Source organism: Chionomys nivalis, chromosome 2, assembly GCF_950005125.1.
Source record: "Chionomys nivalis chromosome 2, mChiNiv1.1, whole genome shotgun sequence".
NCBI classification, from domain to species: domain Eukaryota; kingdom Metazoa; phylum Chordata; class Mammalia; order Rodentia; family Cricetidae; genus Chionomys; species Chionomys nivalis.
In genome coordinates, this window is record NC_080087.1 from 50,045,330 (window position 1) to 50,189,508 (window position 144,179).

At 41.7% G+C, this 144,179-nt stretch overlaps 5 protein-coding genes across 6 annotated transcripts; 1 reads left to right on the forward strand and 4 right to left on the reverse strand.

Moving 5' to 3' along the window:
* Window positions 1-3,892: 3,892 nt before the first annotated feature.
* Rwdd1 (RWD domain containing 1) lies at window positions 3,893-24,272 on the reverse strand. 2 transcript variants are annotated; one of them, XM_057761694.1, is made up of 7 exons: window positions 24,020-24,272; window positions 15,614-15,679; window positions 10,523-10,653; window positions 8,118-8,261; window positions 7,384-7,516; window positions 6,867-6,929; window positions 3,893-4,180 (listed from the first exon to the last, which is right to left on the reverse strand). In XM_057761694.1, the coding sequence occupies exons 1-7, from the start codon at window positions 24,090-24,092 to the stop codon at window positions 4,059-4,061; spliced, it is 732 nt and encodes a 243-aa protein (XP_057617677.1). In that variant the 5' UTR covers window positions 24,093-24,272; the 3' UTR covers window positions 3,893-4,058. The 2 variants fall into 2 exon arrangements, with proteins under 2 accessions (XP_057617677.1, XP_057617678.1); XM_057761695.1 differs by lacking the exon at window positions 6,867-6,929.
* Window positions 24,273-46,486: 22,214 nt separating this feature from the next.
* Calhm4 (calcium homeostasis modulator family member 4) lies at window positions 46,487-49,366 on the reverse strand. Its single transcript, XM_057763371.1, has 2 exons — window positions 48,806-49,366; window positions 46,487-46,873 (listed from the first exon to the last, which is right to left on the reverse strand). The coding sequence occupies exons 1-2, from the start codon at window positions 49,364-49,366 to the stop codon at window positions 46,487-46,489; spliced, it is 948 nt and encodes a 315-aa protein (XP_057619354.1).
* Window positions 49,367-56,080: 6,714 nt separating this feature from the next.
* Trappc3l (trafficking protein particle complex subunit 3L) lies at window positions 56,081-101,926 on the forward strand. The gene is made up of 5 exons (XM_057762360.1): window positions 56,081-56,199; window positions 59,237-59,334; window positions 62,877-62,976; window positions 97,289-97,474; window positions 101,807-101,926. The coding sequence occupies exons 1-5, from the start codon at window positions 56,158-56,160 to the stop codon at window positions 101,924-101,926; spliced, it is 546 nt and encodes a 181-aa protein (XP_057618343.1). The 5' UTR covers window positions 56,081-56,157.
* On the reverse strand, window positions 90,825-95,276 carry Calhm5 (calcium homeostasis modulator family member 5). The gene is made up of 2 exons (XM_057762358.1): window positions 94,686-95,276; window positions 90,825-91,434 (listed from the first exon to the last, which is right to left on the reverse strand). Exons 1-2 carry the CDS (start codon window positions 95,223-95,225, stop codon window positions 91,045-91,047), a joined length of 930 nt encoding a protein of 309 aa, XP_057618341.1. The 5' UTR covers window positions 95,226-95,276; the 3' UTR covers window positions 90,825-91,044.
* A 20,553-nt stretch (window positions 101,927-122,479) lies between the features above and the next one.
* Calhm6 (calcium homeostasis modulator family member 6) lies at window positions 122,480-124,731 on the reverse strand. Its single transcript, XM_057762737.1, has 2 exons — window positions 124,123-124,731; window positions 122,480-123,502 (listed from the first exon to the last, which is right to left on the reverse strand). The coding sequence occupies exons 1-2, from the start codon at window positions 124,642-124,644 to the stop codon at window positions 123,074-123,076; spliced, it is 951 nt and encodes a 316-aa protein (XP_057618720.1). The 5' UTR covers window positions 124,645-124,731; the 3' UTR covers window positions 122,480-123,073.
* Between the last annotated feature and the right edge of the window lie 19,448 nt (window positions 124,732-144,179).

A 144,179-nucleotide genomic window follows, 5' to 3' on the forward strand; every position in this document is an offset into this window, starting at 1 on the left:
GTCACCTTCTACACATAGTCCTTTTTTCGTCACTACATACTCCAGGCTAGCTGGCCCAGGGTCTTCAGCAATCTCCTTTCTCTGCCTCACATCTCTCTATAGGAACACTGGGGTTATATACATTTACTACCATGTCTGGCTCTCCCAGGGTTCGGGTGATACAGCTCAATTTTCCTGTTGGCGACACAGGGTCTTATACTGAGATACCTCCCCAGTGTTGACAACCGAATCATGCATCTTTGTGTGAAGAAATATGTCAAACATCACTGGTAAATTAAAATAATAAGAACTAAATCTTCACTATATTATTTTTCCTTCATGCTTAGTTTTCATGGCCAGATCAAAGTGCATAGGTTCATTATCAATCAAGTACCAATGAGAGAAAGAAAAGCTCCAACCTCCCCCCCCCCAAAAAAAAGTTCAGACTTGCAATCAACAGAATTTCAGAAAATTATCTGATAACAGCAAGTGTCTTTGACTGAAATGCAAAAACTACCCAGCAATCACCTTCCATTCACACACACACACACACACACACACACACACACACACACACTGATTCTGCTGTTGCTGTTAAGTCTACATAGCATCACTGTACTGGTAGATCATGAAGTAGTTTGGAGGCACTTCTTTTTTGTTCATAATCTATTCCTAAGCTTTTTGAGAAAAAATTTAATTTCAAAGCTGTTCTTGATTGCAGTGAATCCCACTCCATACTTGTTTCTCTAAGATTGCTTGTCTAAGATTCAAAAGCCTAATGTTTCACACAAAGGATTTGCAATGCAAATGTTCTTCGTTTTTTTTTTTTTTGCAATCTATCAAAATCAAGACCAGTAACCTGAAGAAATACCCAACAGAACATCCCCATCCCTAATTCTGGCTGCCTTCTTTAGAAAGACTACTACCTACCTCTCCTAACTTGCTACTTTAGTAAGGCCATGCTTTCCCAACAGTATCTGCTAGCTGGCCTCTCGTACTCTCTCTACCTCCTTTTCTACCTACCTCTCCTTTGGTTAAGTATTCCTGAAATACTTACCTGAATCCCACACTTAAAGAGAAACTTAATGCAGCTTAGCATAGATGGTTCAGGACCATGGACAGTACCCGGCTACTGTCTTGTAATGGGAGCCAAGTGAAAATTTGGTATAGTATTAAACTCATTCGTTGTGGTGGCTAAAAGTGGTAAGGGTCTAGTCACAATACTAAAACTCTGGACTGTGTTGTTTCTCTTCATGGATAGGAAAACATTAACACTACTACAAAGGACAAATGGCACACAGTGACTTGTTCAGCTTACTGAACACATCTTTTTAAGTGACTGTCCCCAGTAAACAACTAGAAAGCAAATCTGTGTGTTTTAAAACTGCGCATCTACAGTGTCGATGCAATTACCAGAGACTGAATCAAGGATGAGAAGTGGGTGTGATTCAGAATGCAAAATTAGTTCTAGATATAAAATAAATAAGCATTTTTCTTTGATAAGTGTGTCTTAATAATCAAAACAACCTCTTTGGCCATCTTTTGATACTAGTGAATTGACAAAGGTCACATGAACTTTCACCTGAGCAGAAGCAGCCTGACAAGATACTATCTTTTTGGCAATATGTGTCGCAGGCTAACAGAGGCTAAGCAGCAAATAAGCTAACGCCACCCACTTTTACACACACTGCATGTGCCACTGCTTCTGAAAAGATACACCTCCAGTTGACTGTTTCTTCCCAGTTACTCCATGTAAACATGTGACCATCTTGACACATACTCCTGGCTTGCTTTACTACCTGACATAAAACATTACAAAATAGAAGCACTTCAGGTGATGTCAGCTTGTAGCCCCAACAATGAATTGTAACACACAGTAACAATTCATAGGCATCTTTCTTCTAGAAACTTCTATAAACTCATCTTTAGCTGCTTAATACAGTTTGTAAAGTAAAATGAGCTCTTCAATGAGATGACACTGACCCCCCCCCTTTTAGTTTGAACTCAACTGGACAATATTCAAATAACCTTTTATGTTTTGCCTCAGATCACCACTTCCTCAGTTTGCCCCTGAGGAGTTTTGTTGGCAGACAGCATGAAAGGTTGAGGACTCAGAACCCTTATTCAAGAATGTGGGTGGACAATGAGGACTACTGAGAACTCATGAACAATGGCAATGGGTTTTTGATCCCACTGCACGTACTGGCTTTGTGGGAGGCTAGGCAGTTTGGATGCTCACCTTACTAGACCTGGATGGAGGTGGGGGGTCCTTGGACTTCCCACAGGACAGGGAACCCTGATTGCTCTTTGGGCTGACGAGGGAGGGAGACTTGATCGGGGGAGGGGGAGGGAAATAGGAGGCGGTGGCAGGGAAGAGGCAGAAATCTTTAAGAAATAAATAAATAAAAAACTAAAAACAAAAACAAAAAAAAAGAATGTGGGTGGAAATGAAAACTGATTTGAACTCTTAAGAGAACTCTGATTTTTCCCATAATTCATACATTCCATACCCAGTGTTTCTCTGTGCCTCAAGGTCCCAGTATGATGACATGTATTTACTTTCTTATCCTACTATTTCTATATCGCTTGGCACAAACAGAAAAACAAACAAACAAGCTTTCCCACATGCAAGTGGTCAGATATTGCTTCCAATGCCCTTGGTCAGGCTGCTACACAAGTGGAATCATAGGCTTATTCCCAAAATATGAATCCATCTGTGACTTACATTCACATGACAAAACTTGAAGTGCCACTAGAACGAGCCAGGTTGTCTTTGTTATCACTTGCTTTTCACTACAGTTTAGAATAACCATGGCAGAAACCCATTTCAGTATCAAAATATCTATCTTGAAAATCATCAGAAGGGAGAGACTCCTTGGCACATCAAGGTCAGAGACCTGACCTCGGACAAGTATTCTTTGTTTATTCATAATCTTAATTGAACAGCTTCTTCCAGGTTCTTACATATCTACTAATCAGCTTCCAAGGCTCTTTTAAGGAAAAAGAAATGCTCATATAACACAAACTTTTGGCTCTCTCTACATAGAAATGCTGAAAGTTACTGCAGCCACCTGTCATCAAGGTCAATCAAAAAAATTCTCAAACAGTATTAAATTCCATAATGATAGTTTAATCTTAAATAGTTTGATTTTAGTCATAAGTCTCACTCCAAAAATATCTGTGAGATTGATATTGCATTTGTGGGTATATGACACATATTTTTGACTGGAGGTAGCTACCTGGAATAGCACAAGCAATTCCCACTAGGGTCAAGTCAACCTTCTAAAACTGTAGTGAATGGATAGTATTCACGAAGCCTGGCTCTCTTATCTGATGCCCCAACCAACCATCTTAATTCAATACAAAGATGGCATCCCATACACACATATCTGGATTTATTTCTCTCTTAAGTAATGAACAATCCCAATAGACCCATTGGACTAGTTAATTGGCAGGGAAAACACCAACAGGGCAGTGTTCATCAGAAATGTGGGTTAGAATACCTCTAGAACTGCTATAATGAGACTGAACTATTTTGAAGTCAGACTGGGACCCAGTTTGTGGATCTAACATGAGAAGGGCTCAAAATCCTCAAATACTGCCACTGCTATAATAAAGTCTATTTTATTCCTTCCTACAAAATATTCGAGCTCCTAATTTTGCTAAGACTCAAAATTGTGCCCAGAGTCCAGGTTATTTTTCTATTCACTGGAGTCTTCTTGTAAGACACTTGTAACCCAAACTAACTGTTGACTCCAACACAGAAATCCTGGGTACTCCAATTTCTCATTTGTAAACCCCCACACAACAGTAGTATCCTATGTGTTCAAGTGAAGGGCTCTCTCCAACACTAAATGATTTTAAATATTTAGACTGTTCATCAATAAGAGGAAGCAAACATTTTATATTTGAAATTTTATGGGCAGTTTATTAAGTCAATGTTGAAAGCTATCAGAAGAATATTCTCCTGAAAAATATGTTTTTTTCTTAGAAAAAAAACGAAAGGAAGATCCAAACCCCTCTAAGTATAGCCACAGATGCTGTGGCGGTCACGCCTTTCTGGAATCAGGGACAGTCTGTCAGTCTGAGGAGTCGCTCCCTGCAGCAACAGGATTGTAGTCGGGATCATCATCGCCATCCTCCAGTTCCAAGTCATCCATTTCCTGGAACAAGGACTCATCCACCTCCACGTTGTTCCCAGCTGTGAAGAGCAAGACAGCCTCGCCTTATATTCCAGAGACACGCCCACCTTGGATTCCCAGGCTACCAGTGAAAATCTTTCCAAACTAAATTATCAGCAGAGACTTTGACAATAGAAGAGCAACTTCAGGCTTCATGGTCATAGTCTAAAGTCTCACTGTTTTAAGAAAAGGCTCATAGAATATTTAATGACAATGAAGCATGTTACAGTTGGAAACAATGACTCACTGTCTTCTACATGGTAGATGATCACTGAGATCAACCCCACAGATCATCTATCTAATCTAGTGATAGCAGATATACATATCATTCAAGCTCAGCTGCACTTCTTAACTTTCTGTCAGATACAACTTGCCTTATACACTTGCCTACTTCCCTTTCTATACAACAGATGGCAAAGGCTCTCATGCCTATTTCTATGTCTAAGCACTGGCCAGGCTCTGCCTCAGCACCAAACCCTGTGACGGCTTGAGTCAGATATAGTAGAATAACACAGCACTCCCCAGTCTGTGCAAATGGTATCTTCCTTCCCTCTGGGAGTGTAGCTTACTCACATTCAATCCAATAAGAATATAAAGAGCCTTGAGCAGTTCAGAACTAAAACTAGACTATACCAAGTCCAGGCCAAAGAACAACTGACTTGGAGGTAGTGAAGGTTTCTCAAATATCGTAGGGGTACACCTGAATCCACCAAGAACATAAGGGTCAGTGTGAAACAGTTCCAGAAGTACAGAAGAGGCAGAAGGAAAAAGTAAGATCTTGACACTTCTATTTAGCAGACAAGATTCTTGAGGGAAAATACCTTGAAGTAACACAGGCAAGGACAGACTGAGAGATACTGTGTTTTTTTTCCCTATCGAAGAATTTTAAAGTTTTAGGTTAAATATAAGTTTCACCGTCTCAGAACCAGAGCAGGAAATATAGAATGTTTAAGGCCCTGAGAAGGAAAAAGAGATTCAGAGGCTGGAGAGATGGCAAGAGCACTGGCTGCTCTTCCAGAGGATCAAGATTCAATCCCAAACACCCACAAGGTGGCTCACAACCCTTTCCAGTTTCAGGAGTTGTGGTACCCTCTTCTGGACTCTATGGCAACTAAGCACACATGCGGTAAAACACATATGCAGTCAAATACTCATACACATAAAATAAACAAACCTTTAAAAGAAAAGGAGAAAGATTCAGAGAAATTATTTAGATAGCTACAATAAAAATTCATGCAAAAATAATAAAGCCTTCAAATAAGAGAAGGAGATTGCTGGGAGACATTTCCAAGGTAGACTCAACAGGTCTCTTTGGGAAATCTAGAGATAAAGAGAAATCCCTACCTCAGAAAAGAAGAAAGCAGTCAAGAATAACTGAAGACAAGCATGTTGGAGCACACTTCTAATCCAAGCACTTGAGAGGCAGAGGCAGGAGGATCTAAGTTCAAGGCCAGCCTGGTTTACGTAGTAAGTTCCAAGCCAGTCACTACTATACAGTGAGACACTATGGAGGAGGGAGGAAAAAAGAGAGAAGGGAAGGAAAAGTAAAGATAATAAAGTTTCTATAGCACAAGAGAATGAGATGAGGCTTTGGAGAGCTGGAAATCCTCAAGAAAACAGAAAAGAATATCCCATTGAATTTCTGACTTTTTTTGTTGTCTTGAGAGTCTCACTCTGTAGCCTAGACAGGCCTGTAACTCACAGTGCAGAACAGTATAGATGGTGAGCCACCATGCCCAGCTTTGGATTTCATTTTTTAAGATCATAAAAATAAAAATCTTGACCTATCTGCTAGAGAAGATTTGAGGAAAAAGAAATATTGAGGGCTGGCAGTGTAGCTCAATGACATACTTGCATACTTGCATACACAAGGCCTGGGGTTCAGTTCTTAACACCAGGAACAGGGTGAGTGCCAGTAAGTGCCCCATGAGGTCAGGAAGAATGACTTAGCAGTGAGCCACATCAACAGTGCCTAAGCTTCTCCAGCACACAATCAGCACACAATGTTTAAGAGGCCAAACCTAGAAAAACTCCAAATGACAGGAGACAGAAGATAAAGAGACCTACAACCCTAAGAAGGTGCTACTCCTGCATCCACGTGGGCCAAGCATGAGGCCAGTCTAACAACACAAGCAAGCCGTCAGCTGCGAGAGGCCAGGCGATGGTCCAGTTTGCTGGACCCCATGCTCTTTGCCGTGAGCACACTGACAAGAAGGACAGTACAGTAGGCATCTCAGGATGGGCAGCTGGTAGACGCAGAGAGAACAAAGGAGGCAGGGGGAGGAGCAAGTGAGGGGAGCACAAGGACAAGATGCCCAACAGCTGCAAAAGCAGGAGGAAGGGCCCTGCCAGCAGAGGGAGCAAGGAGTTTCACATCTGGGGCTTCTCCACACCGGGAGCAGAGCGTGGATTTGGTTCTCCAACGTCTAATATAGACTTTTGAGGAAAACGTCCCCTGAACTATGCTGCTCTGACAGAGGCTCATGTACTATGAGAATGCCACCCTGAGAAAACTTGAAAAACACACATTGCTAGACAATTTAAACATTTAGATAGAGTGTATAAATTGATCGTCTACTAGAACTTATCTTTAGAATGTGATTTTTCACAGGTTTGGCAGGATAATTTCAATACAAATATAATTTGCTTTCCATGGAATAAGAAGATGATGTGTTACATCCATGAGGAAGTCTAACAGTGTCTTACCGTCCTCCAGGAACTGGATATCAGATGTGTCAAGATTATGATCTGTTTCAAATAACTGTTTCCCTAAAAGAAATAAATATGCGTAATTCAAAAGGGATAGTATTCCTTCATTCCCTACAACCACTTAAAAGGGTACGAGCTCAATAAAAGAAATCTGGACATCTGTATTTCTGGGAATTTTAATAAATTTATGGATTGTGCAGTAGCTTAGAAGTTAAGACCTGTATTCACACTAAAACAGAAAAAATGAAAAACCAAAGCTCCTCAGGCCTGGAAGACTATGGGTTTGGTTCTCTCACTCTGAAGGCTTTTGATCCTCAATATTCTTATTCCAGGATCCAGAATACAAAACAAGACTCGCCAATTAGCAAACAAAGATATACAACAAACAGTAGCTATGAATTGTGTGTGACGAGACACATGTTTGTCATGGCAACCTGTCCTGGTCATCTCTGCTGTCAGGGGACGGCACAGCTGCGGGGTGGCAGAAGTCACTATGCCAGAGAGGCACCCATACCACTCAGTTTGTTCTTTCCTGCTTGTTCTTCTTCTTTCATCCGCTTCTTTTTAATTTCCAGGAGTTCTGCATCAAATTTGGCTTTCCAACTCAAGAAATTCTCAATCGTAACAGGAGTGCCATGGAACAGTTTCTTAGGAAACAAAAGACACAGGCATCACACCAATGAGGCAGTCATTTAACAAACATAGCAAATGACTTTGTCTCCCAGATGCACAACCACCGAGGTGAAGACCACTAAGGACTCCACCTGCAATGGCTCTCTTTAGTTCCAGCAGCTTACTCTGGAAAAAGCAATTCTTCTTCTTCTAAATATTAAAAAAATAAGATAATATGCAATGTACTTACTGTATTCGTCACAGCTACTTACTATTAAGCAAAGTTCTTGGTTTTAATATATTTTGGATAAACATCAATTTATAACACTGCCATCACTTTTTTACTTTACTCAGAGCTTGGTGCTGGTCTGTATAATTAGGAACTTAGGACATTCTGATTTACAATACAAGAATGATTTACAATTCTTGGTCTTACATGAGTGAGCTTTATCAATCTGTCACTTGTTACTCACATGTCATCAACCACTCCTAGTTAAATTTACTTTTTAGTTCACTATTGTGACTTCCAAAAAGTCAGTTACTAAATAAAGTAATCAGAAAAAAAAGAAAAGCTAAATATCAAACAAGCCAACTAAGAGATTTAAAAAAAAAAAACCAGAAGATTTTCAAGTATACCTTCTCTGCTTCTTCTGCTTCCTTTTCTTTCTGCCTCTCTTCTTCCTCTCTTCTGGCTTTCATCTGATCGACTGTCTCATCTAACTTCTCTTGGACGGCTGTCACAAGAGTGAAGATCATCGCCATGCCGAGATTCTCCTCGGCCTGTATAAAACAGAGAGGCGGCAAGAAACACACTTCTCAGGAAAGAAAATCCTGTCCGAAGCACCAATGTTTAGTATAATGATTAGAACCCATGTTTAGAAGATGATCCCTCGTTCAGTTATACCACATAGTTGGGTAAGTGAACATTTAAAACTGGAGTACAGAGTCAGAAGCAGTAGCCTGTAAAACCCAGCACTTGAGAGATGGAAACAGAAGGATCAGAAATGCTTGGCTACATAGGGAGTTCAAGGCCACCCTGGGCTATATGGCCCTTGTCTTTAATGACTATGCCATGGACACAGGAAACAAGGAGGTATTGTCCTAAAATCTGACAATACAGACTTCCAACAAAAACTAGTGGGAAGGATAAAGCAGTGTCATTTCTTAATGATTAAGAGAATTTCAAAAGACATTATGATTCTAAGCATATATGTGTCCAGAACACAGGCAGGTACACACAATCTTATAAAATGAATACTATTAGATGTAACATCGAAGACTAATCCCAGCACAACAGAGTGGATGACTGCAATACCCCAAAGAGTTATGAGCTGCCATGTGGGCGCTGAGAACCAAACCCATGTCCCATGCAAGAGCAGTAAGTACTCTGAAGTGCTGAGCCCGCCTTGCCAGGCCCCTGTTGGTTAGTTGGCTAAGTATCCATCCTGTTTATCTTTTCAAAGGTCCAATTCTAGTTTTGTTGATTCTTTGTTTTTTTTTCCATTTCATTCATTTTGGCCATACATTTAACAATTTCTTTCAGTCTACTGATTTGGGGTTTAAATTCTTCCATTTCTATAGCTTTGAGGTATCTTTAAGTTATTTGAGATCTTGGTTATTTCTTAATGTAGTTATCTACATTAACATAAATTTCCTTCTTTGGACTGTTCTCATTGTAATCCATAGGATCTGGTATGCTGTGTTTTCATTTTCATTTGTTCCCAGGAATGTTTTATTCCCCTCTTGACTATCTATCATTGTACTATGAATGTACTGTTTAATCTCTATGCATTTGTGCATGCTCTAGAGTTTCTCTTGCTGGAATTATTTCAGGTTTCCTGTATATTCTGAGACTTGAACTACATGTTAATATATGATCTGTTTTAGATTAAGTTCTTCAGTGTTTGGATGGAATGTTATATCTACGGTATCATTTAATTTAGGTATTTCTCTGTAACTCCAGCTCCAGGGGGCCCAGTGCCCTCGGCTGGTCTTCATAGGCACCAAGTAAACACACAGTGCACATGTACACATGCATACGGTAGCACGGTAAACCTGGTCATATGAGGATGACTGCAGAGGTCCAGATCCTAATGGAGAACCTACTATTGCTGTTTTGTTAAAGGTTGTATCATTCAACAGTCTTCTAAGTATTTATGTTTGTACTTATAGATTAATGCTGTTTCCGATCTTGGAGAGAACCGGAACTGCTCAAAGTTCTGAAAATAGTGACTACTGACTCCTCATCCCGAAATGGCACACGTATATCAGTCCATCCTATCCCCCAAAGTTCAGAGAACGTCATGGAAGAGGGTGTGGGAAACTAAGAGCCAGAGGCTAGGGAGGTGTACTGAGTCTTCCGGACATGACACAGCCATCGTGGTCATGAGTTCACTATAGCTGTGGAAACATACACAAACCCAGCAAAATTCCAACAGTGAAGGTAGAGGACACCAGCCCCACCCTTAGCTGAAAAGCCACGGGCAGCTGACAGCTTCTATGGAAAGGAGTCATTTTCCTTTGGGTATGGCCGATGGGGGTTGCCCATGCTCCGGTGAATGGTCTCTAGCCAAGCAAATATTGATTATTTAAAGGAAGGGCTGGAGAGATGGCTCGCTGAGGTTAAAGCACAAACTGCTCTTTCAGAGGACGAGAGTACAGTTCCCAGCCCTGGCACCAGACAGTCACAACCGCCTGTGACTCTGCGTCCAACACCCAGAGGGCGCCTGCACCCCACCTGCACACAGACTCACCAAGAGACACACATACGTAAAAATAAACCTTAAAAACAACAACAACAAAAAAAGGAAGAACAGTATATGAGGATGTTAGGGAGGAGTTTTGCTGAGGGAAGGTCTGGAGGTAACATTATATACACACACATGAAATTCTCCTGCCTTTTTCAAAGATACCTTGTGGTTGTATATCATCAATTCTGATTGGTCAATGTACTATTTACATATATTTAAAAACATTTTCTAGCCATCATTTAATATCAAGGTCAATAAAATATGCACTATAAAGCCAAATTATTTCCTTACCTGCAATGCCAGTAATTTTAAAATGTCTGAGACATCATTATCTTCTAGATTTTCCTGGGAGAATATTTCATAAAGGGGAGCTTCATCGGGGTATTTTTCACTATATGTAAACTTGAGAGTAGTCTGGACAGCTAAGGCACAAGACAAAAGTTTAATGGAAACACACTAAAAGTATTTAAAAAAATCAGTGTTTCTATTGAGTCAATAATTTATAACATTAATGAAAAGTAGAACAACAGAATTACTAATTTAAACAACAACCTCAAAGAGATGAGTCAAACAAATAAGGGAAAGAAATCCTTTTCTGCCTGTGACACACATTTATCACCTAGTAGCATTTTATTATACTGTATTTCAGAGGACAGACAATATCCACTTAAAAAAAATCCTGGCAAACAAAAACTTAATTAAAAATATTAGCTTTTATTTATTTACTTATTCTTTTTTTGTTTGTTTGTTTGTTTTCCAAAACAGGGTTTCTCTGTGTAGCCTTGGGTGTAGAGCAGGCTGTCTCACATTCAGTCTTTACTAGAGGAAGTTCCTGACTGCAGAGGACTTAGATGTAGGCTGATTCATATTCCAAAGGCACAATAATAGGATGCTGCTAACTGCATAGCTAAGTGACACATTTTTACACTGGGCAGTTTGAAAGGTTAGCTGGGAATTTTTGAGCTAGACTTTTCTACACTAATATTTTAACTTTGTGGATTATGCCAAGTTACAAACTTGCCATTTAAGAATGCAAGTCTTTATTTTATTTGTTTTTCCAGACACGGTTTCTTTGCAAAACAGTCCTGGCTGTCCTGGAACTTTCTCTGTAGACCAGGCTGGCTTCGAACTCACAGAAATCTGCCTACCTGTGCCTCCTGAGTGCTGGGATTAAAGGCTTGTGCCACCACCAACTGACTAAGAGTGCAATCCTTCTGAGTACACTAGTACAAGATAAACACTGCAGCCCCGCACATGGGTGCTTTGGTCACAGACAGCTTGGAGGCAGTCAAAAATGATAACCCTTTGTAATTTTATATGTGGTCTTTTATTTAGAGTTTATCATTCCTGTTATTCACTGCTTTATTATTAAAACCTAGTGATTAAAAATATATTCATTTGCTTTGTATGAAGAGGTGTCCCACAAAGCACATGTGGAGATCAGAGAACTTACAGATGTTGATTCTCCCACCACGTAGGTTTGGGGAATCGAACTGAGGTTGCCAGACTTAGCAGCAAGTACCGTTTCTCTCTGATCAGCCCCACAACCCACTGCTTATGATGAAGTAATTCAAATCCATGTTGCTCTCAATTAGAAGGCTAAAGCCTACAGGACTGATTTTGCTTTAATCTTCATGTTAAATATCAATATATATTATATGGGTCTCTTGTACAACTCCACAAGCTGAGCACTAAGGAGGCTGACCTTATGCCGATCATAAATTTCAGAACAGCCGCTGGACTACACAGTGAGACCCTACATCAAAAGTTTTTTTTTTTTTTTTTTTTAATTTTGATCAGATTAGATAAGTTTTAAAAAGCACAAACAAATCTTAGTTGGAAACACGGGCTGCTTGGTGGCAGAATGCTTGCCTATGTGTGTGTTCATGGCCTTCATTCAGTCCCAGTACTGTAAATAAAAAGCATTTGAGAGGAAGGCAAAAGGACTGAGTGTGCAAGGCCAGCACGGATCACACAGGGAGATCCTGTCTGGGACCTAGATGCAAGGTCTCGTATGTACCAGGTAATACCACTGTATTACAGACCTCAGCCCAATAACAATGTACTGAAAACCAGTAACTGCTAAGACATTAAAATCACAAAAAGCAAATTAACACATAAAATTCACCACAGTCTAGTGTGGGAAGTCCTTCTGTATATGTGTTGCTTTTATTGGTTAATGAATAAAGCTGCTTTCAGTCAATGGCTTAACAAAGGAAAGCCAGATGGGAAATCCAAACAGAGATGTAGAGAGAGAGTAGGCGGAGTCAGTGAGACACCATGTAGCCACCCCAGGAGACTGCGCCAGAACCTTACCAGTAAACCATGAGCCTTGTCGTAAAATATAAAATAATAGAAATGGATTAACTTAAGATATAAGAGCTAGCTGAAATATGCTTAAGCCATTCACCAACAGTATTGCAAATAATAGTTTCTGAGTGATTATTTCAGGTCTGGGAGGCTGGGAATGAACAAGCAGCCTCCACCAACAACAGTCAGCATATGAGCATCTACTTCTACTCTCTGGAGTTCTAGAATTTATTCTTTCATTAGCATTACCCAAGATTGTTCTTAAAGACACAGTGTAAACAACTGCAATAAATTTTATTTTGCAGATACATTAAAATGCACTTCACTCTTTTAAGTAGTTAAGTTTTTTGTTTATTTTTGATTAGGTACTTTTGTTGACTAGGTATATTTATGCCTGCTATAGTTTCACTGACCAGAATTCAAAATCACCTTTCCCCAGTCTCCTAAATGATGGAACTATAAGCATGTATTACTATACCTACTAAAAAGTATAAGCTTTAAAACAAAAACAAAAAAACTTACATAAGCAATACCAGGTATCCATTATAGAAAAGTATGATAGCCTTGATTCTATGCATATCATTGGATCATTTCACTATATGCAAACATACTAAATCAGAACTCAATGGTAACTATTTACCAACTATCTATAACTATCTACCAATCCAAAGTCAGACTGAAAGGCTAGAGATAGCCCATGGTAAAGCACTTGCCTTACAAGTGAGAGGACCAAATGCCTGGAATCCACATAAAAGCACAGTGAAATACAACACACATGGAATTTCAATGACAAGATGGCAGGCAGACACAGGACAACCTCCCAAAGTTCACAGGCCAGGCAAAACAAAGACTAGACTAGCACCCAATATTGTCCTCTGACCTCCACACATTGTAAACATACAACCACACATGAGTGTGCATGCACACACATACCCCAGGGGCTGGAGAGATGGCTCAGCAGTTACCAGCACGAGCTGCTCCTCCAGAGGACCTGGGTTCAGTTCTCAGCACCCACATGGTGGCTCACAACCATCCATCACTCTAGTTCTAGGAGATATGATCCCTTCTTCTAGCCTCTACAGAGAGCAAGCATGTACACTTACATACAAGAATGTAAACATTCATATACATAAAATAACAATAAATACTAAAAAAAAAAGGGGGGAATTAAGATTGAAGAAACTAAATGTATAAAGACATAACTACAATCTTGAACCTAACAGGTACATCATCACAATTTCTTCAATATTAAAATAAGCAAACTTCCCTAAGTAGGTCATCACTTACTGGTTAAAATAGAACTATGATTATTGTAACATCCCATGTATCTGTTATTTTCCTTATAATAATATCTTTTAAGTAGAAATGCAGATAGGGTTATTTTCTTACATCCCCTGTTCCACAGTCTAACAAGATTAAATGTCCCCTGCTCCATGACCTAACACATATAAATGTCTACATCCCCTGCTCCGTGATCTAACACATGTAAATGTCTACATCCCCTGCTCTGTGATCATGATCTAACACATGTAAATGTCTACATCCCCTGCTCTGTGATCACGATCTAACACATGTAAATGTCTACATCCCCTGCTCTGTGATCATGATCTAACACATGTAAATGTCTACATCCCCTGCTCCATAATCTAACACATATAAATGTCTACAACCCCTGCTCCATGACCTTACACATATAAATGTCTACATCCCTTGCTCTGTGATCTAACAGATCTCTTGGACTAATCTAAACAGCATATTTCTCCATTCACCAACACTAAAAAACCTACTAGATGAGATGAAATATCTTCATGTTAATTTGTCTTAAGGATTAGTGAGACTAATTTTTAAGTAAACATTTATAATGCCATGTCTAGAATCTATGTTTCAATTCCCTGTTTACTCTTTTACTAATCGGTTCATTAAAATGAAGTATAGACCCAGCACTCAGGAGGCAGAGGCAGGCAGATCTCTGTGAGCTTGAGGCTAGCCTGGTCTACAAAGCAAGTAAGTTCCAGGACATCCAGGGTTCTTACATAAGGAAACCCTATCTCAGAATAAACTTAAATAAAAAAATGAAGCATAGGCACAAAAACAGCATGACCTAGGCACTGTTTCAAGCCGTTATTTAAATTAAGATGAATTATACACAACTATTATTACAGGAGTGTTATTAGCTCCCAATGAAGGTACTGTTCAGAATATGAGAACGACCTCCAGAAACTTTAGTAAGAAAATGAAATTTCGGTCTCAATGAGCATCACCATGCCATTCCACATGCATACACACTGGTTTACATGGCCAACTGATGCTGAGGAGCTGGGGGTCGGGGGGAGGCTTAGAGCAGTATTTATTTGAAACTTCAATGAATGTACTAGCATTGTAGAAAGTTATATATAGAAGTACAAAAACAGTAACTGTATCGACCTCAATGGAAGGAAAGATTGCAAAATATTGTAATGTGAAACTCATTTTTTATTATTAAAAAACATACCATTTTCAAGCGACGTCACTAGAACTGACTGACTCCTCCCAACAGAACTCTGTCACCACCGGAGATAAACATTCTTGAGACTGTCAACTTAATCATAACTTTTAAAATTACTATATTAACTGACTTAGACCAAAAATGGATAACCTTCATATTATCACTAAACTTAACTTATTTAGCTTACTAATATTAAAGCTGTTTTATTGTGGGGAGTAATGATGAGTAGATAGGTATATACATTCAGCCTGTTTATAAAAGTAAATGCTCAATAAATAATCTACACTTCCAAAGAAAATAGCAGTATTTGAAAAGCAGAAATCACTTGACAAATGCTTTGAACACAAATCGCCTGCTCTTCATCTGCTGTACTATTAACCTAAAGGCTTCGCTTCTAAACATAGTCAGATGCTTGAAGCCTGGACTGCCTCTGCCTCCAGCAGCCACACCTACACAGAAAACAGAGGCGACAAGCACACAGCAACAGGGCCTCAGCAGCTCCGCAGTTGCACTGCCCTGCAGTGACTGCAGAAGGAGCAAAGTTCCTGCAGAGCCCAGAAAAACCAGAGTAATTTCACCATGCTTACTTTCATCATTTTCTCCAGCCTCTGACGTCACAGTGATGGTGAAGCTGGGTGGGCTTTCTGATAATACTGCAAGAAAACACACAGAGCAGTTATTAGGATGCTTCCCGCAGCAGACACTTCCAGCAATTTATTGCTGTTCAGCACTAGAAATTCGTACCTCACTTGTATTTTCATTTCAACAAATACAGACTAACAAAACACTAAAATGATAAACTCACTATTTCGACCAGGAGTAATCTTAATCTGAAAAGAAGTACTTTTAGTTAAATAACTCTCTAATCAATTAAATATTAAGTCATTTGTATTTTATTCCAAAATCTATCAGTATATAAACGCATTCCAAAAAAAATTCTAAACAAAATGGTAAATAAAAACTTTAGAATTATTTTCACCAACCACTACCCACAGATATTCATGTTATAATGGTTTCCTATATTATCTTGTTATTTTCTACATGTTTAAATGAAGTCAAATCTAATCTTTCCTAAAGAATGAGCCTTTACCATCTTTCACACAATTATAAGAGAAGTTAGATAAGAATGTGAACATCACTGGGTGGTGGTGCACACCTTTAATCCAAGCCCTCAGAAGGCAGAGACAGGCCAATTTCTGAATTCGAGGCAAGTCTGGTCTACAAAGTGAGTTCCAGGACAGTCAAGACTACATAGAGAAACTCTGTCTCAAAAACACAAAAAGCAAAAAACAACAACAACAACAAAAATCTAAACATCAAATTACTTAAAGCCTACTAATGCTGGACAATGTAAGTCAACATTTACATAGACGAGGAGGTTTCAGAGACCACTTTAGAACATCTGTCGATCATCTACTCCCACGCAAGAGTATTATCAAATGCTATAAGGAACCCCAAATCTCGCCCAGCGTGTTATGGAAAGTGAGCAAATACTGACTTAATGGGCATAACAAAGGAAACATTAAAAACCAAGTGAGAAGTAAGCAGGAAGCCGCTAACTGCAGGGGAGCTTACAGCACCTCAAGGTCACCCACCCCACTGGCTTGGCAAGGCTGCCAGCAGCTGTGTGAACTCTGAAGAGCACAGGCCACTCAAGAAGCCACCATGGAGACTGCACGGCTTTAATCTGCCCAGACACTGAAGCGACCACAGACACACATTATCAGTAATGCTTTTAAGGCAGAGGCCCTCATTGTGACTAGGGTTTTAAACCACAATAATGAGCGTCTAAGAAAACTCAAAAGCAGTTTAGTTTGCCCAAGCAACGAAGCACTCACCCTGGACTCAAACTGTACATCACAGTCTCAGACAACACACCCCTTCTTAAAAAGAGGCACTGGAACATTCTTATAAGCTCCCAAAAAGGTTGCTGTTACTGATTTTAAATGTTTATTACAATACATTACATATGATCCATAATTCTTCTTTAGCATTAACATATCACAAAACGTAAAGATTGTGACACAGAAATAAATGACGTACCAACTAACAAGGATTCCAGGAAGCTATAGCCCATCAGATGGCCATGCTGACTGAGTACCACACTGTACCTGTGTTGTGTTATGCAGTTAAGCAAAAATCCTTTAAATCCAATACCAAGACCATGGGTTTAGACTCTTAGCAAAAGTCCACCAAATTTAAAACATTAAACACAAAACAGTTTACCTTATATACCACTTAAAAAGCTGCCAGTCAAACTATGATACATGAGTTTTTGTGTGAATCACATTCAAATATAAGACATGCATCTCAGAAACACACACATCATCACCTACAGGCCATGGATGTGGACACAGAGCCTTCACACCAATTACCTACATACAGTGCTACAGCTATAAGTGGCAAGACACACAGGCCTTCACTTCAAAAGGAAAAAACCACCTCACTTCCAGGTGATAAATTTCAGGGACATTATCTGAATGAGGCTGAAAGCCACGAATGGCACATTAGCAAGCAGAGACAAAGAAGGAGGAAGCATGTGAGGGTGGCAGAGGACAAGGGCTGGGAAGCTAAGAACATTTAGAAGAACTATGTTTTCTGTAGGTAGACGTGTCAGTGGGCTAGTGAAAGGACATCTCACAGTGTGACCCCAGACAGCAACAGTTGTAGCAGCTGGCACTGTGTCTCTGTGCAGGACACTACATCCAGCAAGAGCACACAGGATAGGAGGCAAACGAAACCAGGCAACTTGTACGATCAATCAGACAAGGATAATGAGGTCTGAACTAGGACGGGAGCCATGGGAACAGCAGGAAATTAAGATGGTGATGACAGGCCGAGTTTGCAACTGTGAATATAGTGCCACCAAACCAAATACAAATACGAAAGAAATCAGATATGGTATATTTCAAATAAAGGGAAACCTGCAGAGGTGAGGAGTGGGCAATCACAAACAAGCAAAGAGGAGAACCAAAATTCAATTTGGATCTTCTGGTAATAGCTGAAGCTACCAGGCTATGGAGATCAGTAGAATTCGATTAATGAGACCTAAAATTAGAGAGACAAGATAAAAGGCAAAGGCCAACAGCAGCTTTGTAAGGAATCCTTAATTTGGAGAAAAAAAGTGAAAGGGAAAAAACTGTCAGAGAGTAAAAGTGGCAGCCACAGAAGACAGTAACAAACAATATATAAGCGTTACACAAATCACAGGAAGAGTCTTGGGGTGGAAGATAATCCTGCTACCCCGTCAGACCCAGCACCATCTCTGCTCCCTCTGTTTCTCAGCAAGGAGGTTAATTAACACACCACTGCTTTTATAAACAGTCCTCGGGACAGGTCTGGTGGCAGCTGCCTGTAACCCTAGCATTTAGGAGGTAGAGGTAGGACAGTCAGGAATTTAAGGATGCTCTCAGCTACACAGGGCACTGGAGGCTAGCCTGAGCTATGTAAGCCCTGACAAAGGGAGGGAGGAGGGCAAACAACATAAACTAAAAGCCGCTCTTTATGTATCCTCTGTGAGTTAAGGTGACTTAGAGAAAGAAGTAGGGCTATACAGTCCAAACACTAGAAAACCTAGTCCTTGTGAAAACACTTTGTGCGTGGAGGACCCTGACAGATCATTTCTAACCCCCGACAAGGCACCAGCCATCTGGTTCATGTTCACAAGTTAGTGGTCTTTCATTTCCTTGCTTCCCACTTCTTACTCTATACCCTAGCAATGCCATCACTAGTACTCAGCAGAGTGCACCTGCTGTGGAATATCTGTTTAACTGGGCAATGATGGGTTACATTTGTTTATGCTGTGTTTGTTCAACAATGTAAAGATGTTTTGCTCTGCTGCCTAGGGCACCTGACTGGCCTAATAAAAAGCTAAACGTCAATAGCTAGGCCGTAGAGGGACAGGTGGGGCTGGCGAGCAGAAAGAATATAAGAAGGGGGGGGGCTGGAGAGATGGCTCAGAGGTTAAGAGCACTGCCTGCTCTTCCAAAGGTCCTGAGTTCAATTCCCAGCAACCACATGGCGGCTCACAACCATCTGTAATGGGGTCTGGTGCCCTCTTCTGGCCTGTAGGCATACACACAGACAGAATATTGTATACATAATAAATAAATATTGAAAAAAAAAAAAAAAAAAAAAAAAAAAGAATATAAGAAGGGGGAGGAATCTAGGCTTAAGAAGAGACAGGATGAGAAGGGGGAAAGAGGGAGACACCTGGGGCCAGTCAGTCAGGAGAAATATGGAATGAAAGAAAGGTAAAAAGCCCTGAGGCAAAACATAGATGCATAAAAAACGGTTAAACTAAGTAATAAGAGCTAGTGGAGTAAGTATAAACCAAGACCAAGAATTCATAACTAACATGATTTGGAAGCTGGATGGTGGCCCAAAAGAAAGTCTACTACATGTGTCAAGAGTCCTGGTTCTGCACTGTGTTCCTCTGAAAGACTGTTCCCCTAGTTCCACTTAACTGATCATCATCTCTCAGTTTTCCAAAACAACTTGGGCTATCACCTCTTTTTGACTATACTAGCCTACTTCCCTAACAGACTTAATTCTTTATTGTGTAACCAACAAATACTTAGTAAATGAAGACGTCTAAAGGACACAGAGAGATTAGCAAGAATAACATGAAACAGCTAATCTCAGAAACAAGAATAGGGAGAAAAGGTGAAGCAAAAGAAGTAGATTACCCATCTATAAGAAACAAGAGGCCTGTAAGGGCATGGCAACAAAAAACCATAGGACCACAAAGGTAACAGGGACAGGACTCTCCCTGGCATTCCTAAGGTGTGCTGACGTCCACATGCAGCAGAAAATCTAATTATCAGCGAATGAAGAGAAAGAAGGATACGGCCCCATTAAGAGAAGTATCAACAACTAAAAGGTGTGTTTCTAAAAAGGAATAGCCCATGCTTATTGAACTGTTATAAAATAGTTACATTACTTCCCACCAAACACTTGAAGAAACCCAGGCTTGCAGAGGACACAACACCAAGTTGCCATTTTAAAGAGAGGGAAATAAAGGAAAATGGGTACCCAAGAAAAAGAAATGCCAGAAAACTCTACATGATGGGGTAAGTCCCTGCTATAAAAAATGAAAAGAGATATGCCTTCTGAGTTACCAGAAAATTTCCTTAAAAGACTGTTAGTTCCCCACCTTAGCCCCAACTCCAATCCTTTATCTATGCCGCCGCCACTGTCGCTAGCAACTCGACCAAGATGGTGAGACCACACCTTAAGGATGACAAAACTAAAAGCCCTTCCTAAAGGACTTTCCTGAATGGGTGCTGCCCTGAGACTTTCACATACAACAAAAATCCATTTCTTACTTTTAAAACCTTGTTATTGCCGGGCGGTGGTGGCACACGCCTTTAATCCCAGCACTCGGGAGGCAGAGGCAGGCGGATCTCTGTAAGTTCGAGACCAGCCTGATCTACAAGTGCTAGTTCCAGGACAGGCTCCAAAACCACAGAGAAACCCTGTCTCGAAAAACCAAAAAAAAAAAAAAAAAAAAAAAAACCTTGTTATTGAGATTGTCTGTCACAACTGAATCTGAAATAAATTAATTAAAGTAAAATGAGGGAGGGGATAATGCTAATGTGGGGATGGGAAAATTACTCAATTGTATTTGCAAAAACTAATGACCCCTAAATTCTGTTTTGTTCTTCAAGATGGGATTTCACAACGAAACCTAGGCAGGCCTGGAATTTCCAATCCTCCTGACTCAGACTTCCAAGTGCTTGGATTACAGGCATGTACCACACCTGGTACATTCCTGAGTTCTGCTGATAGAGCAATCCCATTCTAATGCACTGCTTGTTCAAAAGCACTGCTGCGGGTTAGGATAAGACACAGGTACCAGACTTCCACCACTGTGAAAAGATCACAGTACTTTTGAAGTTTATTGTTTTGTGTGTGTGCGCGCATGTGTGTGCTTATGTGTGTATGTTGTGTGCATGAGTGTGGTGTGTATGCATATATCTGTGTGCTTGTGTGTGCTTATGTGTGTATGTATGCATGAGTGTGGTGTGTATGCGTACATCTATGTGCTTGTGTGTGCTTATGTGTGTATGTGTACATGAGTGTGGTGTGTATGTGTATATCTGTGTGCTTGTGTGTGCTTATGTATGTGTGGTGTGTGCATGACTGTGGTGTATGTGTGTCAGTGTGCTTGTGTGTGCTTATGTGGGGGGGGCGTGTGCTCATGCGTGCCCAGCTGTCAAGAAACCTGCAGAGACCACAAAAGGTGTTGGATCCCCTAGAGTTAGAGTTACAGGCAGGTGTGGGGCGCCTGACACGGGTTTCTAGATAGAGGAGCAAGTGTTCTTAAGCCCTGAGCATCTCCAACCCAGGATCAAAATACTTTTGAGAAAAGTAGGAGTTTTCTGGGCATAGTGGAAGGAATTACTGAGCAATCAGAGGAGACGCTAGTTGATTCAGAGAAGACCATGAAATAGATGGAATTGAGAATTTTGTTAAAAGCATAATGGAGGTAAAGTCTAAAAAGCTATGCCAACAGACTACACAAACAACCTTGGTTTTTCACAAAAATTAAAATAAAACACCTATTAAAAAATCATTTACTTAATAGGAGGTATATCTAGCCTTTCAGAAAGTATTTCTTAAAAATGTGCTTTCAAAATATCATCTCTACTCTTCCTTTATGATACAATCAAAACTGTTGAGTGTTATTGACTTCTATTCAAAGGAGACTGAAGAATACATACAGAATTAAGTCCACTCTTGGTAAAGCACTTGGTTTTGGTTAACTGAAGGCCAAGCACTGACTTCCAAAAAACTACCCACTATAACATATCATAATGCAGATTTGGAAATAACTAAACTCCACTACCTTAGCAGATCCTTGTCAAGTGAAGCGTTACTGATGGAGAATGGTATCAAGAGAGTACACTTCCTTTGCAAAGGTAGTTGTTAGGAGGGTGGGTCAAAGTGCAACCAAGCTACAGAACAGGCGAAAAGAAACTGCAGTAAGGTGATGGCTCACGGCAAAGGCAACACTGGACCAGCAGGTCATCGCAAACAGAACGGCAGCAAATCTAAGTTTCAGCAAGGTCTACGGGCCAAAAGTTGACGCTTTGCTACCACACAAGTTCAAGTGTGCCTAACAAATGCTCCTCTCCTAGTTCACAAGTACCTATTAAAGGTAGGGTAGGTGGGGCAGGGCGAGATCCAGTTCCTTCAGCAGCAGGAGCATCTGCCAAATTCAGTCCTAAATGTGATTCAAAATGAAGTGAGACATCTGCAAACTACTGTTCTGGGCAAACCGACATGAGGTAACTTTCTTAAACCTAAGTGTAAGTACGGAAACATAGATAGGACAAGCCGTCAAACAGCAAGTCTTAGAGATCCCCACAATTTCCAAGATCAAGCACAGAAATATTTTACTTCAAAGTCCTACCTTTTCCCTGAAAGATTTCATAAGAAAACTACCAAGATCAATGCAAAAATCCCTAAGAAGCAGAAAGCAAGATGTTATATTTATTGCAAAATGTGCACGGATGCTGACAGGAATTATCCATAGGCTCACCTGCTAACTATGGAATAGTTGAATGCATCGAAAGAGTCATAAATTGTCATCTGTTACCCTGGCACAGGCCCCTCAAGCATGTGTGTGTATGACAAGAATTTCATAGACTACAGTTATGATACTGTTTTAGGACTTAACATATGTCACCTTTGTAAGACGCACAACGCAGTAGTTAGCAAAGGGTACCTTCACATCAAAGACAAGTTAAGAATAGCACATACCTCTGCATTTTTGCTTCTGCCTCAAAGGGTTGTGCCTATTGTATTTCTAAAGTACTAGAAAGGTCTGAACATCATGATTAAGATGATCTGGCAATTGACCCTAGTGTTCCATTTCAGTTTGACAGTGACATATAAGCAAGGATAGAGAAGGGAGCCAGACTCCATACACACTCACCCAGGGAGTGACACTCTCAAACCCCTCTTCCCTCACCCCTTAACATCCTCAACACAGCTTACTGCTGGTGCAAGAGAACATGAACACAACTGGAGCTACACAGGGGTAGGAGAGACATCTGCCTGTTGGCAAAGCAGAACAAAATTTGCTACCATTGCAAGCAGATGATCAAAGGGTGAAGTCAAGAAAAAGCTAATCTAAACAATGAGAGAGTGGGTTTGGGGTTCAGGAGTTAAAGCAATATCCTTTAGGCTCTTAATTCAGACAAACAGTGATACTGACAAGATTGGAGGAATGGCTGTGGAATATAACTACATCAAGCCAGAGCAAGTAGGTTCAAACTGGTTTTACCTTGACTAATATCAAGTATAAGAAGAACCATATAGAGGTTATCCACGAAAACAGGCTCACGGGGAAGAATTCTCCTAATAATTGATTACTTTCTCACATATATTTTCTCTTGGCCAAAATCTGCTCTTCCTTCACCTCAGCTGAACCCAGCCCACGCCTAAGTCTGCAGGGTGAAAGAAACAGCTAAGAACTGGGTACCTCTGGCAGGACGACTCCGAGCACAAGCCACTTGCCTTCCCTGAGCCTCCAGAACCTCGACGAAGTCTAAGACACCGTGCGGTCTAACGCCTAAGAGCCACGTCGTACATCACGCATTCTGCAGAATGCCCCGATCATTCTTATACTTAAGCAAAACTGACAAACTCGAGCGTGCTGCTCTCAAAACTCAGCATGTCAACCAGCTGCTGCTCCACAAGAGGGTAAAACGGAGAAAAGAAAGAAAAGAAAAAGACCCTCCGCGGCTCTGGCGAAACTCAGCGCACTCCGAGAGTTTGTTTCCGCGTGCTTCGGTGAATCTCGGGTGGCTGCAGTTACGCGAAACCAAAGCGCACGGGATGGCTCCAGGGCCTCGGCGGAGCCACCCGGTCCTACCGATTTAAGGACAGTGGGGAAGGCAGCGGGCAGGGCGCTGGAAACTGAGTCGAGAGCCCGGGAGGGAGGGCCGCGCGGCCCCGGCCTCCGCCCCAGCCGCCAAAGTCACCTGTGAAGGAGTCGGGATAGATGGACTCCAGAGCCTCCAACTCGTTGCGCTGCTCCTCGCCGTAATCTGTCATCGTGGCCCGCGCTGCCGCCCGTGCATCGGCGCGACACCCCGGAGGCACGCTGCAGCGGACACGGCGGCCGCCGGCTGCCGGGCGGGCGCACGCGCAGAGTCCGGATGGGAAGGCCTGGCTCCACTCCTGGCCAGGTCTGCAGCGAAACAGCCCGGCTCGGCGGGCCGCCCGAGGCCTGGGTCGGAGTTCGACTCGTCGTGCCTGGAATGCGGGCCGCTGATTCGTTGCCGTCCCACGGCCGCTCGGGATTGGCTGGAGCGTGACGGCAGCCGGTCGGGCGTTCGGGCAGGACAGGCGGGGGCCTGCGCCTGGGCTCTGCGGGCTTCGGCTGGAGAAGCCGGGCGGAGCGGCATCCTCGTTCTGCGCTCGATATGTCCGGGCTGAAAGTCTGGGTCTCCCGTAGGGGGCGGTGGCGTCGCCGAGGGCGGGGCGCGGAGTCCGTCGGCTTCCGCCTTTCCAGGTTCCAGGCCCAGCCTGAGGGCCTGAGCTTCTTGGGGATCGGTGCTGGCCGAGTTCTGGGGTCACTTAAGGCCTAGATCAGGGCAGACTCTTGTAAATTGAACTGGGGAGGTCTGGGGATCGCCGCTGGCTGGATTCTGGGGTGGCTCGGGACGAGCTAGGAAGTCTGGGCATCGCTGCTGCCTGGGTTCTGGGGTAACTTACGGGTTAGATCAGGGAGGACTCTTGTAAGCCCAGCTGGGTGGTCTGGGGATTACTGCTGTCTGGATTCTGAGGTCACTCGGGTCTAAGGATCGCTACCGGCCTGATTCTGGGGTCACTCAAGGGCTAGAACAGGACGAACTCCTGTAAACCGAGCTCGGCGGTCTGGGGATCGCTGCTGGCTTAATTCTGGTGCCTCTCGGGGCTAGCTGGGAAGTCTGGGAACCGCCGCTGCCCTGGTACTGGGTCACTCAAGGGTTAGATCAGGGCGGACTCTTTTAAACCGAGCTGGGAGGTCTGGGGACCCGCAGGGCGCTTGCCGGGTCTTTCCGGGCTACTGAGGAAGCAGTGGATCCCCGGATCCCCAGCCCAACCGGGAGGCTTAACGTCGAGCCTGTGGTTCATTTCAGATCTTGGGCTCCACGTTCAAGTTGTGACCTAAACGAGGCTGAAAATTGGCCTCAAGATGTTTAAAGTTGTGTTTCAGTGAACATATGAAGGTTATGGGTTTTAGGAACAGTTTTGACATTGTAAAAATTGCAGTAAAATACTGAGAAAAGTACCCAACCTTTGATTTAGTTCCCCCTCTGCTAATAAACTTTTCAGCCTCAAGTTCATGACAACAATCAAAATGTCAATAACCGTAACTGCTAAGACCAAGAAAACAGTCAAATCCATTTTTGTGAAATGAGCATTAAACAGTTAGTTGGGCTTATATTTGTTTATCATGAAGGAGCACGTGTTAACATAAACAAAATGTGGGGAAAATAAACCGACATACTAAAAATATTCCTTCCAAATTTTCTTTCTTTCTAGTGTATTAAAGCTCGCTTTACTTGTATAATTTTCTCTTGCTAAATTATGATGGTTCCCTAGATGGTTCCCTACGTTTTCTAGGTTTTGACTGGTTGCTGTTACTGCTTGGATGGCTCTTGCAGTCTAGCCTAAAATTGCTAGAATTCGTGCGACCCCTCAGTAGTGCTGTGATCGTAGGTGTAAGCCACACTGCTCCACTTGCACACCCAATTTTGTGATGCTTTGTTTTTTTATTGCCACATATTGCTTACTAACAACAGAGAAATACATTATATCAAATGTATTCAAGCACACTTTTGTTCTAACTTCTTGTTTTAAATATATTAAGTGTTGATTTTTTTTTTCTTTTTGTCTTTTAAACCTTAAAGGAGAAATAAGGAGCCAACTCCTGTGATACTTAGTATCAGGGTCCACGAAGTAACATTTCAAATAGAAGCTGCTTTTTTGTTTACTCAAAGGAAGTCCAATGTTTTGTTACAAGGATGGATTACCTGGAACAGCTGCTTTACTAATTTTTGTTTGTTTTGTTTTCGACATTGTTTCTCTGTAACCTTGGCTGTCCTAGAACTCTCTCTGTAGGCCAGAATGGCTTTGCCAAGGGTGTGTGCCACCACTGCTGGGCTGCAGTACAATTCTTAAGGAAACAGTTTACTTGCCAGGTTGGAAGCCAGTGTGGAGCGCGCTCAGTGATCTGTACCTGGGTTGTGGGGAATTCTTGAACTGTTGGGAATGCGGCTCAGAGTCTGTAATTGAGACATGCCATATGGGACACATCTGAAAGTAGAGAGTTGGGATGCTATGACAATAAGTTAAGCAAGCCTATGCTGATTTGGACAGGCATAGGATCAAGTTTGAGGTATATTTTGAAAATAAAAGTGTCAGGATTTGATACTGGTGAGTAAGGGCAGAATCAAGGTAACTTCTGGTTAGACTAACTTGAATGATGTTCTGATGATCAAAATTGACAGGTGACGAAGACAACATACGTTTGACAAAGATGATGACACACATTTCAAGGACACACAAATCAGAGGACAATACAAACACAAATTCTAACAGCATAACAATGAAAACAATCTGTCAAAGTAGGTGAGGTACAAACAACCAACATAGGAGTGACAAGATGGCTGTATTTGCACTTGTCCATCTAGTAAGTGAAATACCGCTCCATTTGATCACCACTTTATTCAGTGAAATTTTGCTACATCTCTAACATGTCTGCCTGACTCAGAGACAGAAAAGTCTAGTCCTCACCCTCATTGAAGAAGCTGCTTTCCGAAGCAGACTAAGAAACAGAAACCACATTAATGAACAGACAGAAAACAACTGTATGTGGATTACCCAGCCCCAGCCGATACATCTTGAACACCATGTGTCCATCCACCTAATGCTCAGGGAACATAGCAGAAGAGGGAAGGGAAAATTGTAAGAGCCAGAGGACCAGGAAATCTGCAAGATTGTCTTCTAAATATGACAAGTATCTATGCCCATGAAATATAAATAGGATAGCTTGAACAAGACCTGAACAATGACAACATCAATTGACAAGCCAACCTGGAAGGGGAAATCCATAGGGCCTCATGACTTGATGAAAAGCCACAGACAATTTGCAGCTCCTGAGAAAATTAGTCTTCCCCACAGATGGCACCCTAGATGGTTATCCAGTCCCAAGTGGTCAGCCCTAAAATGTGTACATACAAACAACACTAAATAGACTCAGAAGAGTATGTTTTTATACATGTTCCTGTACATATGTAACAAGAATAAGAAATCATTGGTTTGACAGAGGGAGTGTAAAAGGTTGGAGGGGATATGATAAAATATAAATTCATTTTAATAAATTTTAAGATCTACAATTGCCAAAAATAAAAGGAATCTTGGATAAACTATTTTTCTTGTGCTTACAATATGTTAGTAAACTAAAGTTTCCATGAATGCTCATGTGTGTGTTTGTATGTATGTATGTTTTGCTGGAGATCAAACCCAGGGATTTGCATAGATCTGGCAACTGCTCTACCACTGAGTTGCATCCTCAGTCCTCCAGTGAAACAGTGCCTTAGGAGAGTTGCAGGGCTGCTGTAATGAAGAAACATGCAACTCCTGCTTTGTCATACACGAATAGGGATTATTAAGCATGTTCCGTTGATCTCTCTTTTTTTTTTTTTTTTTTTTTTTGGTTTTTCGAGACAGGGTTTCTCTGTGGTTTTGGAGCCTTTCCTGGCACTAGCTCTTGTAGACCAGGCTGGTCTCGAACTCACAGAGATCCGCCTGCCTCTGCCTCCCAAGTGCTGGGATTAAAGGCGTGCGCCACCACCGCCCGGCTTCGGTTGATCTCTTGATTTCATTCTGCAGTAATGGGCTCTTGTAGAATGGGAAGTCCGTAACTAGGATTGTAGAAAATTCTCAAAGGGAAAATTATCTTTTTAGTGTTTCTGTTTTTTGTTTTTCTTTGTTTTTTTGTTTTTTTTGGTTTTTCGAGACAGGGTTTCTCTGTGGCTTTGGAGCCTGTCCTGGAACTAGCTCTGTAGACCAGGCTGGTCTCAAACTCACAGAGATCTGCCTGCCTCTGCCTCCCGAGTGCTGGGATTAAAAGCGTGCGCCACCATCGCCCGGCTTAGTGGCTCAGAGGTTAAGAGCATTGTCTGCTCTTCCAAAGGTCCTGAGTTCAATTCCCAGCAACCACATAGTGGCTCACAACCATCTGTAATGAGGTCTAGTGTTTCTGTTTTAACTTGCAATTAATGATGTTAGGAACAGGCTTATTTCAGGCTCTGCCAGGCAGCACATGATGTAATGAGCGTGGTCATCATGATTCAGGGGCCAGAATTAAGAAACCTCTGCTTTTACGCCTATATAAACTTGTAAGATTACAGAAAAATCCATGAATTACTATCCATTAAAGTATGCTGCAAACTAAAAAATTACAATACCAGCTTTACTAATGATTTTTTAAAATAAAATATTGACCAGAAACAGCAGGAATAAGGGTCCAGAGATGAGGTGTTAAGTGAGAGGATCAGGGATAAGACGTGAAGATGAAAAAGGAAACAAAAGCAATAGTTGGGATCGGGAATTACTGCATGAACTCATGAGGAAAAAGAATAGCATTTCTATTGGTGGCCTTATTACTCGCCTAACAGCCAAATGCTAATATTTTATTTTTTCTTTTATTGAAAATAAATATTTTTCTCACACAATATATCTTGATTAGTTTTCCCTCTTTCTACTCTCAGCTTGTACCCCACTCTCCTCCCATCCAGATCTTCCCCCTTTCTGTCTCCCATTAGAAAACAGTCTTCTAGGGAAATATAAAATAAATAATATAATTTATATAATGTAATATAAAGATAAAACTCAGCCCATCAGAATAAGACAAAACAAATGGGAGAGGAGGAGGCCAAGAAACACAAGAAAGCACAGGAAACAGATATAGATGCAGAGACCCCACTGGTTCACACACTCAAGAATCCCATTTAAAAAAAAAAAAAACTAAGTATAAGCCATAATATTTTGGCAAAGGATCTGTAGACTAAAAAAGATGAGAAAAATTACATATAAAAATAAATTTAAAAACAAAAGGAAAGGCTCTGACATGATATGGGACAAGGAACTTACCTCCAAAGATGTCATTGAGTTCGTTTTCTGTTGGACAGTTTGTTTCCCCAGTGAGACTCCCTTGGAGAAAGTTAATTTTCATTTGCAAGTGGTAATCAGTTGGAGATTGCTTGTGAGTTAGGGATGGAGGTGTGTCCACCTCTTTCAGCTGTAGAACCCCATCTGGTGCAGACCTGTGCAGAGGCTGTACATGTTGCCTCAGTCTCTGTGAGTTCGTGTGTGTATTGATCCTTTGATTTACAGGTCTTATTTCCTTAGTATCCTCCATTCCCTCTAGCTCTTACATACTTTCCACCTCTTATGCAGGGTTTGATGGAGGCAATTTTTTTTTTATGTAGGCATTTAGTGGTATGAACTTGCCTATTAGAACCATCTTCATTGTGTCCTATAAGTTTGAATTGTTATGTATTCATTTTCATTCAATTTTAAAAAGATTTAATTTCCTTCTTAATCTCAATCTTGACCCATTTTTTATTTAGAATTGAGTGTTTTGAGGTCTCTCATCTTCTCCATAGTATCTGGCTGTGGATCTGTGTATTTGTTCCCATTGGATTCACGAGGAAGCTTCCCTGATGATGACTGAGGAAGATAGTCATCTATGAGTGTAGCAGAATGAAGTTAGAAGTTGTTTTTTCAATTTAAAAAAAAAAACAATAGTATTTGGTTTTATCCTAGATCCTTGAGCTATTTAGTTTCAGATCTTTGGTCACCTAAGCAGTGTTGGGTATGGGTTGGATTACTCCCACAAGTGTTTTACCACCATTACACTAGCATATCTTGCAAGCATAAACACTATTGTAGTTCAAAAGGTTTGTGATTGGGTTAGTGGTTACTTATCTCCTTTGGTAGCAGGTAGAACAGCTTCCTGTGCCAAAAACTCTAGCACATAGGGGTGAAGACTCTATGTAGGCACCAGCTCCACTTCTCCGTGTCCCATGAGTTGTGCGGGTATGCTGAGGCCCAAAAATGTGAGCCTATTCCCACCTTGACCAAATGTGAGAGTTGGAACTCACCTCTATTCCTTCAAGGTTATTGTCTATTTCTACCTCAAACAAAGGTCCCACCTAGATTTAGATGAGAGAGTTCTGCTCTCTTAAGGTTATTGTTAACAGTTGTCGCTAATAGCCAGATCTTGTATTTCAGAAATAAAGAACTAGATATGTTTCTACCTCCAATAGAAATCAAAGGATCCAACTAAGGTTTCAGTTCCCTTAAGGAGATAAGGGATTCTACCCAGAGAGGGGTTTGCCTACAGAATGTTTTGGTCTAGGGTATGAGCATGATTTGTTTTGTTCTAACAACAGAATGTTTAACTGTGGATGTAGCCTGTGACCTTCAACTGGTCTGTTCATTTCCTTGTATCATGTTAATGCAGTTTTTTATCTTACTCCTACCTCTTGGGGTCAGGGTATTTTAAACAATTGGAAATTAAGTGTGGGTGATTTCAGTACTCACTGAAACTCCTTCCTGGTACTATTCTATGTTTTCTATTTTATTATTTTTGCATCTTCGTACGCTTTACTTATATTTCTAATCCCCATGTCCATACCTGGCAAGTGGTATTTTTGTCAAAGCTGGTCCCTGACACTGGTGCTGTCTTTAGCAATGGAAACTTGCTGTCAGCTTATGGAAAGCAACCTATAGTGGTAACACCCTGTGTTGTTTGAGAATTCCTGTGGAACCCTTTTGGCCAACAACTCCATTGACTATAACCAAATCCCAGCACTGGAAGCTTCATTTAGTGATAAGTTGATTACTTGGATCTCTGTCTCCCTATTACTTGCTGTGGAATAATCCTTCCATGCATTGTGCAAATGTGTTGCTCTCATTGATAATAAAAAGTTGATTGGCAGATAGCTAGGCAGGATTTTGGGGGCAGAGAGAATGCTGGGGAAAAGGGCAGAGTCTGAGGATTCTCAAGTCAGACACAGAAGAAGCAACATGGGAAGTTCATAGATAAGATAAATGAGTCTTGGGGAAGCACATATATTAAAAGACATGGGTTAATTTAAGTTGTAAAGACTGGCTGGAGACAAGCCTCAGCTATGCCGAGCATTTATAATTAATAATAAGTCTCTGTGTCATTATTCAGGAATTGACTGGCTGTACAGAAAAGCCTACATGTATATAGATCCCAATGTGGGCTATGTAGATTCACAAAAAAAAAAGCTTTTAAAAAGAAGGTTCTAAACACAGAAAAACAGAGCCAGCTATGACTTCCTAGTCTCACAATCTCATTCCAGCTGCAGCTCAGAGATGTGTTTCCTGGCAGCTACCTGTGGGAGGGAGGCAGCAACCAATCCCTGTGCACTGGACCCACTCACTAAGCAGAGGGCTGGCAGCTGACAGGGCAGTTTAAGATTCATCACATACAATCAGAAAACAATATAGATGCTCAGTACAAACAGATCCAGATGGAGGAAAACTCTAGATAGGTTACAGTGTGTTTAAAAATACACATAGTCTTGAGAGAGAGAAGGGAAAATGTTATATACAATCATAGATTAAAAAATAGTTTAAAAATAATAATGTACAGTTCTTTAAAAGGAGTAAAATAAAAATATAAAAATATGAGCCTTGTAAAGATGGGGATACACAGAGTCTGGGTTCTGTGTGTCGTTGTGCCATCTTTAGATTCTCTGATTGCTAATGAATAAACGACAGTTGTTAAAACACATTAGATCATGAAAACTTCTGTATTAAACCAAACTATATGCTTTTAAAATGTCTTGACTTCAAAATGAAGTCAAAAGATATGTTAGAGAAAGAGGTTATGCTTTTATTTCTACAGAAAATGAGATGCTGTGGATCCATTCTATGTTGATAGGGATCAGGTTTGTATATTTTACCAACTCAAACATAAAACCAAAAAAAAATCATCTTTGGTTAACTTGTATATAACACAGCCTATACTCGTATTAATGCATATATGTATGATACCTTTAAAAGTTTATGTATTTTCAGAGCAAGTGGCCCAGGCACCAATAAAAGTGCATGGCCCAGATGATCCAGCATCTCATACTGCCTTTGTTAATCTCCTTAGAATTCTGCAGCCCAAACAGCTTTCAGGTAACTAGTTGAAATGCCCCAGCCTCACAAACTACTCTAACTAAGACTTAACAATTATCCTAATTTCCTTAAGGTTTCTCTCAAAGATACCAGCACACAAAGACAACAGGAAATAGTTTAAAGAATAATGACCATATTCCCAAAGGATGGGGTATGGGTTGATTTTGGTTTTTCAATGGATTATAAAAGTTTTTCATGGGGGGGGGGGAATAGTTACAACTTGTTATTGGTCATAGTCAGAAAAAAAGCTAAACAAAAGAGTTAAATTCAAAGATCTTCCTAAAGAAAAATGGTATGATATAGAAATGTTGAGATAAAAGAATAGACTATTGAGTCCACTTTAATACAAAAACAACTATTAATTGTGTGATATTTTGATTGTGTTATGACAAATAAAACTTGCTTGGGGTCAGAGGGCAGAAATAGCCACTAGCTGACCAAAATTAACCATAGACGTTTGGAGGACAGTAGAGAGAGGAGACAGGAAGTAATGAGGTGGGACAGAGAGAGGATCTTGGCCCTTTTGGATGAAGTAGTGGAAGAGTTAGGAAGTAACTGGTAGCTGCTCCCAGTTCTCTGGTCTTTAAGTTCTTACCCCAATATTTGACTCCCAATTTTTTATTGGCAAAATAGACTAATTAGATTAACACTTCACTTAATCTCAAAATATTTTACATTGTTATGGATTTTGGATTATTGATACAAATTTAAAAAGTTAATTTTGGGGCCAGGTGGTGGTGGTACATGCCTTTAATCCCAGCACTTGGGAGGCGGAGGCAGGAGGATCTCTGTGAGTTCAGGGCCAGCCTGGTTTACAAGAGCTAGTTCCAGTACAAGCCCCAAAGTTACAGAGAAACCCGGTCTTGAGAAAAACAAACAAACAAACAAACAAAAATGTTAACTTTTTATGCTGTTTGTATGTTTCTACTCTTGTTTGGGATATTGTGTTCTATATAGCTCATTTGAAAATGTAATGTATAATTAAGAAATACAGATTAATAGTCATCTATAATACCCAAACTTGTAGTCATATTAGGTATATTTTAAGGTTAAACAGGTATATATTTAGATAAATAGATATATGATCTTCAAACACTTTAAAGATCTGCAGAATATGCCATTTGATATGTTTAATAACCTATAGCTTTTTTTTTATGGTGTGAGACATCTGCTCTTGACAGCACCAGTTTACGTCAAAAGATGATTGGTATTGAAGAAACGCCTTCTGGAGTTTACTTTCTTTATGGCAAAAGCTAGCCATTTGGACAAAGAATCTGCCCTTGCCTCAATTGCTGACAGTTCACTGTCCAAATTGGACCACCAGGACACAAAGCAAGCTGACTGCTGAACTTTCCCAAGACAAGGTAGGACAGTCTTTCAAAATTCCTGCTTCACAGGAGTCTGTCAGATATTCTAGGCCATAGGTCCAAGATGGATACCCCAAGATTGCAGAGGAACTTTGGATAACTGTCCCAGAAGCCAGATGGCCCTGTTGTTAGGTAACATTACACCCTCTGGGCTCTTTGATGGAGTTAAAAACTAAATAATTAGACTTAAAGTTTTCCATCATTTTAATAAAAGGTAAATTAGGTATAAAACTTTAGATTTACAAAGATAAGATAGATAATAGAATATTTTCTCTAAATTTGCCAATTACAAATGGACTGGATATTGTAACTGTAATTCTTTCATGCTAATTATTTTTTTGTATATGATCTTACAAGAATGTTGAAGTTAAAACCTTCCTTTTTTTGTTTAGATAAATTTTTATTTAGATAAATAAAGGGGGAAATTCTGTGGAATAATCCTCTGTACATTGTGAAAATGTGTTGGTCTCATTACTAATAGAAAGCCAATTGACCAATAGCTAGGCAGGCTTTTTAGGGCAGAGGATGCTAGGAAGAAGAAGGGATGAGTGTGAGGAGTTTCAAGCCAGGTATGAAAGAAGCAACAAAGGAAATTCATAGATCAGGTAAAGGAGCCTCGGGACAGCGTGTAGATGGAAAGAAATGGGTTAATTTAAGTTGTAAAAACTGCCTGGAGACAGCTTCAGCTATTGGTCAAGCATTTATAATTAATAATAAGTATCATTATTTGGGAACTTGCTGCTGGGCAGAAAAGTCTGCCTACATTTGGCAGTTTCATTAAATCACCTTCATACATGTATACATTTAAAGAAGTTTCTACTGTATTAGGTTTCTACACTATACCTCAAATGTCCCTTAATTGTTGCTGTCTCTCCCTGTATTCCCTTCCTCAACCCTCCTCACTTGATCTTCCAGTTCCATCTTTAATTATTTACTCTACTTCCTATTTATTTGTTTTATATTTTTTACTTTTTATTATATTTTATTAAATTATTTATTTAAATTTTCTTCATTTATCCCTATTCCATTTTCTATCTGTACCCTTAGTCCTTTACTTTGTATCTTACCCTCTATGGTTCTACAAATTGTACCTTGGTTATCATTGACTTAACAGCTAATATCTGCATGTAAGTGAATACATACCATATTTGTCTGTCTGAATCTGGGTCACCAAATTCAGGATGTTTTTTTTTTTCTAGTTCCATTCATTTGCTTGCAAATTTCATGATGTCATTTCTTTTAATGGCCAAGTAATACTCCATTAGGTAAATGTACCACATTTTCTCTATCCATTCTTCTGTTGAGGGACATCTAGGTTGTTTCCAATTTCTTGCTATTATAAATAGAGCAGCAATGAGCATGCTTGAGCAAGTATCTTACTGGTTGGATTAAGGATGCTTTGAGTACATGCTCAAGAGTGATATAACAGGATTGTGAGGTAGATTGATTCCCATCTTCCTGAAAAATCCCCACAAAGATTTTCATAGTGACTGTACAAATACTCAAGTCAGCAATGGATGAGTTTTTCACTTGCTAAACATCTTTACTAGCATGAGTTGCAACTGGTGTTATTAACCTTAGCTATTATGACAGGTGTAAGATGAACTAATATCAAAGTAGTTTTCATTTGCATTTCCATAATGGCTAAGGATATTGAACATTCTTTAAGTATTTCTTGGCCATCTGAGTTTCCTCTATTGAGAATTTATTGTTTAGATCTTTATCCCATTTTCAATTGAATTATTTGATTTGTTGAAGTTTATTTTCTTAGTTCTTTATATATTTTGGAAATCAGCCCTCTGTCAGATGTGGCGTTGGTGAAGATCTGTTCCTATTCTGTAGGCTGCTGCTTTGTCTGAAGGATGGTGTCCTTTGCCCCTCAGTTTCATTGAATTCCATTTATTAATTGTTGATCTTAGTGCCTGTGCAAACAACATTCTGTTCAGAAAGTCTTTTCCTGTGCCAAAGAATTCAAGGTTACTCACTACTTTCTCTTCAATCTGGTTCAGTGTATCTAGTTTTATTATGAGGTCAATGATCACTTGAACTTGAATCTTGTGCAGGATGGTAAATATGGATCTATTTACTTTCTTCTACATCCAGTTTGACTAGCACCATTTGTTGATACTTTCCTTTTTCCCAGTATGTGTTTCTGGCTACTTTATAAAAATATCATGTGTCTATACATATGTGGATTTATGTTTGAGTCTTCAATTCAATTCAGCGGATCAACTTTCTGTTGTTGTGTCAATACCATGCGGTTTTTATTACTTTAGCTCTGTAGTACAACTTGATCACCTGCCAGCATACACTCACCAGGACACCCCTAGACAAATGTGAGCCAATCAGGGGTTCTGAACCTCAGAAACCCCTCACCTCCACCTTTACTACTCTAAAAATCCAACTCTAACTGAGCCCAGGGCTCTCTGATCATTCCAATACATTGAACATGAGTAGAGACCGAGTTTGCAAAGTTGCATAAAATAAAGGCTCTTTGCTTTTACATACGGGGACTTGGTCTCCTTGTTGGCTTTTGGAGGACTTTGCGGATTTGGGCATAACACTTTTAATATATGATGGTCTGATAAGATTTACAGTGTCATTTCAATTTTCTTACATGTATTGAGACTTGCTTTGTGTACTAGGATGTGGTCAGTTTTGGAGGAAGTTGTGTGAGGGGCTGAAAGGTATACTGAAAGGAGGTATATTGTTTTGTGTTTGGGTGAAATGTTCTGTAATTATCTGCTAAGTTCACTTTGCTTATAGCTTCACTTAGCTCCTCTAGGACTGGGGCAGAGAGTAAGGAGAGGCCACAACTGGGCGTCTGCTGAAGAGCTGCGGGTGAGACACGGTGCTAGATTTGGAGAAGAAGCCTGAAAATCTGAGACTTGAGGACCTTCTTCACTGGCCTTCTTGCTTATCTGGCAATCTTGACTGGTGGGTTCCCAGGGAGTGCCGGCTAGAGGTGGGGGCTGGGACGACAGGATGAGTGGAGGAAAAGATCTGATTGACAGAAAAGGGGGGGGGGCAGCACAGTGCGTGGTTTACTGCAGAGTTCAGAAGATCTGGTTAGGCTCTTTGTTTCCCTGACTGGAGTACCTGAGGGTTCTCAAGAAATGCCTGCTGGAGTCTGGGGAGAAGGGGGTCTGGGGGGTGGGGGACTAGGGGTGTGGGGGAAGTAGAGGTCAGGAAGTGGGGTGGGGGGGCAGGGAGGTGAGGGGGGAGTTGGGATAAAGCTATGAGTGGGGAAAGGAATTTGGAGGGTAAGATCTGTGTCATCCATCCACTGGAGCTGGGGACAGGGTACTGTGGAGGAGAGGCCACGGCATCCTCATCCCTTCCTCACCTACTATCCCTTTCTAACTCTTCACCTTTTTTTTAAAATTCATTTATTTATTTATTAAAGATTTCTGGCTTCTCCCCGCCACCACCTCCCATTTCCCTCCCCCCCCATCAAGTTCCCCTCCCTCATCATCCCTAAGAGTAATCCGGGTTCCCTACCCTGTGGGAAGTCCAAGGACCACCCAGCTCCATCCAGGACTAGTAAGAAATAAAAAGGGAGGAATGTTAGTATTCAGGCATCCATACTGGCCTGACCTTGGGGTCCTAACAGGATGCGTCCTCAGTTGCAGCCACTAAGAGCACCTCCTGTGCACATTCACTATGCACCCTTTTAAAGGGGCCCTGCCCACCTCCCATCTCTCTTTCTCTTTTTCTGTCTTCCCCTGCTCTGCCTCTCTCTTCTCTTCTGCCACTCCTGTCCCCAGAGGCCAGTCTCTCCACCCTGCCCTTCCCTCATTTTAAGTTCCCATTACCCCTCCACATTAACTCTGTCACATGGTGTCTTTCATGGCCTACAAGGGCCATGAAACTGGCCTGCTTTTTTATCCTGTAAATGTATTCAAACTCTGTCTTGGGGAGAAAGACTTGAGTCTTCTGTCTCCATGTGTGGTCCCTTACAAATAAACTCCTTTGCCAAATTAGTTAGATTATTATAGTGTGCAATAATAAAGCTGTCTGTCTTTTAAAGCAATTCATCGCATTAAAATGTGTTTCAAAATTTCCTGGGCCCACTAGGCTGGAGAGGTTGGATGGCTGAGCAGTTAACAGCACTTGCTGCTCTTCCAGATGACCTGAGTTCAGTTTTCAGCATCCCCATGACCTGTACAAAACCTCCTATAACTCCAGCTCCAGGGGATCTGATGTCCTCTTCCGGCCTTTGTGGCCACCTACAGGCACATGATGTACATGTAGAGAAACACACACACACACAGACACATATATACACAATAAATCTTTTTTTTTTAAATAGACTTAATGAGCCCATCTAAGTTATAGTGGGTTTACTGGTGAAGATTTAGAATAAGTGAGGAGGTACATATATATCTGTTGCAAACATAATTACTGTGGCTTTGATTCCCAGAACCCATGTAGAAACTAGGCAGGTGTGACAACTACTTGCAATCCCAACACTTGGGAAGCAGAGATAGGTCGCCAGGTAAACTGGCTGTCAGTTCTGGGTTCAACCACAAATCCTGCCTCCTTAAATAAAGTATAAGGCATCTAAGACGATACCTGATATCAGCTTGGGCCTTTACCTACAAGCACACACATGCATCCACACTCTCCTGTGTACTCATATTTGGATATGCATACATACATGCATGCATACCATGCACATGCCTACACACACACACACACACACACACACACACACACACACACACACACACACTGTCTTGTCTCTTCCCTGTCTCTTCCAGTTCAGGCTAAGCAGCCAACTCTTCCTGTTGTTCAGTGTCAAATGTTCCTTTGTAATTTTGTATGCCACCATCTTCCTTTTGTTTGTTTTAAGACAGGGTCTTATTACATAACTCACAAAGGTGCCCCCTGCCCTTGTCTCCTGAGTGCTGGGATTAAAGGCATGCACCCCACACCTGGCTGCAGTAGATTTTGTTTGCTTGTTTTCAGGCTATAAACTTGAACCAAGTCCAAACAGTCTCCGCAGTGGAAGTGCAGCAACAGAACAGTCCCGAGCCTTCAGTGTGGTTCAACCCTGGAATCCCAGCTCTGGAGGATTTAGGCAAGACTGTGAGTTTACTGCTAGCCTAAGCTATATTATGAGTATTTGTGTTATAAGAGTAATAATAACAATAAATAACCATAAGAAAACTCAAATTTTATTACATTAAATTATAAATGTCATTAAATTTATGAAATTAAGTCCTAAACATCTTCATATTTTGTTAGTATGCATTTAAATATACACAATAATTGGTTCCTTATGACATTTTCCTACATGTGTGTATGAGTTTGACCCTACTCACCTCCATTACCCTCTCTTGTCCCTCCCCTCCCACTGACCCCTTCCTCTTCCTAGTCAGATCCCCTTCTACTTTCATGTCCTGTATCTACAGTAGGAGGGGAGGGGGACAGTCAGACAGACAGACCTAATGGATTTCCTTAGGCTTAATTAAAGAGTCTGCAGGTCTGTCCCACGATTCTACCTGAAGACCCTAAGAAAGTCCTATCCCGGGCTGCTGGATGTTAGGACAGCCCAGCGTGCTGGGGTGTAACCGGAATGCAGGGTCCTGCCCACTCTGCCGGCTGGGGATGCAGGCAGCAGTTGACACCTGAGGGCCAAGCACCTGGAATCGCTGTCCGTGAGAGGGTATAAAGCCCACGATGCAAGCTGCGATTCCCCCCGGTTTCACCTACGTGCCCCATGTGATACCCTGCATGCTTCAGAGAATGCTCAATGGCCAGGCGCCCTGATGACCAGCAGGACTAAATTCAATAATAATCATTACCTCTTGTTCTGTCTGTTATAACCTGCTTTTTTGGTTTGGGGGACAGATGAGAGATGCTTTGGGCTTTATTTTCAGAAAACAAAAACAAACACACAACAAGAACAAAACCTTTCTCAAAGTAGTTCAGTTAGTCTACTGGTGACTTTTTTCAAATGAAAGAACGGCAGCGTAGTCTTTCTTTCCCATGACAGGCCAGCTTGATGTATGAACATACAGTCCATAAAATCCCATAGAAATTGAGATTCCTTTAAGCTTTTGTTGTTGTTGTTGTTTTTGTTTTGTTTGTTCATTTTTTTAAAGCTAGGCATGCCTTTAATACTGGCACTTGGGAGGCAAAGGCAGGGGCAGGCAGATCTCTGAGTCAAGACCAGCCTAGTCTACAGAACAAGTTCCAAGACAAGCCAAGGTTTACACAGTGAATCCTGTCTCAAAAAGAAGTGTGTGTGTGTGTGTGTGCACATGCTTGCGCAGGCATATACATGTATATGTATATATACATTTGCTATGACATTTGCTTTCCTACATTTCAAAAAAAAGGAATATATATGAGGAAATTAGCTTATCGAACACAGCTCTGTTGATGTTAACTGCCAACTAAAGGAAAATATATTTTTAATTATATTTATAGTTTACAAATGGAGCCCGTAGGCTAGGCGTGATATATTTCTGCAATCCCAATATTCAGTCAGCTGAGGTTCTAGGAGTATCATTATTTCAGTACCAGATTTAGCTACACAGTGAGTTTGAGACAAGCCTCAGCTACACAGTGAGACTTTGGGGTGGGGGATGGCATCTATGAATCCAATAAAGCTAATATGAGCTCTTCCCTTTGCAGTTTGCAACACCTTAAAGTTGGATCGCATTGTATTTTATTTCCTTACAAACCATTATAGAGATGGATGATGGATAGATGATTGATGGAAAGATAGGTAATTGATAGGTAGATAGATGGTAGATTCTAGGAGCAACAATTTTGCCTAAGTGGACTGCCAGTGCAGATACAGTCTTGTGCTAGAAACAGCCTTGACGAGAATCCACTGATTGTGGGATTCCTAAACTCTTGAGAAGTGTTGGTAGTGCCACCTCTGTTCCACACTATCACCCTAGAATACATTTCTATAGACTCAGTGGTTTTAAGAGATGTCAATTTATCATCATGTAGTTTATAAGAACTATATAAAATTCTTACCAATCTGATATAGGTCCCTGTGGGTCAAAATCAAGATGTCAGCCAGGCTGTGTTCCTTCTGCTCCCTGTAGGAAGCATCTACATCTTTGCCTCTTTGTTTGTAGAGGAGACCCACATTCTTTAGTTCATGGTACTCTCCATCTGTGACACTGCACACTCATTAATGACCTTGCCTTTTCTGGGGTTGTGATATACTCCAAATTGAAACATTTGTTCCAGGAGGGAGGTTCCTCAAGATTTGGGAAGTAAACAATTCAAGAGTCCTGGAGATCCCCGAAACTTACCTGTTTCACAGGACTTCTCCTTCCCCAAAGTTGCATAAACAGTAAGGATAGTGCAGAGAGCGCCAGGGGTCCAGCTTCTTTAAGTTGTCACTCATGTGTGATGGATGGACTTTTGGGTGATGCACTTACCTTTGAGACACCCCTACTCCCATAAGCAACCCCTCACCTGTACCTCTCATCTAAAAATACTTAACTTGGTCACATTTGCAAAGTGTCTCATTCAATAAAAATCGTACTAACAAGTGGCAAAGGCCAGGATACGCAGGTCTTCAAGGAAGAGTTCTGTGGCATGTGAATGTGTCTGTATGTAAGTGAAACTTTGTAGGGTATCTGTTCAAAATAGGTTTTTCCAGAACTACTCTTCAAATAAATCTATAATCAAAATGGTTTATCAACCCTTCCTCCAACTTAATCATCCTCTCCTTCTTCATATAAAGGAAAATTGAGGTTCCAGAAACTGAGACAGTGCGTGCCAGACCTCTGTTTTAACCCTTCATAACCATGGCCTCCTGAAAACAAACCAGATCCTAGTGCTCTTTCAACTGGGTCCTTCGTGAAAGAGAGAGAGAACCTGAGACAGTAGGTCAGGCTTGTGATTACTCTGAGAATGGTAGATTCATTGTTGCTGGCTACTGTGTAGTCCAAACTGAGTCCCTAGTCACTTTGGGGGAAAAAGCACAGTGCCTTGGCAGTGATCCTTTAGGGAGGAAGATGAGGCTTAGGCAGAAAGAGAGGACTCAAATGTGACATACCTTCTTGGGCCAAGGGTGAGTATGAGGTGACTGGGAACACCTACAAGACTTGAGAAGGACAATGAGCCATACCCCTTGCTGCATAGCTCAGCACTGTGGAATGCAGGATGGGAAGTAGGTCAGCTGGGCCTGCACTCTGACTTCCCCACATAAAATGATGTGACCTTCAGTACTTGGCCTCAGCACGTCTCAATGGTTGTGTTAATAAAACAGCAGAAGTTATTTGTTGTGTGATATTTTGATTGTGTTCTGACAAATAAAGCTTTCTTGGAGTCAGAGGTGGAGCAAGCTACTAGCTGACATGAGAGGTTTGCAGGATTGTAGACAGAGAGGAGACAGGAAGTAGAAAGGCGGGTCTGAGAGAGGATCTGGGGCAGGGAGGACTTTTGAATAGAGGACCTGACGAGGTAGGAAGCAACTGGTGACTCTTCCCTGTTCCCTGATCTTTCAGGTTCTTACCCCAATATTTCACCCCCGATTTTTATTGATAAAGATTCATTAGATTAACACTTCAGTTATTTTGTGAGTGTCGAGCTGGCTGGATTCCGGAGACTGATGAATTACTTGTGACCTGGTAAAATAATTGTACATATAGGAAAGGGCTCTGTTTGTGTAAGACTTAAAAAAAAAAAAAATCTATCGACCCTCACATTATTTGATATCATTTTGTGAAGCTGCTTCCTAATATGCGACCCAATCTGCCTGATTTATAAGTCACTGGCACATGGTGAGTGCCGTGAGCTACTTTCATCTCCTTAAGTTGGGCCATCGGTTATTCCGAACTCTTGTTTTCTTTTGTTTTCAGGTTGGGAAAATTTGTGTATATTTCCTGGTTGAGCATTCCTAATCCATCGTGCTGCTGTTTTAAATGTTTCAAATTTTGGAGCTCTTCAGAGTTCTTTTTTTAATGCTTCATTTGTACTGTAGTCACTTACTACAGATAGGTGCACATGCTCGTCTAAACCACTAGATGGCAGCAGAGGAAACCATACTTCAGGGTATGCGGTCTCCTTATAGACTGACTTAGAGACGCTTTATCAGTCTTGAGCTTAGCACAGACAAACGATGTAGACCAAGAACAATGTGGTTTGCCTGCCTAGAGCCACTATTCATTGTTCCGTTCAGAAGTCACATCTGTGGACTGGACACCATCCAGACTACCTTCCAGCTCACATAACCAGCCTTAAATCTGGCTTTTTCCAGGACTGCCACTCTGTTCTTTCTGGATCATATTTAAATTTTGGTATACTGCATTTTGAAACTAAAATTGTGTCTCTATACCTGGTATTTTTGGAGATAACATATATATATATATATACACATATAATTGAGAAGGTCTTTAATTGGTCATTTCAAAATATGGATGTTAATGTGCTTGCCTTTTAGTACAAACTGAGGCAAAGGAACAGCGAATTCTCAAAGATGTTTCTTTTTATTGTTTTTATTTTATGTGTGTGTGTGTACACAGGCACATATGGGTCATTTATGTGCAGTAGCCCGAGGAGAGCAGAAGAGGGTGATGGGTCCCCTGGGTCTAGAGTTACATGTGGTTATAAACTACCACACACAGGTGTGGGGAGCAGAATACAACTCCTCAACGCTGAGCCCTCCACACTACTGTTTCTAGTTACAATTATTCATTTGAATTTTTTAACAAAAGTGCAGCTGGAAATGAGCACAGAGCACAGACACGAGGAGGATGGCAAGGTGTAAGTAAGTTCTGTACAAATCAGCGTGGATCACGTAAAGGAGTCGGAATCTGCCATAGTTAAGCTTTGGGAAGGAGGTGGTCCGAATCCCGGTGGATGAGTGGGGTTGACAAGGCAGAAGTCAGCAAGTCTCTCTCTGCCAAGTCAGAAGCACTTGGCAGCAAAACACAAGGTAGGATTAGCACATGTAATTGATCTTAATTATATGTTTAATAATTACATAAATCCATTAAGCATAAAGGGGAGGAAGTGCCATGTTCTTAATGAAAAAAGTTTTACCTAACTAGTTATGGAACAAAAGAGTACACCAAAAGCATGTGTGTTGTGTGTGTGGCATGGGGGATAAATTTATTTTACTTAAAATATATGATACACAAAGCAATGAAATCTTAAGAATATATACTATTTTTCAAATGTTCATATAGATGCTAAGAATTCTTTGGAACTGTGTGGATGAGGCTTTTTTCCTTCTCCTTTACCAAAAAGCCATGGTTGTGATGAACTGGCTCAGAAGGTAGGCCTTCTATGCTCTGAGTGTGATGCAGAAAGGGATTCAGAAGCAAGCACAGGCTGATTCCTTGTGTTGTTATAGGCAACTGTAAAAATTCCTGGTGATGTAACACTCTAACTTCATACATTCTTTGGTTGTGCTGTTAATTGAAAACCTTATTAGAGTCCATTTTTACAATAAAGGTCCTGAAAATGAATAGACCATTTCTGAGCATAGTGATAATGATTCATTTTCTAGTAAGTCCCAACACAGAGGAAATTCAAAAGCTCTTGTAGCCATGGAGACTGAGAATTCTACAGCTTTGAGAGAATGTTGAGAATAAAATAATGTCTTCTATATTTACTACTCCGGTATTAGAGGGAACCTGAGTGGCCTTCTCCAACATACATTGTCTTTGCTTTCAAAATTCCCTATGTAACATTGTATCATCACTGAGTACAAAGTAGTACAAAGTTCATTGGTAAGGTAGAGTTAGTTTTCCCAGACCCCCTGAAATAAGTCACTCTCAATGCTCTCTCAAACATAGAATTCTAGTAGATGTTCTTCCAGAACACTAAAGAGTCAACTTGGTGAGGAAGCAACACATTCTAGAAAACTTTATACACATTAATTAACTATATAACAATAAACATAAACTTTTTTATCAGATTAGGAAGGGACTTCACTAGTTCATTTGGTTCAGCTCCTTTGCCTTGCAGAAGGATTCGTTATCCCTTCTTTATAAGTCAGAGGTGGGCCCCCAGAGAGATGGTTCGCCATTGCTAAGGTTGATGGTGGTTAATGGTGAGGACGGGGCAGTCTCCTGACCTAGCCCAGTGTTATACTCAACAGTCTTCCATTGGGGAAACTCCTGAAAAGGTTTTGTTTTCTCAGAAATTCTTTCTTGTTTCTATCAAGCCAAAATTTGACATACAATATAATCCCCCATAACTGTATATAAAATTACTACTAAGAAATTGGTGGTGGCTTGGCGGTCGTGGTTTATGCCTTTAATCCCTGAAGTGGCATTTCAATTGTATTTTAATAAATAAAACTTGTCTGAGGATCAGAAAAGTAAAAGAGCCACACTGGCCAGCCTTATAAACTAGGCAGAAATAACACACACCTTTAATCTCAGTAGACACACTAGCTTGCCATAGAAACCAGGTGGTAGTGGTGCATGTCTTTAATCCCGGCTCTAGAGAGGATTATAAAATGGGAGGACACAGCTCTTAGTCAAAGTCATCCCTAGATTTCTGGAGGCAGGTCCGCCATTTTCAGACTGAGGTTGAGGTAAAAGCCAGTGGCTGGCTGCTTTGCTTTTTGGACCTCAGGTTGAACCCCAGTTTCACTCTCTGGGTTTTTATTAATCGTACTTCAGTTCCTAGCACTAGGGAGACAGAGGCAGGCACTTGTCTGTGAGTTCAGGGCCAGCCTGGTCTACAAAGCGAGTTTCAAGACAGCTAGGGCTGTTACACAGAGAAACCCTGTCTGAAAATAATTAAAAAAAAAAAAACCTAAGAAATAAAGAAAGAAATTGGTGGCATTTTAAATAATCCAGTTATTTGATCTCCTTGAGAGTAAAGCTGACCTTCGGCAGTTGGTTCTCTAGCAATCAAAAGTCATTTTGATTAAAGACAAGAATAAACCAAAACTTTCGTATCTTTTCGTGGTCCAGTGACCAGGGTGCAAACATGGCAGAAATCAGGTCTGAGGCAAACCTAATCAAGATATGCTAGACAACGTCTGATGTTAAAGCTTACAGCTAGCAAAGCCTGGCTGGGAAAACTGGTACCTTCCTCGGGCTCTATGTCTTTATTTTTAGAATTGTGTACATGCGTGCGTCTTTCTGGGGTTGCGGTCCTGTGAGGCGGGGGCCTGCGGAGGACAGCGGCATTGGATACTCTGGATCTGGAGTGCTAAGCAGTTCTCCGAGGCCATTTTATTCTACCTTGCCCTCTAGCAGGCTACATATTCCGATTCGAGAAAAGAGCAGAAGGCAATAAAATGTTTCACTTAAATGAAGACATGGGGAAAACCAAAGACTAGAGTGAGGAAAGAGAGTGTTAGAAGACAGAATTCAGAGCGGAAGGAGGAAAGCGATTTTGGTTTGCGTTCATCGAATGGAAAACAAACTGTCATCGCTTTCCATCTTCTCAACAGCTCTCTGAGGTCGCTAATATGGCAAAATATCACTCAGACTGAATTTCACACGGGTACCCACTAACAGAGCTAAATGCCTATTTGACATGACTTGAAATTCCGTACCCATTTAAAATGCCTAGAATGCCTTTAATCCCAGCACTCGGGAGGCAGAGGCAGGCGGATCTCCGTGAGTTCGAGGCCAGCCTGGTCTACAAGAGCTAGTTCCAGGACAGGAACCAAAAACTACGGAGAAACCCTGTCTCGAAATATCAAAAAAAAAAAAAAAGGACCAACATGATGCAATAGTCATCATGACCCCATGTTGACATTTCATAAGAATGGGAGGTTGTCTCTCTATAAATTATTTTGGAATTAAGATTTTGGGTGGACTTCTGTAAATTAGTGCCAGAGAGATAGAAAAGGAAGAGTTTGCACTGGAACCCTAGCATCGGGAAATCAAGCTCCCTGAACTTTGAAAGGCGCAGCTATCAAGGCTTTAGTTCAATACCTTCTTGTCTGTCTTCCTCATTTTCCTCAACCACCCTTTCTCCGAGGAAGCTATAGGGACCCTGTGTGGTGTCACCCACACATAGAATATTGGGTATGGAAATATCTCTCCAGTCCTGACACGAAGGAATGCGAATATGTTTGATGTCTTCACTCCCAGGAATGAAACCAAACACTTTCTTGATGCGATGTCTGATGAGAAGTCGCGAGTGTTCCTCGGCGGCTTGTTCAAAGAGCGCCCGCTCACTCTGGAGGTGGTTGGACCAGTAGTGATGCTGCATAGGGGTGAGGGGAGAGCAGCATCTTCCCAGACATTTGGAGACCAGAAAAGCGATGGTTGCCAAAATGATCAAAATCCAGCCCAGCATCTACACATAATTAGTAGGAAGATAATTAGTAGGCACAGGCCTTCATCAATACAGCACATATTCCAGAAGCAGTCATGGTACGAGGGAGTCCTACAAACCTCAGAACTAAAATGTGGGTCTTTGCTTCCAGTTTTTAAAATATAATATACATACAGTGATGGTCGTTTGATGTGGAAATGGCTGTGATGGGAGGACAGTGCCGCCTTCATATGGCTGAGGAATGTGACCTTTTCATGTGGGATGGGTTCTAAGTACTGCCCTTGAAGTGATAGACGCTATAAACCGCCAATCAACCTTATATAAAATGCTAAAGCCTTGTCCTTTGCGAGGACCCAATTTCGCTTCTCAATCATTAGGTACGGACCTACACGTTTGTTGGGGGCTTAATTAGTATTTGATAATGATGCTGTCAGAGGCACTAATGGCATCCTCCCAAGCTGTCCTCAACAACCTGCTACCAAGCACTCATAGACTTATCTCCCTGTATTCCTCTTATCTTTGCAGTCAAAAAAGTCAGGAAACAACTATAGGCTCTGCCTTAAAGTTCCTTATCGTTTTCTTTGTTTAGATAAACTAGCTTTATTTGTGACTACTTAGTATCTGCTTTTTATTTTTATATTTTTTATTATTTATTTCCGAGACAGGGTTTCTCTGTGTAAAACCCTAGCTGTCCTGAAACTAGCTCTGTAGATCAGACTGGTCTCGAACTCACTGCAATCCCCCTGCCTCTGCCTCCCAAGTGCTGGGATTAAAGGCAATGTACCACCATTGGCACTGGCAGTATCTGACTTTTTCCTTTTTTTTTCTTTGTTTTCTTTCTTTCTTTTTTTGTCTTAGAATTGTTTTGTTCCCTTTTGTACCATTCTTTAAGAAATATTTAGCAACTGGAAGGTAAAATGAAGACAGACTTTTAGGAATGCTAACAGTACACAGTCACAGGTGGGCATTGCAAATATCTTTCTCCCACAAGCTTTCCCAAGCTCCTCTGGCTGAGCTGGTTTTATGACTAGTCAAAATGAAATAAACAAACAACACTAAAGAAAACCCCAAAACCAATTGTGACAGAGTATATCTTAGTGAAAATTTTCTTTTCTTTTTCTCCATTTGAGTATTATTGCAGTATTTCAGGATTCTGTATCTTGCTAGTAATTTTTCTAACAGAACAGTATCAAAATAGCTGAAGGAGAGCAGCTCAAAAGCCAGAGAAGCCTTTGCAATTAGTACCTTAAGATAGATGAAGTTTTTATGATATTTCAGTGCTTTGAAAATATGTTTTAACTCAGCCCTTAGAGAAACTGATGACTTTTTCTTGCCAAAATGAAAAATTGCATTTCTGAAATTTAACCTAAAAGTATTCCAGGCTCCTGTCTTCCTCCCAGCCCATCCCAGTCTCTGCCACTAATTTGTCCATGCACCATTGGAGATTTTAAAAATATAATTCAGCTTCCTATAATTTCAGAAGAGATTTTAAATTTAGAGGAGCACAAATGTGAAAAAGAAACAGAAAAATGAGATTTAGTAATACTGCACTATTCTAATAATACTTATGATAATATAATAATTCTAACATTCATTATTTTAACAGACTGGACACAGTCATAAGTTCTTTAAATGTATTAGTTAATTTTCTTATTCACAACCATTTAGGTGGCATATTCTATTATTAGCTTTCTTTCACAGCTGAGGAAAGTTGGTACAACTTAATAAACAATGTGCCAGTCATGAGTGATAAAACAATAGGAGCGAAGCTGGCCTACTGACCTCCAGCAGCTTAACTCTATGTGCAGCTGCTCACTGGAATTCATTCAGGTGCATGGGATCTAGCGTGTGCTGTGTAATCAGATAACAGGAGAAACAGCAGACACGGGATATCTTCATAGGAACCGCAATAGGTTTGGGATAGTACCACAGAAAAGGAAGTCATAAACTCACTTGTGACTGGTATCTGTGGAGAAGAGCCACTTCGTCTCTTACTGGCATCACATCAGAAGGAGCCGACGTGTAGCATGGAAACCCAGCTAGGATCTCTTCCCGTTTGCTGGCAGTGACATTAGCGAACATTGGGTACTGGTCCACAGAGGCATACTCGCTTGCCGCACATTCATAGTAGGTGCCTGTCATCAGGGTCACTGTCAGCCACGTCAGTGGAGCAACCAGCGCCCTCCCAGTGATGTTGAAGAACATGAGGCAGGCCAGCCTCCTCTCGAGGGGGCTGCTTCTCCGGTACGGAGGGGTACAGCTGCAGCAGCAGTATTCGCTGGCGACCGTCCACATCTGGCCTCTGAGAGCATAGCCAGCAATCAGAAGGATCAAGGCAGGAACCAGGAGAAAAGCCGAACCGTAGTAGAAGTTCTTTCCGGCTTGACACGGACAACTGAATGTGTAAGAGGAGAACAGTTGCTGCACACAAATAGTCGAGATCGCAATCAAAGAATTGGTGCACGTTCCGCTTCTCTGTAGAGACGAGAGAAGACAACTGAGACTTGGGCTCATCGCGGAAGCTCTGACCCAGCTAGCTGGTGGCCCTTTCTGATCTCTGGACTCCACCAGCTGTGACCATTTTATAGGATCACACTGGTTTGACTGGTTGAGTCAAGTGACCCAACATCCTCATGTGTTTAAAGGATCCCTAGACTCTTCTCATGTTCTTTGTAAATCCCGAGCTAATAAATTCATTCCAGATAGTAGCTGTGAGAAAGAGGAGGGAACTCAGTTCTGTGTGAAAAGAGAGCTTCTCAGTGTCCCCTCATGGGCGACCACAGCATACTTGCCAGACTGACACCCTCCATCTTGCTATGCACCCCTTTTTACAACACGAAATGTTAAGCATCAGTCAACACAGCCAAGGAAGCGAAACAGAGGCACTCTTAAGGCAGTGACAGATTCTACAGCCAAAGCATCACAAAACACAGAGAAACAGAAACTAACAAATATTACAGAAATCCAAAATTTTGAGGTGGTCCCAAAATGTTGTCTAAAAGAAAGGGGGCAAGGCATAACAAAGCCTTTCCTAAACAAATATGTTTGTCAACAGAATATTGCCATATGATGATTTAAAAGTTAAATTGCAAACTTATTTTGATGATATCCTTTGCTTGTATGAAAATGTGATTATTTGTAATAGTTGTATAGTTTTAAATACGAATATAATGATCAACCATGTAAGCTGTTTGTGCTATTTAATTAGGAAATATTTACCATACAATTTCTTTGTGCAGGGTACTGGACAGAGTTTGTTTGGATTTATAAATCTTTTTTTCTCGGACTCTAGGGTGGATGTGGTGAAGCTATCTTTAGTAAAATGAGACAGTATAATGAGAAATTCAAGGTACAACACAGAAGAATAAACAATATAGTCAAAAAGCATATGAGGACACATAATATAGAAAATATAACTAGGCATGAGCCACAAGGCTTGAATTCCAGTGCTTGGGAGGCAGAAGCAGGCAGAACTCTGAGTTCAAATCCAGTCTGGTCTGCATAGTAAGTTCCAGCACAGCCAGGACTACGTGGAGAGACTCTGTCTCTAAAGAGCAAGAAAATGAACTCTAGAAATACAAATGTATACCAACAGAAAGTGGACATGTGTTGCTACGAGAGTGGGGAAGGAGGAATATGAAGAGAGGTGTAGAGCCACGAGAAAGAGAAAACCTTTGGGAAGTATACATTTCTACCTCAGTGTTCGGATTTGTAGAAGAAATGCCAACACTATCAAAAGACTTTTTCTTTTCCCAGGAAAGTAGGCCAGGGAATTCCAAACAAGGTCACACCAGGAAGTAGCAGCCTAGGTCAGAAGGTGGGAGAAGGAAGAGAAAGCCTAGACCACACAACCTTTACTAGGGTATCTGTGGGGAAGATAAGGCAGGGCAGGGAACACTTAAGCTTGGATTTTAAACCAATCTAGTGGCTTTGGGGTATAGAGATTATCCCTATATATGTGCAGCCTGGCAAGGGTTGATTATGGCAGGAGAATATTAATTCAATTTGTGAGCATTTGATAAGGTGATGGCTCTGGCATTTGACCTCCGGCTCACTGGGGAAATACAAATAGCTTATTATTTGGCCCTGTAATTAATGGATACCAAATAGATAAACATAGGACAGGGTGATAGCAATGTTAACTACACTGACTAAAAATGATCTCTATACTTATCAAACTATGTATCAAATATGGCTTAATAAACCATAAACATTTAAATTGTGATCACTGAAAGACTAGATATACCATCTTTAGACCACTTAAAACATAGAGGGAATAAAAGGAAAATCTTTATAGAAAAGGAAAGAGTAAACAGAGACAATAGAATGATAATGAGAAAAGACAAAACTACAGTATGAATGATATCAGGTACATCAATAATAACAATAAAATATTTTCAATAGCTATCCATGACTGCTTACTCTCTGCTAGGCATTGTGTTAAGAACACTGAATCTCCTCAACAGTCCAGTGTTGATATATGATAAGATTAAAGAACTTGCCTAGCACCACACACAGATGAATGGAGGAGTCAAGACTAGGACCCAGGTAGCCTGGGACATGTCTTTATCCACTGCACCAGAACTGGTTTAAACCTGCCCATGCCATGCTGCTTACAAGTGACATTCCCAAAAGGACCACGCACAAAGCGTGAAAGCAAAGACATGGGATCATGGGTCACTGGGAGTAACACAATCAGGAGAAAGAAAGACTGGCTAACTGCATGCTCCATCATCATTAAAACAATACATCACAAAGATATGAAAATGTCAATGTGTACATCATGATTGCATAACTCTAAATTATATAAAAGGAAGATCTGGCCAAATAATGAAAAAGAAAGACTTTTAATGTGACACTAACAAGTGAGTTGATCAAATAAACAAAAGTAGTTAAAAGATTAAAAAGAATAAGTTTAGCAGGTTTGACCTAAGTCAGATTGTTAAAGATAAATGACATTCTATGACCTAAAAACAGAGGATAAATATTTTATTTTGTAAGTCTCACAAATCATTTCCCTCTAAATTGTGTGAGTGATGCAGGGGGTCACCAAGGAGCTCTCGGTCTTGGCATCCAATAACCAAGAGATGGATTCAGAAGTCATGACAATGATATACCATAGTGGTGGGGTTAGTAAAGGATGGTGTCAGAGCCAAATTGGTCACTGCTTGCTTTGTCTGGCTTAGGCGTTAAGAATGACTTTTGCATTTTAAAATGGTTGAAAAAAAATCTGTGACATGAAAATTAAAAAGTTCAAATGTCAGTGCTTATTAATAAAGTTTTATTGGAAAATAGCCATGTCTGCTTGGGGATGGCTGCTTTTGTAGTGACAGCAGTATGGAGTTATCATTACAGAACCTGTATGACTGACTGCAATTAACGTACTCTGGTTCTTTATAGAAGATTTTTCTGACCTGATGTTAATCTCTATAAATAAATCATCTACAACGGCAGGTATCACTGTGGATAAACGTCAACAAACAACCTTGAGGGAAAAGTTCTGGCCATGAGGTGTGAGCCGTATGGCACCACTACAGTGTAAAGTTGCAAGCGCTATTACATATTCTGTATGGGTAGTAACGTGTGGAACTTTAAAACATGCATAGGAGTGATAAATACCAAAGTCCACAGAGTGATAACCACTAAGAAGGAAAAGAAGATAGAGTCTAAGAGATTCCTGGACATTTTAGCTGGTTCAGCCCAAAACATATATAGCAAAACTTAGTAACACATACCATATCCTTTGGGTTTATTATCTCATATCTTAAAATCCATTCATTATAGTATCTGGTATATGAGGAAATGGGCAAGAGAATTATAGAGCATTCCTTCTGGGAGCTGCATAGGACACAGCAGAGCATAGGTTGAACCCTCCTGGAGTAAGGGGTTTGTTAAAGCCAATCTGTAAGGATTTGCTTTGTAGATTCCTTGACGGCATCGCCACATGCGCTAGCTTTGAGTGAACACTCCCCTCGTCCCTACCCACTCCACACACTTAAGCTTTTCTGTCCCCGTGTTCTACCTTTCGCTTTAATGTCGTGTGTGTCCTAATACCCTGCCCATGCCTCTGCTGAAAACACACCTCTTTTCTCATAAATACATGTATCAAATTCAAAGCTAAAACTCACTAGAGAAGGAACATGCTTGTCATTCTGAGCCCAAGTGTCCTCACTTAGTATCATATATTCCAGTCCTAAGCCTTCTCCTGTAAATTTCTTAATTGCAGTTTTCTTTATCGTTTACTTTGATAGAAATGAATCCCAAAGTTAGTTTGCTGTTTATCTGTCCCTCATGTGGCTTTCACATGTATATGACCCACAGGGACCCCGTTTCACAATCTCTCTCATTGAACACAACCGCGGGTGTGCCTGAGAAAACCAGATCTGAGCATTACAGCTATCCTTAGCGGGTGGGGGTCACAGAACAAATCATAAATTAACTTTATATAAGGGAATCGGTTAAAATAAACCCAAAGATCAGCTTAAAGTAAAAGGAGTGTGGTGTGTGAGTGTGTGTGTATGTATGTATTTGTGCACATACATACATACATACATACATACGCACATGCATGCATGTTAAGGCCAGGAGAAGACATTGGTGTCTTCCTCTGTCACTTTTTACTTTCACTGAACTGGATTTCACTGGTTCCACTAGGGTGGCTGACCATGACCTTGAAGAATCTGCCCGTCTTGGCCTGCCAGTGCTGGGGTTCTGAGGTCATGTAGCTACGCCTGTTTTTTTTAGAATGATACTGGGGATCTAAACTCAAGATCCTCTTGCTTTTACACTGTTACCCATTGAGCCATCTCCTTAGATCCTAGTAGAAGAAGAAACAGGACTCCATACAAGCCCTTTGGTAGCTGAGGTCACTGTTGGCTTCTGTTAGGATCTTCCCAAGTCTTTATTCAATTGCCCAGCTGCCTCCCAAAGAACTGGGGTAGAGGTGTGGTCCAAGATACTGGTTACTTGTGGTGATTGACAGCTGGGTATATTTGACAAGATTGAAAAATGCTTCTTTCTCAATCCCTACTTCAAATTCTATTCTAGCCAGCTTATCGATTCTTAGTAAAAGTAAAAATGCAATACTTGGGCATTACTTTGAACCAATTCTCCTCCTCCCTGCTCTAGTGCCCGGGAACATTGGTCATTTACCTTCAGAAGCACCAAACCACATTTTCTCCTGTTTGACAGTGGGGTGATTTTACATAAAAAGAAGGGGCCTGGGGAACGCAGGGGGTACTCTGATGATGAACGATGCTGAGTGTCATAGTCTGAAAAAGAGCAGACCAGTGCCCCGGTGACAGTAGCCATGGCTGTGTTTGCTCATGGTGTGTACTGTGTACCTGTCAGGCACTCAGCTCCTTCCTCAGTCAGGTCTTGAGTCTGACCTGGAGGGCCGTTGGCTAGCAAACAGCCTTGTCAGTCTGGAAGAATAAGCCACCTTTTCTAACATACTGGTGACATCTCAAGCTTTGTAGTGGCCTTGATATGCCCACAACACAGCCATGGTCACATATGGTTACTGATTGCAATGTCACTTTTCCCACTACAAGTGCATAGACCTGTCCTGCTTCTCTCTCTCTCGGGGATCTCTTACCTTTGAAGCCCAAATTATCTCCACATTGGCAGCAGGCTGTCAAGTGCACACATTGTTTAGTGCCTAGTTCTAATATTTGTTTTATCGACATGTTAAAATGTGTACAATAGACAAAGGGGGGTGATAATCGGGAATCTGCAAATGTAGTTCTGATCTCTACTCTCCAGATCATTTTGGAAAGTTTTATCAGTCTTTTTATTTTTATACTCCTATCCTGTAAAATGGCAATGAATGTCATACTGACTACTTCACCAGCTGTAGTTTAATTAAAATGATATTAACAGCGAAAACCAAGCTGTGAGCTGTGAAGTGGTAAATGTAAGTTATTAGTGTGCCCCTAAGAAAGCTGTCAAATCCCCAAGCCCAGTATTACTGATTTCCCTGAGACCATGCTTTCATAGACCATAAACAGTGTGGCGCTACTTCACATGGCGTAGAATTCCAACCCATATATTCACCTCTAAGAAGAGCCTGCAATAATTAGTTTTTATACGGTGCATTATAATATGTTTTACGGTGCATGCCATCTCTTTGATAGCCAAATTATTCTGTGAGGTAGGTATTAGCATTGCCATTTCACAGATGTGGAAACTGAGCCATGGAGCAATAAAGTGGCTTGTCCAAGGCCACATAGCCAGTAATCAGGAGAACAGCAACTAAATCGGAGCCTTGCCAACCATCCTGGGCTCTTTCAACTATGCCACACTCTTCTTCAAAGTGCTCACCCATCTTCACCTTGCAGGAAGAGTGCACCGGAACCAAGAGGGCTAATTGTCTCAAGATGGAAGAAGCGGAAGGCCGCCTTCTCAACCAAGGTTTCCATGTCTATTTCTGGAAGAGCTTTGGACTCACGCACCCTGCCTGCATTTACCACGATGAGAGTTCTTATTTGAACTTTAAATATGTGTACTTTTGCTTAAATAAAGAGAACCTCCAATAGCTCAGGAACTATCAAAAAGAAAGCCAAGGACTTGCTCTCTCTGCCAGAATCTTTATACATTATTAAACTATGGAGCACCCATTCTGAGCAACAGCTCTGTAAGAAAATATCAGCTTTAAGCCTCCTTAAAATTGCTGATTGCCATTAGGAAAAGTTACCTTTTCAATGCTGTAAACACACATGGTGGGGGCAGGAAGTGCTCTGGGTCTGGGGACAATGCAAAACTCATTAGTTGATGAGGTTTAAACTCAGGATTTCATGCCCGAAGATTGCTGATCCCATCTCTGTAACGCATAGAACAATCAATACCAAGTGAATAATGCTAACGTTAAATCTGTCTTGGATTGCAAAGGTTTCTGTTTGTGATTTTAAAACAATGCCTTGGCATTCGAACAAAACACCACTCATCAACTCCCTGGGGCTAGAGAGTTTTTAGTGTCTTGGTACTTTTGCTCTGACTTCACATACACTGTGAGCTTTTATGGGCCTGGGTTACAAGTGAGGCTGTTTCTTGATCAGCAGCCGGTTACAGAGATACAAGACACTGCTGTTGTTCATGTATTTTGGTGAGGTTTTTGTTTGTTTGTTTGTTTGTTTGTTTGTTTGTCTTCCATTCAGCAAAGAGCAAAGGCAGGAGAGAAGGCTCCTGCACCAAGACCAGGAGGAACTTGCTGAGACAAAAGGCGAGAGAGGACTACTCTACTGATATACACCGAAGTCACAGACTGAAGAAAAGAACCGAAGATCACTCTTTACCTTCCAGGAGAGATGTCTCGCCCTGCACCCAAAAGGCCAGAATATCAAAAAATAGTAAGACTTTTTTTTTCAAATAGCCTTGCTTCTACTTCCCAGTAAATGTGTCCTTGGGGGATGTTTTATAAATTTTGGAAAATAATGCTACACGTAGAAGATTTCAGTGAAGCAAAGATGATGTTAAGTGAATGACCCTTCTGGGAAGAGTTACAAGCATCTTTTAATTGTGTAGCAGAATAATCAATTCTTTATACAGATTTTTAGGATCTTCCTTTCTGATGGATGACTTGAATACAGGCATCAAATATTTCTTTTGCTTCTAAGATAAAATATGAAAACATCAATCATTTGCATTTATGTTATATTAAATAGCAAAGGAAATGTATAATCAATTATGTGTAAAATTAAATAGGAAAAGAGCATTGATACGCTAGGAATCAAAAGATTGTCATTAAAAATACATTCCCTACTCTTAAATGTGTTTGTATTTGGTGTGTGCTATTGTCCTTTCTATAACTTTGGAATTGGCTCATTTCTAGAATGTTTTGGTTTGGTACATTTAATTTTAAGCAATATTCATTACTTTAAATAAACCTCCTCATTATAGATTTACTAATTCAGATATTACAGGTAGTTATGATTAATGCTGTTTTAGTTATTTCAGGGACTGGTGGACGTTTAATGTTAAGTAGGGGATTTCAGCCCTGTGCTCTCAAGGCTGCACTGACTAATTGCTGTGCATCTCAGTTGGTAATGCCCATGAATACCTCGTCTGGCATTCTGGAATCTTGAACCACTTTGTTGAACTATCAAATGGCAAAAACATATAGCACATAATTCATATTGTGCCTAAATCACTACACACACACACACACACATGCACCACAGTTCAAACCTTTTTATATGGGTGCACCCAAAACCGCAGGGAAAATTACAGGAATTCTATTTTTCATATGAAAGGTTTTTTTTTATTGTTTTAAAGAAATTCTGGTTGCTATCTTGGGATCTTTAGTATGGCTTTGTAGACCTACAGAGAACGCTAGATATAACACAATATAACCTCTGGTCATGAAGCAGGATGCAGAAATGGACAGTGTATTTGAAACTCAGGCAGAATTTAACATGTTTCAAGACGTATTAGTATATCCCATGGCAGGTGGTGGAGAGGGAGGGAGAGAGAGAGAGAGAGAGAGGTGAGACTCCAAAGCCGTCCCAGGCTGTGACAGACAGAAAGGGCACAATTTCTTCTCTCTTCTCAGTACAAATTCTTTGTGTAGAGTAGTGACAAACACATTCCTTGTCTTCCTCTCCCTTTTCCCTCTCCCCTCTCCTTCCCCCTTTTCCTCTCTCTCTCTCCCTCTTTCCCCTCTTCCTCTCCTTCCTACCCTTGTCACCCCCTCCATTCTCTTTTGTTTATTTCTCTGCTACAGCATTGGTACACAGCAATGTTTAGTTTTCAGTTGTGGCTTCTATATTAGGCAGAAGCGTTGTGTATAATACCTTGGTATTTGGTGTATTCTGTTTTGAGCCTCTTAGAAAGTTTATATCACAAGAGCAGGAATAAAACTGAACATGTATGACCCTCAGTATTAGGTTCACATTATTTTTGTTCTAATCTCTTGCTTACATCCCTTATTTCCCGGAAAAAAGTATTAACATATTATTTTCCTAGATCTGAATTGTATACATTGTTATAATACCAATTAACATGAAATATAAATTAGTTTGTAACGTCTATTCTACATATACTTAAGGCATTTTGTCTCTAGTTTTCACATAAATTGGTACAGATGTACCAACTAATATTTAGATTCTTTTCTTTTAAAATGTATCAATAATAAATATATCCACTTGGCAAAGAGGCATGTTTGTCATGATATAAACCCACACATCTCATTCAAATGTCCCCCAGTGGGCACTGGATTAACTTTGAAATCATTTGCATCAAAATTCATGGTATTTTACAGAAGCTATTTGTTGAGTAAATAATTTTACTGTTTTTCAAAAAGACGTTCACATCCATCATTAAAATAAAAACCCATCCATTCTCCTGTCTTTGCTCCCCTACATATGAAGTCACTTGATGGGAGAGGGGAGGATGACTCTCCTAGCTTGAAATCCAGAGTGACCTCTCATGGAAATCCAGTCCTCTGTGAAACATGCTTACTTTCACTAGCGTTCCCCTTCCCTCTTCCATTTTCCTCTGCCCCCACACATAAGTACCTCAGTGATTAATGCGGCGTGGAGTTGGAGGGGGCCTTCTGGCTCTGTGTCATTTGGGTCCTCCTTTGGCTCTGTAGGATGGACAGTGTGGAATACGTTCTCCACAGGTTTCCTTCCCTTTCAGAAGGAACACTTCTTGGCAGGAACAAGACAGACTTTTTCAAATTAAAAACTTGGCCAAACTTTCTTTTCTGCTTTTATTTTCATCCTCTCTGTACTAAATGAAGGCTGACTGGACCTCAGTTTTAATTTTTGCTTGTAATTCGCTCTTTAAAAAAATGGAACATAATTTGAAGTTCTATTTTTAAAACAGAGGCAGTAACATTTATATTTAGGTCCTCTAAAAATCTCCTCTTTTCTCTAAGCATATTGCGAACAACAATTCCTGCCAGCTTGCTACTGTGGCTGGGATCATTCCCAAGCCCCCTGGCAGATCTGGGTCTCAGAAGAGGCTACATGTACTCACAATTAGCCTTACCAGCTATTCCTTCCAGCTGAGAACAGGCCATGTAAAGAACAAGGCATTCCAGAATAGTAATAATCATAACAGAAGTTAGTAGTTAAAAATAAAAACCCCTTTCTCCACTTCTTCACGAAAACACGCATCAAGGTATGCAACAGACACAAACCCGTCAGAAGTTGTTCTCATGGGAGAACCTAGACTGCTCTGCTCTTCTCCCAGTCTAGCCGTGTGTGCAAATAACTGCAAGTGATGATGACTCAAGAGTGCAAATTGCTGCAGTCCTGACGGAGTGGGAAAGGTGAAGAAATGATCTCTGGGTGTGATTTCAACCCATAGACTAAAATAAATAATATAGTGATCTACTGTCAGAACTGTCTGTAATTAAAACCATGCACATTTTTCCCGCAGAACAAAGACCTTTTTGTACTCACCTACGGAGCTCTGGTTGCCCAGCTATGCAAGGATTATGAAAAAGATGAAGATGTGAACAAATACTTAGATAAAATGTAAGTAGATGTATCTTTGCTGTAGAATATCTATTGCTTGCTAATGTCACCTGCGCTTTCCAGCTTCTCATGCCTTGCTCCACCTCCCCAGATACTCCTTGGCTGCTCCAAGGTACACGTGAAAGTGGAACATAATTTCTTACAGCTCAACTTAAAATAATAAGGAGGAGCTTTTCTTTATTTCTACCAAATATAGAATTCTCTTTTTCCTGGTTGGAAATGATCTCTTTATTAGTTACATATAAGCAGCTGATGTGATGGAACAGAAGTGTACTTTTAGTAAGATGATGGAATATCCAGTTTGATTTTGAGTTTTCACAATTCCTTAGAATGAAAACGTTTGTTTTCATAAGTGTAGGCCTCCTATTGGGACCCATACAATAAACAAGCAAACAAAAAGCTAAGAGTTGTCGCCCAACAAGAAGATAGATGTATGACGAACTCTATTGAAAGGGGATTGTCTTTCTCTTATATAGTACTTTCATTGCTTGTTTAAAAAAAGATTTCTAATATAAAAAAAAACAATCTTTTCTTTTTAAATAAAGCCCATTTCCCTTTTTTATTTTGTTAGTGAAAATTCCTCCAGTTTATATTCAACCTTCTATATTTGTAATTATATGCTCACCAAATTATTGCAATCTTGTCATTATTTTTAACTTTTTCTTTTTGAGTGTTTTATGGGTGTGCATTTATTACAATCATAACTGATTTTACTGTGTCGCTTTCAAACATGTTTTCAATGTATTCTGATCACATTCACTCCTTTACCCTCTTTTACTGCTCTCTCGTCCCCTCTCATCCCCTTCCTCACCTAGCCCCACTTCTTCTTTCATGTCTTTTTTATACCCAGCAAGCTTCAGTGAGGTTGTTTACAGGAGAATGGGCCCCTTACCAGTGGCTGCACCACTGAACAAAATGTCCCTCCCTCCTCCAACATCCATTACCTGCATCAAAACAGAAGGAAAGGAGCCCAGGAACCTCTCCCCTACAGACTGTTGATTGGCGCACTTTTGTGGAAATTGTGTGTGGGGAATTACAGCTTCCGGGATTGCAACAGTCTCCCCATGCCCGGATGTCAGCATTCCACACCTCTCCCCATCCCTCCAGCTCTTACGGTCTGTCCGGTCTGTCGGCATCTTCGACAGAGTGATATTGAGGTTCCATTTCTGGCTGGACATACAATAGTTATTTATTTGTTTTTAGTATTTTGAGTATGAACAAGTCACTGCTGACAACTTTTAAAAAAGGTTTCTCTTACCAAAGCTGGCAGCAGCACCCTTTTATAGCTATAAGCATGGTCATTTATAAAGCAGTTTGAGGTGTGCATCACGCTACTTAGCAAAGCAACCACAGTAGCTTCCTTACCAGGGTCTAAGACCTGTCCAGCCACAGACTTTTGAATGTGTTTACAGTCTTAAACATGATTTCCTTCCCATGGAGAATCTTCACAATTCCTTACAGTGAAAATGTTTGCTTTCATGAGCGTGGGCCACCTACTGGGGCCTATGTAATAAACAAGTAAACAAAAAACTAAGAGTAGTCGCCTGGCAAGAAGACGGACTTATAAGGAACTCGATTGAAAGGGGATTGTCTTTTCAAACCCAGTCAGAAAGTGGTTACCACATAACAGACGTGCCCTTGCTGCACCAGTGTGCTCACCTTCCCTGGCTGGTCAGTGTTGCTGCACACAGGACCCATGGCTGAGGAACACCGCTAATGACGATTCTCTCAGCTGCCTGCATAACACCTACTTCTGTAAGGGTGGCCGGTGGGGAGGAAGCTTTTTGCCCACTTCCAGCTCAATTTATCTTGCAACTAAGATGCATGTTTTTTTCACCAATAATTCCTGACTAAGATATCTTAGTTTTGGTGAAAATCCAACAGCAATTGCTTGTATTGCTTTAGGACTTCAAGAACCTCTATGACTCATAGGGAGGTAGCCCAATCTTGGCTATTTTTGTTTTATAACTCATGGGTTCCAGGAACAGTTTTATCCAGTCACATGGGGTACAGTCCTTAAAACTTGTTTTTAAATTTACTTATTTAGATTTGTGTGTGTGTGTGTGTGTGTGTGTGTGTGAGTGAGTGTGTGCCTGACACAGCAAGAACATGGAGGTCAGAGGACAATTCTGGGGAATTGTTTCAACTCTTCCACTTTATGGGCTCTGGGAAGCAAACACAGGTCAGGATCCCTGTGCACTAACACCTCTACCTACTAAGCTGTCTCCCCAATTCTTTTTTTTAAAGACAGGCTCTCTCACTAAATACACTGATTGTTAAATATACTACATATGTATAGTATACATGCTGCTCATTACATTCTTCTCGTCCCTGTCACGCACGGCCGAGTATTTTATATATATATATGACTCTTGTAAGGCCCCTGCTCAGCTGCCTTTTGGAGAAAATGTCCTGCTCTTATCTTTTTGGCATAGCCTTGAACGGCTGAGCCATCTCTCTCTCCTACACAGATGCCATGCTCTTAAAAAAACAAACTATCTCAGTAGATTTGGTGAATTATTAAGGACTCTGACCTCAGAGCCATTTCCCCATAATTGTCAAACTACCAGAGATCTTCCCACTTCAGGTTCCAGGAACAAATATTGCCTTGGAAAGCTCCCGCGCTGATTCTCTTGGGTTTTCTGGTGCTGTGTCCAAATGGTTTCCCTTGTCCATTTGTAAATGGCTGTGAAAGGAAAGACCATTTTCTGACTGGTGGTTAGGAAAAATAATATTCCTTTTTGCTTCTAGTTTAAGGTCTTATTTCTGTAACTGGATTAGAAGTTCTTATAAGACAGAGACTCCAGCATCTCTTGTGTCCGTCTTAGCAATTTAAAGTTTCTCAGGCCATCTTGCTCAAGGAGGCTGCTGGGCCATCTAAGGCACGACTCAGCTATGTTATGCCATCTCTGTAAAGGACTTGTTCAATCACACTTCAGTTATGACTACAGGTAGTTGCTTGACAGGATTTAGGAGGTAGCTATTACCTTCCCTGGACATCACTCCAGTTTCTATGGCCTGAAAATGTGTCTTCTGAAGTTGCTTGCCTACCTCTTGCACGTGCGTGCACGCCCGCGCGCGCGCGCGCGCACACACACACACACACACACACACACGTGAGGAGAAAGGTGGAAAGAGGAGGCTGATAAACTTAAGAAAATGAAATGCTGAAACTTTCACTGTTCCTTCCCCTTTTCCTTACACAGCCTTCCTGTAAAGCTGCTCCCCTGACGTGGCATGTCTACTAAGAAAGGCCCGAGTACCCAGGTGCCACCCCTACAGCAGAAAAGTTAGCAACCATCTTTCCTCCATTTCACAACAGCTAAAAATGAAAAATATTAGTCTGCGGGAAACCACCCTTCTTTGAATTTACAGTCAAGTTTGGGCCAGTCTCAACTCCAGTCAGACTCTTCTCCTTGCAGAGACTAAGTAATATCTCCTAGTGGAACACACACAAAATGCATTACCTAAGACAATTTGGCCTGTTACCTTGGTTTTAGCTTGTTATCTACTATGCAAATCATACTTCCCTTCATCCATAGGGGTTACGGTATTGGAACACGGCTGGTGGAAGATTTTTTGGCTCGATCCTGTGTGAGAAGATGCCATAGTTATTCGGAAATCATAGACATAATTGCCCAGGTAAATCCATTTCTGGTTCTGCCAATATGTCTTGAGAACATGTCAAGCATAAGGGTCCACAGCTGTAGTCCCTAGAATATGACCGATTGGGAGGTAGAGGCAAGAGGGTTGTGAATTCCAGATCTGTCTGGACTAAATAGTAAGATCCAGGCCAACCTAAAATAAGTTTGTGAGATTCTGTCTCAATAACAAAACAACTTGACTTCTTTCTGAGCTTGGTGGTTTTTGGTGCTGACAAAACAGGTTACATGTACATGTGTTGTTAGGTTATAATTGAAAACTTCTTCTTCTTCTTCTTCTTCTTCTTCTTCTTCTTCTTCTTCTTCTTCTTCTTCTTCTTCTTCTTCTTCTTCTTCTCCTTCTCCTTCTCCTTCTCCTTCTCCTTCTCCTTCTCCTTCTCCTTCTCCTCCTTCTCCTTCTCCTTCTCCCTCTTCCTCTCTCTTCGTCTCCTTCTTCCTCTTCTTCCTCATCTTTGTTGTCATTGTTGTCTTCTTCCTCTTCCTACTACTTTTCCTCCTCCTCTTCCTCTTCCTGTTCCTTCTCTGTATTGTCCTGGCTGTCCTGAAACTCACTTTGTAGATCATGCTGGCCTCGAACTCACAGAGATCCATCTGTCTCTGCCTTCTGAGTGCTGGGATTAAAGGCATGCACCATCACTGCCCAACTTAAGCTTTTTATTTTCATATAGATATGTAACTATTAAGAACTGAAGACAAAGCTTTCAAACTGACTTCACAGTGTGTGTGTGTGTGTGTGTGTGTGTGTATACATATATGTATTGTGTGGGCTTATGCATGTTCATGTATATGTGTGTATGCATGTGCATGTATGTGTGCACTGTATGTGTGTGTGCATGCGTGCATGCTCATGCATGTATATGTGTGTGACACACTGGTAGTAATGCTATACGGGGGATTGGGAAAATGACTTGGTTGCTGAAGTTTCTTTTACCCAAGCATGATGACCCAAGTTCAGATCCTCAGCAGGGTTAGAGTTGGGAAGTTCTTGGGTGACCTCAGGATGGCCATCAAGAGCAGTGCCCTGTAGAGCAAATCTACAGAAAGAAGTCTCTAATGGGAACAACATCTCTGGCAGGTTTTGACAGATGGTAGCTTTGGAGGCTGGAAGTAGCTGCAGAGATTCAGTCCTTTATGCAACCAAAATGTAGTCTTGGAATCTGTGTCAGGAGCAATTCTCTCAGCCTGCAGCCACAGGTCAAATACTGGAGGATGGAGCCATGGGATCCTTGCTTCTCTCTCTCTCTCCTATTTCTTAGAGGCACAAGGCAACAAGGAAAGGTCATACCCTAAAGTCTTTAGGTCTCATCATCTGAAAAGAGCAGACCAAGCCTCCGGTCCAGCACCTGGGCTCTGATGTCTTCCTTTCTGCTTCCTTCTATAGATCTGAGGTGGTTCAGGTTCAGAAGCCCCAGAGGACTTGAGTGTCTAGGGGACAAGCTAGGCCCCTAGTAGGCTAAAAATGGGTGGAAAATGAGACCAATTAAAAAAGAGCTGTCAAAACTGGTGATGGGAGGATGATTCTAAATCACCCAAGAGCTGCCAGAAGTTCACAGTCAAGTCGCTTCTGCCTCTGCAGAAGCGGGGAAGCATATACTTTTTATCTTTTGTCAGTTCCTAGTTTCTACGGACGTTTTTGCAGGCTGTTCTCTGCTTCCCAGCCTTGGGCTTTGGCTGTTGATTTCTTTCCATTGGGGATTCTGTCCATTGGTTGTATTTCCTTTGCTTTCTTTACACAAAACAAATCATTGGCAAGTGATTTGTGAAGGCAGATAGAGTGTTATGGGCAACCTTACTGCAGCTGTGCCCCAAGCCAGTACCTGGTGTGGAAGGGAGTAGCATTTACCAGCGTCAGAGGTTATGGCTGGAGCGTTATGTCCCCGAGACAAAGTAAAGCTTCCTGTGGTTTACGTGCTATGTGACGCAAACTATGTGCCGCATGTGCTAGAGCCTCGCAGTTGCGATGTGTGGAAGACAGCTTGGAACCATCCAGGAATAGCTTATCTTTCTTAGAATAACACATTTTAGCTCGCGTCCTTTTATCTCACACCTGTGGTTATCAGGCTCGTGTTGGTACGTTGTTAGCTAGTAAGTCCGTGACAACACAAGATGTGTGGGAGGTCTTGGTATGCTGCCGAATCCAGCTCACACAACAGACCTACTAAGCCGGTTTCCTCCTCTTTTCTATTGAGCCCTGATATTTACATAAATGACAGAACTGACTTTTCACATGAATGACTGCCACACGGCACTGGCTCTATGATTCTGATTGTAGGCACTGCCTTTGGTCCTTCAGTCTGAGAAATCCCTCTGAGAAGGCAGAACTGGAGTTGACGGTGGTCATTTTTCAAATAAAAGTTCTAGAAAGAATATTATGGAAATGAGTAATCTATGTGAAAAAATAAACTTTCAAAATCGTAATCCAAATGAAAGTTGGTGCCGGGCAGTGGTGGCGCATGCCTTTAATCCCAGCACTCAGGAGGCAGAGGCAGGCGGATCTCTGGGAGTTCGAGGCCAGGCTAGTTCCAGGACAGGCTCCAAAGCTACAGAGAAACCCTGTCTCGAAAAACCAAAAAAAAAAAAAAAAAAAAAAAAAAAAAAAAAGAAAAGAAAAAAGAAAAAAAAAGAAAGTTGGTTCCACATTATTATTATTATTAATGGTTAATGAATCATGAACCTGAGGCTAGAACCCAGCTGTCTTCCAACTTCAGCACAGTGAATTTAACACTCCATTAAGCAGGTTACAAAGAACAGAAAAGAAATCCCTTCCCATGTGTATTGGCAGAATATAAGCAAGATCCAGCAGCTGTGCTGTGTGTTCATTTGTATATAGGAGCACATGTATGTGTAGGCATACGTGCATAGAGTCCAGAGGTCAACCCCAGATGTCATTTTTCAGGCCGAGATGGGGATCCCTCCTTAGCAGGGAGTGCCTCCATTTAGCTAGGTGCCCTGGCCAGTGAGCTGCCAGTCTCATCCTCTGTGGCATCTGGGATGTGTCCTCTCACTTCTGCCTTTTCACATGCTGTCATGCCTGGCTTTTTGTGTGGACACCGGGGATCCAACTCAGTTCCTTATGCTTGCATGGTCAGCACTTGGTCAGCTGAGTGTCTCCCCAAACCTCGAAGGCAGAAGTTTCATAAATAAAATAACTTTTCACTAAACAAATTATGTATGTCTGGGGAGGGGTATACTATAAAAATACTTGTCATTTTAATGTAAATTGAATACTGTAATTATTATACTAACTTATGTGGCCTTGTTTATTGTAGTACTGGTGGTAGCTTCCCAGTCCTTTGGAATAATGTCACTGTAGTGTAGTAATGATGATTCTGACTGCTTTGGGTATGACTTCACTTGACCTGGATCTGAATTCATCTCATTGTCTTATATGTGCACATAAAACTAAATATAAAATATTCCTAGGGGAAACCAAGCTTCCAGATTATTAAGATAGAACATTGATTGATATTTGCAAAATCATTTAATATGGGAAATAAAAAATAAAAATAAACAAACTAAAACAAAACAAAAAAGCAAACCAAACAAAAAAATATGGGGAATAAAATCTCTCATATTTAAAGTTGCTTGTTAGGCTTGATGTCCGAAGAAGAAAATAATTCTAAAAGCTGACGTGCTAGTAGAACAGTAGACCTTTTAATTTATTCTGGATCTGTTAATATAATCTACATATTTTATTTAAATAATGTAATGTACTCAAGTATAAAAAGCCTTGTTTAGTAGATTAATTTAAAAATCAGTTAATAGCAATACCCTGTTTGGAGTGGAGGTTTGTGTAAACTGTTATTGAGAATCAGGGATTATGCACTGTTATGCACTGAAGTACTGGAACGCATCTGATCTGTGCTCAATACTTGAGGGATACTGGGGGATACCAAGAGATACATGATACCCAGAGATACTAGAGGATACTGGGGAAAACTGGTTGTTGGTTTAAGTGAGTTCCAGTCTGAGCCGTGTAGTAGCACAGGGCCCTTCTGTTTTCTCTGGGTGTTATTCTTAGCTCTGTGACCCTAGGGTGCTGATCCCACCTACTCATCTGAATCAGAAAATCAAGAGGAAACTAGGCTTCTCTAGTAGGAAAAATAAATCCATGCAAGACCTTTGAGCGAGGTGTAATGACGTAAACTGTATCCCAGCATTTGCGAAGTTGAGATTTAAGGCCAGTCTAAGCTACATAGAAATCAAAGCTAGCTTGGGCTACAGAAGCAGATGTTGCCTCAAAACAAAGCAAAACAAAACAGAAAAAAATAACTTTTCCTAATCAAAATTAGACTCCAAGGAAGCCCTAACAAATAATTTATGAAAGTTATTCTTGGAGGTGGCTACAATGACGAAAGTCTCCCATGGAATGGTCTTGTTGCCTGTGCTCTGGTCTGGGGAATGTTGTCTGTGTGCTATTGACTACAGGAAGATTACAAAGGCAAAGCCCAAAATAACAATTCCAGTACAAACTATGGTGCATGTCTGGTAGTTCATGTTTAGGGGCCTAAGCCAGAACTTGATACTTGGCAAAACTAAATATTAGTTGGAAAATGAGGGGTGGGGATAAAAAGGAAGAAGGGGAGGAAGGAGGGAGAAGAAATGAAAACAAGCTTTCGTTTAAGGCCTTTGGGAAGAGAGTTTTTCTCTAACAGGGAGGGGCATGGGAGTGCTCCTCAGATGCCAGGCTCTCTCAGCTCCTTTCATGAGGATCTGTGCTGCATTCCTACCTGGTAGTGAAATTAAACAAGAACCATTTTAATGTACTAGATTAGAGGGGACTGGTGGGAAATGTTACTCCGAGAGTGAAAAAGAAAGGAAGGAAAGAAGTAAAAAAGAAAGACAAGGAAGGAGAAAGCAAACCAAAACAGAGCAAAGGATCCACAGGCAATTTCCCCACTGTGAAAGCGTGTTCCGTGTTTAGCAGAAATAAAGCAGCTTCAACAGATAGCAGCCTCTAAACTGCATCATCTTCCACAGGATAGACGCAAGACTGTCCTGTCTAAAATTAACAACATGTAGGATGTCAGCTTTCTGTCTCTGTCTTCTCTAAATGTTTTGGCATCTTCTCAGCCAACCTGTCACGTGTAAACTCTCCTCTTCCATCTTCTGTTCTCAGTGTAGTTGCGTTTCCACTGATGTACAACTTTTCTTAACAATGAAAATACTTGTTGCCATTTTCATAGACAAGCAGCTGCCTTCTGGATACCTCTTCTTTCCAAGGCCTGATTTTTGTCTCTTAATCAATTTTACGAGAGAGAGAGAGAGAGAGAGAGAGAGAGAGAGAGAGAGAGAGAGGAAGAAGAAGGAGGAAGAGGGGGGAGGAGGAGGAAGAAGAGGAAGAGGAGGAGGAGGAGGAGGAGGAGGAGGAGGAGGAGGAAGAAGAAGAAGAAGAAGAAGAAGAAGAAGAAGAAGAAGAAGAAGAAGAAGAAGAAGAAGAAGAAGAAGAAGAAGAAGAAGAAGAAAGAAGAAGCAGCTCTTTCCTAGGGTGATGATGTCACCCGCTTCTGGAGCATTTTGACACAGTTGCAAGGTCAGACTTTAGCTATGTGCACGCCCACTGATGCTTCCCTTATAATTAACAGCTTTCATTAAAAGATCTGGCCTTTGGCAGCATTATCTCATTAACCCTGTAAACTCTCTTCAGAGGAAGCAGGTAAATGTGGCTGAGTCAGTTTTAGAGAACTAGGACAAATTCAGAGGACATTTAATCATAGCTTATGCCGGAAGAACACAGCAGAGTCAGGAAAGGGAGCAGGGGTTGTCTTTGGCTTAGCTGACTTCTCAGACCGAGCACCATGCAGAGTGTTCTGCCCTGCTAAACTGCTGAACATCTGCATCCCTCAGCCTGCACAGAACCCACAGTAGCTGCCCTGGTTTCAGGGAGAGAAAGAAACGATGCATTCCAAGCGAATCTGCTAGACAGAGAAGTGTACATCCTGACAGGAAAGTGTTATCTCTGCATGAGTTAGGAGAAAGTTGGGTGAGAAACAGGTCTTCTGAACTCCCTGCTCTGTTCTGCCTTTCAGAAAGGAGGGCTGGGCAGCTTCAAGTCTTAAGAGCATTCTTTCTCTTATTTTCCTTACTTTGTACTTTCCAGAGAGAAGGTCATCCATTGCTAGGCATCAGCTGCTTCTCAAATTTTGCCATCTAGTGGCCTAAAGAAAAATCTCCTGGGTGAGGAGGATAACACATCTTACACTTTTTTGTTTAAGATAATAGGCTAACCCTAAGTTGAATTTTCTGCAACATTAAAATAGACCCAGTTTTAAAATGTGACTTCACCTGCAAGTGTAATTTCTTCAGTTTCATTCGAGTGTGCCTACAAATAATTAATCTAGATGCTTTCACAGCCATAGGTCCCAGCTGCATTCTTTGTCAAGTCAACACAGCTAGAGCAGCAGTTCTCGACCTGTAGGTCTTGTCCCCTTTAGGGGTCAAACGACCCTTTTACAGGGGATGCCTAAGAACACTGGAAAACACAGATATTTACACTACAATTCGTAACAGTAGCAAAATTACAGTTAAGAAGTAGCAGTGAAATTGGGCGGTGGTGGCGCACGCCTTTAATCCAAGCACTCGGAAGGCAGAGTCAGGCAGATCTCTGTGAATTCTAGGATAGCCTGGTCTATAAGAGATAGTTCCAGGACAGGCTCCAAAGCTACAGAAATACTCTGTCTCAAAACAAAACAAAACACCACCAACGAAAGACGTAACAGTGAAAATTCGGGGGGTCACCACAACCTAAGGAATTGTATTAAAAGGTCACAGCATTAGGAAAGTTGAGAACCACTGGTCTAGAGTTATCTTGGAAGAAGACCTACACTGAGAAAATGTCTCCAAGATATTGCTTGTATGTCTGTGGGGCATTTTCTTATTAATGATTGATGTGAAAGGCCTCAGGGTACAGTTGGCACTGTTATCCCTGGGCAGGTAGTCCTAGAATGAATAAAAAGGCACACTGAGCAAGCCAGTAAGGTGTGTCCCTCCATGGTGTCTGATCAGTTCCTGCCTTCTTCCATGAGGGACTGTGGTCTAGAAGTGTAACCCAGTATATTCTCTCCTCTCCAAGTAGCTTTTGGTTGTTTTATGACAACACTAGAGACTGAATTAGGACTCCATGGCCACCACAACACAACTGTAGATTTAATAAACCACACATCAAAAATCTTAAAAAAAAAAAAAAGACAAACCAAACTGTGTCAGTGCTGGGGATGGACCTTTCACCCCCTCGCCATTATTTCCCAAACAGCACAGGATAATGGATATTTATGCACTTACATTGTAGTAGATCTTATAAGTGGCCTGGGAATGATTTTAGGGAATCTAGGAGGATGTGCATAGGTGAACAAATTATTTGCTGTTTTGTAAAGTGACCCGAGTCTGCTTGTTCTCCATGAGAACCCTGGAACCATACTTTCTGCAGATACAATGGGACAGCTGTCATTTCCAGTGGGTATCAGTAGTACTGGAACATGGCACTGGAAAAACTTCAATCATAAATATTTTCTTCATGTTCAAAATAACGCTCATCCGTTGTTTATATATTCCTTACAAGACAATTCCTTAGAATTGTTATGGAAGAGCATGAATCATGAGCCAAATGAATTGAGGGTGTAACTGAGATACATATTATACTATCAGACATACATAAGAAAAGCTCCCTTAGAATTTAATTTGTTTGGTTCATTCTACTGCTATTTTAGTTTTTTGATTGTTGTTTGTTTGTTTTGTTTTGGCTTTTACAAATTGTTTCTTCGAAATATGGATTTGAAAGCTTTTCCAATTTTAATTACTCTAAGACTATAAATGAAAACACGTAAGTTGCAATAGAATGGGTAGAGCTGAACTCGGTGGTTACAAAGCGACATTAGGGAATGAATCTGTTGCTTATGGGTCACATATCTTCCAGTTTACTGTAAGAGAAAGTAAGAAATACAGCTGTACTTATCTGTGCTCTCGTGACTAGAAACACTTCCTTAGTGACACAATATATATTGGGTCAGCAAGCACATTTATTGTGAGACATTTTAATTGTTCCAAGAAGCTAATTAGAAATTAACTTGATTTTTGAAATAAAGGTGGTTATGCAGACCAGGCTTGACCAGGACTAGCATCGTATTTTAGAAAGTCCCTTGGTGCTGGAATGCAGTATCTCCCAGCCTCTGTGAGCCTTAAGTTTGATTCCTTGCACGGGAGCTCTGAGTGTTAACCTAACCATGTCCAGTAATGGAGGGATTAGAAGAGACGCCATATTCTGCTCAATCATAAGCCTGCTGTGTGATTTCCAAGTTACTCAGACTGTTGGAGCTTGTTTTCCTGCTTGTCAGTTGAGACCTCTCTCAGCTGTTACCCTGATAACCAGAGAGTTTTTCCTTAGCTGGACTCTGAATGCCTACTTCCGGCACATAGCTGATTGATGCCAACTTCCGGTACGTACCGGATTGATGCCGACTTTCAGTATAGCCAATATCAGGTACATATCTGACTGATGCCGATTTCCGGTACGTACCTGACAGATGCCGACTTCAAGTGCATGCCTGATTGATGCTGACTTCCGGTACATACCTGATCAATGCCAATTTCCGGTATGTATCTGACTTTGTTAAGTAAGGCTTCTGAAACCTCCCTTGCAGCATCCACATTGTTTGGTTACTGACTGTATTTCTCATTGCTTAGCCTTGAACAGGTTCTGCTCATCAAAATTAAGACAGTTTTTACTGTCGGATGAGGGTCAACATGATGGATTCTCTGGGATGCCATAGACAGAAATTATCATTTGCCAGGGTAATTAATATATCCTCATGCTGTCACATTAACAGATTTTCCTAATTAGAGAAAAATTACAGTGTAAATTGACTGGTTTAACTTAAAGCTTTGATCTCAGGCTTAAAATATTAAACCATGACATACTGTACTTGTTGAAAATGCCAGAAAGAAAAAAAAAAGATCTTTTATAGTGTAATTTGAAATTTTACCTTAATTAAGTAATATGAGCAGTGACCTTTTGGAGAGTGATATTAAAATCAATGAAATAATTGAAAAGAAATGATTATAGGAAGCAAGGTAAGGATGCAAAAGCAAGAGAGGAATCTACATAGTGAATGTGGTAAGCATATGTGCTAGAGTAGTGGTCTTCAAGCTTCCTAATGCTGCGACCCTTTAATACAGCTCCTCATGTTGTAGAGACCCCAACATAAAGTCATTTCATTGCTGCTTCATAATTGTAATCTTGCTACTGTTATGAATCATAACATAAATATCTGTGCTTTCCTATGGTCTTAGGCGATGCCTGTGAAAGGGACAGTCGATCTCAAGAAGTCGCAACCTGCAGGTAGAGAAACCACTGTGCTAGGGCAGAAAGATTTGGGGGAGACACACTCCAGAGAGGAATCTGCATAACAGAAGAATACTCTTTCCAAGTCAAATTGTTTTTATTTTTAAAAAGAAGTTTGTATAAGACTGCAGTTGGTCTACATATGAGAATTGTAATAAATTACACTAGTCATATTTAAAAAAATTCTTATGACCTGAGGGCATAACACTCTCATGGCCAAATCTACAAGGAGAACCTTTGAAGTTTCTTATTCTCATACTGCTTTAGAATGGGAATGGCACCATAGCTATCAACTGCCAAGCCAATCAAAATGTGAAGATTGGGGCTACAGGCCAGCAGTAGAGCATTGACTTGCATGCCTGAAGTGCTGGGTTTAATCTCTATTGCCAGCAATAAATAAAAAACAGACTACTCAGAAACTGTTATTTATTGCTTTAACAGGAGCATTGAAGTCAGATGTTATGAGGTATTTTTGGATAGAAGAGCCATGGATGTAAAGGCCTCAGAATTCTTTGTTGAAATGGTAGGAAAGGGGACTGAAAACCATCCAATGATTCCATCAAGATATGATATTATATATATATATATATACATACATACATACATACATACATACATACATACATATCATATAAAAGTTTAAGCTGTCTACAGGGATTAGCTACCAAGGGGTAAGAAAGAATATACAAAGAAAAAACACAGTTTGAAGGAAGAAAGCTTGAAGCTGAAATTGGGGTGAAGGAAGGAAGATTCGGACCACAGGCAGTAGAAAAGATGACTGGGTGTTCAAGAGAGACTGATGGTGGCTATTGTGCATGACTTTTCTGGGGAGACATGAATATGTCCTCTCTAGATACCATCCAAATGCAACTTTGGGAACCAAGGCGTTTATTGGGCTTCCATACAGGGGCATGGATAAGAGGTTTCTCAAAGGAGCAGGAGTGACTTGCGCAGCTGCATTATGGAAGAGCCTACCCCAGCATAGGTGATGCTTTACAAAGGCTGTTCCTGCATGGCATGCAGGTAGCTACACCACTGAAGGATGCAGCCTCCACATACAAGGTAGTTTCTGCTTAGATATATCCCTGGGAAGGGACCTCTTGAACTTGCTCAGTCAGAAGTTTCTTCTGCATTTCACCAGCCTTGTGAGCCTCCTTCCTCCTCCAGGAAGAAGTGTTTCAAATCCAGAGGAAACAGCTACTTAACAGGTAGGCAGGAACTCTGGGGCCAAACTGGCCTGTAGGACATCCTCCATCAGAAGTCAGTGGTCTGAGGCTGGCATTAGAAAGGGTAGATGTCCCACACACTTCCAGTTACCAGGGTGGGTGCAAACTAAGAAAGGACTAGCCAGAGAAGGTTCCCCTCCATCTGTGCCTATTGCATCTTCTACTTGTAATGGAGTCCTGTGTAGGTGTTCTAGATGGAGCCTCACAGAGCTGTGGAAAGTCGCTTTTGTGGTCAGAGGCAGTTGAAAATGCAGAAAGCATGGACCATCCTTATGATCAATATTTCTATAACCATTGCTATGGCACCTGCTACTTTTGTGGCCTTACGTTTGACCTCACCCCACCTTTTTGTTCACTCTGACTAGTTCATGCCTTTCTGGACAACTCAAGGTAGGTGGTGGGAGGAGCAAAGGAAGCCACATTTTTTTTCCTTTTCCAGAAACCTGCCACTAAAACAGGGAGGCCGAGGTGTACTAGTCGTAATCAGTAAACTTTTCTTTAGAAATCAGGAATTCTCATGAAACATTGTGAAATTTGTCAAACATAGCCACTGCCCCTGGTATCAATGACTTTCTCAATTCGAATAAACAACTGTAAGCACCCATGCTTCCTAACTGGGCCAATATCGCCTGATATGGCTGTGAGGAATGAAATCAGGTCAGTTTGGAGGGGGCCACAGCACAACAGAGGCTATGACAATTTTATTGAGAGCAATAAGACTGCTTATACTTTTATCAGAAACAGAATACAATGTCAATTGCCAGATTGATACAGTTGTAGTTGCTAGGATACAGTGATGTTTGCAAGCCACACAAGGCACACAAGATTAATGTCTAAGACCAATTGTCCTGTCAAGTATCCATGTTTCCTTGACTTGTAAGAGAACAGACAGAGAAACACAAAGCAGCCTGTAGTGGTTTGAAAGAAAATGACCCCCCAAAAGGAATGGCACTATTAGAGGGTGTGGCCTTGTTGGAGGAAGTATGTCACTGTAGGGGCACGCTTTGAGGCCTCATACATGCTCAAATCACGCCCAGTATCTCAGTCAACTTCCTGTTGCTTGTGAATCAAGATAAAAAAAACTCTCAGCAAATAGCACTGTGTCAGCCTGCATACTGCCTTGCTTCCCACCATGATGTTAAAGAACTAAACAAATGTTTGTTCTTTGATAAAAGTTGTTGTGGTCATGATGTCTCTTCACAGCAATAGATACCCTAACTAAAGCACAGGCTAAATGCTTCACTGCCTAAGGGAGTACATTAGTTTCTTGGTAACTGGAAGGCACATGGTGCCCAGGAGTCATGGACTCTAGCTTGAAAAACCTATGAAGTGTTCCTCTTAAGGGGGTTAGGCCAAGCCAACTCCATGATTCCGAACTGCGACCAATTATCTTTCTAAATCACTCTCGTGATTATGAATTCCAATGTCCATTTTACTATTGTTAGAGGTCCGACTACATGGTGGACTGGCCAAGAACCCCAGGATATCGCTGACTGAATCATTTGTAGTCTTCTCTCTATAAGACCAAAGATATGGCTTGCAAGAAACAGTGGCAGATAGTGCCCATAGCAAGTGCACTTTGAGCTTGGGTTCAGACTTAATGATTGTGTGAGTGCATCATAGACTTTTAAGTCAGAGTCACCTTTTGAAGTATCTGTCGGTTTCACGGTGGCCAAAGGAATGGAGTTTGTAGGGCAGAAGTTACAGCATGGAGACACGTAAGCAAAGACCCATCTTAGATAGGAAGGGGAACCCGTGATTCCCCTCCTCGAACACCTTTATTATGAAGAGAAAGCAACACGAATGTACATTTCAGTCTAAGGTTTTAACCAGTCTGAGAAATAGTGATTTTGCTTTTGATCTTCCACAAGTTCTCCGTTTTTTAGTTTCTTTCCTCTGTATTTCAATTCTCCATCTTACTACAGGAAAAAAAAAAGGCTTGCAAAGAACAGAAACAGTTGATACAGTGGTCAGGCTAAATGTCCCAGATCATCAGCAGGTTGATGTGGAGGATGCCCTGAGCCAGGGAGGCTAGGCTAGGCATCAACACGAAAGTCTGACCCAAGAAAATGGCTTCCCAAGTTATTACGGTACATGTAAGCTTTAAGTTGCCACATTATTGTATTGTCCAGTGAAATCTTCCATTTCTAGGCAGTTTCATTTCTCTATGAGTCAGCTTTTTAAAGGGAGGAAATTTTCCAGCATTGCTAGGGTTTCACCTGCTATACCACACATTATGGACTTCATTAACTGTTAATAATGTGAACTAAGAAAAAAGTGGAAAAGCCACACACACACCTATGCAGGGTATATTTTTTCCTGTTTTGTTGACTGCAGTTTACATTCATCTATAGTTGAAGATCACCACCCTCTCCTGTTCTACCCTAATTCCTACCTCTGATCTAAGCAATATTTGCTACATTGAAAGCCCAGTTCTCCAGACATACCTGGTCATTCACAGTGATGAACCACAGCAGCAAGATTTAAACTACAGCAGAATCCAGAGAGGAAGGGATCTGATTCTTATTAAATAATATACAGTGAATTCATCTTGATAATTTTATCAAAATGTTTATTTTTACCACTGCCATCTCTATGACTATGGAAAATTACAAAAGAGAGAGGGAGATTAATTCCTCTACTCTGAGGTCATCCACAATTACAAAATGTAAACATTAAATAGGTAATTATATAATTACTAATTATATTTCATGTTATTCTGGAAAACGTTTGACATGTATCCTAAAATTTATCATGGAGCCAAAATGCAGTAGGTAGACTCCTCCCAGTTGCTAGCATTGGGGCTTTTCAGGTCATAAGGTTTACTGAAAAATATTCTGGGATGTGAAATTCAGGCCCCAAGAACAGGATTGGAAAACTGCTTTATCAGTTTTGTCGGGTCTTTGTGACTTCCTGCATCATTCCCTTTCTGTCTCCGTGACTGTTAGCTTCTTGTTTCTTCTTGGAGGTGGCTGCTAATATTTTCTACCTTTCTTCTTTCCTTCTTTCCTTCCTTCCTTCTTTCCTTCCTTCTTTCCTTCCTTCCTTCCTTCCTTCCTTCCTTCCTTCCTTCCTTCCTTTCTTCTATGCTTTTGATGCTACACAGGATTTTCTGTCTTGTATCTTTTGCCCAATCTTTTTTTTTAAAACATGTGTGTGCACTATGGTGTGCATGTGTGTGATATAAGTGTCGAGACCCTTGTGGAGGTTTGAGGACCACTTTGAAGAGTTGGTCCTCTCCTTCCATTGTGAGTTCCAGGTTTTAAATTCGGGCCACCGAGCTTATGCAGCAAGAACCACTCTTTTCTCTGGTTATGTTTGCCCAGTCTGTCATCCAATGCGTATCGCATGTTTAGCGTTCTGAAAAGAATGTCTCTAATCTGCCCGTTCAATCACGGGACCCCTGGATAAAGTGTTATGCTGGGTCATTTCCAGACTCCTAGGGAAACAATAGACCGACTGCCAGACTCTCAAATGCCCACAGGAACCCGTTAAGAATGACCACAATGGCAGGAGCATGAGGCAGAGCATGGCATCATGGGAATCCCTCAGAAATAGTTCTTGGGTATTGAAAACATTCTGAGATTTGCCAAATGGAGCAAATCCATTGGTGTCACCTGCCTAGGAAATAGTAAAATAAAACTCATACCTCCTCAGAACCCCCTGCCCACTTTATTCATTTCAGGGGCTGCTGTTTACTTATCTTTATTTCAGAGGCTGGACTTTGCAGGGAGCCTTAGTGTAGCAGGTGGCATTGGCGCTTACCATGAGGTATTACAGTGGAGAGAACTGCCCTCATTATGTGTTTTGCAGATAATAATCAAGTAAGTAAATCTTAAAAAAAAAAAAAATTCTTCCCCTAGGAAACTATCCAAGCGAAACCACATTGTTTGTTGAAAGTAAGTATTTTAGACCATTAGTGGGAGTGGGGCAGACATTTCTCAGAACAGTAAAGTCAAGGCGATACCATGGGAGCAGAGAAGCAGACAGCCTCCTAAGTCGGGCTATGATGCTGGGGACAGGCTGGGTTCTCTCAGGAGTTTAGAAAGGAAGTAAACATACAAACTAGCCCTGGGCCTCTAGTTCTGTGGAGCTTTTCTTTGTTTCTCTCTCCTTTTTTTCCTAAATGTTTTCCAGTCCTGTCTGTGGGTATTCTGCTTTTTCCCCCCAAATGATGTTGCCTGAGATGACCTGATTTTTTTTTTATGTAACCAGGAAAACTGCCCAGATCAAAAGAATTTGACCCAGACTGCTGAAGTCACAAACATCATTATATCTGATGGCTATTTAAATTTTTTTTGCTGTTGTTTTTGTTTTTTAAATTATCTTCTTCTTAAAATAAAAGGCCATTGTGCCATATACTTCTGAGTTTTACTTACTATCCTTTAAAAAAAAAAACAAATTATATTTTGCTTCCTTCCCTTTCTAAACAATTAGATTTTTTTAAAATGACTTACCCTGAAAACTGCTGTGTTTCACAAGTCCTGCTTCCCTCTGTTACCCAGCAATTGCACTGTGCTCTATCACTGCCTGTGACATCTGGATAGTCTTTTTTTCTCAGGATAGAAATCTTTATTTCCATTTTACAGCTGCTCTCTACTCCATCCTAACTGCCTTCTCCTTGCATGCACTCCCTTGCTCTTGTGAAGCATGCACACACACACACACACACACACACACCTTTTCTTACAACACCAAACTAGACCACTCCATGGGTAGAAAGAAAAGCTTCATGTGGGAAGCAAACTGTCAGGGAATAGAGGACAACACCTTATAGGAAAAACTTTGTCAGTTATGGGGACCGGTAGCAGCAGGAGGAGAGGTGCAGGCTGCAAGAGCCTGAGAGCTAGCATGGGGGCTCTTTGGGTTAATCAGAAACTAGAGGCCCTTTGTCTATGGTTGTTGACCAGTAAGGGCAGATACAGAAAGTAATGCCTTCCTGACACACTGGACCCTGTCTCCTGAGATCCCTGAGGAATGCTGAGTTTAGGTTTCTGTTCACATGATAGCAGTCCTTCTTTCTGCCAGCCAGGGTCCTACCTGGGTTGGTCCCAATCTGTCATTTAAGACACTCTCAGCAGCACTGCCATTTGGGATGGTTTGGACCCAAGAGAACCTCTCTGTTTCCATGCTGTTTCTGCTCCTCTCTTTGTTAAAGTCTGTCGCTGATGGATAGAACTGATTTTTTGCTGATGATTTTCCCGAAACATGACCTTCTGCTGTCACGAGCACATCACTGTTGCTGCCTAGCCGTCAAGTTTCTCCAGGTGATAATGTGACCCCTGTCTTCTAGAGGGGACTCTGGCTCCCCCACATAACTAACTATGCAGGGCAGATATGAACATAGGATGCAGAACATTTCCACATAGCTCGGACCTAGCCATCTTGGGGACTCAGTGGTCTAGCCACAACAACCTGTTAATGAGGAGGATGGGAGGAGCCTGTACCACATATTTCATAGAGTTCACCCCAGATCTGAAATTATTAGGATGTCTTGCCATTATCTTATATAAGAAAAATTTTTGGATATTATATGCTGTTCCATGTGCTTCCCATGAAGCCTAAGATTGGAATAGAAAAATGAGACACTGGAATAATACCAACAATTCTGAGTATAAAACCCAGGCCATCCTTACCATGCTTGGAGCTGAGGACTCGGGGAGCGGGGGTGGGAGGGGCAGAAGTTCATTTGTTAAGACAGAGAGTTTATACAGATATGGAGAATGCAGGCTCACAGCAAACTGGATGGAAACTGCAGGCCAGGCCAGAGAAAGCACTTCTCAGCACAGTGTAGACAGATGCATCATATGTGCCCCACTCTAACCCTGGGCTGGGTTCCCCGCTTCCTCTAATTCTTCAACTGGAAAAACTGGACGCTAATTAAATTAAGTTTAAACTTAACATCTTCTTTGGCTGTTGCTATTTGGCAAAGCCTAACTCACAACCTAAATGAGCTGTTTGCCTTTCTTCTTCTTTTCTTCCTAACATATATTAAGTGGGAGCCCTTGGTAAATGGGAATTGAATTCCATAGAAGTCACAGCCCAACATAACACAGCATTCCAGAGAAGGTTGGCATCAGAGTTAGCTAAATGTCGGGCCGTTTTTCTACTTAACATTTTTGGGCAGAGAAGAAAGGGGGTAGAAATAAATTAAAAGGAAAGAAAAATTCTTTGCGGTCATAAGATTTTTAATATTTTAAAAATGGTAGTATTAATAACCAAACTGACTCACAAAATATTTTAAGAACTTTTACTATTTAGGCTAGAAATGTTGTAAATAGGTTATTAAAAAGAAGAAACTTAAAAAAAAATATGTAGCCACTTAAATTTTTCTCCCATTAAGTAGGGAAAAAAACCCTGTTATATAATCTAACACACACTTGATCTGCTCTGCTGTACACATCAGGGATGCATAGAAGAGACCTGTGGGGAACTGTTTCTTGTGGGAAATGTGTATGCAGCTGCTCTGGGCCACCGGTCTCAGAATTCAGATTTGGGAGGAACCTAGAAGCCATATGAGCAACTTCATTAAGGTTGTACTATGAAGAAAAGGTGCCTTCAGGGAAATTATCCTTAAACTGTCAGGATTGTGTTTGGGAACAATGTTTATCTTTGATCCCAGAGAAGTATTTGCTAAGGCCTGATGGTCAGTGAATTCTGACAGTCTCTAAAGAAAAACCCCTGCTTCCTTTCACCTTATTGAACAAATGTCTGTCCTCCCCTTCTGCTTGTGATCAGGTCTCATAGCAGTAAGTCAGGCTTCCTCCCGGCTTCTGTCTTTGACTCTATTACTAAATACTCAGAGGCAGAAGTTTTAAATGTTCCATGCCAGCGTCTGTAAACTAGGCTGCCTCATTCTGCATAGGGGCCTGTTAGTGTGATTCATTTATTCAGTGTGCCTATGGTATAAATTTACACGGACACATATTCATGTGTCTTTGTGCATGCGTGCACACCTGTGAGCATGTATGTGGAGGCCAGAGGATAACTTAAAAGTCATTAGCATTGTTTTTCCCAAAGGGTCTCTCATTGGCCTGAAACTCCCCCAGTAGGATAGACCAGCTGGCCAGCAAGCCCCAGTGACCTCTTTTGTCTCCACCTCCCCAACTCTGAGACTGTATGTGCACCACGATGTCTAGCATTTTTATGTGGGTTCTGGGGCTCAAACTCAGGTCCTCATGCCTCAGCAAACACTTTCTCAACTGGGCTATCTCTAGCTCCAGGTTTTTATTTGTTTGTTTATTTGTTGCTTATATAAATATAATGTTTAACTTCTCTCAAATTCATTAAAAAATATTTCAGGGAAGCCAAATCTTTACCTCTAAGTCCTTAGGTTTTTTGGTTGTTTGTTTTACATTGAGCCTGAGTTATAATTGAACTCATTACACAAAGTACCTGAACTTATGTAAAGAGAAATGTTACAATGCATGGGAGCCTTCATTAAGAAACGGGAACAAAAGGATGGAATACTTACATACTAATTAGACAAGAATAGTTTGTTGCCAAAGAGCAAGTGAATTAGGCAAGGAGGCTGGGAGGGGATAGCTACATTAACACAGTCTGTAGTTTTCTCAGTCGCCATCTTGTGTTTAGGGATCCCATCTCCTGCTTTTAAAAACACCATGGAGCAGTCAGGGTTCCTTGCCCTGTGGGCAGTCCAAGGTCCTCCCTCCCTCCATTGGAGAGGGAGGGGGGAGAGGAGTGGGGCGTGAGGAGGGGGAGGGAAAAGGGAGGCGGAAAATTTTAATTAAAAAAATTTAATAATAAAAAAATAAATTAAAAAAAAAACACCGTGGAAGGTCAAAGTGGCGTTCTGTCTCTGATATGCAGGTACCATTAATCCAACATGCCACCGTGACACATTCGGGGAATATAGCTTAGCCCCAAAATCTTTTAACCAAACCTACTCCTGTGGGTTGGAAACAGTAACAGCTTTGGAAGCATTGCAACAGTGTAGCTATTTATACTGAATTTATCAAGAAAAAACTATGGCGCAAATGTTTTGGGAAACAAAACCCTGCAGAGTTTTCTGCGCATAAAGAAGCAGAGACACCGGGAAGGCCAGCTGAATTCTGGGCCATCCCGACTTGTCTGGATTTCCAGTCATTTCAGAAGGAAAACTTGATCCAGACGTGCCCTGACCTCTCCAGGATATCCAGGCAGCGGTTCTTAGCTATAGCCGCTCTATAAACGCCCCCTGAGCATTACAGAATGTTCAGAGCTCGAAGCTAACTTTCTACCAGTTAAGAGATGGTCTCTCAATAGTACAAAGGCAATAGAACATTTAAAGGACCCCTTGTGTTTTTAATGAGTATTTGTGTTTAGAGCAACCGTGTCCGTGTCACTGTGGAGCAACTGCTGTAGGGTGAGGGGGACCTCTCGTTTCATACCCTTTCAACGCTTCAAATAAAATAATAAAATAAGATACACTGAAGTTAAAAAGAGAAAACATTCCAAAGATGTGACCCAGGCTGAAGAGCTGGGTTGAAATGAAGCCCATTCTTCCGTGATCCTGGAGGTGGGTGGAGCGCAGAGGAGAAGGAAGGACAAGAGCCACGCTCTTTATACATTTGCTCCAAGATGATGGAAACTGTTCAAGCTCGAATTCAGAAACACATTTTTTTTTAAAAAAACTGCTTTGCTTCCCATCCAGGGTCAGTGAACTTCTGAAAGTCAGCCAACTGTTTAAGGAATAAAACTTTTATTAAGCCCTGATTACTGTCCCTTATGTTTCCTCCTGCCATGGAGATTCCAATGAAGCCCTTGGGAGAAATAACCCTGTCCTGTTTAAGCCATCAGAGCTTGCGTTATTGCAGATGAACATTTCTTTATGTTAACATCTAGGGCTCAAAATGTTTTTAAAATACAACCTATCACCATGTTCCAAGACTTAGGTTATATACTCTACCAAGGATGAATACATTTTGAAGTTTTGTTCTTATAATCATTCGGTAGCTCGAGGTTCTCTTTTTTGAAACCAGGCTCTCTTTTTTGTCCTCATCTTTGAAATAATCCAGTGAATGTAATTAGGTAAATTAATTAATTTTCTCTACTTTAATCTGTTTTCGTTACAATTTACATAGCATTATAATTTGTAAATATTTTCTCTTGATATTGATATAGTTATAGGTTTAGGAAATTATGAAAAATGAGCTGGTGAGGCAGATAAAGGTAGCTATATAAAATTTAAAGTCTAGGGAGAATTCTAAACTTTTTATGAACTTCCTACCAAAGTAAATTTTATCAGTTGTCATTTTTAACTAACAAGAATAAGCAAACTGAGACTCTGATCTCATTGATATAGTGGAAGCAGACTTGAGCAATAACTGTCCCAAATGTCCAGACACTGAACGCAGAGGGTCCAGTGCTCCTGACAGAGGCCAAGACACTTGAAGAGAGACATTCATTCCCAGGAACATGTCAGAAAGTCACTCTGGGGACCCGTGTGCTATTGCCCATAATTTAAGGTGGCAGATTCAAGGTCTCCACATTATAATTGAGAACGCATGCTTTTGATGGTAGCTACATGAGAAAGCAGTGTGTGTGTTGTGTACCAGTCAGACAAATAAGGGTTCAAATTCATTTCTGATACCTTAACAATGGACTAACCATGTTAACCTTCTTGAACGTTGATGTGTTTTATAGAAAATGGAAATACTAATAGTCTTCCCTACAAGTATGCTTGAGGAATTTAGGTGAGACAAAAAAAAAAAAAAAGCAGAAAAAAAACAGCACTACAATATTAGCTAAGTTTTAAAAGTTAATTTAATGGAATACCAACAGGAACAGAGCCGTAGTTTGGTTCTGAATCCAAAGAAAGCAGTTCTTGAGAATGATACAAAGCAAGAGCATAAGGAGGGGACTCACCAGTTTTCCTAAAATTAAAGAAGGTGGCTCTTCACAACAACGGAGTAGAACTTGTCCAGCAACTCTTCCCTATCTGAAAGCATTAGCATATTTAAAGCATTATCAGATATTAAATATGAAAGGTCACCTTTGAGAATTCAGGCAGATACTGTGCTACTAGCAGGAATATACCAGGTGTAGAGTTTCTTTCTAGGACTTTTCCCCAAGGATTTTCAGGGACTCTTTCCTAAAGGGTCTGTTTCCAACAGCAACAAATACAAAGTAGAGTCATCTAAATGGGAATTCGTCCACTTGTTTCCTTATTATATTAACTACTTGCCTCATTTTGCTACCATTTCCTGTAAACCCTATTATCGTTGGGTTTCATTTTTTGTAAACAATATTTCCCAAGTAGTGCTATGTGCTTAACTCTTGTCTTGCATCCCAAGATACCAAGTGTCTGCTTGCTGTTTTTGAGGATGCTAATGTAGATAGGAGGCTTCAAGTTGCACAGGATTTGGCTCTCTTGTTTTCACCTAATAGTTTAGAACTTAATATTTATTGTCTACATGCATTATGTCATTAGGAGTTGTAAAGGTTTCTTTTTCTAGTTCTGAAAAGCAATCAAAAGATCAATAAGGGGGCACAAAATGGCATAAAATAATAGCTTTCATGTACTCGGATAACAGCCCCTTTGAAGATGTAATGGAAAGAGACACCATTGAGAATAGCAGCGAAAAACACCGTCGAATAGATGGAGGGAGAAACTTATGAGAGATAAGCTCTGAAGCATCAAGAGTATCCTTGCACAAATGGAACGACCCCCGGGCTCTTGGTCAGGCTGATAGAACAAAGATGTCTGAGTGAGTAAGTCTGTGGTAGAATCAAAACCATGAATTCTATATAGTCTCCTTCCCCAGAATGGCTCAAATTCCCAAAATGCGGTCATTGACCCAGTGACATCAGCACTGCCAGAGAACCTGCTTGCTTTGCCTCTCCCTAGACCTCTTGACTCGGACACCTGGAAAGGGAATCCAACCAGCTTTACTTCACTAAGCCTTCCAGATGATTTCGGCGTGAGCTAAGTTTGAGAACCGCCGCTCTAAGATTAAATTTAACTCGCACTGGAATCGCCTTCTGTGCTTCCAGTCCAGACTCGATCCTACAGATGTGGAGCCCGACTCTAACTTCTAACAAGCTCCCCCTGAAAGCTGATGCTGTGGATCTGAGCAATGCATGGCTTAGCAAGATGAGGGTTAGTCCATCTGTTCCAGCTCACTCAAAACCATTCTATCCTGTAACCTCCCCCGTGCTCATTTTCGGCCCGGGTGTTGATAACTAATAATTTAGTGTGTGAGTCCTCCCAATACTGTGTTTACTTCAGATGGAAATTAACCCGCAGCTCTATGTTCTTTTCAGACATAATTTAACCAAAAATAATTTGAAAATGCATTTCAAGCTTTGGTGGAGATATTTTGAGGAGGCACTAGTTCACGTTTTAAAATCATGACACGTAGGTTATGGTACTACGTCAAGAAAATGTCAAGAGAAAAGCAAGGGAGGATCTTTGTATAAATTATATTTTGTGTGATTTTTAAGTTCATACTATGTCAAATTCAGTCGCTTAGCACATTCAGTATTTGCTAGAGCTCATGGTTTTCCTGGCTCAGCAATCTGAACAGGACACAGTCCCATGTGGAGTAGCTCACATGTGTAGGAACGGCTTGTACTGGTTTGGTGAGGGTCTCACATCGCGGACCTTTCAAAGCTTTCTGATCATTTTTTATGCCATGCCTGCAGTGTGAGGACCAGACTTTCCCGAAGGTCTCTCCACTCACTGGCTTGCCAGCTGATCTCCAACAACAGAACCACTGGACCTGTTAGGTTCCTTCTCTCTTGCCCTCACCTACTTCACATTCCCCTGTCCTTCTGTTCCTTTCTTGACACTTGGCTAACTTGGGTTTCCTACATGGTGGCTGATTTTTAACAGATCACTGGACTTGGAGAAAGACCAATGAACAACCATAACACCTTGTACGGGCCCAGCTTTCATATTTATTTTTTTTTTTGTCCGAGGAGGGGCCTTGTTGTGAAGATCAGGGAGTTCCATCTTTTATCTGGAGTTATTAATTCTATTTCATTTACCATGTATGGTGGTTAATTTTGGATGACAACCTGATTAGATTAATATGAGGGTGTTTCTGGGTAAAGCTAGTATTTGAATTGGTGGACTGGATATTAAAGTCCTCCCTCACTCACTGGGAGTGGGCACCATCCAATCTACTAATGGCTTGGAGAATACAAAAGAGACAGGTGAGGGATATATTTGCATTTTCTCTCCAACTTTCCCTTAATTAGCTTGCTGTCTATCTCTCTTTCCTCCACGCTCTCTTCTGTCCTCCTCCTCATTACCCAGTCCTGTTCTTCTCTCACTGAAAAACTGGCACAGTCTTCTGCCTTCCAATATTAGAACTCCAGGTTCTCTGTCCTTTGGCCCAAAACTGAATTATAACATCAGCTCCTCTACTTCTCAGGCCCTTGAACTTGAACTGAACCCTATTACCTAATTCTCTAACTCGAAGATCAGAAGTTTAAGGTCAGCTTTGGAGATGGTGACGTGGGGAGTCCAGTGACAATCTAGACTACACGGCACAAACAAACAAACACAGTTGTTATTTCTTCCTACCTATTCATTTAAAGGTATCACATTGGCAACTTAAAATTGCACCAGTGCATATGTCAAATAGTTCTAATTAGTGCTTTCCCCCTACCTGGAGACACAAGGTCTGGTCCTAAGTCACTATTTGAAAACCAGATGGCATTGCAAATATCACACATTCATGCCCCTATCACTACCATGAATTCCTTGAAAACAGTTATGTGGATAGTTTTCAAAACCCCAAGACAAGAAAAAAACCCAGTTACAAGAAAAAAACTGTATGTGGGGATATATAAAGTATGCCAGACATAGAGATTTTCAAAGCCTCAGGTTATTGGGAAGTATGAGCAAACGAGACACAGTAATGAGCAGAGCTTGGATTGAGCCTTAATGTTTTTCTTAATGAGTTTAAGATTATAAAAGAGATAGACACTAGTCTCGCTCACAAAGAAACTAAATATCCTCTAACTCATACCACAGAAGACAAAGAGGGAATGCAAGGAGAGGGTTGAGCTCCAGTTTTTCATGGTTTGGAGGCGCTGTTGGGAAGAGGTGGGGTGTAGTGGGAGGACTTAGGTTATTGAAGGCATGCGCTAAGTGGAAATGGGGGAAGCACAGCCCATTGCTCTTCCTCTCTATTGCTTCCTGAGGTAAGTGGCTTTGCTATGCCATGAACCTCACATGATGTGCGACGGGGCCACAGGCCTGAGGTGGGACAAGCCTGTCATGAATGCTAACTCCCGAAACTGTGAGCCAAGGCAAGCCTTATGCTTTTGACAGCTGACTTATCTTAGGGGTTTGTCGTAGTGACACAAAGCGAATGAGAGTTACTAGTTGAATTCCTTGAAATGAGCCATGGAGGGAAGAGATGGCTTTTCTGCCGTCTGTTGACTCCTAGAGTCTTAGCCAGTTCTTATGGCAAAGCTCGGGATCATTAGCTTTTGAACTATTGTACTGCATTTACAGTGGATAGCTGCATTCATTTCCCATTACATGTGTGCACACTTAGCAGTGTTTTACATGTATAAGAAGAAAATAATATATACTTTTAAAAACATAGTCTGAAAACATATATTATATGCAAAATATGTATGAAATTCTTTAGTTATTTGTCTCTCAAGACAAAACTTTGTAAGTTTTGCTAGATACTTTGTTCCATTCCTATTGGAGATTAATAAGCTGGATGCGTCCTAAAACTACAAGGCTTATTAATTGAGTCTGAACAAAAAGCTAGGAATGCACAGGAGGAAAAGAACCTTATGTACTTGTGATTAGATTTTTAGGGGATAATTAAATTACACAAATGAAAATCAAATATCTTTGTATTTTCTTGTATCGACCCCTTGTCTGGGGAGAGAGCAGATTCTTTCACAGAGTGCACTGTCCTTTCTCTGATGTAACGGAGCAGCAGCGGGAGGAGAAGGCAGCTGCCCACATTTGTTGCTGTGGCTTCAGGGAAGTTAGAAGTTGGAAGGGGCATTGAGCCCGGGTTTGGGTGGGTCCTGAGATGTCTTCCATTGACGTCATTTCTAAGTCTAAAGGAAAGCTTCATAGCACACATTGGGGAACCCTTGGCCACCTCCAGATATGTAATTCCAGGGTGATGATCTCCCAAATGCTCCTGTATAAACTTTCCTTAAAAGTCACCCTGGGTCATGGGCTGATTCTTGCTTGGGTATTTCTCCTCCTGTTATGGGAAAAGGTCTCTCTTACCTTGAAGAGCTCACAGCCTCATCTGAAGCCTTTGGAACTGATGCAGATGACTAAGGGATTGGTAGGGCCGACACCTTACTTGAAACCCCATCTACTTACATTTATTATGTTAGTGGGTTTTTCCTGAGTCCACTCTCTTTGGAAGGGCATTTAAGTTTGGTGTTCTTTCTAGAGAGCCCGTCTATGACAACAAATTGTCCACACTTCTAAAGCTCTCTACACAGACATCTTGTCTCCACACCTCTGGAGACCTGCACCCTTTAGACACAAAAGAACAGATGCCAATTCATGCTCCCTGTGTCCAGCCATCCCCTTCCAAGGCTGTTGAAGAAACAGATAAGGTGTCTTAGACTTGTTATGTCCTGCACTAAATACCACTCCACCGGAATCGGACCAGGAGTCAGGAAGAGGACCTGACTCATCTCAGGGTGACTTGTCAGAGTAGGAGGGTCAGGTCTTCTCCTATTTGCTCAGCAAAAAGTAGAGGCTGCTGACTTGTTGGCTGGGATAACTTTGAATGAGGCGTCCATAATCCTGAATGTACTGAATACAAAAAGGCTCTGAGGTTGGGAGAGATGGGCCCCGGGGATCTCTCCTCGCTCCCAGCCTCCACTAAGCTACTTTTGTGGAACTGCTGCCTCCACCTTTGGCCCAACCCAAGAGCTGCATGGTTATGGACTGAGTTCCATCTGCTTTCTAGGTCTCAGTAGACAGTGGTGGGTAAGCTCCTAGTCAAGAAGGGCAAAGAAGAGTCACTCATTCTTCTTACTGGTTTATTTATCCTCATTTTGTCATCTCTGCCAATCTCTATGTCTCCATACTTAATACACACTCCCGTGCTACCCCTCTGAAACTTGATGGAGAGTGTTTTATATATATTTGTGCATTAACACTTCTGGACTACAAAGAGTGGGTGTCTTCTCTCATATGGATAAATTCTCCAATGTAAAGTAAGTGTCCTATACCTTAACTCATATCTGAAACTAACTGGAGTTAAGCATGTGTCCCACGAAGGTTTAGAACCCATTCCCCAAGAATTTTCCTTGGCTTTGAATGCCATTTGGATGAGTGACTTTGGAGGCCATTTCTTCATGAGCAGTAGGTGCCCAGGCTGCTTACAGCTTGTGCTGGGGCTGCAGTTACCAGTTAGAGGCACTCGTGATTCTTTCTTCACCATGGTTGATTCACTAGGGTAGCCCACATGACTCGGGAAAGCATTATATTAACTGTTTGGATTTTTCTGTTACATTTGCTATGTGTGTGAGCAAGTATGAGTGTGTATGTGGAGCATTTATGTGTAAATGTGTGTATGTATGCATGTATATGTGTGCGTATGTGTGTGTATGTATGCGTATGAGTGTGTGTTTCTATGTGTGCGTGGGGTGTGTGTGTCTGAGTGGTGTGTGGTGTGTGTGTGTGTGTGTGTATCCGTCCATCCCATTTCCCAGCCCATACCTACTCTCTGGAGGTCAGACAATGAGGTTGAAAGTGTCAAACTTTTAGTCACCTGGTTGTTGCTGACAGCCACCCCCATCTTCAGCTGTTTAGGAGTCACATCATTAGTAAAAGGACACATGGTAAGAATCCAAGGGTCTGGCTGGGTGATGGTGTGCACTCCTTTAATCCCAGGATTTGGGAGGCAGAAGCAGGTGGATCTCTGTGAGTTCAAGGCCAGCCTGGTCTACAGAGCTAGTTCCAGGACAGCCAGGGCTACTCAGAGAAACCCTGTCTTGAAAAGTAAAACAAATGAACAACAGCAACAAAAAGAATCCGAGGGTTCTAGAAACTTTGGGCCAAGGAGAGACACAAAAGCAAAATGTATTTCTCATTATAAATCATAATCTTAGGATTTTCTGGGGCTCTTGGACCTATAGGATTCCCCTGAAGTCTCTCATCACCTTTTATGTTAATGAAGACCCAAGATGAAGCCTTCTTAGATCTGGAAATGCAAAGAGCTAGTGACATAAGGTGTGAGCTACTGACAAATGTGGATACTGTGGCTTAGCACTGATCTTCTCAGAGATTTATAGGAATGTACTCACATACACACAAACACAAACAGATACACACACACATAGTAAATGTTGCATAGTAACACTCACATTATTTCTGATAAGTATAAAATAAAAACACAATTTTATGCTAGGACTGCTGTGAATAGTCTCCCAAGACCTATATCAAGTCATCACCAATCTATTCTATAGTATGTTTATAGCCCTCTGAAATTCATATAATGGAACCTAACCTCAAAGGTAATGTCATTATGAAGTGGGTCTTTTAGGAGTCCCTTGATGAGGGCAGAACCTGCAGCATGGGCTGAGCTCCCTCCAAAAAGATGCCCTAGGGAGCTTATTGGCCCTTCTCACTACGTGACTCATAGTGGGGTATCAACAGACAGGGACCTAAAGAAAATCCATCACCAGGTCCTCCCTGTGCTGCTACCCTGACCTCAGAAGTCTTAGCCTCTCAAATTGTGAGAACTATCGTTCGCCAGCCACACTGTCTGTGGCGTTTGGTTATAGTAGCCCAGTGAAACTGAGACATACCCAAAAACAGTAGGTGCCTTGTCTATACCCAGGATTTTAGTAGGGACCCATGAAAGTGATTTTCAATTACAAAACAAGGGGGGATGGAATTTTTATTGAGAAATATTTTAATAAACAATATTAATGTATTGGTCTTTATATCAATGCAGTCTTGCATGTGGGCCTTATGTGATTGTCTTTTAGACATTAGAAATTGCCCTGTGAGGGCATAAGTGCCTTCAGCATACAGCAATCATGAGGTAGCCCTGCCCCAGAGACAGACTTCCACGACCTGGCAGCAATGTGGACATTATATATTCAGTTCGTGATTTTTGAGAATGGAGTTCTAAAGGAATGTTTAATGTTAGAATTCCTCCATCTTGAAAGGTGTTGGCTATATTTGTGAAAGGCTTCCTGATGGCCACTCTGCAGATGCCACTGTGCACAGACCCCCTCCCCCCATACCACAACAGATACTTGCAATGAGTGGCAGACCACCTTGCCAGAGTCTTCAGGCTTAGCATCTTAGCGCTTACAATAACTGTCGGACCTCCTAGGCCCAACCCTCCACCAACTCAGGGTGTCTTTGTCCTCACTCAGCATCACAGTTTTCCCTGTGTTATCATCTTCTAAAGAAGCTCTGTTGGTGAGAAAATGCAGAGGCTTAGGTTGCTGTGGAGACAGCAGGACACTCTCAGAAGGAGTGTACCTCTGTCCACCCGAGCCAGCGATGATTGGCGATTCACAGACCCTGGGCGGAGCCCACCAGGATCATTGTTGTCTCTTCCTCTTGGGGAGATTGTTCCAGACCATCATCTACCACCTTGTGGAGAGCGCTGTAGTGTTCCCGGTCTTGGTGGAATGCATGTAGCTCGGAAGCCGCCTCCCAGGCAGCAAAAGAGGGCATGGGAAAGGGATCAGGCCTCTTGTTTTCAAAAAAGCATTTCAGGTTCCTCTCACTCAGCTTGTTGGCACATTCCAGGAGTTTGTTTTCCAATTGTTCCTTCTCACTTTGTGCGTACGTCTTCCAAAAATTCAGCTGCAGATAGCTGACTTTAGATTTGCAACGTGCATAGCAAGTGGTCAGCAAAGAGAAGAAGGATGCTGAACAAATCAGACACCATCCTAGAATCTTAGGGATAAAGAGATATTGAGGACACAGAAAAGCAAAATGACATCTCAGAGAGCTGGGTACTATTCCGGGAGAGCATAAAACCATGTTAATGCCACAGTTGTTACTGCCATCTCATCTCAAATTATTCACCTTAACTCTAAATGCTTTTGACAATCAAAATAAAGATGAAGTTGACTCAGCGTTGTTGCTATGCAAAGCAATAACCAGAAGGCTGACAGATGGAAAGAGTGATTACCGAATAACTCACTACTAAAGCACTTCCAATGGTATGGCTAGAAGAAAGAATTCTTTCTAATGCATCATGGTTGTTATTTGAATGAATGAGCGGTTTGTGAGCCAGGTGTCCAGGCGTTCATCAACTCATTCACACACTCCTGACCAACTTTTCCCATGGAACTTTGTAGAGAATAGCAGCCACTCTATAGATCCCAAGTGCATTGCTCACAGTGGAAAAAAACAGACAAGCAAAAACAAAACAATAATTGCAGCAGTACACAGAAACTTTAAGAATTTAAAGCCGTTCTAAATGTTTAGAGATAAAAGGGGAGAGGGTCAGGTCATTTCAAACTTTGAGGATTGTTTGTTCTTAATTTCTAAAGTTAGAAAAAGCAAGCAGTTTCCTAAACATGAATGCTCTATAGTTAACACATCTTCTAAATGTGCTGCTCCAATTGAACTTTTCATAATTCGAGTTAATTTTATATTTGAACAACTAACTAATTTCTTGAAATCATCTTTTGATTTCAGTTCAAAGGGCCCTCGACAGATGGACCCAACTGAGAACAAAAGCAATAGCCTGCAGTTGGGTCCACTCAGATCATAGGAGAGCCCAAATGAGCTTTAACTCAGTGGTTCCCAAACTCAGGGGTTACTAGAAGGGTCTCACCCCGCATAAATGCCATTTCTGAGTTGGTATTCCTCAGGCGAAACACCTGGCTTTCTCCTCCCCATGGGTGTTCCCTGTATCTCTTTCTCTATTATGATTTTAAGGTTACCCATCTCAGAAGATATTTGGGGGAACCCAAAGAAATGCTACTGGGCAAGAAGCTTGTGAGTTCCACCTGCTGTCCACTCGTTTGCAAGCGTCTCTTTCTGTCCTATGGTAGCAGCTGAGGCACAGTCACTACTATAGCGTCCTCCTGCTCTCCTTCAGTCATCAGTGGGCTTGTGGCTGACTCCCTCAGACCTTCCTTTCTCTCAGCATCCCTCTTCTCATTGTGACTGGGCCTCCTGTGTTTGAAGCTATCTCCCCCCACCTACCTGAGCTAATCCTGATGAGTTAGAAACTAACTATGTGATCGACTCAGATCGGCTCTTGCTTTCTGTACAACCTCAGCAGTGGCTGTTTCTCCCTGCCGAGTCTTCTCCTCCTCCCAGGCCCACAGCACCTAGAACTCCAGCTAGAATGAGGAGATTGTGCCACACCCAGCCCCAAATGGTGTCCTACTTGTCTCTTTCCCCCAATCCTGCCAGTTTTCTCTGCATCTTGAAATATTTAATGATGCTCTAGAAACTTTACGCCTCTTTATGTCCATTGTCTCTAAGTAACTTTCCAGAGTGAGTGTCACCGTCCCCCACTGTGAGAAAAATGGGGTTGAGGGTTCTACACCACAGAGCTGGGGAGCGGCAGCATCAGGATTCAAAGTCAGCTGACCGCAAGGCTGAGCTCTTTCCACTACTCCGTTCCACCATCCTGAAGAATAGAGTCGCCCAGCTGGGTTTCTTGTTGCTCTGCCCCACCCACCCATGAATGAATGAATGCACTTTTCCACCTCCGCCCACATGGCCAATTATTGTTTTGAACTGTGTGGTGCTTGCTGCCATCTGAACCTCACAGTCAGCACCTGCTATTGCCACATCTCCCTTCATCCACATCTCTCGGATATCCTCCTGTAGGTCTTAACCCCAAGCCCTTATGCTACTGAAAATCCAACAGGTCATTGTGGCCAAGCTAAGTTATAACCAGATGAGCATATTTTCTTTGGGCTTAGATTTAAAGAAGAGCTTACACAGTGTTGAGCATTTGGACTTGGCATTGGCTGGATGGAGCCTGGTGCCTGTGGATGTCAACCATGTGTCATTTGTACTGTAATAACATTAGTAATTAATACCTCCCTTCAACAAAAGACGGAATGCACTCAGAAGCCTGACATGTTCCATCTAACCTATGCTTTGTGCATTAAACAAAGGAGTTTATTTAGGAACATTCTTTGGCTTATTAGTTTATAAAGAATATGATTTTATTACTATTTTAGATGATAGGAGCCAACTTTACTTCAATGTGTTTGTTATAACCGCAAGTTCTTTCTAAAATAGTAAAAGTATAGTGTACCTGTGCTAATAGCATTCCTGAGAAATGGTGACTCTGTTTGCTCCTATCTACTCCTATTGCTTTCTTCTGACCTCAGAAATAGGAAATCAACTTTATCTCAAGGCCAGGCCAGGGCTATGTATGCATCGAGATCTGTGCTCATATACCTGGCCAAATGACAAGTTACTTCCCCGTGTTGATTAGCTGAAGCTGTAAATTACTTCTCGAAAGTAAAGCAATGCTCCAAATTCTGAGCTTCTAAAGGATGACGAGAGCATCTTTAGCTGTACAGCATAGAGAGAAAAGTCATCATCTCTCTAGGGAATATAGTCACTCTTTACTGATCGCCGTATGAAGACTGCTTGGTCCCTCTTTCGTTTGGGAAACTCTCAATCCCAGCAGCATCCACGCACACAAGTAGCAGTGGCCAGTGTGGTCACTCAAGCGAGTTTCCATGCTAATTACACCACATGCTACTTTGAGAAGGAGAAGCTGATTTGGCTCGGCTGTATTTCAGTGGATGAAGAAGTTGTGTCTGCGATTTTTGAGAAACCAGCTTGAAAATTAAGTAATCGATAGAAGGCAGTAATGCTTAATTACAGCTTGGGGTTAGTGCTCAGTGTGTGGCTTTTCGTTCTGCATTATTTACAAAGTCAACCCAGAGAGATGGTTTTGAGCACTTAAGTATTTACATATGCATAACCCAGAGGGTATTTTCTTTTTGGAAATCGAGACTACACTATCCAATCAGCAATTTTACTGATCCATCCTGTCCCTAAAAAGCTTCTCCTGAGATTGTCTTCATGCGCCGTCCTGTTTTAATTTCCACTTAGTGTCAAAATATTCCGGCAAGACTCAAACTCTGGCCTGGCAGACAGGAAGACAGAGAGGAATCTCCAAGTTCACACTTGGAACAAAGAGTGACATTTGTCCTTACCTGAGACTGGGCTTGCAGGGACAACTTCACCTCCTCGTTGTCCGTGGGTGCCATGCTGCTTCTGCCACAGGAGACTTTGTACAGCTCTTCCCAGCACTCTTTGGGCTTGCCCTTGCAAATCATCTCCAGGAGACTTGTGCTCCTTGTCCCGCTCATAGCACATTCGTAAAACGTCCCATTCAGCAAAGCCACGGAGAGCCACATCACTGGAGCCACCAATGAACTCAGTGTGATGTGGCCCAGGACGTAGAAGAAGCGGCAGCAGCGTTTCCTGGGGAAGATTTTCTTGGGATTTATGCAGCAGCCGGTGAAGAGTCTCCACGCCTTGTTATTTAGAAAGAATCCAAGGATCAGTAACACCCAGGCAGGGGCAAAGAGGAAAACCAGCCCATAGGCTGTGTTCTCCGTGCTGCAGGGGCACTTAAACGCCACTAGTGAGAAGAGACGCTCACTTCCCAGGGTCAGCAAAGCCATGAAGCTGTAGCCAATAGCCGTCTTTTGGTTAAGAAAGAATTTCAGAATACTCTGAAAAGCATCCATGTTGGAGACACACGAAGAGGGGAAGAGGAAAGAGCCTTGGTTTTAGCTCAGCAGCTGTGGCTGTGGAGGGTGGAGCCCTTTTGAAACAACAGTCCTCCTCTGTCTGCCTCCAGCCAGATAAGGAAACAATGTCATTCCTCAGGAATGCTAATTTCCCAACAACGTTCAGATAATGCCTCCTACTGGTGAATGCTGACACTTGAGGGCTGAGACACTGAAGAGGAAAAGCAAAGTGCACAGGTTCCTATTAATATTCTTCCGATGGGCTTTTGATTGCAAATCGAAAGTGCTCACACAAATTATGGTATAGAAAATTTCCAGCAGGAGACTCGGCTGACTGACTGGTAGTCAATCCAGTCTGCAAACCCAGCATTTCACAATAGGTTTCTTCTCTTGCTCTATGCCCTAAGATCTGGTAGACAGTGGTTCAGGTGGCCTAAAAGGGCTTGCACTAAAGACTTGAAACACCGTTTAGGATTGGGATGATTGGAATTTATGAGGGAAGTCTAGTAACTAACTGAACTTTCAGAGAAAAAGAGGAGCCCTCACTTCCCTTCATGTGACTTCTTGATTCAGATCTTGATCATTTTGACACAAAGAAAACCCTTCTAGAGCAGACGTGGAGTCTACAAGAGGATGTCTTCAGGCCTCCCAGCTGCCCACCAGGTGGTAGATTTGGACCTTTGCTGAACCTCAGCATGGCGTTTCATGCCAAGACATGTTTCTGTCTAAAGTGACTCTGCCCCATCTTGTCCACTTGTCATATGCTAGCTCTCTCCGTGCTCATGTGTTCTAGGTCTAATCATGGTGTCAAACGTAGACTTCAAACTCATTCAGTAGCTTGATTTGCAAGTGACGACTGAACTTACACTGTGGCAGGCCCTTGAGAGACAGGTGCTCCTCCATAAGAGCCTATTAAATTGAACCAAATGAGCAAATGAATGGACATTTTTCTACTTCAAATTATAAATAATTTAAGAAAATTGCTTCCATTTCTCTTATGCTGCTCTTAATTTTAAAATTAAGCTAATTAAGGCCTTTGGATGATGGCAGCACATCAAGCTGACAAATTTCCATTAATAAGCTTTAGAAGCTGGGCCTAGGTGTTTGGTGAAATTGCCTTGGATCAGGAGCCAGGAACTAGAAAGCCACAGTCTTTGCTGTCGTTTTTACTTCTCTAAATACCAGATCACACATCTGTGAAACTTGTGCTTCCAAAGAAGCAGCGGAGCCCGTGAGAGAGAGGGCTGATGGGTAAAGGTGAATTCCAGTAAGCCTGAGGATCTGAGTTCTATCCTTAGAACCCACATGGTAGGACAGGGGAACCAGCTTCTCCTTGTCCACTGATGTGTGCCAACCACACACATGCACACACACAACAAATGACTGAAAAATAATGCTTCAAACAGAAGTGAGTCCCAGCCCTGCTTAAGATCTGCTTAAAAACAAAGACAGACAGAAAGCAAAGGCTGTGGAGGACAGTTGGAGTGTCTAAGGCCTCTTCTGGTTCTGTGCTGCGGGGTTCTTGGTGTCCTACACCACAGCAGACACTTTCGACAATTGCATTATCACACATTTATGTTGCTCCCACCACTGCGTCTTGCTCCTCCTCAAAGACCCAATATCTACAGTATAATTCTGTCTCCAAAACCACATCCTCCTGTCTAATCTGCCCCACGGCGTAGTATATTCTCAGACCAGTGCCCTCCTATCGTGGAATATGCCCGGAACCTCTGAACTCTTAACTCAGGGTCTGCCACGATCAGTGTGGCATATATCACAATGTTGTGTTGATGCGTTTTCTCCAAGGGTTTTTAGAAATAATATTTTCTTTTTACAAACTATATTGTTCCACAAAGCTTAGTCCTGTAGGATATTCTAGAAGAATAAAAAATTAATTTAAGAGTCTCCCATGGCAGATGGCCAGTAAACTACAAAGAAAAGTGTGGGCACAGATACCCTGGTTGCAGCCTCAGCTTGGCAAGCTTGATGCCGTGCTGCAATGCCCGGGAAATGGACTTCGGTCTGAGACTAAATGCTTTCATCTTCTCGCTCTTTATCAGGTTGCTTTCAAGATGTACCTGGGCATCACGCCGAGCGTGGCCTGTCACAATTCAAGCCGAAATGAATTCTCCCTGATTCTAGACAAGAATCCTCTGGCAGAGTTTGTGGAAGAGCTGCCTGCTGGACGATCTGCGCTGTGCTACTGCGGCCTGCTCTGTGGGGTCATCCGAGGAGGCCTGGAGATGGTAAAGCACGTGCTTCATCTTCATCATGCGTGTTAGCCATCCAGTGCTGTTCTCAAAGTGTACCAGCCTCAAAGGAATGCACATTTTCTAAAGATGCAATGTCCGGGACTGAGCAAGGCCTGTTACTGCAAGCCTGTCAGCTCAGCTCCCTGGGAGGTACCATAGGAAGATCAGGAGTATAGGTTCAGGGCCAAGTTTGTGCTATAGAAAGCAAATTCAGCACCATCCTGGGCAACTCAACCCGGTCCCGTATTAAAATTTTAAAAGTGAAATGGAAGACTAAGGACTTTTGCCGGAGAGAAAGAAAAGAAATCTGGGAGATGGCTTGGCATGTGCCGTTAAACCTGAGAACCTGAATGCAATTCTTAGAACCCACATTGTATAAGGACTGAGCTGACGCCTGCAGGTTGTGACTTTCCTTTACACTCTGCGGTACATGCGTATGTGAGAAAACACACACACTAAACTGATCAGTGAAAAGGGAAAGAGCCCCAGGAGTAGGTCACACAGTTGTGGCTGATGAGGATCTCTCGCAGCTTAGTTTACAAGTAGCCTCTGCAGACTTGCTGATGCTAGACAAACCACCCACAGGTTCACACAGTGTCAGTGCCTTGCAGGCCACTGTGTGGACGAGCCAGAAAGTTCCTTGCCACTTAGACCTCTTTGTAGATATAATCACGGCATGGCAGTCTGAGCTGCCAACCTCGGGGCTATGTGGGAGGGGAATAACTGGGGACCTGTAGTACAGGAGGTACAGGTCAGTGTAAGCTGACTTTCACACCTAAGGTATTCATTGCTTTAACTGAGACAGTTATTAGCATCGGTAAGGTGCCTGGGACTGAGCCTGCAAAGATGGACAAGATACAGAGAATCTCCTGTCTAGTTTAAGAAGTCATGTGCAAGTAAGTGTGATACAGGGGTGGAGGGAGACCTGAAGTAGGAGAGAATCTGTACAGTCTTGATAGAAACTCTGAACTGACTTTCTAAGGAACGATGGGAGTTAGGTGAAGGCTTTCGTAAAGCAAGCAGGAAAAGAGTAATATTTCAGGTAGAAGGGACAGAATGTTCAAAGGCTCCTCAAAATAAAAGAACCAGAAACTCAGATAGTTCAGGACTGATATAAAGACTAAGAGAGGGACTGCCATGAGAAAGGCTTGAATTCTTCAAAGATAAAAGAAGGGATCCACACGACAAGCCGGAAAATTCAGTCTTCTACATTGAAAGTACCAGCGCAGTGCATGCAGGTTTATAATCAAGGAAATAAGAGTCTGAAATTTACGTTCTAGAAATTCCAGTCCCTTGTCAATCAGATGAGGGTATACACTGAAGAGAGAATGCTCAGGGAGAGAGGAGAGCAGATATACAGCTGGTGCTGGTAACCTCAACGAAAACCAGAAGGCATCCCTGGAAGCGGTAATCAAGAGGCAACTCACTGGACCAGTACTTGTCAGGGCAGAACAGTCAAAACTCAGATGTCAGCTGGCAGAAAGGGACACAATTGAAAAGAGAAAGATTGAAAAATGGCCTTCAGGTTTCTGAACAGACCCATAGGGGAAATTACAATATTAACCAACAGAACAAAACTAAGAGGATTGGAATTGACAAGGGGGAGCTCAGTTTTGAACTTGTTACTGCTGAGATGTTCAACAAACACACAGTGAGGATTTCCGAAAGAAGTTGTCTTTTTTTTTTATTCATTTATTTACAGACAAGGTCTCATCATGTAGCACAGGCTGGCCTCAAACTCATGATCCTCCTGCCTCAGCTTCAGAGTCCTGGGATTACGGGTGTTTGCTGCCATGCCTTGCCCCCATTTTTTATATGTGCCTGTGGAATATGACTGTCAAGGTGTCAGAACTGACAGAAATACCTAAGGAGATTCTGTGTAGCAGGAAGAAAAGTGAGCATGGTTAGAGTTCTAGGAAACAGAACAAAAATATAGAGTTAAACAGAGCACCCAAAGACTACAGAGGGCAGCAACATGGAGTATTCAGAAGAAGGAAACTGATGGAGAGTGATGGATGGGGTCACAGAAACCAGAAAGCAGAGTATTTCAAGAAAACTAGCAAGACCAACTCAACACAGGTAGCTCTGTAGGTAGAGTTTTTCATCAGAACCACCTGCTTCCAAATAACCACACAAAGATTTATTATTAATTATAAATGCTTGGTCAATAGCTTAGGCTTGTTATTGACTAGCTCATACATCTTAATTGATCCAAATTTCTTATCTACACTCTACCATGTGGTGGTACCTCTTTTCACACATTTACCTCCTGCTTCCTCTGCATCTGACTGGTAACTCTCGTGACTCTGCCCTTCTTCTTCCCTGCATCCCCACTGCCCCCCAAATCCTGCCTAGCTATTAGATGTTTAGCTTTTTATTAAACAAATCAGTGGGCAAAGACACATCTTCACAGTGTCCAAAAGATTATTCCATAATATAATGCCACTTTCCAAGGCTTTGGAGAGGGCCTTGGTAGCAGCTATGATGAAGAAAAAATGAGTAATAAGAGAATCTGTCAGACTGGTGAGGCTGCAGCAGCTGACGAAGAGGCAACAACCAGCAGTCTTGTTTTCCCAGAATCTTCTCTATTAGAATGAGCTCTTAAACCATTCTAAGCCTGTGTTATTGATCTGCTCAATAAGGATCCATGCATATAATTTTATCTGTGGAAATTAAGGAAGTGATAAAGTAACTGATATTTCCAAAGTGTAAGACAATGGAGATAATTGCATGTATCTTCCTTGCAGATCCTTCACGATGTAGTACCCGAGATTATGTTAGATTTTATCTGCATCAGTAGGCATTATATCAAGAAAAGGGAAGAGAAGAATTATAGGAGGCTACACTGAAAGGGGTAACCATATAACTAAAACAAAAATAGGATAAAGAAGTCACCAGCTTTCATGGGCAATTATGTTGACCTTATGTGTTGACCATGAGTGGTCTCACATGTCCAAAGAGCTTCAGCAGAAGTAGTCTGTGTGTTTCTTTAAAGGATTTTCTGTTATATATTTTAAGACATAAAAAAACCATAGGGAAGAAAATTCAGAGATTAACTATAGGCCCTATGTTTCAAAAACATCCACTCTCTTTCATTGGATGATGGGTGTGGTAGTTTGAATGTAATTGGCCCTCATAAGACTTTGTTGAGTAGGTGTGGAGCGACTTTGTTGGAGTAGGTGTGGCCTTGTTAGAGGAAGTGTGTCACTGTGGGGGCAGGCTTTGAGGTCTCCTTTGCTCAAGTTTTATTCAGTGTGACACACAGTCCACTTCCTGTTGCCTGCCAGACATAGGACTCTCAGCTACTTCTCCAGCACCATGTGTGCCTGCATGTCCCCATGTCCCATTGTGATGATAACAGACTGAACCTCTAAACTGTAAGCCACCAACCCAGTTAAATGTTTTCCTTTATAAGAATTGTTGTGGCCATGGTGTCCCTTCACAACAATAGAAAACATAACTAAGTCAGTGGGTACCATGAGGCAAGGATTTTGCACTCTTTATGAGCCAGTTGATCTGACATTTGGAGGCCTGTGGATTAGAAAATCCAGGTTCATTGCCTAGGAGTTCTTTATCTGGGAGGGGTGAGTCAGGTAAGGTTCAATAAATATTAATTAATTGCTGGCTAGACCCAGGAGCTTTTATCTTACTACTCTCTTCTACCAGCTCCCCTCACTTATTTATCTTCTTTATCCCAATGACTAAAAATAACTCTGATCAGATACTCTATTGAAAATAGGTCAGCAATACCATGCTGTTCTTACATGAACACATTTTAATGAATAGAGAAGTAAGCCCTTGGGTTTACTTCATTGTCTGGGAAATGGGAAATGCTTTCAAGTTGAAAAGTAGGCCTGGCCATCAAATATTCATGTCTGTAATTCAATATCTAATCTTATATTTATAATGTAGTTAGTATTTCAAAGCTCTCAAGGCCATAGGCAATTGCTAAATGTTGTTAGAATAAGCGATTATATTGTTTAGCTAATGACAGAATGTTTTATGGCAAGTCAGCTTGAGAGGAATCCTATAAAGACCCATTTCTCCTCTGAAGTTCCGCTTGGCCAGGGACCCAGAATGAGGTGTATGTCTGAGTCAGAAATTTGCTTTCTTTCTGAGATGGGTAGGATGGTTCATCCTTCCTCCAGTGCTCACGTAATATTGATGATGTGTGGTCCAGGTATCTCTGGAGAACACAGTTCAAGGTTCTTTATTCACAAAACAGATGTTTATTATCAAAAGTGAAAGACAGGAAAAAATAGATTTCGAAAAAAAAAAGTTGTTTTTTTTTAAATGACACAAGCCTGTTTTTTTTTTCCATCCTAGGTTCATTTGGCTGCTGAAGTTACATTCTTGCAAGACAGACTAAAAGGCGACAGTGTGACAGAAATTGGAATAACTTTTCTAAAAAAGCTGGACGAGAAAAAATATAGACGGAAAAAATGAAGACTAGCACGTAGAGTGCCATGGGTGGTTAGCTGACCAGCGAGTATTAGCTAAACACACAGCCACAGAAGTTTTGGCATTGCCTGATGGCATGGGCTTTGACAGGCTTATAAACTTGCTGTGTATCACACAATTTCGCGATTTCAAATGCAAATAACTCCTTATAAAACAGCAAGCATGAATTCCACATATTACTCAATCCATCCTCAGCCAGTCTACCCATCCAATTACCTGTGGCAATAGGGAAAAAAGAAGCACCACCATTAGGGGATTATCTCTTTTCAATAGAAAAAAAATGGACAAAATGATACAGCTTTAGAGAGAGACAGACTCAGCCAGGAGGTGGTGCATGCCTTTAATCCCAGCACTCACAAAGCAGAGATATGTGTATCTCTGTGAGTTTGAGGCCAGCCTGATCTTTAGAGCAAGTTCTAGAACAGCCAGGACTACACACAGAAACTGTCTCAAAAAACCAAAAGGAAAAGAAAAAATTTTATATATATATATATATATATATACACACACACACACACACACACACACACACACACACACACACACATTTGCAACACTTTAGTTTTTTTTTTTTTTTTGGTTTTTTGAGACAGGGTTTCTCTGTGGTTTTTTGTAGCCTGTCCTGGAACTAGCTCTTGTAGACCAGGCTGGTCTCGAACTCACAGAGATCCACCTGCCTCTGCCTCCCGAGTGCTGGGATTAAAGGCGTGCACCACCACCGCCCGGCAACACTTTAGTTTTTATAGATGATGAATATGCTTTTTCTCATATATTGTCTTGGCTTAGGGCTTCAGCCACTCGCCAGTTATAATCACCAAGGCCACCTATTTATCTGGATACTAGTTCTGAAGCATTAAACCTTATTATGTTTTAACACATCTAGCTTTCAATCTTACTTTCTCTAATTTGGAGATAGCTACTATTGAGCAAATATCATTAGTACCTCATGACATTTGGCTGGCGGAAACCATGGAGATCAAATCTGAAAGTCTTTCGCTTAAAGCAGCACACTCTAGGTCCTTTGAGTACGTTCTGGACCCTGGAATGTGCCCTTATTTGATTATACCATCTCTTCTGTTCTGCCAACCCAGTCATCAAACCCACCACCCTGAAGGCAGCTTTATCTGATATTCTCATGGATACTACATACAGAACTAGTGATGACACCAAGATAAGTATCATTTTTTAACTTTTACTTCATAAACCCGGAGAGAGAGGAGTATCTTGGAATTGAATTTATGCTATCAAAGTTGAGCCTTGTACCTACAGCCCGGCTTCCCTGTGTTCACTGCTTCATCCTGATCACCGTGAGATCCCTGAAAGCCACTTATATCGTGACTTGTACCCCTGCTTCTTCCTCCTCTTCCTTTTCTTTCACTTCAATTAGATATCATATTGCCCAGTCTGCACTGCAGTGCTGATTCTCCCATCTCAAATTTCCAAGTGCTGGGATTTCAAGCATCAGGTTTCAGATAATTTAAAATTTTCCTGTACCCACATTAAATAAGCATGAAGAAATCAGTAACATTCATTTTTACTAATAACTTTCATTTATATTTAAATATGAATCATTTATAATAATATTTATTATCCTACATAATTTATAATAATATTTATTATTCTACGTTATAAGTTTTAGCATGGACATTTTATATTCCTTTCTGATATAGTCTTTAAAAATCTACCTTAGCACATATCAATTCAATGAATTTAATCTAATTGAGTTTAAATAACTCAATAGAGTTTAAAGTAACTTGTAGTCCTTCCAAAATGATAAATTTATAATTAGTGGTGTTTAACAGCTTTGGTTTTTAAAATCTGAATTCATTTAACCAAGTGGAAAGAAATGCCACAATAATCACCCAGGAAGTCTTCAGTAATGATGTGTGATTTGCCGTTGCTGCCATGGGCGGCATAAATTCAAAGTTGAGCGTTCAGTGAGTCTCCTTCCACTGATCTGGAAAGCCAGAAAAGAATGACACAGCAGCCCTTGCCAAGTTGTTCTCGAGACCTGAGTGGTGACCCAGAGAAGCAATAAATGAGGGTGGCACCGGTGTCCCTGTTCTCAGAATGTGTTTTCACTATTGTGGGCAGTTCCATTGTGGTGGAGGGATACAGGAAGTTTTTTGACAGAGCTACAGGCTTTTTATTGTTTCCATTTCACAAAACCCTTTAGCTTGACCCCTAAACTTTGATCAAAATGGATTCTTAATATAGTGAAAAGAAGAAATAAAGAGGAAAGGACATGACAGCTCCTAGATGTGGCGGAGGAGGAAGTTTATTATAGATATGTGGGAGACCGTAGACAGAGACAGGGACATCTGGGAGCATCCAGAGCGGTCATGACCTTGAGCCCTGTGAGGAGAGACGGGAGGGGGAATGGGGAAGAGGAGAGAAGAGAACCAGATGCAGCAGCCAGGAGGCCTAAAAGGCCTAGGTATCCAAAACAGTTGAATTATAAGGGAAGGGCAGCTAGGGAAAGGGCAGCCCAGTCCTTGGGCTAAAGAAGTTCAGGGTGAGAGGCCCAGGACCCCACAGATTCAGTGAGTCAGTAGCCCCAGCCCAAGCAGCCTGGCTCCCGGTTCAGATCCAGGGAAAAGAACACACCCTGAAAACAGTACAAGAGCCAGAGGAAAAGACATTTTATCCCTGAACCTAGAGCCAGAGAAAAATCCCCAGACCCTGAAACCAGGACCAAAAGAACGCCCTACGCCCCTAGATTCAGAGTATATCAAGGATATTTGCGCTCGTCCAAAAATTACAGTCCAAAAGGTAAAAAGAACCAAAGAAACACTATTTGGCTCCAGAATCAAATCAGAGCCATCTCTGCCTCTGACACAAAACCAGCCAATCGCTGTGCAGGGAAAGTAGACCAATCGCTGAGCGCCTAGAAGCTTGTACTTCCCCCTCAGGCAATTACTGGCAATTGGGAATTCCCCTTAGGTCTAGAAATCCCCTTACTTCATGGGGCAACCAGTCCCAAATCTGGAAATCTGGAATCCTCCTCCCCCACCCGGCGGGTGGGGGGGCAGCGAATCACAAGCCCAAAGGCTTGGAATTAACCCTCCCCACTTTTTGCCACTGGGGGCTCTCTTGCACTGTTCCTGCTGCTGCTGCGGCTGCTGCGGCCACTTCCAACAGACTGAGGGACCTGAGTTAACTCGCAATAAAGACTCTTTGCTTTTGCATCAGATATGGTCTTGTGGTGATGTTTTGGGGGTCCGAACTTGGGGCATAGCAAGGGTAGAGGGCAGGGTATGCCGTTTGTAGGGCCCTGTAACAGGTCGGTATTGAGAGATGCTGGGAGAACCTGGTGACAGGTTCTCTTTGATGTGTTCAATAGGCACCTCAGCCATTTGTCTCAGGCTTAAGACCGAAAACTTACCATCGTTACAAAGCCAAAGGCAAAAGATTCAAATAGGTATTGTCCAGATGACCCTCAGGATGCTGTCAGTGCTCTTTCCTAGAGGGCCTGTTTACTGTGTGCAGCTGTGGACGGGGCAGGGGATGAGTGGGGAAATGGGATGGGTGGGATGTGGTGTGTGGTGGAATCTTCTCTGGAACGTTAAGCTCTTATTTCTCATCTTCTTGAGTTTCCTGCTTTTCTCATTTAGTTATTGGAAGTCCAGGCCCCTTCAGCAGTTGGGCTGTGGGAATGAGTGGAAGGTTCCCTGATGAGTTGCCCATGAAGGCCCCAGTAGAAGCGTGGAAAAGCAAGTCTATAACATGCATAACAGTGAAGATGTCATGACCAAAAGGACTGGCTCAGCAAATATCTGCTATGTTTTAAACAAACAAAAAAATCTGTTAAATATTTCCTAACATACCAATGCTGAGTATAGCTATTATTTATTCACTGTCATAGGCGAGAATTCTGCTGGGGTTGTAGATTCTGGGTAGTCATGATATTTCACTGTCTCATCACCCCAGCTATGGAAGCTAATTAACATCTTCTCAATAATACACAGTAATTTTCCCTGCCATGGACCCTGGTACAGCAAGACACCTTCTAAAAACACTTAAGAAAAAGACAAATTTACTTACTTCACTTGCATGTTTCTTTTCTTGTGTGTTTCTCTGTGTGGTATGCATGTGTGTGTATGGAGTTTGCATGTGTATGTGTGTCTGCGGGAGCCTGAGATTGACACCGGGGGTCTTGCCTAATCATTCTCACCTTATCCATTGAAGCAGGAACTCTCAATGGAACCCAGAGCTCGAGGATGCTAGTCTAGCTAGCCAGCTTGCTCTGCCTCTGCTTTCTGAGTGTTGGAATCACTGGCAGGCCTCCATGCCTGTCCAATATTTATGTGAGTTCTAGGAATTTGAACTCCTGTCTTCATGTGCATATAATAAACACTTTATGCACTGAGCCATCTCCCCAGCTCCCATATTTCATTAAAAAAAAAATCTGCCTAGTCACTGCAGTTCCTCTGTCTACAAGCCTTACAGGATTTTAACTGAACATGATCAACAGTCAACCAAGAGTATCTACGGAAACCATCTGCTGACAGACAAAGGATGTTACACATACAACCATTGTGATCTGAGAAGTCCACAAGTATCACCTCACTATTGAAAACACAGCCACAGCTACAACAATCAGAAACAAAATAGTATTTGTCAAATGTCTGAATATAGAAAGAGTGCTAGGTCATGGATACCACGCATCAGGCAGCTGGACTGCTCTGCATGCGGGATCCACATCAAAAACTAAGAAAAAGGTTGCAAGGCCTTTCCAAAAAAATAGATGTCATGAGATGATTTCTTGTTTTCCCTTAAACTCAGCACCATCTTTCCTCATTTAAGTTTGCCACCATTTAAGAGGCAGTAAAGAAAGAATGACCATCAGCAGGCTAAAACTCCAGCCTGACATGTAGAGAGAGGCATGCTGGGAGCATGACGTCAAGGCACACAAGAGTCATCAGAGGAGTTAATTGTTAGGAGCCAGGTCTGCCCCCCAGCCTACCTTCAGTGACTCAGTGCCAGCAGCCAAGCCATCACCTCCCCCGACCACAGCCCTCTCTCTGTCTGTCTCTGTATCTTTCTGTTTATCTCTCTCTGTCTTGGTCTCTCTCTTTCCCTTTCCCCATATTTCTTGTTCCTACTCAGAGGTGGCCTTTCGCTCACTCTTCTCCCCCAATAAATCTCTTGAGTGAGATCTATTGGGTTGTATGGTCCCTGTGGCTTTCTTGACCCTGATCTGCCAAGGTACTCTTCTGCCTCAAAAGCCCTGACATCAGATACCACTGAAGACTCAAAAGAATTTGACCAGAAAAAAAAAAAAAAAAAAAGATGTTGGAATTGGTAATGAGAAACTCCTTTCCTCAGAACAACTTCAGAACATTCTTGAATGCAGGATGCTCTTTATAGTAGCTGGAGGCATCAGAGATTCTATTTTCTTTCAAGGAAACTGGCTGTAAATGGAAAGAGATAGGGTATTCTGTCTAAAGTTCTGCTGTTTGTCCTTTTATTGTCATAAGAATGTGGGCATTTGAAAATAGACATGAGGGAGAGTACAGGCTGAAGCAGTCATGAGGAGAAGGACAAAGGGAGGATCCAGATCACGGGATAACTCGGAGCTTCTCCTGAAAGGCTCCATGACACTGAACGGTCATGGAATGGTTGACCTCTCAGCTTCAGAGGAAGAACTTGGTTCGGTTCATTAGCATTGGCCACTATGGTCTCCAAGAGACTAGATTCAAGGTCTTTAGGCAGATGGAGGTGAGCTGAAGCAGTGTGAACATACACTGCTGTGAAAGAAGGCTCTTGGTCTTGGCTCTAACATCCCCAAAGCAGCAAACTGTCTTCATATTGAAGGCCACACACATTGAGGGGTGGGAGGAATGCATATACCTTGTGTTCCAGTGAGTGATTCTCTACTTTGGTACCCACACAACCAGGATGGTATCCTTACTGGGCCTGCCTACCTAACAGTCTCTGTTGATCATGGACACCATTTCCCATCTGAAGGAGATGGATGCAGCAGTGTGGTGGTGTGTACTGTCTGAAGGAGATCTTCTAAGCACATATCAGATTGTAGCTATGAATTTTTCTCAGTGTCTCCTGCATTCTGGAAACACTTAATAACAATAGGCAGTGAGGATCACTGAAGAAAGCTGCATAAAGCAATGCAACTGAGACAATGAAGAATTATATAGCGGCTCTAGCTTTGGTCACTGTGACAAACAACTTATAGGAGCAAAGGGTAACTGGGCTCTCAGTTTCCAAGAGTTCACTGTGTGATTGTTGGTTCTGTGTTTCTGGATTTGCGGTGAGCTGATATGTCATTTAAAAAAGGGGCATGAAGGGTATGAGGGGTAAAGCTGCTCACTGATGACAGCTAGGAAGGTGAGAGGAGAGAAGAGAAAGAGAGAAAGTGTGTGTGTGTGTGTGTGTGTGTGTGTGTGTGTGTGTGTGTGTGTGCAAGAGAGAGAAAGACAGACAGAGAATGTAATGATAAATATGAATGGGAAACCGAGGATAAGACATAATTTCCAAAATTACAGTGATTTGCTCTCTTCAAATAGGCTCATCTTCTAAAAATCTGTTGAGCTATGGACTCAGCAACACATTCGTATATCAATTAAGTTAGCGCCTTCATAAGTCAATCACCTCTCAATAGCACCACTTGATGGGAACCAAACCAACATATGAGACTTTACAGGGGATGTTTCCTTTCCAAATCATACAAAGGCATTGTTCTAAAGCTGTACATATAGTACTAGTAAGAAAGAAAGGAAGAGAAGAAGTAAGGAAGGGAAGAAAAGAAAAGAAAAAAAGAAAAGAAAAGAAAGGAAAGGAAAATACTCCCAGAGAAATCTGTACAAAAACCTGCAGCCAAGAAACAAAATAGCTCAAAGACAATTTTGTTGACTGATTGATGTAGCCATGCTAAGGATTGAGTCCAAGGCCTTGTACTTGCTAAGCAAGCATCCTATCACTGTGCTACACCCCAGGCAGTGCAGTCACAGCTGTCATTGCCACAAAATACATAAAAACTGGAAGAGAACATCCTCATCTTAAACTGCTAGTAGACACCTCCCAAGCTGCAGCTGTGCTGTCTATGGCTGCCTAGAACACTTTGTATTTCAATTAGAAAGAACTCTAATTCAAAACATTCTTTCTAACCCAACCAACTGGTTGAAAACTGCCTTATATGTATGCAAGCAGTTGGTGAGGGGAGCCCTTCGGGACACTATTGACTCAAAATGAACAAATGGGGGGCAAAGTCTCCACATGGGCTGCTGTGGTGTAGACAGTCCATGGCTATTTTTTACTAAGAATGCAAACTCTCCAAACCCAGTGTATTTCTATGCATGCCTCATCCAGCTATCTCCTAGCAAAGACCTGTCTTCTAGAGTCTAAAGTTAAACATGTTTATCACAGTTGACCCAAGTCTTGATGATTTTCCTCATAGCTAACTTTAAAATGCAAAAATATTTCTCACAATTTTGGCTTGAAGACATGTGGATGGACCATATGATTAGAAAATTCTTGCCAGTTCTTTGATAGAAGACATTATATGGGAAAAAGCTGTAAAGATAAAAGTTTTGAATGAAAAGAAATCTTGGGGATTGTATAAAACATCTTTCTTTTCAGTTGGTAAGATCTTTGTGATACCTGGAAGTCCTTCCTGCATGAGGTCCCTGCTAGCCTTGGTCACTATCAGCAGGATAAAGGCTCCCTATTCCCACCCTTTCTGAGAACTGGCCATCATCTTGTTAATTATGTTATGTGAGATGATAGTCTTGTGGGTTTTTTGTCTGTTTCCTTATTTTTTTTCAAAACAAGGTTTCACTAAGTACCCTTGGTTATCTTGGATCTCAAACTCACAGAGATCTTCCTGCTTCTACCTCCCAAGTTCTAAGGTTAAGGTATGTGACATTATGCCCAACTTGTGGTTTGTTAAGATAGAGTATTCCATAAAAATGGATTAAATAATTTTGGAAAACTAAGACATTTGTACTTTTCTTAATATTTATTCACAGCAGAGTGAATAAATGTAAAGAAATGGCAAAAATATTAATGTACATGTACATTATTCATTTGTGCCAATTAAGAATAAATGTAGACGAATGTTTATTGTTATGCCCAAATCGCAGAGACCCCCCAAAAGACTACCATGGAAACCAAATTTCATATATAAAATCAAAGAACCTTTATTGAAGTTTGAACTTAGACTCTCCATGTGTCCAATGTATTGGCATGATCAGAGAACCTTGAGCTCAGTTAGGGTGGGGTTTTTATCATAGCAGAGATTGAGTGAGATATTTCTAAGGTTCAGGACCCCTAATTGACTGACATTTGTCTAGGCGTGTCCTGGTGAAAGGGGATAGAAGTGTGCAAGACTAAGGGACATCAGGTGATTCTATCTACAATGGTTGCAACATTAGGTATTTTCCCCTTTGGATGCTGATTGGTCTGTTCCTGGGTAGTGTCTAGGTGATTCCCAATTTGTGGTCTTTCCTGGAGTCAGGTGTTACTTTAGGGTAAATGGAAATCTTAGGCCTACTTTCTGGTTGGTCTCTATTGAGCCTTGGCATGGCATCAGTGTAGCCAAACAGCTGTTGTATACCAAGATGCCCTGAGCCCTACATTTATCAATACATTACTGATTGAACAAACCACAACACAGGTACAAAATGGAACATGTGGAAACAGTTTAAGTGTCCATCACTGGATGAATGTTAAAGGTGTGTATTTTAATATCTATGGACTTATCTATAAGAACTTTTACTTACCATGAAAGGGAGGAAGGGCATTCTGACACATGCTAACATGTGGTTGGACCGTGGGAACATTAGAAGAAGATGCAGTCTAGGCATCAATAGAAAGTTCACTGTGAATGAACTTAGTCCTATTGAAATATGTACTTAAAGAGGACCAAGATTATAAATCTCATGTTATAGAAATTCTACCACAATGTAGAAATTTAAAAACAATGCATTAAGTACCCATAATAAAGGATCAATCAGACAAACAAAAAGGCATTTCAGGAGTATTCCAAGTTTTAATATACAATCTTTATACGAATCACAATTCAAATAACTAATACCTTCATGACACACACAGACTAAAATATGTGCTAGGATGTTAGAGAATTACTGCTTCTCAGATGCAACAATGGTGGTGTGAGTTTTGGAATCCTTTGAGAATATACTATTGAAGTACACACACACACACACACATTCTCAGATGAAATGATGTTGAAGACATGCCTGGAAATAACCTAGCAGCAGAGAAAACAGTGGGATTGCAGATAAGATGGACAATATACTGATGTTTGTTGAAGCTGGCATGTGGACATGGAATTTGATCATAAGCAGGATTTGGGTTTTATTATTACCATTATTGTTATTTTGCTTTTGTTTGCTCTTGAATCTTCCCTTTAAAAGTCCTTGTTTAAAAATACTAAGTAGAGTTGAGACACATTAACAATTGTTAAATCTATGTTTATGGTGGGCTAATTATAGTATTCTATTTTTCTATGTTTACATAATAGTAACAGAGTTTTGAAAAAATCCTTCACGAGATTGGTCCATCTATATCTGACTTATCTGATAGTATCAGCAACTTCTCTTCTGCTCCTCCATTGTCCACAGGAAAGCATTAATCCCTTGTGTGACAAATAAAGTTGCCCACTCCCTGATTTTTCTCTAGTTCTGTACCTAGTGGCTCTGCAAGGCTGAGAGAGGTTGATTGCTGAATGCATAGGGCTCACCCTACCTCCTTGACTGTCCCAGGCTGTGAAATGCTCCTCCTTCTGGTCAACAGGTAAACAAGCAAGCTTCTAAAAGTGTCTCCCTTGCTCAGGTCTCATGCCTTCTCTCAGAGCCCTTCTCCTAATTCTTAGTCAGTGTATGTCTTGCCTTACTTAACCCATGCCATGTGATGCTGCTCCCTGAGAACCAACAGTCTATTTCTCTGACGAGTGCATGCGTTGGCTTTTTGTGTACCCATTGCATCACTGGTCTTTCCTGACCTCTAACACTGTGGTCATAGAATGAATATGTGATTAACATTCTGTAAATACACTAGCTTCTGCTTTAAAGGTTTTGAGAGGTGTTACAAATAAGAAGAGAATCCAGAACAAGAAACAGATTAGGTTTTCGTACCTTAATCCACAGAGGAAACCAGCACCACAAAACGTTAAAGCTGGGTACAGAGTCACTGGAACTCAGCACACCACAAGCTTCTCCTCCAGGAGCACATGGGGAATCGTCAGCTGAGGCTAATGTCTGTTCTATAGATACATCGACCATACCAGAAGCCCCTTTGAAGAGCCTTGGGCATTGAAGAAGATGTCAAGTAGCGGTGGGAGCACTGACATCCTTTCTGATTCTTCCATATCTTTCAGTGGGTATTTCTACAAACAACACTGCTTCTTTCTTTTTTATTTGCTCTTTAAAATGGATTTATGAAAATAGTTTATGGGCCAAGATAAGACTATAAGCCACGTGCCTCTTCCTCTCCCTTCCTGACCTCCATGACTGCTGCTCTCACCATGATTCCCTGTGGGGTACCAGTACCTCCTGCCTACCGTATCAAGCCAATTCTTCTGCTGTTTACAATGCTTCTGAATGCATCACTCCCATATTGGTTTTTTGTTAAGATTTTTGTGGGAGGCACTATTTTTCAGTGCTTGCATAGGAAAGATGGCCTTTCTCACACATAATCCCCACCTCAACAGCACACACAGGGGAAGTTGCTGGCCCTGTCTCCTTTATTAGAGGGGGGGTTTGGAGACCTTGTGATCTCTTTTACCTTTTCCTCCTCATTTTAACTGAGTTCTTCAGACCAACACACTTGTGAGAGAGGGCGCTGATGTCCACCTCTTTTAGGAGAGAATTTCAAGGACTTTGGGATTCATTTTAACGTCACCACAAATGACTTGAATGAGATCTCAGTGGTTTCCCAAGAAACATTATTGTACTTCTTTCCTGTCTCGGACCCTCTGTCTGGACTGTTCTTATGGGTAGAATGATTTTGCCCTGTAATTCCTTTAAGACATCTCCTTTCAATTCTTATCTGTAGGACTTTCCCCTCTGTCTTCCATGGAACCCCTTGTTTCTTTGTTGCAGTTCCTTGACTTTACTAGCGTACTTTGTTGCTTTAGAAGACTGTGTGCTCTGATGGTAGTCAGAATGAAGAGGAGATCATGCTTGTGAAAATAATAACACCCACTTCCCAGTTGCTTTTAAGAACGCAGAGCCTTTTGAGCCCTTATCCTCAGTCTGTTCTTTTGGTCTGGTATAACTGAGGACTTTGCCCATCGCCTTGATGCCCGGATGCTGTACTATGCACCCTCCTACCTGGGTATGTATCCTTCCGCTGTGCTGGCTGTAGTCTCGAAGTCCATACCTCTTGCTGTTTGGAGAAAACTTGCAACTGAATACTTTAATGACAACTTCTCCTATTTCCCTGATTCCTTCCAGAATCATATCAGAAGGACATTGGGCTCCTGGAGAGGTCCCCTAATTTTCTTCACTATTCTTGCTTTTCTATTTATCTTAATCTGCAGCATCAAGGGATTTCCACGCCCTAAGCTTGTCTTCAATATACTTGATTCCATCTGTTACCATCTTACTGGTTTCTAAGTATTCTTTTGTTCTTTAAATGTTTTAACAGATTTTATATTCATTTATATGTGTGTATGTGTTCCTTTTATAACCCTGAAGCCATTAACAATAGGGTTTTTTAAAGTTTTATTTAAAATGGGTTGTTTCTGTTACTTCCAGTAACTTTTCTTCCTGTTTGTTTTAGCATCTGTCTTTTCTCAACTCTCTGGAGTTTCTTGGCTATCCACTTATTTTAAAATTTAAAATTACATTAATTTCTTGTGCATACTTGTATGTGTGTGTATGTGTGCGCCTGTGCATATGTGCAGGGGTCATCGTGCTAGTGTGGGGGCCGGAAGACAACTTTCAGCAGTTAATCTGTCTTCCTTCCATCTGGGATCCCAGAAATAAGACTCAGGTCGCCAGATTTAGCAGCAAACACATTTTCCTGCTGAGACGCCTTGAATGCTCCAGCTATCTCCTTATAGTAAATAAAATAAGAAATTAGGTGATTATGTCTTTCAACAGAGATAAGTATGAATTTCTTATTGTGTCATTTTTATTAAAATCTTTTTATTTAGTCAGTCGAGCTAGAAGTTGGAAGTTGCTCTTCGGACAAACTGCCTAGAGAACACAGGGAAAGGGCTAGCATTTTAGAAGCATGGTGTGGGGGAGGACAACAACAATAATAAAACCACTCGAGTTTCAACTTAATTCCCATTTACTCACTATCATGTCCCTCCTTCCAACTATTCCTGCCACTCCCCTTTGCTGGAAATACTTCCTAAACACATCTGAGACTGAAATTCCCACCCTCAGCTCTTAGTTGAGTGGGGTGGTGACAGGTGACAGGTGACAATTTCTGAGGAAGATTCCTTTTCAATCGAAATGGCAGTCCAGCCCCACTGCTAGAAGCCAGATGCTGTTCATTCCTGAGTGGGTTTACAGACTCTGTGGTGGAATCATGTAGCTCATGGCCCTACTCTGGCCTGGGGTTCCGACTCCTCAGGACTGCTGGGACAATAAGCACCTGCCTGTTCCTGCAGCATCCTCCAGACCATGCTTCCTTTTCTTCTCCCCTTGTCTCGAGCTATTTCATGCCGCTGGAAAAGCACCTTTTGATTTGATTTGTGTCATGACTGACTATATTGTTTCAAGCAAAAGTTTTCTTTGGAAGTTCCTCTTTCAACGGCCTCTCATTGGATCATTTATTCTATTTTGATTCTTTTTGTTTTCCACAGCAAGGGCAATCATTTTAAAGGCAGAGTTACCCGAAAGCACAGAGACCTCACCTCTGGCCTGACTCCAAGAGGGCAAGGACACAGGGAAGGAAAAGAGAAGGTCAATGTCAGATCTCAAATTGGGACAGGAGTACCGAGGCTCCAGAATTGAAGAAAACAATATTTTTAAACAGCTTTACCATCTGCAAGGAGAAGTGGGCAACCACTAGCTGGAATGGGCATGCCAATGAGCCTGTGGAATCCTGCTAGTAAGGTTGAAGGCAAGCAGACTGAAAAGTTAAAATGAAATGTGACCTCATTAAAGTCTGTCGTCTGAGTTTGCACATTAATCCAATAACAGCTGTTCCATCAAGGAGTCCTGGGCAGAGCTGGAAACCCAGCAAGAGGTTAGAGTTGTTTTGATTTTTAAGAAGAAATGCATATGGATTTGATTTCATGCTCTATCCTCGTTCTGAGTGCATTTAGATGTCTTTGAAGAAGCCTGGACACATGGCGACCCCATGACTATGAGGCGAGTTTCCCTCCCCACTCCATGCTACCCACTGCCTCCCTTCCTCACCCCTGCAAGCATCTGAGTGCTCAGCTGCTCCCTACCATCTGGCAGCTCTGCTCTGGCCTGAGGTGGGGGCTAGAACACATACATAGAATACACACATGCATGCCGGGAAAGAGAAGTGGCCCCAACCTATGCCAGCTGTGGGGAAGCCCCCTTCTGTGCTGGTTAAGGCTTTCCAGGTGTGGCTGATTTGGGGAGTAGTCCCCACACCCCTGTAAATAGTCCCTCACTATTAGACTGCATCTTCTTCTAATGTTCCCAAGGTCCAACCACATGTTAGCATGTGTCAGAATGCCCTTCCTCCCTTTCATGGTAAGTAAAAGTTCTTATAGATACATCCATAGATATTAAAATACACACCTTTAACATTCATCCAGTGATGGACACTTAAACTGTTTCCACATGTTCCATTTTGTACCTGTGTTGTGGTTTGTTCAATCAGTAATGTATTGATAAATGTAGGGCTCGGGGCATCTTGGTATACAACAGCTGTTTGAGAAGGAAGGGGAAGGGACAGGGAGAGGACGGGAGGGAAGGGAAGAGTCAGTCATGGGAGAAGAGAAGTTATTTTGGAATTACGTTGGTAACTAGACAAAGACATTCAAAGAACTGAATTCTATCTTGTTCGGGGGTCACGGGCTCAAAATATTTTCGTGAGGTCTTTCTGGAGTCTGATTTTAGCCAGATGGACACCATGATGGCCACTAATTCTTACAGCAATCAGTTCTTTTTTTAATGTGTTTCAATGCTGTCCATAAGTTACCAAGTAAGTCAGGCATCCCTGCTCCCTAATTTTTATTCATCTATTGTTTCAGAATTTGTCAGGAGCCATGTCCCCCCCCCAAAAAAAATTATTATAGGGAGCATTGCCTTGAGAAGTTTGCAGAGGGCTCCACTTCCCAATTGTATTGAGAATTGTTTTATTGGCAAAGCCTATCCCACACCCAAATTGTCTGTTAATAGAGAGCTATCTGTTAGCGGAACCCACCTCACACTCTAACTATCTAGAGAACTAGGTGTGTCAACTTGTGACTTCTTGACCAAGGAATTGTGACCTGACCGATCGTAACCTCTTGGCCTACGTGACCGGCGTGGACCACGTGGCAAGATCCTGTGCCCCAGCCCCCCAAGCTCCTCATCCAGGGGCTACATAAGCTGTAACCATGACTCTAATAAATGGAGGCTTCGACAAATCTGCCTAGCCTCCTTCCTCTTATCAGCCCATGTCTTTCAGGTGGTACCTCTCCGTGACCCTGGAATAACTGACCAGCCAGGTGGGTTACAGACCCTAGACAGAGTAACTCACCAAGGCGGTCTATAAGAATTGCATTTGTGGAGCCTGCATCTCATCTGGAGAGACATTGTCCTATCAACCAAGGATGCTAGACAGGGTATTACCTGTAAAACAATAGTACTTTCAGGTCAGTGTTCTCTCCAGCAACACAACCTGCTGTTCTTAGCCTCCAGCATGGTACTTATCCCCCAGGAACTGGGGGGGTGGGGGGGAGGTCCAATGCAAACGACATCTCTCTACTCTTTGCTCCACCAGAGTTGATAACATCCTCATCAATGACCCAGAAATTTCATTTCTCGCCAGCTTCCACCATTCTGCAGGAGGCTTAGATATATAGGCACATTAGTTATTACTCTGGCACAATGCGTGAAGAAGCAAGTTAAGGTAAGGACGGCAAAAGCTTGGCTTGACTGTCAGTCCAGCGTGGAAGTTAGGCTTCAGGAACTTGAGGCAGCTGATTATCTTGTATTCACAGTCAAGAACAGAGACTGTAAATGCTGATGTTCAGTTTCCTTTTATTCAGTCTGGATCCTCGGCTCATGCAAAGGCCACACCCACAGCTGAGGTTCCTACTGCAGTTGATTCCGTTCTAGAAACTCTTTCATGTGTCCTGATCTTTGTTTCCATGGTGATTCTAAATCCCATATTGGTACAATATTAAACATCATAGTAGGTAAATACTGAATTCTGGACATGGCATCAAAGTAAGCAGAGAGCACAGAAATAATGCAGCAGAAAAGTATGGCCAAGCCTCACAGCCTCACATTCTGCTGATAAAAGATGTGGAAGAATAGTCAGATGCCAGATTAAACCAGAGATCATATCTGAGACAAGTGGAAGTGTGTGTGTGTGTTGGGGGGGGGGTGTTTGCGGGTTAATATTCTTCAGTGACAAGACAAAGTGCTCTGGTTCCGTTTACTAAATCCGGAGACGCATCAGCCCTGAGCATATGCAGATACAAACTCTCCATTCGGGTAAAAATAAAGGTGTCTAGTTTCTAATTCGAGCACATAGAAAGTGTTATGAGTATCCCAGCCAGCGGGATACGAATACAGGTCTTTATTCCCGGCATATGAGGCCAGGCATGATGGTTGCAAACCTTTAATACCAGCACTAGGGAGGCAGAGGCAGGCAGATCTTTGAGTTTGAGGCCAGATTGGGAGTTCCAAGGGAGCCAGGGCTACACAGAGAAGCCCTGTCTAGAAGGAAGAAGAAGAAAAAGTCCTATTAATCTCAAGCTGCTTATGATGGTCAGTTTCAATGGTAACTTGCCACAACGTAGAATCACCTAGGTAGGGAGCCTCAATTTAGGAATTGCCCTGATTCCTTTAACTAAGATAATAAGTGGGCCCCGCCCACTGTGGTCGGGGCCATCCCTCGGCAAGTAGGCCTGGGATGCACAATAAAACAGGTTGAGCGAGTAAGAGGAAGCAAGCCAGCAAGCAGCAATCATTCCCCCATGGTCTCTGCCTCCAGCCTCTGCCCTGGCATCCCTTTATCATGGATTGTGATGTAGAAGTGTGCACCAAACAATTCCGTTCCTCCTCTAAGTTGTTGCTGGCCAGGGTTTGTCCAGCAACAAAACCCAAACTGGAACCTATCCAGTTTGGAAACCAAAATGGAAACCTATCCCAGTTGCTCACCAACCGTTTTGCTTAAGTACTGAGATCCTCAGCCCCGTGAAAGCCGCCCAGTTCTGAACATTGGCTAGCCAACCAGTAGTTTCACTTCTTCCACTCTTCAAATGCTATCAATTTACACACACACACACACACACACCGCTTCTACGGCCCAATGTCTGGAAATCTATTTCCATAAAAAGCTGTATGAAAGTTCTCAGATTCTTTGCCAGTGACAGCCAAACCCTGCAAGTCCCTCTTTTGCCCAGGAACCACAAATTCAGCTTCCTGTTTTGGAAACTGAGCAGCAGTCTCTTCCTTACCTGCCAGAGCTCAGCCTGGATTTGCTGGTATCAAAAGTTTGGATCTCCATCAAAGTCAAGGCAACAGAAACAGTGACCTCTTAGGGAGACTGCCACAGTTGGCAGCTGACAAAATAAACAGCAGCGGGTTGTGGCAGAGGCTGTCCCGAAGAGGATTACTCTGCCTTTTGTCTTGTAGAGAATTATTTACCACAAGACACCTGGTAGATAAGATGTAGGATATTGTGAAACAGGTTTTCCCAGCCGGTGTTAAGCCAGAGGCATTTGGGGATGGGTTGTACCATCAGGTGTTCCCTAGGGACTTGCAGTTCATAGACCATTGATATTTTCAGCCGTGGCTTTGGCTGGAGACTATGCTTAACCTACGGTGTCTAAACTGTGTTATCTTGCCTAGTACTCATCACAGTGGAGAGTGGTCTCTGGCAGTAATATATGTCTTTCAGCAGGTTTTAACCACATAATCTCTCTCCTGTATTTCGCCTGAGATTACAGTTAGGGTGAAAATGAAAGTTCATCTGTTAAACCAGTAAACACACAGCAAACCAGGAAATGTGTCTCTTGGGTCCATGCTGTAGTCTGTCTTGCCCAATGACAATGGCCATGTTCTCACCATGACATAGTCCTATTGTGTTTTGGTCACATGATGTTTATTCAAAGCTGTCTGAGCTACCTTAGCTGCTGTGTTTCAGAATGAAATGTAAAGTATTGGGCCTTACTGAGAACATCTGAGTCTCTGTTCACAGAAGCACATCGCTAAGAAGGGAACTTGAGAGTTGGTAATGAAAACAGCCCAAGAGCCACACTAACCCACCCTAAGGTCAGTCCCCTGCCCATACAACCTTATACACTCATCCTATCTAACTCTCAAGTCCTCCATCCTGAATGTGAATAACAAGTTTTGTGAGTAGCCCACAAACTTGCCAAACATGGACCTAGGTTACAGATGTAAAACTGCTTTGTTGGCTACATGCCTCAGTAACCATGCAGAACTCTGAATCTTTTCTAATCGCACAGTTAACCGCAGATTCAAAGATCAAAAGTGCATAAGGACTTTTCCCTTTTTTTCTCCCCCCTCTCTACTTTTTTCATTTTGTTTTGCTTTTTCAAGACAGTGTTTCTCTGTGTAGCCTTGACTCTCCTAAAACGCACTCAGTAGATCAGGCTGGCCTCAAACTCAGAAATCCGCCTGTCTCTGTCTACTCACTGCTGGGATTCAAGGTGTGTGTCACCACCACACAGTTAAGAATTTTTTTTCAATTTCCTACATCAATTTTAGCTTCCAGAAGTAACCACATTTGATAATTTAGTGTTTATGCATTTTATGAGCATATGTGTGTTTGCAAATGTGTCTGTAAAATAAGAAAGCTTATACTGCTAACCCAAAGAATTACGCAGCAACTTTTTATTGAGGAGAATTGTAGTATCCTGATGTGGTGAGATTATATTGTGTAGAAAGAGTTGCAGATTGAAAAGTTTTTGCATCCCAATAAACCACTCTACCAATGCAATAATTCAAATCAGACCAAATCAAACCAAATTAGAAAAAGCCCAGATTTAATGGATGTCATCGCTCCAAGGAGGTCTTCCAGATCCCCAGAGATGGAGACAGGGAAGGAAGACTGTGTTCTCTTGAGGGCAGTTTAAATACCCTGTGGAAGTGGTCTTGAGCATCTCTGAGGAGGGGTCACCGTTTGGCAGGCTTTCTAGGAGGTGGAGTCTGGACTAAGCAACTCCAAAAGGAGGGGGCCGGGGATCGAACTTTCCTCCCAAACATTCCAGACTTTTTGGATATATGGATGTCGGGGGCTGAGGTGTGATGGAGGAATTACTTTCATTTAATAAAGAAACTGCCTTGGCCCATTTATAGGCCAGCCCTTAGGTGGGTGGAGAAAACAGACAGAATGCTGGGAGAAAAAAGCCGAGTAAAGGAGTCGCCATGATTCTCCCACTCCACACAGACGCAGGTTAAGATCTTTCCTGGTAAGCCAGCTCATGGTACTACACAGAATATTAAAAATGGGTTAGATCAATATGTAAGAGCTAGTCAATAAGAGGCTGGAACTAATGGGCCAGGCAGTGATTAAAAGAATACAGTTTCCGTGTAATTATTTCGGGGCATAAGCTAGCCATGCGGGCGGCTGGGTGCCGGGGACGCAGCCCCACCGCTCCTATTACAACAGAGGTGAAGCCTTAACCCAAACATTCCAGACTCTTTGGGTATAGAGGTGCCAGTGGCTGGGGTGACGCTTTCAACGAAACACAGATCAGTATTTAAAAGGTGATAGTGTGATACAGGTATAAGGCTCCCTCTGAGAAGCACATATTACAAAGGAATGAGGTATTTTATCTCATAGTTTTCTTCCATTGTAATGTTTTTTATCTTAAATATATTTTCCAAAACTTTCTAAATTCTAGAAGAAAAGGTGGAACACAAGTCGAAACAATGGAGAAACTGTAATTGGATGAACACACAAAGCAAATCTGAAAGCTGAAACACAGGAGGAAAAGCCAAACTAGAAATAGCATGATTTCAAAAACACATCTCCTAGGGAAGGGAAAAGCTGATTGCGTAGTTTGTCCTGTCTAGTAGCCCTCCACAACAGGATATACATCCCTGATGACAAGTTCTGTTTAATGAATAAAAGGGCAAGCAGATGCTGACACAGAACTTGCCAGGGGAGGAAAGAGGGCTAAATCTAATGAACGCTTAATTGGTTTATACTTTAGAGATCCCACATGTTTAAAAAATACAGGAGGTAGCCATAAATTTTGGGGACAGGCAGAAACAACAAGCTAATAAAAGGCCAGTGTTCCTGAAAGATCTTCCAGTGTTGAGGAGCAGGATTCTGCCTGTAGCTGCTTTTACAGTGTTCCCTTCCTGCCCATCAACAATCCAGCCTGCCTATGGACAATATGCCCTTTCCCTGTTTCGATCACTAATAATGCCACCAAGTTCAATCCTCTCAGTTTCTACTTGGGAGACAACTGGATTTGGCTCCACCACCTTTACTTTGGTACACGTGTGAACACACATATGCACACACACACACACAAACACATACACATACAAAAACACGTATGCATACACACAAATGCATGCATGCATGCACACGTGCGCACACACAAACACATGCACACACACAAACACGCACGCACACACAATGTACACATACACAAATGCACTCCTGTGCGCGTGCGGACACACACACACAGACATATATAAATATACGCTAATATGCTGTAAACCAAATCTGAGTTCTAAGATCCTGCACAATTTGTCCCCTCCTTGATTTCCCAGGTGTCTTCATGACCTCGGCAGTGCTAAGTCCCTCCCACCTCAGCCTTCCACACACTGCCACCTGACTGCACATCTCTGCTCACCTGCTACTTTTCACTCCAGCTTCTCACAGGTTCTCCCAAACCCCTAACTACCCTGCTCTAAACCAGACCACGGTTGTATTTTTAAAAATTATTTGGATGACATAGCTTTTATCTTGCTTCCCTACTCTTTTGAAAATGTATGATGGCTAGATGTGCGCGGGGAGGGGGGGAATCATAATACTATCCTGTCTCTCTTTGTAAAACGTTTTATTTTTGTTTTATATGTATTGATCTTTTGCCTGCGTGCATGTATGTACACCACAGTGGTACAAGGTCTAAAGAGGTCAGAAGGTGGCATCAGAGCCCTAGAACTGAAGTTACAGATGGTTGTGAGCCAATATATAGGTGCTGGGAACTGAAGCTGGGTCCCCTACAAGAGCTTCAGAAGCTCTTAGGCACTGAGTGATCGCTTCAGCCCTCAGCTTCTTTTTGGTATGTGCAATTTAAATTCATCATTGTGGATAGTTTTTGAAAGTTTCCTTTGACATTAAAAACACAGCACAGACTGGCAAATCTCTTTTGTTTGTTTTATTTTGTTTTGTTTGAGATCTGGAATTTGGGATGGCCTCAAATCCAGAAACCTGATTACTTCTGCCTCCTGATTATAGGGTTAAAGGTGTGTGCCACCACACCCAGTCTTTGACCTTAAAAGCAAAAAATATCACTGCCTACAGTTTTCCTTTTCATGATTAATTTTCATACAAAAACCATATCCGAGTCATAAATTTCATAGTATTTGAAGTAAGCCTGACTAGAAAGTGTGCTCTCCACTATAGCACAAGGCAAGCTGTAATGTCACGCGTGTTAGAATACTACTTTGTCTTTGCAAACAACAACAAAATCCCAACCTTGAGATTAATGTCAGAAAATGTAACAGAAAGATGTGATCAATTGTTCCTTCACTGATGGTTCTTATTTGACACAAACCTAGAATAAAGATATAACACTTTAACCTAGATTGTCATTTTGGGTAAATTATTTTCCTTCAGTTTATTTTTTAAACAAATAGTAAAAGAAAAAAAGGCTAAACATTATGTTATAATTTCAGATCTAAAAGTCTCACAATTTTGAAGAAAGCAAGCAGTCATAAAACATACTAATGTGTATTTTTTTATATGAAGCAACAATTCAAAATAATTTTTTCCTGCTCATTTGTAAGATCACATCCCATCAGTGCTGGCCATGTCAGAGGCATCTACAAAGCTAAGGACAGGGACCGCTGTATCTCCTTCCATAGAGCAGAGACGATCAGTCATCTCCATTTCCTTTCTATTAACGTACTTGTGCAGCAGGCTGTAGAACTGGTTCTTGGGATTAAAAGTGTACAGCGCCGAGATTTCCTTCCAGGCTTTAATGCTTGGGGTGTAGCAATCCTTCGGATTCCTGCATTCAAAGAAACACTTAACATTCTCGTTTGCCAACTGGGTCGCGTGCTCTGTAGCTTGACTTAGAAGAATCTGCTCCTCCTTCTGAGAATATATTTCCCAGAATTTTAGGTGCAGATAACTAACTGGAGAGCAGCATCGAACGATAGACGTCACAACAAGAAGTACAATGATGATGGCCGCTATTAGAATCCAGCCTATCACCTACAGAAAACACAACAGGATGGCAACTTAGTCACCTTTGACATTAGAAAAATTAAAAAGCCTGGGTCACTAGTCACTAGCTCCCAAGTCGTGTCTTAAGCTCTTTAGAATAAAGAGTGTTAGTAACAATCCGCACGACCCCTCCCCCCCCAGTACGTCAATACAATTACTGTCTTGAAAAGTCAACTAGAGTCCAAGTCAGGTCAAGTGCCCAAGAGGAGATGACACGTCACTCCCTTTGAACTGAAAACACGGGGTTTCTGCGGATCCAGAGAAAGGAGCATCCATTCTAAAGAGCCCCAGGCCTTCCTACGTTCGTGGGTAGCGAGGGTGGTGGGTTTGGGCCTGGCAAGACGGGTTCTATTGTAAAAAATGCTTCCAGTTTCTCCTGCATTGTGCAACTTCACCTAGCCTGAGTATTTGCTGCACAGTGGGAGAGAACACTAAAGAACTATACAGAAGGTACCAGTCCAGGTGCGTTATTCTGACTCCTACAGCGCCGGCTCCTGGATGAAAGCCTCCTCCCTGCTATTTAAATATTCACTGTTGCTGGTTTACAGAAAAATCTACTAGCTTCTTTCTCTCCTCTTTACAGGTCCCCACCGCGCCCAGAGTCTGACCTGAGACTGAGCCTTGAGCTGATTCAGGATGTCCTGCATCTCTGCCTCCTGTTCGTTGCAGGGAACCTGCGGTAGTTTGATAGCGCAGCTGCTGTTGAGGTTTCCGCACAGATACTTCGTCATGCGCGCGCTACCGCTGACAGCACACTCGTAGAAGGAGCCCCCTAGCAGCGCCACCGCCACCCAGGTGAGGGGCGCGAGCGTGGCGGCCAGGTTGATCTGCAAGCATGTCAGTGCACTGTGCGACCCGGAGCTGGAACTCGTGCTCCAGGAGCAGAGGCCGGTGAGCAGACGCCAGGTGCTCGTGTTCAGCGCATAGCCCATTAGAAAGAGTGCGAGCGCTGGCACCAACAGGAACACCAGGCCATAGGGCAGGTTCCAGGTAGCGTTGCACGGACACTGGAACACCACCTGGGAGAAGATCTTCTCCCCACCCACTGTCAACAGGGTCACCAAGCCATAGCCCAGGGCGCTGCGGTGCTTGCTCTGCAGCAGTTCCAGCACTGCCTTGAACTTCTCCATGGATTCTGTTCACCCTGGGCACCCCGCTGGGTCCAGAAGCTTCAGTTCTGCTCTGTGAGTCGGGAGGGTTGAGTGAACCGGGTCTGGAACTTCACACTCTGCTTTGAAGCAACTTTAGAAAGGGAAGAGGGCTTCTCAGTCTTTTCCGGGTTTCACTTTTCAACCAAAGTAGCTCTGACATGGGTCCATGAATACGCCCCCAGATCCTTGACTTCCCGGGACCCCACTCCACATCCAAAGACTGAAGGAAGCAGAGGAAGCCCTGAGTGAGAGATGTGAATGACTGTATGTTGACACGGGCAGCCTGTTGAGGACTCCTACCCCAATCGATCTATGGTAAATTGGCAAAGCCATTACCCATACGGGTCAGGGTCTAGAGTACTGGCAAGGCTTTCCTTCGGAGTCTGAGTATGCGAGTTTATAAACAGTTGATCCAAGAGTGCAAGACTAGCAACTGCAGCTTTCTCCTGGAAGTTTACAGGCTGTGAATGCTGGCCTACAGAGGTGACTTTCCCGTCTAACCCCTCACCCTAATATACAAGCTAAGGTTTGGGGAAACCCCCACCTGATCTCAGCTGCATCCCATGTCTGCCTCTGTGCCTGTCCTTTATTCATTTATCTCTCGGCCTCTAGCCAGCCTTCCAGGATCCAAGGTGCAAAGGACAGAGCAGAAGGCCCTGGTCACACTGTTCCATCAGTTCTGGAACTCTACCAGATCAACTCTGTTTGCTCCAAACCAACATGACCTCTTACAATGTAGCCAGCTGATCAAAATAAGAAAGCTGTTGAATTCCCTCCTATTGTTGCAATCCTAATTCCTGAGCTAACACCCAATTACAAAAACCATACCATTTACAGGAAGCAGAGTACACTTATTCATTTTCCTTCAAAAGCTGAACGATAGAAAAACTGCAAATGAAGTCAAGTTCTAATTCTTCTATATAATGATCCCCCTCCAATATGGGGGTGCTAGGTTAGTATTTGCTGACCCCCCCCACACACACACACTTTCTCTTTCCAATATCCCCAAAGGCTGAATATACTGTTAATTAACTTTTTGGTATAAGGGATATCTTTCACGGGTATGCCACAACAGTATCTGTACCTCCAGGGATGTCAAATGATTGCTTCATGACCACAGACCATCAGCACAGGGAAGGGTGTATGGCTACTCAAAAAAACACTGAGAGACTGGAGTTGGTGGTGCTAATCACAGCACTGGGGAGGCAGAGGCAGGTAGATCTCTGTGAGTTCAAAGCCAGCCTCGTCTATAGAGGCAGGTGGATCTCCGGTAAGTTCAAAGCCAAACTAGACTATACCTGGAGTTCCAGAGCAGCCAGGGCTTCACAAAAAGAAACAACAGCAACAATGAAAACCAAAACAGAACTCTAGTTAAAGATTAACCAGGAGTTAGGTGAAACCCCCTACATCTACTATGTCCCGTCTTCACTCTTCACGTGACAGTTCTTCTGAATAACTATAATCAAGACTGTGGCACTGACCCTTCTATTTCACAGCTCCAAAATGAACTGAAGGATACTAGAAAGAACAGCACATTGAACTTGGGTGCTCGGTCTCTGTGCTACTGCTCTCTAAAACTCAGCATCATCAAAGAGGGGGAGAAGTGGCTGGTTCATGATTACTGTGATAAGCTGACCAGCATATGAAAAAACTGCATTTGGGCATGCGGCTAAAAGAGCCATGAGTCTGACAGGTTACATCTTACACTACAACTCTAAGAACATCCAGCAATTACTGCCATTGCATATTATTTAAAGCTCCATGTGTGTGCTCAGTTATAGACCAAGGGATGTGTGCAGGCTCTTGATAACCATGCATTACCCTAAATAATTTATGCACTCCTTAGCTGACCACAAGGAAGGCATCCACAGAGAGTCTGAGCAGAAAACTCACAAAAACCTCACAAAAAACTGGCTGCTCTTGGTGCCCATACTAGGTTGGCTTTGCTTCATTTGATAAGTATTAATAGATTATACTAAAGGGAATTTTTGAAATGGGTCAAGAAACATTCTTTCCTTAGTTTACTTGCCTTCCTAACTATACATACCTACTACCACCAGTGACTCTAACATAGCACTGAAACTCAAGGGTGGTATAAGAAGAAGCCTCACTAGGGCTAGCGACTCTGAATGTTTGAGGGTAATCAAGTCAATGGTGATTCTTGTCTCTCTAGTCCTCTGTCTTCTAAAACATCTCTTTTCCCATGAATGTTGGCTAACTTTCTTCTCATTGCTGGATGGATCTTCATCATGTTTTGTTCTCATCCACATTTTCCATACTCCATCAAGAAAAAAACCTGGCTGGGTTCACATTCTTTGTTCTTTATTCAAGGTTTCCTTAATTGAAACCTAACAACCACAGCTTTCCAGTCTCTGACTGAAGCTTATTCTTTCATTTCCACCATCCAAGTACTAACCAAGGCAAACCCAACACACCTTCTGAAATCAGAGAAGATTCCCCCACCCAACCGTATTTCTCATGCGGAGAAGGGTCAGCTTTTTCCTGGTTACTATCTATTAATGGCCAAACCTGAGATTTCCTACCGCTCTATAATGGTTTATCCTCCACCAAAGCTCAAAGTCACCCAGAATATCCCCTCTCCTACCTCAACTCTACGCTCTATCATCTGTTCTCGTTCTTTTGTTTATTCAGCTTTAATGGAAGTGACAAGCAACTTGCTGTTCTCTGACATTTGTCTTTCAGGGATCCAATTTCCGTTTTTCTTTCCCACATAAATCCACCTGCTTCCTTTGCCAACTAAATTAACTTATTAACTCATTAATTCGTTTGTCAGTCATTCATTAAAATGATTAATAAGCATGCAGGCTATGCTGGGTTCCTATAGGAAGTGGTTGATACTGTTAGATACAACACAAAATCGAAATGTGGTTCTAACGATTATATGGAGGGAGAAAAAAAAGGAATGACCGGAAGTGTTCTGAAAGTCCTATGAGGAGATAACCATTAATATACGCTCAATGGTCCTTGAATGCAAGGGAGCTTGACTGTAAAGAAGACCAGAGCAATGGACTGGATGTTAAAGGTGAGAACCAAGGTGGCACATTTTGAGAACAGAGGTGCAGGTGGAACAGCAGGTTCAGGGCTTCATAGACCAGAACACTCACTTGAACTTCTGCTCAGAAACAGCCTGATTTATAACAACACAGTGTTGGTTCAGTCTCTGAATAACATTCCCAACCTGCCCCCACTTCTACCCCCACTTCTGCTCACCAGATTTGCTTCCTCTATATTCACACATCACGATCTCCCAGGCATGATCGTGATCATGCTAGACTCACAAAGTTCTACAGCTTTGGGGGGTTTTGGTTCTGCCAGAACTTTCTCCCAGAACACCTCTGGCTCTGTGAGTGGTTTTAATTCTGGGTCTTTTGGGTGTAATCCAGTCCTCTAGACCCAGCAGTATTCTAGAGACTACTGCTCAGAAATTAAACTAAGAGTGAAAGTAGACTCACATAAAATAGCATTGTTTAAAGGGATTGTGGAAAATATATGATCTGAACAGTCTTCTCATTAACAAACCAGAAGATTCTTGTATTCTTGTGTCCACACACCACAAAAGCAATGGTAGTGTGTCTGAATTTCTTTGTGTATTTTGTTTCTCAACTCTCATGAGTAATATCAGGAATGAGTTTTAAATCACCACCATTTCTGAGTAAAGAAAGCAACAGAAACTAAAAGGAAACCACAGACTATGAATCTGAAAGCCGTTTGCATCTGTCTTGCAGGAAGCTGCTTCTCACTGTAGTCCACTAACCTCAAGAGAGAGCCCAAAGATGATTTTTGATATATTTGCGATGTTAAAGAGAATGTTTTTATCCATATTAATGAGGTTGGGTTCATTTAATATGTCTGAAAATATAGAACATATATATCTGAAGATTATTGAGATGGAGATATAATTCATCTACTTAACGTGTATATGCCCTCATTTTACTATGTTCCCAAAATTGAACCTTCCATCACCACCATTGACATAAAGCATTTTCATCACATAAAAGAGTTCAATGGCGCTGGACAGTCATTCCCATTTCTTGCCTCTCTCGAATGTATCCACCTTCCCAGGGCTTCTTGACAAGCATTTATTCATTTTCTTTCTCCATTGCCTACTCTGAATGTTTTCCATCTTTCTGTCTTTAGTTGTGTATGGTTTGTCCAGCAACTCTCTATCATCCGACCCTCTGGGGTTCACTCTTTCTTCTTCTAAGGCATCAAAAGCAACACAGTGTACCCCTTTTGGCCTTGAAAACTTTGGGAATAAACCTTCCTCTGCCTGGAATTTTCTCTCTATTGCTTCTTTCTCATACCTCAAGTGTCAGATCCTTAAAAGGAGTTCTTCTGTGTCGGAAAGGTTAGGCTATACAGTGTAACAACAACAACACTCAATCTTTGTAGCTTCATGCATCTATTTCTCATTTCTAAAACTTCAACTTTGTGGTCCCTGACTTCCACACGACCTTGAAATTTAGCATTTCTGTTGCTTCACCATGCTCTAAATTAATCAAGGTTTCCCCAATATCCTGGTTTTCTTTGTTTTCTTCAGTTTGACCCAAGCAAGGGTTAACTGGGAAGAGAAACCATAACTGAGCAAGTGCCTCCATCAGATTGCTTGTATACAAATCCATACTGCTGAGCAAACCATGGGAGCAAAGGAGTGAGCAGCACCCCCCATGGGCTCTGATTCAGTTCCTGCTTCCAGGCTCCTGCCTTAAGTTCCTGGTCTGACTTCTGTCGGTGAAAGGGTATAACCTGAGAACTGTAGGGAGAATTTCCCTTCCTGAGCTGCTTTTGCTCATGGTGCTTTATCACACAGTAGAAACCCTAAGGACATCCACAGACTAACCAATAGTAGGGGTTGTTATTTAGTTGAAGACTTGGTTTCAAATATATTTTTGCTGCAATTAATTGTCAGCCCCTCCTCCAACTAAATTAATTACTTCATTAACCAATTCAATAATAGTATGAATATAAGCTTATTAGATTGGCTTTCAGGCTCAGAGGCTGATTGATGCCACAATGGCCCGCTGTAGAGTGGTAAGGCAGGGAAACCAGGTGTTACTCAGTTGGAGAAGTCTGAAAGAGAGATCAAAAAATGCAGCTCAGTCTGGAGCCAAAGGCCTAAGAGTACCCACCTCCAAGGCTGTTGTGCAAGCCTGTGTCCAAACTGAAGAAGGTAAAATCTGGTGTCCTCAGGTAGTGGTATGCAATGAAGCGAAAGTTTTCCCCAATACAAGAGTTGCAGCTCTGAGGGGAAAGGCCTCCCCAATGGAAGTGTTATAGCTCTGAGGAGAGAAGTTTTCCCCTATGTAAGTGGTCAATCTCTAATGGGAAAGTGGAGGAAGCCATGGTGTTATCCCTCGGAAAGGCACTTAAATGTTCTGCAAATGGAGCTCTGTAGATGGTAAGGCCCTTTGGAGAGTCCCATCCATTTGGCAAGGACCTGTGGAAACAATACTGCAGACCCTTGAGCTGATCCCAGGGAGCTCATGGGCTTTAGGCCTCTCTATTTTTTTTTTACTGTGCTTATTCTTGTGGTGACTCTTAGTTTTGCTTTGTTAATCATGATTGTGCCTGAGTTTATAGGGAACAAAAGCTTTTATAGAAAAATGAAATTTCTCTGATCTGTTACAGAAACTGGTATTTCTGGTCACCCCTGGCTGCCTTTGGAGACATCCTGAGTAAGCAAGAGGAGCTCACTAGGGTTAATAATTATTGCTTATTCAATTCTAAAAGGAGATGTATATACTCCAAAAACTTAAGTACTTGGAAAACAGTTTATTAAAAGATGAAATTAGAAACTTATAGGAATAGATAAGGAAATGATATAGGACATGAAAGGTTAGAAATTTCTCTGGTGCCAGGACATGAAAACTCAGATATTTTTCCAATGTCAAAATATCAATAAAGGAATCTAAAACTTCTAGTTCCCTTAAAAGAAAAAAACATGTGTAAATTGCCAGGAAAAATTGCCCAACAGTTAAAGAGTTAGGTATTTTCAGCAATGTAGGAGGATACAAGATTAACTCAAAAAAAAAAAAAAATCAGTAGCCCAGATGATAGTACACAGATGATAAAAGAGGGAGAACATGAGCAAGGAAATCAGGACCACAAGGGATGCACCCACCCACTGTGACAGTGGAACTGATTCATTGGGAGCCCACCAAGGCCAGCTGGTCTGGTGTCAGGAGCCGTGTTCCCCCAAAATTTACAGGAAGCACCGCCTTGAGGAGTTTTTGCAGAGAGCTCCACTTCCCAATTGTATTGAGAATAGTCTTATTGACCAAGCCTATCCCACACCCAAATTAACTGTTAATAGAGAGCTATCTGTTAGCAGAACCTGCCTCACATTCCAAACTATCTAGACAACTAGGTGTGTCACCTTGTGACTTCCTGACCAAGGAATCGTGACCTGACCCATTGTAACATCTCGGACTACGTGACGGGCGTGGACCACGTGGCAAGACCCCGTGCCCCAGCCCCCCAAGCTCCCCATCCAGGGGCTATATAAGCTGTAACCATGACTCTAATAAAGGGAGGCTTTGACAAATACGCTTAGCCTCCTTCCCCTTATCAGCCTATGCCTTTCAGGTGGTGCCTCTCCGTGACCCTGGAATAACTGGCCAGCCAGGCGGGTTACAAACCCTAGACAGAGTAACCCGTCGAGGCGGCTACAGTGGCGCCCGAACCAGGGACTCGGAGCACGGTTAACTTTCCGGACGACGACGCGCAGTCCAGGGACAACAAGAAAAAATAGAAGATTCTGCAGTTGTAGAACTCGGACAGATCTGCAGGATGAGGTAGGCGCAGGTTCGCTGTCGTTCAATAAGACATAGGACAGTCGCTCTCAAGGAAAGAGAAATTCATAAAGGAATTTCAGCAATCACTCAGGGTAAGAGGAGTAAGAGTAAAAAAAAGAGATTTAGTTGTATTTTTTTGTTTTATAGATGAAATATGCCCCTGGTTAGTTTTAACAGGCCCAGAAATACACCCTATTCTCCGCGTCTTCCTTAGTCAGCCAAAAAGGACTCCGCAGCCACTGCCTTATGCTCTGACTGCTCCCGATAGCATGCCTTTGATTCAGAAATTGTTCAATACAAAGCCGCCCTTAAGGCCCAAATAGAAGGTCTCAAACAAGTTCTTGCATTGCAGCATGAACTCTCAGAGCTCTCCTCTCAGATTTGGGACTTACAATTCACTATGGAAAAAGGCATGATTTTAGACAAACGGAGCTAGACAAGCAAAAGCTGCTGAACTCCACCCTGATTCCACAGAAGACCCCCTAGGGCTAGAGAGCCTGTGTCTTAGCCTCCTACCATGTGGAGCTGAGGCAGCCAGACAGGTTGGCTGTAAGGAGGTCTGGACTCAAAAAGTTACAGCTTCAGGACAATAAAAGGAGATAAATGTACTTCTTTTCCATTCTAAAATTTTGCTTCTTGGTCAAAAATCTTTAGTTTGTAGGCATATAAATTTATATCTAAGGTAGATTAATTTCAGTGCTGTGGTTCTGTAGAAAAGTTTTAAAATCAAAGAGTGTGATACATTCAGAGGATTTTTAAAATTGTTTAGGATATCTTGAGTTTTTATTTCTTTCTTATAAAGTTGAGGATTGTTCTTTCGAGTTCTGTGAAAAGTTTTGCTATAATTTTAATGTGCATTTGCATTAAATCTGTATGTGAGTTCTGTGAGGAATGTTGCTATAATTTTTAATGGACATTTACACTGAATCTGTAGACTGCTTTCAGTGAAATTGTCATTTTTGCTATGTTTTCTTCTACTTTCCCAAGAAAATAGGAGATCTTTATTTTCTAATGTCTTAAATTTTTTCTTAAAAGAGTTAAAGTTCTTATCATACAAGTTTTTTCATTTGTACGCCCACTCTTGGGTGGGAGTTGTATTGTCTCAGCTTGTGGTCCTTTCCTGCTGCCAGGTGTTGCTTGAGGGTAAACTGCTGAGACTCAGGCCTCTCACTAAATTTATCGAGGGCCAGAGTTATACTCTAACAAGTGATAATGGTTAAAAATAAAAAAACATTTTTGCCTTCACAAGCAGAGGTAACAGGACCTAAAACTTCTATCCTGCTTGCTTGGAGTTACTCCAAGATATTTTATGGTATTCATGGATATTTAAAAGGATGATGTCTCATTTATCCTAGGTGTAAAAGAGATACACTTGGGTTATTTTCAGATTCTGGCTATGATAAAGTAGTTCTGCTGTATACATAGCTGAGCACATGTTTTTATGGTCAAAAAACTTTTGTATTTAGGCTCAACAGGGGTATTGCTAGAGTTTTAAGGTAGATATTTGCCTAATTTTAAAAAATGGCCATAATGAGGGACTCCCAATGCTGGGGAGACTCTCACTCAGGTCTCGGGAGGGCACGCCCCCCCCCCCAATGACTTGCAGGAGACCGTCCTGTCCTTGCTACAACTGTACGAGGCTTTGGTTAATGAGATGGTACGGGGGCCCGATGCACTTGGGCCGAGGCTCATGTCCCACGTGGGGGAAGAGTTTGGCCTCTGGTAACCTGCAGAGGAAAATTTTAGAAAAGAGACCACAGCCCTGTGGTCCAGGAGGGTCATAAAAATTCCAAAAATCCAGTGATGGTTGCAGGGGGACAGCTCCCTGCCTCTCGGGACCACTCCCAGGTTCCTAGAGCAGTGTGATGATAATCACAGGGGGAAAACTCGGGATTGTTTATCAGGATTGCAGTCTGGCTTTGTCTTCAGCTGGTTCTTAGGGCAGGGTCGCTGAACAGGCTAGCCCTAGATTTTTGATTCTTCTCTTCCTGCTAGAGAAGTCTGGATTTATCCAGGTTTTTCAATACCGTGTATGATCCAAAAGTGACTGTCAGTTTACACTTCCAACGCAAGTATGCACTTCCAGCAAAGAAGTTTTTTCTTTACCCACATTTTCTTAAGCATAAATTGTTAGCAATAATTTTTAATCTTGGTCATTTTTACAAGGATAAAATAAAATCTCAGAGTTTTAATTTGCATTTCTCTGATGGCTAAAGGATGTTATGTTTAAACATTTTTTTAAACTGTCTCTCAGTCATTTTTAGGTTCGTCTGTTGAGAGTTTTCAGTTTAGGTTTGTAACAAATATTTTTATTGGATTAAATTTTTTAATAACTAATTTTCTGAGTTCTTCATATATTTTTAAAATGGGTTTATGATAACTAAGGATCTTTTCCCATTCTATAGTCTTGTTATACAAAAGTTTCTCAGTTCAGGAGATAGAATTTATGGTTTCTCAATGTTTGTGCCACTGAGGCTGTGTTTGAGATGTGGCAAAATATACTTCAAAAATTTTTTCTCTATGAGGTTCAACAAAATTTTTATATGCTGAGGCCTTTGGCTCATTTGAACTTAAGTTTTGTACATGGAAATGGATATGGATCTATTTTTATTCTTCTACATGGTGGTGTCTAATGAGGCCAACATCATTAGTTAAAATGCTTCCTTTTTTCATTTTCCTATCTGCGGGACAGACTTGCAACTTAAGAGAATAGCTTATAAGCTTTTTATTAGATATTCAATGGTTAAAGCTCTAGTTATATTATTCTTATGGGAAGACCTTGAGCCGATAGGTAAAATTCTTACAAAAAACAGTTTCCAATAGAGAGCTTAGAAAGCTGCCAAGCAGGTACTCAAACAGGTAAAATATAAATCAACAGGTACAGTATATTAATTATAATACAGCTATGGCAAGTGTGTATATTAAATATAAAATTTATTCTACAACAGTTTTATAAAAAATGCTATTTGTGGCTAAACTTTCTCAATTTTGCCAGTTAAGATATAAAACTCTTAATTTAGAACAGTAGCCTGTCTGATACAAAAGGGCAGGATAAAATCTGGGAGATGGTTTAACAGAATATTGACTATGATCAATGTTTCTTATACTAAACAATAGATTCATTGATAATTTTAAGATTGATTCCTGGACAATTGCCTTTGCTCAATTCAAAGGCCAAAACAATAATCTTTTCCCAGATGATCATTGATACAATTCACACACCTGTATTTTGCTAATGTTATAGCTAAAAATCCCTTAAAGGATTTTATGCTAAATTTTACAAATGGCTCTTCCAATGGAAGAACTGCATATATGGCTAATAATTAATGAAAAGAAATTATGGAGCGTACCAAGGCTCCTTGAAAGCAACTTAACAGTTGCACAAAGCAACTTATTACAGTTGCACACAGCAACTTATAAAAGTTGCACACAGATCCTGATACAAATGGATCTAGCAAGATGACATCAAGCTGACCTTTAGTAAGGCAAGGTAAAAAAGCCCTTGCAATGCATTATGAAAAAACCCGACCTATATATATTTGGGGTCGAGGAGATGTTTATGCTTTTTTCACAGAAAAAAAATATATAAAAGCTGGACCTGATGACTTCATGGCTGCAAACACCCCACAGAGGACTTCCAGAGGCGATTGGAGAGGAATCTTTGATCCGGTCTTCCCTGCCCCCAAGGAGAGGAGTGCCAGATAACAGAACCTGCTACGCCACTCTGCTGCAGGACATCATGCTGCCTTTAGAGGGTCCAGGGAGACCTGAGCTAATTGCCAGGATGTGCTTCAGATAGCTGACTCCAGCTCACCTCACCCAGGAAGCCCACCTGCCCTGAAGCACAAATGTTAAACTGCTTCTGCAGTCTACATTCTGTTTGCTTTGGAGCCAAGATGCAGACATTTGACTGTTTTAAACTTTGGGACACAAAAACTCATTTTAATTAAAATACTAACCCCTCTTTACTTAAGAAGGGGGAAGATTGGGGTTTTGACTGTTGCTCAGAGACTGGAACTGGTGATATTTGATAACAAAAATGTCTGTCAATGTATGTCATTGTATTCTTACTGGAATTGACTTAATGGTATTTGTAACTGCTTGTAGATGTTGGGAAAAGTTTGACACATGCTGTAAAGTGTTTAGGTTTAATGCATATGTTAAAAATTTTAGATTTTGATCCCCTTTACACTGCCCTAATGTTTGGCAGGCAGCACTCATAATCTTATTGTGGAGTAGGCATTTAGGAAGGAGGATATACCTTAGGCCAGACTAAAAAGTGAATACTGGGTTTGGAAAATGCCCTTTCTTCTTGTCTGGAAGATGGAGCTATTGGTGCCAAAATTATATCATTATATCTTTTATTTGAGGAGCTCCTCACAGTCTTTTCATTAATGAAAGATACAGGGGCCCAATGACGGGAGTTAGTGTGGACCCTCGCCTGAACAGCACACCATACAGAGGTTGTAGAAACCGGCTCAACATGGCGTGGTGCCAGGCACGAGGATCGCCCTCCACATGGCCTAAGACAGGGTTACCCTGTGGTCAAAGACCTGCTTACTTTAGGTCTTGCTAGATACCTTTTATTTGAGGAGCTCCAAGGAACTAATGCTACTTATAAGGCACCCCTCTGTTCTCCAGGAGAGGTAAATTGCTCCACCACTCGAGAGAAGGGTCCCTCCTTGTCCCAGTCCCTTCTCATTTAGATCTGACACCAGGGTTAGACTCTGACCTGGTGCCCTCCACTTGATAGATGCCTGCTTTTATAAAAGGAAGGGGGATATGTCAGGAGCCGTGTTCCCCCAAAATTTACAGGAAGCACCGCCTTGAGGAGTTTTTGCAGAGAGCTCCACTTCCCAATTGTATTGAGAATAGTCTTATTGACCAAGCCTATCCCACACCCAAATTAACTGTTAATAGAGAGCTATCTGTTAGCAGAACCTGCCTCACATTCCAAACTATCTAGACAACTAGGTGTGTCACCTTGTGACTTCCTGACCAAGGAATCGTGACCTGACCCATTGTAACATCTCGGACTACGTGACGGGCGTGGACCACGTGGCAAGACCCCGTGCCCCAGCCCCCCAAGCTCCCCATCCAGGGGCTATATAAGCTGTAACCATGACTCTAATAAAGGGAGGCTTTGACAAATACGCTTAGCCTCCTTCCCCTTATCAGCCTATGCCTTTCAGGTGGTGCCTCTCCGTGACCCTGGAATAACTGGCCAGCCAGGCGGGTTACAAACCCTAGACAGAGTAACCCGTCGAGGCGGCTACAGTCTGGGACTGAATAAGCATGGGTTGAAACTGGACTCTCTGAGCATGGCGGACAATGAAGGCTGATGAGAAGCCAAGGACAATGGCACTAGGTTTCAATACTAATACATGAACTGGCTTTGTGGGAGCTTAGCCTGTTTGCATGCTCACCTTCCTGGACGTAGATAGAAGACCTTTGTCTTCCCGCAGGGCAGAGAATTTGGACTGCTCTTTAGTATCCAGAGGGAGGGGGAATGGTTTGGGGGAAGGAGAAGAGGAGTGGGGATAGGGGGAGGGGAGTGGGGGGAGGGGGCAATATTTGGGAGGAGGGGAGGGAAATGGGAAACGGGGAGCAGGTGGAAATTTTAATTAAAAAAGAATAAAAAAAGAAAAGAAAAGAAAGAGAAAGAGAAAGAGGAAGCAGAGAACCACTGAGAAAGACACCTGTCCTTGACTTCTAGCCTCCTCCTATAGGCTCACACACATGCATAGTACCCTGCTCATCTTGCACATGGTCAAACACATACAAAGCTGAATACCTTGAAAGTTGGCAGTTTAAAATAAAATGCTTTTCTTGGCTGTTTTTTTTTTTTTTTAAAAAAAAAGGCTGGGGAAGAAACCAGAGAAACAACACCATTCACAATAGCCACAAATAGCGTAAAATATCTAGAGTAACTCTAACCAAACAAGTAGAAGACTTGTATGATAAGAACTTTAAATCTTTGAAAAAAGAAATTGAAGAAGACACCAGAAAGTGGAAAGATCTCCCATGCTCTTGGTTAGGCAGAATCAAAATAGTAAAAATGGCAAAAGTAATCTACAGATTCACTGCAGTGCCCATCAAAATCCCAGCAAAATTCTTCACAGATCTTGAAAGAATGGTACTCAACTTCATACAGAGAAGCAAAAAAACCAGAATAGCCAAAACAATCCTGGGCAATAAAAGAACTTCTGGAGGCATCACAATCCCTGACTTCACACTCTAGTACAGAGCTACAGTTGTGAAAAGACCCTGGTATTGGCATAAGAGCAGACAAGAGGAAGACCAATGGAACCAAATAGAAGACCTGGATATTAATCCACACACTTTTGAACACCTGATCTTTGACAAAGAAGCAAAAAATATCAAATGGAAAAAAGAAAGCAATTTTAACATATGGTGCTGGCATAATGGGATATCAACACATAGAAAAATGAAAATAGATCCATATCTATCACCATGCACAAAACTCATGTCCAAAGACCTCAACATAAAGCCAGCCACACTGAACCACATAGAAGAGAAAGTGGGAAGTACTCTTGAACACATTGGCACTGGAGACCACTTCCTAAATATAACCCCCAGTAGCATAGACACTGAGAGAAACAATTAATAAATGGGACGTCCTGAAACTGAAAAGCCTCTGTAAAGCAAAGGACATGGTCAACAAGACAAAATGACAGCCTACAGCATGGGAAAAAATTTTCACTAACCCCACATCAGATAGAGGTCTGATCTCCAAAATATATGAAGAACTCAAGGAACTGGTCATCAAAAGAACAAATAATCCAATAAAAAATGGGGTACAGAGCCGGGCGGTGGTGGCGCACGCCTTTAATCCCAGCACTCAGGAGGCAGAGGCAGGCGGATCTCTGTGAGTTCGAGACCAGCCTGGTCTACAAGAGCTAGTTCCAGGACAGGCTCCAAAACCACAGAGAAACCCTGTCTCGAAAAACCAAAAAAAAAAAAAAAAAAAAAAATGGGGTACAAACCTAAACAGAGAACTCTCAATAGAGAAATTTAAAATGGCTGAAAGACACTTAAGGAACTGTTCAACATCCTTAGTCATCAGAGATAGGCAAATCAAAACACCTGTAACAATGGCCAAGATCAAAAACACTGATGACTACTTATGCTGGAGAGGTTGTGGGGAAAAGGGAACACTTCTGTATTGCTGGTGGGAATGCAAGCTGATACAGCCTTTTTTGACGTCAGTGTGGTGATTTCTCAGAAAATTAGGAAACAACCTTCCACAAGACCCAGTAATACCACTTTTGGGTATATATCCAAAGGATGCTCAATCATGCCACAAGGACATGTGCTCAACTATGTCCATAGCTGCATTGTCCAACTATGTCCATAGCCAGAACCTGGAAACAACTTAAATGTCTCTCGACTGAAGAATGGATAAGGAAAATGTGGGACATTTACACAATGGAGTACTACACAGCAGAAACAAATAACAACATCTTGAATTTTTCAGGAAAATGGATGGAGCTAGAAAACATTATTTTGAGAGAGGTAACCCAGACACAGAAAGACAATTATAACATGTACTCACTCATAAGTGGTTTTTAAACATAAAGCAAAGGAAACCAACCTACAAATCACAAGCCCAAAGAACTTAGACAACAATGAGGACACTCATAGAGACTTACATAGATCTAATCTACATGGGAAGTAGAAAAAGACAAGATCTCCTTAGTGAAATGGGAGCATGGGGACCTTGGGGGAGAGCTGAAAGGGGGAGGGAGGGGAGCCGAAAAAAATGTAGAGCTCAATAAAAAGCAATAAAAAAGAGTTAGATATTAATCATTACTATTTTGAGAACTTTAAAGAATAGGATATAACTGTAGTCCACATAAACGTTTATTTAGAAACTGGCATACACCTTAAAAATGATATACTAGGCATCAGCTGATTTCATATTGTTAAGAACTAATTACAGGGCTTAAATTTCTTACTTTGTAACCACATGTTTGCTGGCAGCTAGGCCACAGTATGAATAAGATGTACCTAGTTGCATACAAACATTTGGCTTGCATTATAATGATATGGGATAAAGGTTAATGATGTCAAGGAAGTGAGTAAAAAAGAAGAGAAACTAAAATGAATAAATGCTAATGATTCTTGAAAAATGATTAAAGAGAAAGAGTTTGAACCTGCTCATGCCTGAATGCATTAGAACCTGAATAAATAAAGACAGCCTGAGCTAGTCAGGCCCACCAGTTTAAAAGATAACCAATGGTCAGACTCTATTCTTCGTGGACTTCACACATCCTTCCTGCAAGACAGAGTCCCTCTGGAGTAGGACTCCAGCAGAAAAGGTATTCTGACAGTCAGGAGCAAGGACTATCACAGAATCACACTACAAAGCAAATCTCACACAAGATTTATTGGGACAGACACAAGAGGGTGGCGGCCTCTGCTCAGAGACAAACTTATATAGAGTTTATTAGGGGAAACATTTTCAAGGGGAAAATTTCCAGGGTAGGGACTGGTAAGACTACAAGCCAAGCTCAGGGATTGGTAGGATTTAAAGCACAGGAATTGGTGGATTTTCAGGCTCAGCAATTGGTTGGTTTTCAGGCTCAGGGACTGGTGAGTTTTAGAAAACTTTGAAATCCAGAAGTGCTGGACCTTTGACCCTACACAGACTACAACAGCAGCAATAGTACATTGCCCCAGGAGCATTGGGGGGACAAACTGGCTAGTTTCCCTCTTCTGGGACTTTTTGTTTTTTTTTTCCCAGGCTCCCAGCCTATTGGAGCTGCCAATGCTTAGGACAGATCTTCCCAATTCATTCACTTACCTACTCGCAAATCTTCACAGAAAACAGCCTCACAGATGTGATCCAAGTACCCCGTACTAAGGCACCTCTTAACACAGCCATCTTGACGGTTTGTAGCACAATGCCTGCTCTGTGTGCCATGTGCCATGGTACAGGTACAGTTTGTGAGTCAAGCAAGGGGCTGGAGATCGAAACAAACACACACAGAGACAAAGGTAATGTCAAGAATGCCCGAATGCCTCCTTTATTGTGCTCTAGGGCAGCTTACATTGTGCCTTCCCTTGACTAATGGCCACACCCTAACTCTCAGCTGCAAGCCCCCAGAAACCACTCCTCAGACATCAGGGACTCTTGAGGGTCTGGTGCTCAGAGCAGCTGCAAGACAAGTTGTTTGCTCAGAGCAGCTGCAAGTATAGGAAAACAGGTTGTTTACTCTGGCAGGCAGGGAGTCACAAGAAATCCAGGGTCTGGAGGTCCACAGTCTCCAACAACAATTAACTGGGATATGATTGCCTTGGCAGGAAGAGTTCTAGATCGTCTCCCTGTAGCCATGGAATCCTTCAGCACAGCCTGTCGTCCAGGTTACTGCAAGAGAACAAGGACATGTAGTCCTCTCTCACTGGCAGAAGAAAAGAAGTGATCATGTGGTTTGTTCCAGTTTCTGGTTTCTGTTTCATTCATTTCCTTCCCTAGACAACAATATCCAAACTGGTCACAGTGTGGTGCTCATAGCCCAGGGTCTTCAGCTAGAGTTGGTCACCCTGACAATATGTCACATCTTCATGTGGTTCCTATGGGTTGACATACCTGTAAACTGATAATAATAGATTAATCTGGTTTCAAAAAGTGTACCGTGAGTAGATCCATGACTTTCACAGCAACCACTCCATCCTAACAGGAGAAAATGGAAGCTGGGTGTTAAGCACAGACTGGCCTGTGCATTTCTGAACTGATTCTTGAATGTACAAGCCTTTCTTAAGTCTGTGTCTTCTAGTTTCTTGAAGATCTTCCTGGCTACATACTGCATTCCTGGGAAATTAAGCAATTTTCTTGGTCCAATATGTTATTTGCATAATATTAAATCAACAAATGTCGACTTGAGCTTATGGTTTCTCAACTTTAATCCTTTCTGAAGTTAATAAGCATCTTATCTCTTTGATTCCAGTCAAGTATGATTGCCAATGTGTAGGCCCATATTTCTCTATGGCACAAAAGCCATAGGCCCAATCTGAGGTGGTCACTTAGCTTTGCAGACAAGTTGTCTCTGCCTAACAATAGTCGGGATGTGCTGCTCCTTTCTCTTTTTTTATAAATGTAGATCACCTGAGGGGAGGTGTTGGCTGAAGCTGGTGGTCAGGATGTTCGGTATTTCTTCCTTTGTAATTTGGAGTATATCTTATAGAGATGCTAATTCAGGCCTATGTGACAGCTAGCATACAGGTAGAATGCGGACGTGACTAAAGGCCATTCACCTGGTTACCTAGCGGACAGTCTAATGTATTTTCCCACTCAATTGATATGATGGAATATAAACTGTTTGGATAATAAATGTGGAGAGATCTTCAGGATATCGTCAGGAGAAAAGACCCTGAGATGCCCTTCCATCATGACCATGTAAGCTGTGTCTGATTATTCCTCGCGACTCCATACCAGTCCAGTTAGGGGAAATAATTATCTGTGTTGGACCCACACGGACCCCAACACCAATGTTTGCATTTGGTTTTGGAAAGCTACTTCCTGGATCTATTATATTCTTTTGCTTTCTGGACCTAAATCACTCCCGTTCACCCCTACTGCCATTATTGATAACATGAACCTACTTGGGTCTATAATCTTCTATGGAAAAGTCCCACCTAACTTTATCTTCTTCCTGAGTATTTATCCAGTAGAATACTTTGATAGTGTCAGTCTTGAAGTGCCTTGCTTATCAAGAGATGTTAACAATAGGTCTAGAGGCCACACTTTTAATTTGATCTTATCCATAGTTAATTTAGTAGACTTTGTCTTTCAATGATGTGTTAATCTTTGTCTTCATGTGTTGTAATAAGAGCGGCGGGGCTGCGTCCCCGGCACCCGGCTGCCCGCATGGCTTTACCCAAAATAATTACACAGAAACTGTATTCTTTTGGACACTGCCTGGCCCATTAGTTCCAGCCTCTTACTGGCTAGCTCTCATATCTAGATTAACCTATTTCTAATAATCTGTGTAGCACCATGATCTGGTGGCTTACCAGGGAGATCTTAACCTGCGTCTGTGTCTGATGGGCGAATCATGGCGACTCACTGACTCGGCTTCTTTCTCCCAGCATTCTGTTCTGTTTACTCCACCCACCTAAGGGTTGGCCTATCAAATGGGCCATATGTTTGGAGTCTATAAAACTGTAAGGATTTGTATTTTTCAAAGCTCTAATTTTTGAAATAGCTCTGATCCTTTCTGGTTTGTTTGCAAATTACCCTTTGAGCTTGTGTTGCCTTGCCATAACCTAACTGATAGCAGCCAATACAGACACACGAACAATGCTGTTTTCTTCTCTCCCTCCCCCCCAAAGCCACATTTTCCTTGGTTATATGATCTTTGGTCCCATTTCATAACAAAAGTTTGTTTCACTAATCACCCTATAACACGACTGTCAACTCACTAGCCTTTCAATCAACTGCTAGGCTGTCTATCACTGGCTGCCAAAATCATGCTAAGTTTTATCAAGTTTTTTATTAGGGAAGTGCCTTGCTCAGACACCAACACTGGTGAGAAGCCATCACAGGCTTCAGCTTACCACAAAGGAAAGGGGACGTATGGTCCATGTTTGTGGCTTCACGGTGTGAAGAATGGCGAGTTTCAGCAGTGCCTTCCCTGATGTTTTCTGGGTCTCTCACAGGCAGGGCCTTCTTTTTAGCTACATCTTTGTTTCTTTATTATATGTGACAGTTTTGTAGTAGCTAGTTTGATGTTTACTATTTTTTGTTTATCTACCCAACTAGATTATAAACTCCATAAGTATGAAGATCAGGCTTGACTTCATTTGTTCACAACACAGGCACCAACTACAGTAGCTCCTAGAATACTGTCGGTGGCCGATGAATGTTCATGGAAATAGTTAGTAGGTGAACTAGGAAAGTACAGATTTAGGCTTTCTCTTTACTGTTTGCAGTCAGAGCTATGCCTGTTTCCTCCAGCTGACAGCTCATGCCCTTTGGCAGTGGTCATGCTTGTCTGAGCATGCTACTTACCTCAGAGCTGAAGGTACCTTGAAATGTCAACTTTGGGACAAATGGTGACAGCCTGTCCACAGAGAGATAGTGCAACATTCAGATGACAGAGCCATGGGAAGGTTCCAGTTGCAGGTGAACAGCTACCTGAATATCCACTCCCACTCACCTTCACCAGTGGGTGTTGGTGAAGCTTAAGGCATGGGCAGAACCAGGAATCTCCCATGGCATCCTCCTCTCAAGCTTGTCTGCTTCTGTTTTGTTTACTCAGCACAGTGTCTGCCCCCGACTCCGGCTCCCTTGTTTTTCTACAACCTTCCATAACAACACATAACTCAATCATTCAGTAAAGGATGTTCATTTTTACTCAAGCTATAGAAAGTGACCAAAGAACAATAACTATTTTTGTACTTTATTTTTAGAATTTTTTTTAAAGGTAGGTTTTATGTCCTTTCCCAGAAGTAATGAACAGAGATGGAAGCGGTTTTGCTCACGGCGGAGCCAGACTGTATGGACTCTCCTTTGGTAGTACCCCACACCTGCAGTACTTTTCTTATTAAGCTAATCCTAATTTGGCCACAATGATTCTCTTCTTTCTCTCTTCCTGAATCCCTGATTGTTGATCCAAGTCTCCTTCTCAGGCTCTCCGTCTCCTCCGACTGTTATTATTGCTACCCACCGTAGTT

Coding starts and splice junctions, on each gene's coding strand:
- Rwdd1 (XM_057761694.1), bottom strand. CDS start 24,092: ATGACAGATTACGGCGAGGAGCAGCGCAACGAGTTGGAGGCTCTGGAG. Junction 15,680..24,019: donor CTATCCCGACTCCTTCACAG/GTGACTTTGGCG, acceptor GTTTTCTTGCAG/TATTATCAGAAAGCCCACCC. Junction 7,517..8,117: donor AAGCAGAAGAAGCAGAGAAG/GTATACTTGAAA, acceptor TTGTTTCCTAAG/AAACTGTTCCATGGCACTCC.
- Calhm4 (XM_057763371.1), bottom strand. CDS start 49,366: ATGAGCCCAAGTCTCAGTTGTCTTCTCTCGTCTCTACAGAGAAGCGGA. Junction 46,874..48,805: donor TCCACAGATACCAGTCACAA/GTGAGTTTATGA, acceptor AATTATGTGTAG/ATGCTGGGCTGGATTTTGAT.
- Trappc3l (XM_057762360.1), top strand. CDS start 56,158: ATGTCTCGCCCTGCACCCAAAAGGCCAGAATATCAAAAAATA. Junction 62,977..97,288: donor TCATAGACATAATTGCCCAG/GTAAATCCATTT, acceptor GCTCTTTATCAG/GTTGCTTTCAAGATGTACCT. Junction 97,475..101,806: donor TCCGAGGAGGCCTGGAGATG/GTAAAGCACGTG, acceptor TTTCCATCCTAG/GTTCATTTGGCTGCTGAAGT.
- Calhm5 (XM_057762358.1), bottom strand. CDS start 95,225: ATGGATGCTTTTCAGAGTATTCTGAAATTCTTTCTTAACCAAAAGACG. Junction 91,435..94,685: donor CCCTGCAAGCCCAGTCTCAG/GTAAGGACAAAT, acceptor TTTATCCCTAAG/ATTCTAGGATGGTGTCTGAT.
- Calhm6 (XM_057762737.1), bottom strand. CDS start 124,644: ATGGAGAAGTTCAAGGCAGTGCTGGAACTGCTGCAGAGCAAGCACCGC. Junction 123,503..124,122: donor AGCTCAAGGCTCAGTCTCAG/GTCAGACTCTGG, acceptor TGTTTTCTGTAG/GTGATAGGCTGGATTCTAAT.